General features: G+C 40.2%; 3 protein-coding genes across 5 annotated transcripts in view; 1 reads left to right on the top strand and 2 right to left on the bottom strand.

Moving 5' to 3' along the window:
- Positions 1-5,633: 5,633 nt before the first annotated feature.
- Kek5 (leucine-rich repeat, immunoglobulin-like domain-containing kekkon 5 protein) lies at positions 5,634-106,455 on the top strand. 2 transcript variants are annotated; one of them, XM_077409845.1, is made up of 6 exons: positions 5,634-5,672; positions 57,592-57,671; positions 91,265-91,337; positions 100,625-101,524; positions 101,994-102,516; positions 103,749-106,455. In XM_077409845.1, the coding sequence occupies exons 4-6, from the start codon at positions 100,637-100,639 to the stop codon at positions 104,714-104,716; spliced, it is 2,379 nt and encodes a 792-aa protein (XP_077265971.1). In that variant the 5' UTR covers positions 5,634-5,672; positions 57,592-57,671; positions 91,265-91,337; positions 100,625-100,636; the 3' UTR covers positions 104,717-106,455. The 2 variants fall into 2 exon arrangements, with proteins under 2 accessions (XP_077265971.1, XP_077265972.1); XM_077409846.1 differs by lacking the exon at positions 57,592-57,671.
- A 6,261-nt stretch (positions 106,456-112,716) lies between these two features.
- LOC143899511 (xylosyl- and glucuronyltransferase LARGE2s) lies at positions 112,717-118,787 on the bottom strand. The gene is made up of 12 exons (XM_077409847.1): positions 118,343-118,787; positions 116,311-116,463; positions 116,110-116,228; positions 115,841-116,024; positions 114,881-115,425; positions 114,631-114,780; positions 114,226-114,528; positions 113,768-113,964; positions 113,562-113,703; positions 113,291-113,421; positions 113,092-113,184; positions 112,717-112,956 (listed from the first exon to the last, which is right to left on the bottom strand). The coding sequence occupies exons 2-12, from the start codon at positions 116,387-116,389 to the stop codon at positions 112,851-112,853; spliced, it is 2,049 nt and encodes a 682-aa protein (XP_077265973.1). The 5' UTR covers positions 116,390-116,463; positions 118,343-118,787; the 3' UTR covers positions 112,717-112,850.
- Positions 118,788-120,381: 1,594 nt separating this feature from the next.
- Mesh (sushi domain containing 2 mesh) overlaps positions 120,382-127,036 on the bottom strand; it is a 9,943-nt gene continuing 3,288 nt past the window's right edge. Inside the window, exons 4-15 of one of the 2 annotated variants that reach the window (XM_077409844.1) lie at positions 126,944-127,036; positions 126,650-126,818; positions 126,321-126,578; positions 125,944-126,140; positions 125,727-125,872; positions 125,369-125,650; positions 124,705-125,174; positions 124,301-124,575; positions 123,723-124,149; positions 123,354-123,536; positions 120,726-120,876; positions 120,382-120,636 (exon numbers count right to left, since the gene is read on the bottom strand). The exon at positions 126,944-127,036 is cut by the window's right edge and continues 223 nt beyond it. In XM_077409844.1, the coding sequence (XP_077265970.1) occupies positions 120,543-120,636; positions 120,726-120,876; positions 123,354-123,536; positions 123,723-124,149; positions 124,301-124,575; positions 124,705-125,174; positions 125,369-125,650; positions 125,727-125,872; positions 125,944-126,140; positions 126,321-126,578; positions 126,650-126,818; positions 126,944-127,036 (2,745 nt within the window). In that variant the 3' untranslated portion in view covers positions 120,382-120,542. Of the gene's footprint in view, positions 120,637-120,725; positions 120,877-121,615; positions 122,909-123,353; positions 123,537-123,722; positions 124,150-124,300; positions 124,576-124,704; positions 125,175-125,368; positions 125,651-125,726; positions 125,873-125,943; positions 126,141-126,320; positions 126,579-126,649; positions 126,819-126,943 lie in introns of those variants that run through there. The other variant, XM_077409843.1, reaches the window with a different exon arrangement.

Below are 127,036 nucleotides of genomic sequence, written 5' to 3'. Positions count from 1 at the left end.
AACTCCATTAGTTAACTCATGGAGCGCGCGCGGAGCGCCCTATAACTCGTTACGAATCGTCAAGGAATAGGTGCTCGCGTGTTTTTTGGTCCCAAAATAATCCTGAGATATTGTACTTTAGAAAATATTACAATTCGAATTTAGTGCTAGCTGTATAGCGTTGAAATTAATTAATTTATCCATGGAACGCGCGCGCAGCGCTCTAAAGTTCCTTACAGAATCGTCAAAGAATTAGGTGCTCGCGTGATTATGGTCTTAAAATAATCCTGAGACATTGTACTTTAAGAAAATATTACAATTCGATTTTAGTGCTAGCTGCAAAGGGTTGAAAATGGAGCGCGCGCGCAGCACTCTTCAATTCGTTACTGCATCGTCAAGGAATTAGGTGCTCGCGTGTTTTTGGTCCCAAAATAATCCTAAGACATTGTACTTTAAGAAAATATTACAATTCGAATTTAGTGCTAGCTGCAAAAGGTTGAAATCAATTAGTTAACTCATGGAGCGCGCGCGGAGCGCCCTATAACTCGTTACAGAATCGTCAAGGAATTAGGTGCTCGCGTGTTTTTGGTCCCAAAATAATCCTGAGATATTGTACTTTAAGAAAATATTACAATTCGAATTTAGTGCTAGCTGTATAGCGTTGAAATTAATTAATTTATCCATGGAACGCGCGCGCAGCGCTCTAAAGTTCCTTACAGAATCGTCAAAGAATTAGGTGCTCGCGTGATTATGGTCTTAAAATAATCCTGAGACATTGTACTTTAAGAAAATATCACGATTCGAATTTAGTGCTAGCTGCAAAAGGTTGAAATCAATTAATTAACTCATGGATTCAATTCGTTACTGCATCGTCAAGGAATTAGGTGCTCGCGTGTTTTTGGTCCCAAAATAATCCTAAGACATTGTACTTTAAGAAAATATTACAATTCGAATTTAGTGCTAGCTGCAAAAGGTTGAAATCAATTAGTTAACTCATGGAGCGCGCGCGGAGCGCCCTATAAATCGTTACAGAATCGTCAAGGAATTAGGTGCTCGCGTGTTTTTGGTCCCAAAATAATCCTAAGACATTGTACTTTAAGAAAATATTACAATTCGAATTTAGTGCTAGCTGCAAAGGGTTGAAATCAATTAATTAACTCATGGAGCGCGCACGCAGCGCTCTAAAGTTCCTTACAGAATCGTCAAAGAATTAGGTGCTCGCGTGATTATGGTCTTAAAATAATCCTGAGACATTGTACTTTAAGAAAATATTACAATTCGATTTTAGTGCTAGCTGCAAAGGGTTGAAATCAATTAATTAACTCATGGAGCGCGCACGCAGCGCTCTAAAGAAAGAATTAGGTGCTCGCGTGATTATGGTCTTAAAATAATCCTGAGACATTGTACTTTAAGAAAATATCACGATTCGAATTTAGTGCTAGCTGCAAAAGGTTGAAATCAATTAATTAACTCATGGAGCGCGCGCGCAGCACTCTTCAATTCGTTACTGCATCGTCAAGGAATTAGGTGCTCGCGTGTTTTTGGTCCCAAAATAATCCTAAGACATTGTACTTTAAGAAAATATTACAATTCGAATTTAGTGCTAGCTGCAAAAGGTTGAAATCAATTAGTTAACTCATGGAGCGCGCGCGGAGCGCCCTATAAATCGTTACAGAATCGTCAAGGAATTAGGTGCTCGCGTGTTTTTGGTCCCAAAATAATCCTAAGACATTGTACTTTAAGAAAATATTACAATTCAAATTTAGTGCTAGCTGCAAAGGGTTGAAATCAATTAATTAACTCATGGAGCGCGCACGCAGCGCTCTAAAGTTCCTTACAGAATCGTCAAAGAATTAGGTGCTCGCGTGATTATGGTCTTAAAATAATCCTGAGACATTGTACTTTAAGAAAATATTACAATTCGATTTTAGTGCTAGCTGCAAAGGGTTGAAATCAATTAATTAACTCATGGAGCGCGCACGCAGCGCTCTAAAGTTCCTTACAGAATCGTCAAAGAATTAGGTGCTCGCGTGATTATGGTCTTAAAATAATTCTGAGACATTGTACTTTAAGAAAATATTACAATTCGATTTTAGTGCTAGCTGCAAAGGGTTGAAATCAATTAATTAACTCATGGAGCGCGCACGCAGCGCTCTAAAGTTCCTTACAGAATCGTCAAAGAATTAGGTGCTCGCGTGATTATGGTCTTAAAATAATCCTGAGACATTGTACTTTAAGAAAATATCACGATTTGAATTTAGTGCTGGCTGTATAGCGTTGAAATTAATTAGTTTATCCGCGAAACGCGCGCTGTATTGATTAATTAATTAATTTCAACACTAAGCTGCTAACACTAAATTCGAATCGTGATATTCTTTTAAAGTACAATGTCTGAGAATTATTTTAATACTATAATCATGCGAGCAACTAATTCGTAGACGATCAGATGACGGAACTTAGTGCTCAGCGCCAACGGCTGGTCTAAGTTAATTATTGTAATTGTTTTACTGTTAGCAATGAACTCAGATTTGGGAAATATATGTTTTCGATCATTTTAGTAACGAATATATTCATGCAGCAATCTTTTTAAGTGTTAGTGTCGACCGCGACGGGTCTGTGTTCAATATATAATGGTATATTTAAATAAATGTTATAATCTGTCAACATTTTATCGTTTTTTTAGAGCACTTAATTAGCACTTAATTAGCACTAAATTATAGTGTACTTATCTTCTCTGTAGGACCATTTTCTGATATGGGGGGGTCCAGCTTTATGGCAAGCTGGACCCCCCCATTTTTTACGCGATTTCCTGCTAAACGGTTCGAGCACCAAAATTCGGACTAGGGCACTTAATTAGCACCTAAATAGCACTAAATTTTTGACCTAGTGCGAACTTGATTTGCGCTGGTGGGGGGTCCAGCTTAATAGAGGTGAGAATTGCAGTAATGCACGGGAATAGAGAATGAACATTGTAAATCTTGCCGAGTGCAACTTTTCGGGCTTTTATTTCTTAATCTAAAAAGAGAACCTATGTGTATCTCTTATATTTATATGTATATGCATATAATATTCTTTTGTTTGATTTCGTGATTCGAAGAAAGCAATGATTATTCGGTTCATTCTTTTTAAAGTTATACGTCTCTCAAACTGTGTTCTGCTTCTCCGCGTCCTCAGCTTTACTCTGATGTGATTTATCTTTACTGTGATTATATCTAGAGTATTGTTAGAGAGATCTGAACTACGTTGATTTATTTCAAACGACTCTGTCATACAATTACGTAACGTAAATTAGTTTAAATTCTATAGATATCTGTTGTCAGTCTCAATTTATATACATGCTTTTATGAACGCTTTCTTGTATTTGAAAAGATATCTAAAAAGAGATCATTTATACACCATAATTTTATGTAAAGAAGGTCGCGGTCGAGCTTCTCTGTATATGCATGTTCGTCCTTGTCGTAGAGATAATTAACTATTCTACTTGCGACGTCGGAGTATTTCGATCTGTTCTTGACTGCAAACTTCATTCCTTGTAATATAGAATAGATATATATATATATAATGACATTTGAGTTCTGAATATAATTATGTAACTTCCACCATCTACCTGTAAGCCACCACAATTGACTATCATCAGGATATGCTTTCGCAAACTCAGTCTGATTATACGTAGGACAATATAGTTACTCGGTTCTGTCCAATGTGCTTATCGAATCGTAAACTTTTCTACGACACATCTTCGAGTTTATGACGGCATAGCCCTTATTGCGGTCAAACGAAGGAAACGTACGTGCTGGAATATGTGCCATGGGGCTTATGTTCTTCCTAGCTAGGCGGAGACGGAGTGCCGCACGCGAGAACCACTAATCCTAAAATACACGTGTCACCGTTGTCTGTCATTTGTCGGAAAACGCACACGCAAGCGGGCGGATTTGAAAATGCGAGGGAAGCAGCGATAGAGCACGTTTTCCGGCGTATCGCGTCGTTGCTCTAAGCAACATTTCTCTCCCGAAACTGCCTAGAATCTCCACGAAATTCGCCAACGCGGTGGCGAACTTCTGCCATAATGGTTGGCGTCGCAATTTCTCACGAGTATTGCCACATGAAGTCGGATTAATTTACGTTTCTCGCGTCCATTCGTTCCATTTGAGCGAATTATCAAGCGGAGGTACGAAAATTCCCATTACAAGCGTAATTATCCTCTTTTGCCCTCCCTTTTTTTTACACTTTCCTCCCCTTTCCCTCCTCATTTTTGCGAAGTTCGTAAAACTGATGGTGCGTATACGGTACTCGGTCACTCGTTCACCGAATTAACGCTCCATTATGTAAAGCGGTGAATTTCCCACACGCCGCTGGTGTACACGGCTTTTGCAATTACGCAAAGTACACCGCGTATCAACTGGATATTCCTCGCTGTTATAAAACGCCATTTCGGGTGTTGGCACGTTTCATTCTGAAATACAGATTTTAAAATTTGCATGGCCGTGCATGCAAAGTCTCGCTGGGGTAGAAAGCGAGGAAACTTGCTATTTAAGTAACCTATTTTCCCCGCACGCATACGATGAGCGAATAATGTACGAACGGTTAGCAAGTATACTTCCAGGTTCTCCTAGAACTCGATTATAACGGTGAAGAACTGCGCTTTTCTCACTTGCCAACAGTATATCACGCGCCGTCACTGTAACGAAATTATACATATGTGAGAATACATAAGTGAAAAAAAAAATTAGAATTGAATTTTCTAATTAAAAGAAAATATAATTACGCGAGTATATATTTTGAACTAATCACGCAAACTGCAGAATAGAATTTGGCGCGAGTTCAAAAGATTTAGCTGTTTCGTTCGTAATTATTTGAGTAAAATAAAATAAGAGATTTCGACAATTACTACTGCTTCATTAACACAGATTAGATGTATTTTGCCACAAGAAACTTCGATGTTCTTTATTACGGAAACGTTAGACTATTGAGGTGACGGATGAGGTAATTAAGGAAACCATTAACTGCAAAATCCGATTTATCTACGACGATTGACTTCTTCGAAGTTCGGCAACGAGGCAAATGTTCCCGGAGAGTTTCAATCAGCCCTCCTTAGAACTGATATTTTGCAGCTCTAAGACGTTCGGAATGCGATTATAATAAATTCTTGATTGAAAGTCGCCGAAGTACGACAAATCCTCTTTCGATGATAATAGTTGGAAGAAAGTGGGAAGAAGAAAAAAGGTAGTTTTTTTTTACACTATATAGACAGTACAATATAGATTACTATGTCACAGTAGCTTGCATTTCAGAGGCATTGAAATTGCGATTTGCATGTAAAACGAAATGCGCGTTTTTTCTCATATTTATGGTACCTCAATATTTCTTGCTGAAATATCCGATATTCGGCTAATATATTCGCCTTTTTTTTATCCGGCGATTATGAAAGCTTTATACGAAAGCTTGATGAGGACGAGCCAGCAAAGGTGTATTATAATTAAAATGCTTCGTATTTATAGGTATATATATGCAAATGCAAAAAGATGTAACGCAAAACTGTCGTACCGTACTGTACTGTATCATAAAAAATTTCGCGGAAGATGTTTAAATAATATATTTAAAATATTTTTTTTAATTTTCTTTTATTATAACGTTTCTTTTTTTCTACATTGCAGGTGATTATCTGGGCCATGTTCGAACGGAGCTGCAAACAGGTACGCTTAACATTTTATTCGAACTTGGAACATTTTAAAACGTATCCCCGTTATATGAAATCTATGACGATAAACGTAAACTGCATTGGTTATGCAGTAGTTACGCACTACTTGTATTACTATACGATATCGGAAGCATTGCCGACAATATGCCGCAATATGCACACGTCGCTTACTTTTCGATTTCCGTTGAAAAAAAAATTGAAATGCAATTCTCCCCTTTATGACGTTATATGCTCGTATTGTCGTCAATGTAAACCGCTCAACGTGACGGGCCCTATTTGTCCCGGGAACATTTTCGTTGTTTGGCAAAATGTAATTTCCTTGCGGCTAGGGGCCACGGTGCTTTGGGAAAGAAAAAAAAACAAAAATGTATCGAATGCGAATAATTCAAATGTCATTTCTCAGTCGGATTTGTCGGTTCGGTGCCCGCATGCTGTCAGACAATATATCCGATAAAGTGCCGAAAGCAATCGCCGTCACCCACTCGGCGTAAAAAAAAGCTTATTTATGGAGCAGCCGTCGATATCCGGCCTAACTTTGATTGTCACCCCGGCACCCTTATACTGTCACAGTTTCCTATCGTGATGGACGTAGCGTAGACGATGATCCATGCCGTTCGGATTGTTAACTAGCGTTCCTCTTCGAATTCGGCGCGCTCTCTCTTTCGTGAAAATATTCCCGCGTTTCGTGCAGAAGAATGCACGCGTCCATCCTACGATACGAAATTATACCTCGCGATATTATACATCGCGCAATGGTATCGCGGCATCAGCAAAACAACCACGGTGTGCTGGTGATTTAATTAAATTGTCTGTTTCCCGGTAACATGTAATTGAAATGCAACTTTTAGAACGTCAATATGCAACAAATGTACATGCACATTTGTGCGCACGTAGAAATATGTTCTCCACAGTCGCGGGAGAGAAAATATCGTTGAAACACGCGGCCTTCGTTTGAACAGAATAACTATTAGCTTCCTCGCTTCGGTTTTCAGCGTTTTATTTTATGATTTTGTTTGTATTTAAAATTTGCAATTCTAAAACTTGTGCACATATCTGCACGGTTTAACACTAAATAGTGAATAGGACTTGCCGTGCGATAGCATTCATTCAAATTTTTTTTACCGTGGATTTGGTTATGTAAGAATAAGAGTAAAATTTGTGTGTGTGTGTGTGTGAGCTTCGCGTTATGTAATTTTTATCGAAATTTATCGACATAACGATATTTGCCGTCAATAAAGCGCGCGGGCTTGTAAATTGAGTCGAAAATTTCGGTTTTGGATTCGTTAATCAATAAATGGTCAGATACCTCGTTATTGCTGCGAATAGGGAATTAAATTACCTATATGATCGTTTATTGATTAACGAATCACAAGCGGGTTACAAGCCCGCATTTACGAATGCATGCTCCAGAAAAGCTCGTTCATTTCGATGTAATTGCAATATAGTTACGATAATTACTTAGAAATCTTAATTCTCCCGTGATAATGTCTCCTGAAAAATACAAATAATTTTAACTCATATTACTTTATAAAATGTTAAGCGTAAAAAAGTATTATATACAGTTTAACGTTACTTTACATGTATTTTTTATGACAACGTAAATTTACATGAAATTATATCGGATTTTCCAAAGTTCTCGTTACTACTAACGCTTTTTTTTTTATCAATACTTGTCGTTTTGTGCATACAAGTAACGCTTCGGCAAAAACTGTTCGCGCGAGAGCAATTTATAATACGGAAATATTTTCGATTATTTTCCAAACACGAAAAACCGCAGTGTCCTTGCCGGTCTCCGAAAGAGCGAGCCCGCACGCTAATAGCGGCGATTATTGTGAAGCTTGGCTGTTAGGTTTCTTGCTCGAAAGAGTTGTTAATACTTCACCCGATCCCGCCGTGATAACCCAATTTACCGCCCTCTATACGCGACAGGTCGGGGCCTCATTGCAGTATTTTACGGTAAACAATGCCAAAAGCTGTTTTCGCGGGTCAAGAAGGTGCGCGAGTCAGCTCGCTAGGCACGCGCTTGAGAAAGTCACGTTTTTACACACGGGAGAGACGGGCTGACACACACGTACACACGCACAGTTGCTATAAAAAAGCTCGTTACGACACCACTTGTTGTCACAGTCCCCCCCAAACCCTTTCAACAGCTCTATTATAACGAAAAGTTCATCTCGTGGGTACTTCCTTTCGCTTGCGAGGCTGGGAAAAATATCGTCGAGGGGGTCAATGGTCGATGGCGGCTTTTATTCTCGGTGAGGAACGTAAAGATGCATATACCGATATACATCGGAACACGTCATCGACTAAATTAGCTCTTACGTATCGAGCAACAAAGATAAGACCGGAACATTGCAAACGCCAATAAAATAAGACGTAAAATGCGTTTTCTTCTTCTTTATATTTAATCTTGTGATTATATATAAGTTCTCTTTTTGAAAATATGTGCAATTTATACGTTCGCTACATTGTTTGCTGGGAACAATAGCTATTTTGTAGTTTACAATTTGGCAAACGCAATTAATAATTAAAATTATAATAACTCATCATTATTACCATATGAAATTGGAGATATGTATATCGCGCTTTATACCCTTTCGTGGAAATAAATTTGATAATTGACCCAAAAACAGAATTACATTATGCTTATCTATTTACTTCTATTGTAAAACGGTGTAGGTGTTTGGATGAATATTCTGGACTTCGAACAAAACAAGTTTAATTATAGATTTTAATAATTTAAGCTTATCCGTGATCTTTTAAAAGCGGATCGTTAGTTATTATATTCGTGCCTATATATTATTAAACCAGATAGAGTAACAAAATTTTCTTTTACAAACTATATCATAGCGATAAAATAAGCACATATCCAATTTTGGACTCCAAATACACTGTTAATATTTGCGCACTTTTATAAGATGAGATCGTCAATTATACCAACGATATTCCTCATTTAAACTATTCTTATATTTACTTAGTAATGTAATCAGAATCTATATATTTTGTTTAATATACATTTTATAAATGAAAGGTAGAAATTGCAAATTGAAAAAAAGAGCAAAAGAAGAAAAATAAAGAGAGAGAAGGAAATTCCAATAATAATTATCTATATATCATTTATTTCAAATGAAATTAAAAAATTTCCTCGAATAAATCCACGTTTATCAGTTAATGTGGTGTACATCGATATTTATCGCATTGTTATTCACTGTTTCTATATTTGTTCGTAAAATACAGTATGTAACAGCGTGTAACAAGTGATTGTAATAAAATTTTGCAACGCAAATCTGTATAGCATCGATATTGGTCGAGAATATTTAAAGAGAACGATATTCTGAATTTTCTTCTCATCTATAGCATTTTGATGCATATGTAAATATTAAATGCGCCTAATGTTTGCTATCATTTCTGCAATTTTCTGGGATGCTTATGTAACTTTTACCTGCAAATAATAGAGATAATTGATTAACGTGAAACGCAGCGAAGAAAGATTAATGGGGTCGGATAGTCAGGAGCAATTTGCGAATATATGAATTTTGAGGTGTGTATCATCTTGATGATACAAGATTAGGCTATTCAAATTACTAGCCTCTGCGGTTTGCGTGACCATTGCACCGGTTTCCCCACAAAGCGTTAAGATTAGCCATTACGATCGATTCGTAATAGCTGTGTGCATAAGTGATATTATCTACAGATGTAAACAGCCGATTGTTGCCGAAAAATAAAAGATAGCTTTTAGGAAGCACAGCGCAAAGCCCGACGTATGACGTCGGTCCAATTACGGCCATTGCAAATTGCTATCACGTTTTTTGAAATCGACACTTTGCACAATGCCCATCGCGATGAAATCTTGAACGCGTTTTTTTTTTATCACTATTTTGTCGGCCCGCCGGCGTAGATAGTCAGCCTCCGATATTGAATTCTGGAGATGCGAAATTTTTTTTTTTTTTATTTGGATAAAGGACAGACCGTGGGGGTAACCCATGTGCATAATAGAGAAACCGAAACTAGTTGTATCACATCCAAAGTAAGACTTATGACTGGATTAACATGAACGCCTCAATAAAAACGTCCCAAACAAAAGTTAAACTGCGCAGTATAGACTCGTTCACTCGTAGGAGACTGATGTGTACGTGTATGGATGTATGTATAATTGTTCGTGTATGTCCGCGGTGTTTTGAACTCGGTAATGCCGTGGGTGCGTTAGGCCCAAGGAACTGCGCGGATCACTTCCCCCTGCGGCCTGGAGATGCGAAATGCCCCGCTGAAACGATTGGCACCCGCCGCGCCGCGATGCACGTTCTATTTCGCGTGAATATCGAGTAGCAGTCGGCGAGAGCAGTCGATTTCCCGAGTTATTGTCCGCTACCGACGCCTTCAAGTCTCATCGAAATTTCTTCGCGGCCCTCTATATCTACGCACTCGTAATATGAGTCGTGCGCCTGAGACTCATCGACGATTGTACGGTGTTCCACCAACACGCATGTCATTCGACATTTCGGGAAGAAAAGCAAGAAGCACCCTTCTTCGCGACTTCTCCTCGTCGTCTCTCTTGTGTAAACGCGTTACAGCGCGTTGACGCAGATGAAATTCATCAGTTCTCTTGCAAGAGACTATCAACAAAGTTCTCTAACAATTACCGATATTAACGAGCATTTCAGCAAAATAACAGGCGTTGCCTAACAACGTTATAAAGTTGCAAATCCACGGAATTCTTTGTTGGCCAACTTTGTTTTGGGAATCCATGCAACGCGCACGCTGCCCTCAACCACGCTGAAAATCTTTTATTTAACGATAGTTCTAGCCGTGTTTTGTCAATAAAATTAATGATAAGAAGAGTTAATGTATTTTTAATTATCTACGTGTACAACAAGTTTTTACGAGATTTTTTGCGTTACATTGTTCTAACCGTATTTGAAAAGAAAGGAGAATATATATTGCGACAGTAGAACATTGACATTTCAGTGTTTCACTTGTTTCGATATTTCACTCGTGGACAAATTTTATTATTGTCAATTCCGCGACACACTCGTACGTATGCGGTGGCATGCAAAACGCAAAACAACACATTTCGCGTTCCCCGTGTAATAATTCTCTCATAAAAAGCGATTTCGGTGTCGTAGGCGTATAAACTTGGCTCGCGTGCCCTGCATTATTAATACGCTGGATGTAACATCAACTGACAAAATCACGCGCAAAATGCAAAGTAGATATTACTCATTCCTGCGTGGCATGTAAATCCGTAAGCAGTGCTACGGGGATGGCGTGCCACGGGAATCGGGGCAAACGAGCGACAAAACGAGGGAAAGAAAGAGAGAGACGGATGGAGGATGCGATCCGCAAAAAGCACGTGAAATTCATTAACATTCACGCTAACAGATACTCAAGTGTTATTGAATTTGTTACAAATGTGTGACTTGTTATTCGTGGCTGGTAACCTCATCAAGAGACCCCAAAAAAGAAAAAAAATGCGAGAGAGAGAGAGAGAGAGAGAGAGAGAGAGAGAGAGAGAGAGAGAGAGAGAGAAAGAGATTAAATATCCAGATTGGATTATTCATTTCCTTTTCGGTGCGCAAACGCGATGGAATATATTCTCGACATATATCTTTTGACTAGAGATTATGTAACTGTGATCGATCGACTGCATTCTCATCGCTTTTCGCAAAGTGGAAAAGAAGGCATCGCGTGCCTTTAGGAGCCGATATTTCAAAAACAGGCTGCAATTCAGAAACTGATAACGGCGATATGCCACGTTAAACAGCATTTAAGAGTCTCCGGATATTTCTCAATCTATTCGCGCGAATTTTTCTGAAGCGTTTTCCTCCAACATCGAAAAAGCTATTCTGCGTCTTTTAGAGTACGCGTCTTTTAATACCGTGACAAAATATTCCGAGAATTATTCCGAAAAGAAGAACAGAGATGCCATCACCCATTATTCCGTCGAATGGGAGGTACTCTTGTTATGAAACATTAACGAAACCCTCTAACATTCACAAACGTTCCACTTTGTCTTTTTATATTTTACGTTCATTTTTGCGTATCTTTGCATGCCTTTTTTTCATAGCGTCGTACCTAATTCGGAACGTGGTGGATATACGCGTCGTTAAATCTTTCTAGTTTACTGCGACACGAGGTCCACAAAATGTGGTAAACAAAAATTGTACCACCTCGGGGAAGCGGAGATACAGAAAGTACTTCCACGACGCCCGCGCCGCGGGAACGGGCGAGATGAGACGCCGGTTACGTCTATAAGAGTTGTGGCGTTCCACTCCAACAGAGTCCGGGCCGCGGAAGATATTTGCGCTCTCGTGCTGCAGAGGAGTTGCCCTAAAAACGTATGCGAAGCGAGAGCGCGAAAATACGTTGTGTTGTGTGTAAAGTAAAGGTAGAAATTTATATCGCGCCCACGTTTTATACAATGCGCCGGCGATAAAGCACAGCGTTATAGTCGTCAACCGAATAACCGTAGGTAATCTACCAACGATAAGTTACGCTACAACAGCTTAAAACATTCGCATCTTAGACCGCCCTCGGTACAACGGTATACAACCTCGTAGACGGTCTCATAAAACCACGATGTTTCGTTACGATAGCGTCTGTATATTTGCGCGTAACGGATATTCCATTGAAGCCAGCACGCGCACGTAACGCAACATTTTTGGTCTGGCTGTCGGTTGGTATGAACGGCGATAATCGTATCCAGAATTACGATAAGAGTTGCGCGCATTCGTAATATATCCGCCGTGGCCCTTCGCGCTTTTTACTACCCTGTATTCGTTCCATATTTCGTCGATATTTGCGGCGCCCGGTTTTTTTCGCGAATGTCGCGCTCGTCAAAGGAGCATATGGATGTATATAACATGCCGCGTAACGGACGATACAACTGAATATTGTTGGTACCGCAGACTCGAAATAGCTTTAGTCTTTTTTTGTTAATCTACAATGCATCGTAATATTTTTTTTACATATTAAATTTCGCGATCCAGCATATAGTGATCTGGCGCGCGGCAGATTTTTAAAAATATTAAAAATGAAATATATCCTTTATATGCGATTCCGATGGAAAAATGTTTTTTTTTTTTCCTCCCTAGGAGAGAGAAGGCATTTCTCAAATATCCCAATATTTCTTCGGATAGCGATGCAGACGCATAACACTCTTTTATGATATATATTACATAGGTTCGACTTCGACGTATCTCAACTTCCATCTTGTACCCCCATACATATACCACGCGCGCGCAATGCGTTTTCGATCTTTGATATCGCGCACCAACCAAATATATATTCGCCGGTTCGCCACACCTTCCGCCCGTCCGATCGCTGTAAAAGAATATTGCCACGGGCTCGCGCTCGTTTTGTAAATCCCGTTTCGAAGCGCGGCGCGCACGGGCAAAAGGATATTTACAATCACGATAGCTCCTTCGTGAAACGGCAACACGTCGCGATTGATTCTGCACTAAATATGCGGCGCGGTCTGCGGCGCGGGGTTGAAAACTTTTCGCTCGCACGTCCATCTCGTTTCGTTATCCCGGCTGACGGAACGTGCGCAAGACCAACGCAATGCCGACATTAATCCACGTCCGACCTATCGGGAAAGCGAAATCCAACAAGGATACAGCAACCGAGGGTCTTACCGGGTCTTCACCGTGTGCAAACATCGGTATATCATACGCGGCGTGGCAGTTCACTACGTCATGCAGAACTGAGATGTCTCGTAACCGGAAACTTGAGATACCAACTCCTATACGCGTCGTATTAACCGATACTGCAGCAGCCGTCAGTTTTATATGGCCGATTATTCAGGCATTTATAAAATTTACGCGACACATTTCTGCGCGCATATTGTACGTTAGCGTATATGTATTAACAGATATAAACTTTGATGTAGCAATGATTAAATGTGTCGCGCGAAATAACTTTATGTACGTTGGGTCGTTTATGTTATATACAAGAATAATATTGCAGTTGTTATGTTAATCCCAAATGTTGACTTTGCTATCAGTATAATGTACGCGAAGATCGGCTAATTACACAAAAAACATCGGGCGCACATTGAATATTTTACAATAGTTAGTTTACTGAAAGGCTATCGATATTGGTATTTGCAGTTTTACATGGTATAAAAATAGATAGTCCACACTGCCGATACCTTATAAATACAAAAATAATTAAAAGTTATAGCATCATATTGTTAGCTAAAAAAAAATGTAATTACGATACTTAATATATGTACGATTATACAATTAATTATAGATTTAGTGGTTATTCGCTGATTATTATACTTATCTTACTGATAGACATACATATACGACTATATACCGAGATATGACTGATAAATATATATACGACTGTACAATTAATTATAGATTTAGTTGCTTACTGATAGACATATCATTGAGAATATATATTGCATTTATCGAACATTGCAAATATCGAAAGGATGAAAGGAGTAACGACAAGCGTAAGGATCGCTAACACACTCAAGCGATTTACGATGAGCACTAAAAGGGGATTAAAAAGGATTAAGTGAGACGGTTAGATCCAGCGAAATCGCCTTAAAACTCACAAGTGACAGCTGTATTGCTTAACGGTGTAAAGGGGTAATGCACGCCGCGAAAGTAGCCGGGGTATAGTAATCAATAGATTCTAGATCACAAGACGAACCATTCTGGGATATATGTATATAATATATAGGTATATATATATATATATATGTATATACATATAAAAAAGCGGGAACATTTGCCGCGGGCATTACAGGAACGAGCTGGACTCGTCAACGCGATTCTCATCGTCGTTTTGTCGCGTGCACCAGAGAATAATCGTGTTCGATACCGCGCGTGCGAAACGTCCTCCATTGGATATATTTTATTTTTATTCAACGAACATATATGTGTGTTACGTGTATGTATGTGGAACTGTCAGACTCCACCCTGTTTCGTCGCCGCTTTCACCAAACGAGAGAGGCGAATATTTATTTTTATAATGTAATAAAAGAGCGTGCTCAGAGTTATACACCGAACTACCTCGTAAATCGATGATCGCGCATGAGGGAGGGAATAAGATCGAGAGGAAAGAGGACGGGGAATATTCTAGAAGGAGAGGAAGAACGTTGTATCGGCGTATTCTCCGTGTCACGGTGTATTATGCAGGGTGTCGTAAAAATACTATGCCGGCGAAATAAGCGACTAGGCACATACATCCTTAAGAATCGAGACGCGGACCTAACGTGAATCGCGAGCGCGCGTAAAGGGCACGGAAGAAGTAGGGGCTCTCCTTCTGCGATCGGAAGTGCAATAATGCCTTTAAGGCTGGACGACCGAAGTCGACCGGATTATCGATTAAACGACAGGATGTCGTCCCCTGCCCCCCCCCCGTATGTCTCGTCGTATGTGTACGACGACGTACCAATGGCGTTCAGCCGGAGAATAAATATTGAGCAACCACATCGGGAGTCGGTAGAACACGACTCGCCTTTCGTTTCTTCGGCCCCTTTCTTTCGCTCGACTCTTTCGTTCCTTTATAGTGCGTTAACCCGTTCGCATCATCGCGACGGGTACGGTTCCTCCTCACTTGTGATATACGGAACGTACAGAGCAAACATTTTAAAGTCACTCAGGGCACGATAAATTATTTTGCGTGATCCCCCCCCCCCGTAAAGTGAAGATACAGACAAGTAAACAAATTTACCATGGTCGATGTGGAATTTCAATGTATGGAAATTTCTGACCTTTCTCTTGAGATAAGAAGTCGGCCATTAAATGAGGAAATACGATCCAAAGGACCGTAAAATCAAGTTCCACCGGAAGTATATTTTATGTCGACGACCACCGAGACAATTTAATTATATTTTTGTTAATATCAATGAAAGGCGCAAGTATATACACTGCGCGTAAGACAATAGATTTCCTCTCTATTTCTTTCGTATCTCGTTTGTCACATTGCAAGCTATTGCGAGACTTTATATGTCACATCTTTGTTGCGCGCTCGTGTACGATGCATCTTCCTCAATGGGAAAAAAACTGGTTGTTATTGAAGAAAGCGCAGTGCCCGCCCGATTCATTGACCTCAGGATCTTCAGGAGGGAAGTAAGTATAGAAGAACATTTACCGCGGTTCTCAACTACGTGAGGATTCTCCTTCGTCTCTAACTTCTGCATTGTCCTAATAGCCATAAATTGGATTATGAGAAATGAGTTTTTAATCTTGTTTTGCCGTCTCTCGTATATGCCGCAAATTTTTGCGTTTCCAATGTTCGAGTTATTTGTGTTTTAAATGCTTTTAAGAAAATTATATTTCATTTGGTGTAAAAGGGGTTTATGTTGCCATTTTTATGCCTCTACCGCGACCGCTTATCATAAAAATATTATCCTGCAGTGAAGCCCGTATTTTACGCAATCGTTTGATTTCACCATTTATTATTGCTGCAACGTTTAAATATTATTATAAATTCCATTACATCAGCGTTATATAAAAGCCGAATTTTATCAAATACCTTTTTTTTTAATAAAATATTCACGATGAATTCCCCTGCGCTAAAAACGCGCGCTCGACAAATTAAAAAAAAAAAAGAGGAAAAAACTGCGATTAACCGATTCTCTAACGACAATTACACACATCTGATCCCTTCAAAAAAAACCTGCAAAAACGAAAGATGCATTAGCTTCTTTACTTTGCTCCTCTTTACGGCGTTAATCCTGATTTTTCCAATTATATGTGACGCATTGTTTTTTCGATGGTATGATTCAAGCCGCGGTGAGAACCCGGGCAAACGGAGAAGATAAACGACTCGATGTACCATAAAAGAATCGACAGCGGCGCGGTCGATGCCGAAAGCCCGAGAGAGAATCGTGAGAAGGGAATGGGTAAAGAAGTGGAAAGGAAGAAAGCGAAGGGAGAAGTGAGGGAGCGCGATTCCGGGCCGTGCATCGTGAGATGCATCGAAGCGCATCCAAAGTCGATACTTATACTCGCATCGATTTCGCGCGGGGCTTATCTCGTCGATAACGGAATTCAGCCCTACCGGCACTGAACTTTCCATACTTGTTCGCGCTGCACACGAAGGGAGAGAGATAAAAAAAAAATTGCCATGACCCAATGTACCATATACGCGCGCGCAGTTGGTGAAACGTTTCGCCGTTCCATGCGCGAGATTGAACGACAGGCGGATTTTACATCGTTGACGAGTGACACTGGTTTTGATCGATCACTATGCCGTACAATCGGCGCAACAGGCAATTAATAATTCATCGCTTTTCGCAGATACGGATATCGCTCGTTACCCTGTCCGGCGTTCTTTGTCAAAGTTACCGCGATTGTGCAGTTAAATGCATATCACATTTCTTGATCATTTGAGCGCTAAAATTTGTTTCCTTTTTTTTTAACGCATAATGTTAGTACTGCTGAATTTTTCTTGTAGTGGTAAACAAATACTCTTATCTATATGCGTTACAATGTACAGAGAAATGTTAGATACTCACGCTTTCCATTTTTGAACAAATTGGAAAAAAGATTGTGAAAATGTATTATGGAATCATAAAAAATATATCAATTATAGTGATAATTTTTTATTTTCTATTGTGATTTCAAACAAATATGAATATTTAACAGCACTGTTTACTAACTAAATTTATTATGCGAAATATAACTGTTGAATATGTATATCTTGAATAAAGTTTTCGAGGAAGTTTGATTTAGTAGCGCAATAATAACGAAATAGATGGGACGCGGCGGAAATAGTTGCGGGGCATATAAGATGATTTTATTTGAGAGAGAGTCTCTGATCCGTACAAAAGAGCTCGACTCTTCTAGCGGGCACTGACCTGAATATAGACGAAACGTGGTCCGGTCTTTCTTATCAATTGTGTCATTATAAAGTTAACGATCTCGCTCGTAACAACCGGTCGATCCGTTTTGAGAGACTCTATAATCTTACAAGGTCTTTGTCCGAGCGTACTCGCTTGTGACGTTCGATTTCCCGCCGAGGGCCGGAAGTCACTGTTGCCATTCAAAGGCCCTCCCCCTCGGGGTGTGCGGTGCTCCAAGGTGTAATCAATTTTAAATCGTCCGTAATCAGTGGCGCCTTTCACGAAGTTAAAGTTTGCCTCTAGTCGCGAAAGCAGTTTCTGAGTTTCTCGGAGAAAGACCGTTCGCGACTTTTCAAATAACGGTGTTGCGAGGCAAAATGCGCCTTTATTCGTTACTGTTATTGCATGCTCGCTAGTATTACACGAAAATCCACGAAATACTTAAAAGCCTTTTAGCATTTCCTTCATGCGATAGAACTGTGGTGCCTTCCGGCGATGTCAGTCGCGCAAAATATGACGCCATTCGTTTAACGAAATCAAATTGACTTTTTCATAATAACACTTACCGAAGCGCGACTGTATAGTGTAGATCGAGAGTATAGTGAAATCGTGAACAGCGGAGGAAGTCGATTCTCGCGCAGTCGACTGAACGCGTCTTTTTCCGGGATTTGCAAAATCTTTCCTAAAGACTGCAAACGTAGTCACGTTCGCTTTACAATAACTGGCGTCGCCAAAAACGAAAACTCGCTTCTGCGGTTACGAGCGTGAGACGCGATATTTGCCTGTACACGCATATACAAAGCAAACTGTTTTCAAAACTAACAACGATTCGAATGGATCGGAATGGATCCGTCTCGCGTTTCGTAAATTCTCACAATTAATTCGAAAACTTCGTTCCCCTTTAATCAATATAAATGCGGCGATAATTGTTCGACAATTTTGTTAACATTGATCACAGAATTTTTTACATAAAATGTCGATGTTTTATCGCTTCACCCACCGATAAGAATCGATTTTAAACGTTTCTAGAAAATAAGAGAATCGAGATAAGTTATATTGAATCTTCGGTGGAAATATCTGCTTGCAATCACTTGATCATCACTTATGACGAGCCATCTTAAATGAAGAATCCAGGAAGAGTTTTCATCGGATTTAAATCTTGCTAGCTGATCTTGATATAATAATTACTATCGACGATTCTTGTGATTAAATCAAAATTAAGTTATTATTCAATGTGGATTTTACGAAGTAAAATGCATAATGGAAATGGCCGCATCTTTTCAAGAAGATTTTCATCCATTTTGTAAAAATGATAAAAAGATCAACACGTCCGTCAGCAGATACATAAGAGCATGCATAAAAAGCACAAGTTAAAAGCTAGAGGATAAAATATCAAAAGAAGAGGACACTATTAATATTGTATTAAGAAAGATTAATCTAGCCTCTTAATATTAATAAACATCTCTTCTGTCTTCGTTCTTTATATTCCTTTGTCCTTTAGGTTATTCTGTTTTTTTTTTTTTTTTTTTTTTTTTTTTTAATTCTCTTAAACTTGATCCTTCATTCCTTAACGAACATTCCTTTCGACACGCGTTGCACCGCGTTGATCTGCCTGGAAAATCCTGGAGAATAAAGAGCAAGCAGGCGAATTTCATTTTCCCGAGTTTCTCGTTTCTCTGCCTCCAGCATGCGAGAGTCTTGCACTTGGGAATTTCAACAATCTGCCTGCGCATCTTCCCGAGCGCCGTGATGGTGTCTATTTGACGGTCGCGTTTTCGCCGTGTATCCGTAAATTACATTTTGCGATGTTACTGCACGGCGCGCGATTATGCGCACGTGGTCCGACGGGTTACAAAGGCATATTCGGCCACTGCTATGTCGCTCTTGCAGGAATCGAGTGCACGCGATGACAAAGCGTCGCGTCGCATCGCGTCCCTTGCTTACGTTTGCCCGCGTGCCTCGTGCTCGCTCAGGACACATGTCAGTACGGTAACATTCCGTAGATTCACGCGACGGATGAATATACGTGTCATCCCCTTCGCGAAAAGCGTTGGAAACTGTTCTAATACAGTCGTGAGATTTCCACCTACATTCGAATCTGCGAACTCGTCGGGATTCGCTTTTCACGCCTTCGCGACGCGCTGGGAAAAGAGACGCATCGATCCACAAGGATATAATACGAAAAACAAATTTACGCTCCGAGAGGAGTCGCTTTGATCGACTTGACGAGCAAAGATACGAATCTTTAATCCGAATTTACGATTGGCGCAGCGACTGATGAAAGTCTTACGGTAGTGTCCATGTTGAGTTAAGGTAGTCGTCTCGTCAGGGCATGTATTAGATAAAGTTTTCGATTTCGGATTTTATATCAAATTATATGATCAGCTTTGCAGTCGATTTTTCCTGTGGCTTCTTACCGACTATTTACTCTAGAAAATCGATCTTGAAAATCACAAATTTTGCATTACTTCATACAGACGGCCAGAAAAAGAAGGCTCTATCACGGTTTCAATCACATATTTTCGCATTTTTCGATTAGATGAAGTGAGAAAAAAACATTGCTTTTTGTACATTAGATTTCGAAGAATCCGATGCAACCATAAAATATGTAGTTTACTGGAGATTTCGCTGCTAATTTTTTAGTTTATTTTAGTGAAAATGCGGTAATCGAGCAGACATTTTTTGGTCGAGGTGAGGTTGGGAAGACTTGGCAACGCCGCTGGCTAATCACTGTAGTTGCAGGTTATGGGGCTCGTCTTTCTTAGCCGCGAATTGGATAGTGATTGACACCCATGTCATGCGTTTTGAAATCCTTTCTCAGTAATTGTCAAAATTCAATCGAAAAGTATTTTTCTCATTTGTAACCTTTCTCGACGACTCGCATGATCAGCTGATCAAAACGGAGTCAAATAAAAAAAATCACATAATTTGGAAAAAGTAGGTAACATACTTTGTCACGTATATGAAATTTTACACCATACGTCATAAAATTATTTTTCCTTTAGCAAAAATTGCCTGAAATATATTTCTGAACGTAAAAACCTACAAACAGTCACATGACTAGCACGTAGCGAGACGCCTACCTTAAGAGTTTCTCGAGGAGAAGACGCGGTTCGTGACGCCAGGGGCACGGTAAAAAGAAGTGCTCCGGTGCTAAGAGGACTAAAGTACCGAGATACTTATTTTGCATGCTAAAACTTGCGATGTAAAAAAAAAAGAAGTTGTTTCGACTTGTTGATAGCGCATCAGCATACTTGCTAAAACACGTTACGTTAGACCTGGGAAGCGCAAAGCGTCAATCAGTTAGACATTTTTTTTTGTTTCAAATCTTTATAAAAAAAATTCAGATTAGCTGTCAATTTATTGATTTAAGATTTGCAGCAATTTTAAATAGTTTCAATTTCCAAACAACCCTTATGAGATAGGATAATAAGGCGGAATAAAATCGTGCATTATCCTTTCCTTTGGTTAGACATTATATTTCCGTCGTTATTCGAAATCCTCCTATCGTCGCTCTATAAGACGCATGCAGTAATGTTACTAAGTTGTATTTTGCAAGAGCACGTATCCACCGATATATCTTGCCGAATTAAATATTTAAGCTATATCGGAGTGCTGAATGTCTGAGCGCTGCATCTTTTTGCGGAATAAAAATATATAGACTGTAAACGTGTAGAGTAGGTCTTTCACTATTTTAGGATTTTAACTTGATTCTGTCGTAAGTATATGTCACGATCAATGCGAAATAAGGAATTATAGAGCGAGCTTTCCATTTCCGAGGTGATGTGTGTGCCTTAAACCTTAAACAGATCTGATGAATCTTTTCAGTGTCGTTCTTATGATGTTAAATAAGTAACAATAAGAAACTTATTTTTCGCTCGTTTGAAGTAAGGCTATAATGAGAAGTAAGACCATTATACGAGCATTAATAGATGTTACAGAAAATTCATATCTAATTCTTATATGTATTATTGTAACACATATATATTCCAACTATTCACTGTGTTCCGATCACAGCCGGACTTAATACACAGTTATCATTAGAACGTTAAAAAACCCTTCCATCCCCGCACAATTAAATCGACACGATTTAATTATTAAAAAAAAAAAAAAAAACTGTAAAGAATTTTAAATAAGTAAATTTTGTAGTTGAGGAAGGTACAATGGAAACGAAAGGTCGAAACGCAAAAGTTGTTCAAACGTACAAATAACTTATAATTTCATCTTATTTGTTAAATTGTCGCGAATTTATATTAATTAACACAAACAAGAATAAGTTGTCGTGCTCAAATCATTGATTGCATGCAGACGAGTTTCGAGAAGCGATCGCACGTAAATAATCTCAGAATTTAACAGAATAAAACATTAGCATAGACTATAAATATTACCTTAGCATCTTAAACGTCAGCGTGCTCGTTATGCAAATTGACGGGGTTAACGTTCGCTCATCTTCTTTGTCTATAACGTTTTCTACTTTGATCTCAAATTATTTGCGTCTCCAGTGTGCACGTGTGAACGTTACGTAGCTAATTGCACATGTGTGTGTGTATATATGTATGCGTGCATGTACGTACATATATGTATATACATCACATATATGAAAGTCCAGAAGATTACACAGGATTCCCGGAATTAGACGTCTCCGGCACAGGATACTCGCGATGTACCGCCAGTCTCTCTCTCCGACTTTGCGCACCGCATACTCAATCGCGCGACCGGGGAGAGTTACGGGGCCCTCAGGAAAGAGTCTTCCTCCCGAATGGAGAAAAGAAATGACGAGGGAAAGACCCCGCGGGTATACGCGAGATTCTCCGCATGCGCACCGAGAATATTATCCTCGAATCTTATCCGCTCGGGTGATCGTGCGGCGGTGTGACCACGATAAAGTGCCGCCCCGTGCGCCACGCATCGCTCTCTCAACATTATGAATTTATTCATAGCTGCGTGCGCGCGAATGCGAACCTATATATACGCACACCGTATACGCTCGATGGACGCCAGGAAATGCGACCGACTGATCCACATGCGGTATCAATCACGAGACGCATTTGCAATTGAAATTATTCCCTCGGCACGATCGATTTCCCGCACCCTCGCCTCGGTAAAAACTCAAATTTCGATCGGTCATCGCGCGCCGGTAAAAATTAAATAATTCGATGTCGACGTGGCGCGAAGCGCATTTCTCGCCAGAATGCGAAGCGCGTGTGCAAAATGTGAATTTCATCTGTTTTTCAACGGAGCCGATGATATATATAATCGAATGATCCATCGAATCTGGTTCGCGAGGCATCAGTATCGTCGAGTCGAGTACGGGGCAACTAGCTGACTGAAACTCGCGGAGGCTGCAAATTCGGCGAACGCTTCGTCTCCCTGCGTACATCCACGGGGAAATTCTTCCCCGCCGTGCTTTATCCGGTGGATTTATAAAGCAAACGGTGCACTCCTTACGCGCATCTGGCAGACCCGAGATTCCGCGAGATTTCGCTTCGCGAGCGTGCAATGCGCGCCGCGGCGACACATGGTTTCTGTAATTTTCGCACACAACTTATCTTATTTCAGATTACTGCCTCGTTCCTGTCTGACCGACGACATACTCCTTCAAGGCTGAATTTTTGCGCGTACGAATTTTTCTTTCTCGATCGCGGGGCATTCGCTTTCGGCACGATAAGTTATAAATGCAATATCATGAATAATATATCCATCGCGGATCCGGAATGAGAGAACAGTCTCACCAAATATATCGTGGTACACAAATAGCATTTTGGGATGACTTTTATACGTGTTCCATTGATTTCCTGAAAATACGTAGCGTGGTAGGTTCTAATTAAATCAGTAAAACACGCTATCGGCAATTCGATATAGATAATGGACATGCGAACAACGAAAATGCTTTGGGAAAACGTGAATAATTTATTTCGCGCACTTGTAAAGATGCTGTCCGGGTAAAATTTTAAATATCGACGATGAAATTGCGTTCGATTATTCAGCGGTGATTACAGCGCGCGTCGAATATATAATACTCTTCCGGATCCGACACAGTTTCCACTTCGGTGAAAACACCGCCGAGGGTCCTGTTGAAACGAAAAACGCGTTGGAAAGGAATATCTACTTATCGCTCAACTGTGGAACGGGAAGAGATCTGCGGCCGACAGTGACGAATTTCATCGTCGAATATTAATCCCCTTCGACTTATCGGCGCGCGGCTATTTTCCACACCGAGGTCAGGCAGTCTCGTTACCTCTGAAATATCGATACCAGACTCACGCGGTCGCCCATTGTAATTGAGGCTTTTCCGCAAGGAAGCCGATAAAAAAAAGAATATACCGGAAGAGGCGTATATAGGAGCGAGCGTATTAATGGATGCCTCGAAGCGTCGCGACGCTCTCACGCCTGCGGCGAACGCGTCGCGGATGAATAATAGCTCGGCTACCTAATCGACACTCGCCAGTCATTTTTTCGTTTATTCATACACACACATTGCTCTGCGAAAACGGCGTCTGGTTACATATCCTTCGGGGGAGCCCAAATAGGTCCGTATAGCTCTTTAAACATCTATCGGCCGTGCTTTACAATGCATGCTTGACAAATAACGTTTACCATATTTCGTAGCGCGATGCATTCTCCTCGTCTCCCACGATGTTTTTCACGAATAATAACTTTTGTGCGATAAATTGATGGAAGTTGCTTAAAGGCGTGATAAATTTAATCCCCCCAACTATACGTTAGATGTTTTTTTTTTTATTCTCCCGCAAAGTATAAGAAAATGAATTTCTTAAAGTATTCAGGGAGAATTTAAATCAGCCACGATACACAGAGTATATCTCGTTTGCCCGTCAAAAGCTTAATTGATCATTCGCGAAGCGCAAGAACGTCGATTCTCTGTGTTAGGAGATTGCCTGTCTTGCCTGCCTTATTGCCTGCATGCTTGCTTCTCGGCTCGTCTACCGATTGGCTGGTGGCGGCTTCGTCACGCTTTAACACGGCCGGAATTATTCATGTCACGTAGCTCGCGCTTTATATGGTATTGACTGCACGGTCCCCCGTCACATTGAATAAAAAAAAAAAAAACCGAAACGACACGATCGGGGGAAAAAAACAATACGAGCGCAAAGTTGCGTCTTTAAACTCGCTAAAGGTCTATAAACCCACCGAGCCCGAATCGTTTGTACGTCTGTATTATACTACCACATACCGAAACGAGAGCTGAGAGGAAAAAGGACATTCAAAATATCATGATTAGATACACGTATTTAATATCGAATTATCGGGAAGATTGAGAGCTGGATGAGATTATAAGAGAATACTGCTACAGAGATCCGATTCATTTGACAAAGACACACGGTCATCAAATGACTAACAATTCGCGAAGCGCAAATATCGATACGAGCTCGTTACGCGATATGTATTCGCCGAAATCCGTTGTTTAATCGTCACGTTATTTATTGCGAACGGCAGATCCGATGATCATGTTGTCATAGCGACAAATCGCTCGCCCCCCGATAGCCTTGAAATCGCCAGTTTATATGCCTGGATATTTCACGCCGAATCGCTTTGAGCACAATCACGTCGTTTTTGGAACGATTGTTTCAACCGTCGATTTTTATCCGTCCATTTCGCCGGCGAGCTTAACTCGTCGCTTGTATTACAATCTGGGTGGCGCCGCGCGCGCATTAGCCGACGTCCGCAATGAGTTATATATGTTAGGCATTGTAACGTTAATGCTGAACGCTACAACACACGTAGCAAGAAGCACAATAGCTTCCCTCGGGAACGAGATTGTTCGCGCTGACTATGAAAAGGGATTACACGTTATATTTCGAAACTCTGGAATTCGCGTGGCACATCTTCCGCATGCATCAGCTAATTGCGACATATTTAGATGTGCAAGATGTGTCGGAATCATCGCACATTCTCTCTTTCGCGATTCTCTAATGTCTAATTTAAATATAATGGCGGCTGTGTTTTCAGAATCGAAACGGTAACAGTTTCTTATTTGTGAGCGAATGAAAATTAAAGAGTTTTGTAGAATTGATCGTTTGAATGTTGTTGGATAACAAACTTTCGCGCGCGCGATTAATGTCGAGCGAACTTCGGCGCTTAATAAAAATTTATTACTTTCACTTAACAGAGAAATTTAATTATCATTTAATGGCCGAGAGAGTCTTCGACGAGAGCAGATGACGTACGTAGAAATTTTTATTTGGAAACGCTCGACAAATTCTATATGTATTTGTCAAAGAATTCGTAACTAGAACGAAGTCTGGCGCTCTTGGGGCAGTTCTATAGGTGCAGAGTGAACAAGCGCGCGGTTCTAACAAAGTTTACAAGGATAAACTCAGGAGTGTGAGAGATTCCAGAACGAAATACTGCCGTACGCGCTCTGGTCGCGTTGACCCCTTTAACCTCTTCTATCTGCTTGACACACGGTATTCACGAGGACGACATACCAATTGAGAGAAAAACTTTATTAGTAAAAGAACAAATTATGCGTGAAACAAGCTATTTGGTATTCTCGACGCAAAATTACAATAACGCAAAATATATAATTTATATCTGAAATAAATAAATTTAATATTTTTTGTGGATTAACTGTTCCAACAAAAAAATACTGTGTTTCAAGACAAATAATCAGCGCGCAATTTGCTAATGGAAAAGGTATAATACAAAATTCATATACAGAAATATTATTGTTAGGATACCAAGATCCAATCTAACCGAAAATGGCATTTTCTCTTACTAATTGTAATATTTTTAGTAAATTTTCAGAACAATTTATACATTATACAATTTTTGATAATAGCATATCGCTGTTAATCATCGATTGTATTATATTATAATATAATCATGTTATATAAACTCCACTTTTGAGAATATGTAATGTTCTACTGGCGAATACAATAGACATGATCCAAAATGAATAACTCGATGGAACAGACTCAGTCATTTCAATAAATATATAATGAATGATTTCCGCGACGCCACTGGCTGTCAGTATTGCCGTAAAAATGCATAAATCATTCGCTGAAAATTATCATATTGAATTGAAATATCGGTAAGCGCCAAGTACAGAGCGATGCAAATGCGTGAAAAAGCGGTTTTCAAGCGTTTTTGTTCATTTATAATACAGTATAATTACTCTTGCCCGTACGGTTATCGATACGCGTTTATTTGACCGTTTTTTTTTCGACTCTTTTTTTACGCAGTGATGAATTGGTTTGGATTGACGAAGTCGTCAATGGAAAACATCACAAGCGTCAAATTTCGCGCATGGGAATATCTGGGGAAAACAGAGAAGAATATATCCTTTTCAACTCATATATATTAACTCAACAATATTGTTCCACAAATTGAAGTTTGTCTTTTCTCGTGGATCTCTTCCTATTACTTAAATTACTGTCGACCTCGTGTTCTCTCACGCTTTTCAACGCTCAAGCATTTTTCTGCCATAATAATGTCCTCCCGTATATCCGCAGCTCTCTAACACGCCGCGCCGTGAGAAACGTTACGCAATTCTCGCCAACATTTAATTCCACCGCGACCTTCCGCCTTACCGTGTCTCTTAAAACTTTGGTTTTAATTAAAGTTTGTTCTATCTGTTACTCGCTTGTTTGAATCATTGCGGACTTACTCTCATTTCCGCTCCGTCGTCGGCTGGTAAACTTTTTTTCCCAACACGCACATCTTTTTTCCGTCGTCTATACGTCGTGAACTAACTCTTTCCATGTTCCATACAATATTTAGCAAGAAAGCGCTTTATAAAATATATTATATATATTTTTTATGTGCTTGCATTGCCATTTCAATCATAATTTCTATCTGGCGTATTTTAGTGTAGCCGTCACTTGATCGATATTAATCTCATTTGATGCGATTGTTAATCGATAACCTGTCAATGCGTATTTCTCAATGTTTACTGAAAATATTTTCGTCATATTGTGGAACAGGCTTGTTCACGATCGTATTTGCGATTCTATAATGTTAAACATTTATTCTGGATATTGATCTCAATGGTGATTCTTTTTAGAGAATCATATGTTACGATATTACAGAAACGGAAGATCAGTACGCAAAATCGTAGAACTCGTAATCCGGCGCACACAGATATAAATCCGAAAATCAAATAGACTTTGGTTCGCCAGTAAATAACTAACAACAATGATTTTTTAATCGACCACAATTGTATAATAGCTTAAGCTGGCTATCTTTATTTAATACAATTATCGCAGCTGTGACTGTGACAACCGTATTAAATAAAGATAGCCAGTCCGGTCAAATAAAAATATCATTATTATAAATTTGAAAGCCTATTTTTAAAGCAAAAGCAAAACATGGGCGATTGCAGTGACACCGCAAATTATCCGATAAAATTTGCATGCAAGAAATGTGTCTTCGTCAAGTTAATTGACGAAATAATTTCATTAGTTGTCTCTTTTACAAAATCTCGTACAATTTCGCATTTGGAAATGCTATTTAGAGCATGAATTAACATCAGTTCCAAGCAAATATTGTAAATAAATGAAAACACTTCTGCTTACACAGTAAAAAATCGCGCGTCCAAATGTTAAAATTTTCTTGAGTTACCAAGATTTGACTATTATTTTAATGTAAAATTAACATACAACAGTTATGTTATTATTTTCGTAACATTTTCATGTGTTATATTAATGTCAACGTGCATGATAACTTAACACTTTATGTATGTCATTTAGAAATTGAATATTATTTTGAGTTCTTTTAACATAATTATTTCAAAAAAACAACACGCCTTAAAGTTATTTCAACATAAACAAAAGTTAAAGTAAATCTTCTCAAATAATCGTAAACTTTGACATACAAAATAATCAAATTTACTACAATCAAATGTTCAAAACAACATTTCTCTTAAGTTGAAATAACTATCGTTTATTCAAATATGTTATATCGACATTTTTTACAAATTATTTTTACATTATACTTCCAATATAAAAATGTAAAATATAGTGTCAATAAATTAACATTTCTAATTTGTCAACAAGTAACGCACGATGAATGAGTTATTTTAACTTAAAATTTAGAGTGGACTTTCTGGGACATTTGAAAAATGTTACGATTAACATTTTATTTTTTACTGTGTAACGTAACATTTTATGCCGTGTATAAAGATCTTCTCCGTTTTTATAAGTGTACTCTTTACTGGTAGCAAAATAGTAGCATTTGTCAGAGCGATCCGACAGGGAGACAAAAAAAGTAGGAAAATGTATGAGCGCGATAATCGTCGACAATTACCGCCAATGTGGCAGCTAGTGCATGCGGCAAGAATTACGCACGCGGCCGATAGGCCGTCGCATTTATAAACGCCGAGTGGTGCGTAATGAAAAAGGAGGATGGGGGGGGGCGTGTTCGTTCACGGACAGGAGAGGGCGGCGAACGCGGCAAGCGGAAAAGAGCGCACAAAATGAACCATGAAATTAACGAATGGGGGCACCCGAACTCATATCCGCGCGTCCCATTTTGCCGGCCAATTAATTATTTAAAACGCCCGTGCCTGGTAACGCAACGCGATCCTCTGTTAATACTCATATTAACGCTTGCAAGATAGATGATAGGAATCCGTGCGTCCCTCACATTCAACCTCCTCTTCGCGAATGTGAGCCTCGCGCTCATCCGGTACATGGTGTATGCACAGCCGAGCGGGATGCCTCAGGCCCTCGCACGTTTTCCTTCTTTTATATGGATTCTTCTGGTTCCGTGACCAGATTCTATGACTTGGAATCGCTTTTAGATTCGCAAAGAAAAGAAGATACTCGTAGAGGGAGCGTATTTCCACGCTTCGAAATATATGATTAAACGATAGATATTCTCAGTATTATAGCGAAACATACTTCTTATTTTTATAAGAAGCCAGAAACTCTAGTCAAGTAGCTCGAAGCTCTTTTTAACGATCTAAATTTACTGTTTATTAGGAACATCTATTTTAGTTAGAAATAAAAAAAATACTATATTTTTCATTTTTTAGCAACAACATTTTGCACAAGGGCCTCTGACGGTAAATGAGGATATTTGCTCGGGTACTCATAAGTGAAGGGAAATCCGTGGGAATGTGACACTGAATAGGCAGAATTAATGGAAATGACGGATTCGAGCGTAATAACCGAGAGCTTTTGACACCATCGGGTTTGCTACTCTCCCAGCTACATTGAACGCGTTCAAGCATTGAACACTGCTTGATCATCGCGTGCTGCTTTCGTACTTGCTATATATATTAGTAAAATTTCTACCTAGAGATATTACATTCGTTTTTGAATTACAAATAGTTATCATTTATAATACATAAATATCTAAAACCGACACGTTTATTCTAGAAATATTTTAGAAAAGATGAAAATATTTATCATAGCAAATGTGTATATACATATATTATACACACATTACACCCGAGCGCGCGAATTTTGGATAACTTGACCCATTAATTTTATATGTTTATAACTTAAAAATTGTTACAATCTCGATATTTTGGTATCAGACTTTTCGTTTAAAAACAATCTCAGGAATCTATTCTTAAATATTATTATAGTCTTTACGGGACACTCTGTATGTATATAAATTATATTTTATATACTCACACACATACACACACATATATATTTATATAATAATGTTTAACAGTTAACCTTAAACATGTATCTATATAGTTTCAAAGAAAGGACAGATTTAACATATCGTTTGCTGTAGCAAATAATAAAACGACCAATTAATTAGGAAAATTGAAAATTATCGTTTACATATGAGATTGCGAGTAGTATTCCATCGCGGGTTACGTTAAATCCAATATTATCATGTGACTGCATCTAACATATATATAACGTCTATGTTAGTTGCCAATAATGTATATGTATACTGTAAACTCAATGAACCATATCTACTAGGCATATCTCTGATTGAATGGGATATCAATTTGCTTTATTATGCGCGCGTGGTTACAATTAGATTTCCAAACACATCATTATTAACGTTGGACCAACGTCTCGCAAAATAGGTAAATTAGACAGCATTTGATACCTCTAACTGTGTCTATATTGCTTTTGGATTACAGCGTTGCATATGTATAGGACGTATATATATCCTGAAAGGAGCAAATCAAACGGCACAGCCGCATCCTTATTGAAGACAGAGCGCTCTACTTTTGGGTCATTGTGGATCCGCTATGGTACCGTCCTGTGTCGTTAGACACGCATTAAACGTGTAGAGCCGATTACTCATCAGAATGAACCAACATTAGCTACAAACGATAAATTTCAAAATTTCTGTGAATTCCGCGTGCATGAATGCTCCATTCGTGTCAAGAGCCGTTAGCGCGTGACAATACTAACTCAGGAAATAACAATGGATGTGAACTGGAGCGCAAAGGTTTTCTTTTTGCGGGCCCGCGGAAATGTATGAAACGCGCGTGAAAACATGCGCGCGCGAGAGAAAAACACGAATGGCGCAAAAACCACCGGGAGTATAGACGCGAAAGCTGGGGCTCGCGCTGCAACGACATGCAGATATCGTCGGTAATCCAGTGGGAAATGAAATAGAGAGCCAGTAATTAGAATATTCAATATTTACGAACGCGCGGGAGTAACATAGAGCGTGTGCGTGCGTGTGTGCGTAATACGTATATGCCTTGCTGCTTATATACTTACGCGCATCGCGTACAATATGTCTGAATAAAGATTTATCCGCGGAAAGAAATATGCTCTGAATGTCGGAGGAAATTGCATTTGATTCACGTTAGATCGATAGCGGGACATCAAATGAAATAAAATTGATAAATTGCGAAGAAAAGTCGATCGAACCCAGAAACATATTTATAAGGTAAATGTATACCAATGCTTGGACATTTTTATTATTTTAGTCCGTAAATAAGTTATAACGCGAATTAAAATCAAAGAATCAAAGATAGAAATATTTTTCTTGCATTATTATATTTTTATCTTTGATTTTAATTTGCGTTAGACTTATTTAAAAACTAAAATGATGAAAATGTCCAGACATAGGTCTTAAGTGTTCCGATATTGATGCATTTACTTTATGTGCGATGGATGAGAGTTGCTTTAACATCAGCATTGTTTAATTCGAACATACGCGGGCTGCAATTGCATCACGTAGTCGCAGTATAACGTAAAGTATCCAATAAACGAGGGTTTATGTTTTACCTACGTGTTATCTATATGTGAAGTATGTACATGTGACAAGAATAAAAAAATATGTGTGTAAGAACGAGGGAGTCGATCTATAAAACTTCAAAAAGACTGGGATAAAAGTCATTGACGATCGGTTCAGATCTTCTGTGTGTTTCATTAAAAATGATTACGTCAATAAATAATATTTTGAAACGTTCAAGTGCTTAAATCTGTAATTCGTGGAGCAGTATTGGCATTACTAATTGACAATGCTACGATGGCGCACTTTGTTACTATCCATTTGCGGATAGAAAGGTACCTCGGATTTTGAGTTAGTAGCTTGAACGGCATGACCTAAGCGTTATTCCCGTTTACGGAGCAGTCGTTAATTACATTTAACGTCCCCATCACCGAACCGTCGCGTCGCCTCACGTAAACATCGTGATACCGTTGGAACATAAATTAACTAATCGAGCACGCGGATGTTCTCCAAGTTTCTAATCTAGCGTCATCAGGCTTAAACGACGGACCTGGAGATTTGTTGCTGTACTCGTGATCGGAGTACGAATTATTGCAAAATAAAGACAAAATTTTCTGTAAGAAACAAATTTTTTATATTTCTTAAAACAACATTGTGTGGGAACATATACGGGAACAATCTATAGTCATTTAAATTTTAATCGAAAATGCAAACGATTGGATTGTTGGAACCGCACGTAAAGTTTTGTGATGAACAAATTATCGGAACTCTCGCTTCGTATATTGAGTTCCTTACCTTCATTTCTACATCCTTGACATCATTGTGCTCCACCGCGAGGAATCGCTTTATTCAAATTAATGGATTGTTACTGTTGATGGATTGTGAGATTGGATAATGATGCTGTTTAATTTAGGATTGAAATGGAATCTCGGGACACAAATTCTAACGAATGCGCGAAAAAAAAGGTACGCGATAGTTACAGGACGCAGGCGAAAATGTAAGGTGATGAAAGAGGAACTGTAATTGGGGATCGTTTGGTTGGCCGACGAAGCCGTTCCCACTGAAAACGCGAATCTTTTCGATTACCGGATTTTCAGCATTGTTCCACTCGCCTTTGTTCGTACGGGCGTTTTTCCGGAGTTTCGCTAATTTAAAGTTTCTGCCGTCTCATCCGCGGTGCCTGCCATTTCTTGCCCTTCAGTTTTTCACACTTTTCTTTTTTTCTTTCTTTCATCATTCACAACTATTTTTCGCATCCTCTCACTCGGCACTTTATTATCTTGCGCTATTCATCTCGCTATTTCTTTTCCATTTTTTTCTTATACTTACTACGCTACTAGCTACATATTTTTTGATATTTTTTTGATCAGATAGTTCAGCACGTGACACACCAACGCTTTTCTCAGTTAACTCAGTTAACATCTCTTTAATCTGATGGGAATGGGCGCTTGATTTTTTTGCACAAATAATGGTCACCTGGAGTGATTTTTACACGCCAATTAAAAATTATGGTTATTAATTGCAGGTTGCATATTGCATTATTTTGATTGTTTTATAATTTAGTCTTTAAGGACGATATATGTTTATATGTATATATAGCTTAATTAAACATTTTCTGAAAAAAGTAAAAATTGAAAAAAAAATATTTAAGAAACAAAAAAGCTTCATTTTTTCGATACCGGAGTGTAAAAATTATCCCAGACACCCGTTCCCGGGTTAATGCAAATCTGACAATTGATTTCGTTATTTTATTAAAAAATTTATTAGTTTCATACATAGTTTAAAAAATTTTTTTCATTGAATTAAATTATTGATATTCTGCTAACAAGGCCAAAATGCATAAATGTTTCGATAAGTGTAAAGAACATACAAAATGCAGCGCTTATTTTAAGAACGTTCAATGTTCGATAACAACACGGTCCTGCAATTATTTCGATTTGTTGCGTGACTAAAGTTCGGCGATGTTGTCGCGATTTCTCGTTGGCCAGTGCTAAATCCCGGCGCTGAAACAGGTCGTTTCGCGGTTGTTACACGTTAGTTTAGGAAGTAAGGGTCGATTAGCTCAGAAGTCAGAGCTAAGAGCATAAAGCACACTCTTGAGCCCTGGTTTGGCCGATTGCCCGCGTCTTCATCCCTTCGGACACCCACCGTCTGCCACCTTCCTCCCCCCCCTCTCTCTCTCTCTCTCTCTCTCTCTCTCTCCCTCTGACTTCCTATTTCTCGTCGTGGTGCAATTCTCCGGGGGGCCGAAAGCTACAGCGCCGCGTTTAAACGAAAGGGACGTGACGTTAAATGGGTACACCTAATACCCACGAGTCTGAATTATACGACAGTCCTTACCGCTCATTTGGTATTCCGCGAGGATAATTTTACCTGAATCCATTAGGCGCTCGCGGACGGACGGACGGACGGACGGGCGGTGTTAGATATCCTTCTCGTATTTCGGAAACGTGCAAACGCACGTTGTCGTCGAGCAGAGGAAACGGGAGGAGAGGCAGACTCATTACGCGCCCGGGTCACATTTTTTTAAGATAATCCGTCCGATACGCATAACTACATTTCGTTAATTCATTACGTTGGCTCTCAGGAGTTTTTATTGCATGCGATGAAAATTCTGCCTCACAGCGATATTTTTACATTTGACAGAAAAAGTTTTACTGTGAATGTTATGCTATCTTTTTCACGGGCTTACGTTGGATTTATCGGTTATTTTTAACATATGCGATGTATATGCAAATTGGTCTGGTATATACATATATCCAATAAGAACAACATGCTGATGTCCAATATGAATTGAAAACACTTTCAAATGAGATAGCAATAACACGAAAAGCTGGATCGAAAAGCGCCTTGATAGAAAAGCCAAGACTGCGAGCATTTAAAATGTTTCGGCCCAGCGCAGATGCTTCTGACAAGTGTGCGCGCAAAAACACGAAATACTGCAAAAAATTTTAGATATACCTAAACATATATACACACACGCACACATCTCGTTGAATGAAGTTGACGGATTAGATTATAGCAAAAGTAAAGCGCAACATATAATTTAATCAATCAATTTAGTAACAAAGTCATGCGATCCAAGCCTAGGTCTTTTTGGCAGCACCATATTGGTTTCTGTATGCATATATACTATATATATATATATATATATAAACAAAATAAGAAGTTTCCTTCGCCAGTAAATAAATACAAAACAAAAAGTCGTGTTTGTTCGACCCGACTGGCCAAATAATAAATATATTGAAAATTCACAACGTTTCGACCGCATTTTCGGTCCTTCTCAAGTGATTCAGCTATGCATCTTCAAAAACCGCGTACAAAATATCGATTACGTCGCTGACATCGTGCCCTAACCACATCATGCACACGTAAAGCTAAAAAAGTGAAATAAACTCACGATAGTCAAAAAGATAAAAACGTTCAGAAGTCATAAAATAAAAAGTAAGAATACAATTGAATTGTTGAGTTAAAAATAGTTAAGTTATAAATAGTTAAGTTATAAATAATGTACAAAGTAAAATGTAAGGCTTACATATTCTGTGCGTCAAAACGGTAAGTGAGAACGGTAGCGCAGAACGAATTGGTATCGAAAACCGACCTTTTCGGGGAGATACATAAACTATTTTTCGAATCACCCTCTTAAATACAAAATTAATATCATACGTAATCTTGTTGACCGAGCTATTCTTTTATCTGACGTACGGTTTCATAAGTTTAATTTAATAGAAATAAAAAAGATCCTTTCAAATAATTGTTATCCAATAAAATTAATTAACAAGTACATTAACATCAGACTTAACGAGCTACAGACACGTCATAATAATAATAATAGTTCTAGCAGTAACAGTGTAGCCCAGGATCCTCGAAAGTTTATCACTATACCGTATATTAAGGGTCTCAGTGACGGTGTTGGCCGTACAATGCGCGATGCAGAATTCAGGGTTCTCCTCACCATTCCGAAAAAGTTGGATTGTATTATCAAAAGGGGGAAGGNTGCGCTACCAAATCTTAAGCAAACGGAGTTGATATATGAGATTGATTGTGCTAATTGCAACGCTGCATATATTAGTCAAACAAAAAGGCACCTAGAGACACGTGTTAAGGAACATTTTTGTGATATTAGGAAGAACAGCGATAATCATTCTGTTGTTAGTAAGCACCGTCTCACGCATAACCACGATTTTAATTGGCAACAACCAAAAATTTTATATAAGGAGCGACACTTTAAGAAACGTGAAATCTCTGAGATGTTTTTTATTAAAAAATGCGATTGCGCAATCAATCTTCAAAAAGACACAGAAAGTCTGCCCGCGAATTACAACCGTGTGATTGGCGTCACTTAATTTACACTTTTGTTCTGCTCGTTTTCCTACCTGTGAACACATCTATTTATTGTATCGGTCATTTAGTATGACTTCGTCTGTCACGCTGTACGGATGTGTTCGCAGTTATGGCTTACGACGTTTCTTCGTTCTGCGCTACCGTTCTCACTTTCCGTTTTGACGCACAGAATATGTAAGCCTTACATTTTACTTTGTACATTATTTATAACTTAACTATTTATAACTTAACTATTTTTAACTCAACAATTCAATTGTATTCTTACTTTTTATTTTATGACTTCTGAACGTTTTTATCTTTTTGACTATCGTGAGTTTATTTCACTTTTTTAGCTTTACGTGTGCATGATGTGGTTAGGGCACGATGTCAGCGACGTAATCGATATTTTGTACGCGGTTTTTGAAGATGCATAGCTGAATCACTTGAGAAGGACCGTAAATGCGGTCGAAACGTTGTGAATTTTCAATATATTTATTATTTGGCCAGTCGGGTCGAACAAACACGACTTTTTGTTTATATATATATATATATATATATATATATACATATAAATTTTCCAAACCACTGCGCGCCGATTAAATATTCGGACTTAAAACACAGTAATTGTTAGAATTAAAAAACAAAGCAACTCAATATTATTCTTTTGATATCCAGGAACGGGGATAGAAGTTCCACCGCGACACATATATCGCATATATCTTGATGATCCAAGTGCCGAACGATAAACGCTAATTTCTCTACGGAGAGAAAGTACTAGAGCTAGAGCTTGTTTCATATCTCTTATGAGTGAACTATCCCAGTGCACTTCGACATCTTTTGCTCGAGGGGACAGTAATTCGTTCCCGGTGACGGCCCCCCTTATCTCCACGCGATCGTCTCACCGCGGGCGTCAACAGGTATCCGAAGAAGCTGCGCACGCTTTTCGCCGTGCAGCTTACGTGCGTGCGGTTCACCAAGCTTCATCGGGGGGGGGGGGCAGGTTCGTCCGCGCATCGTGCAATTCGCCCCGGCGATGTGGTGAGTGGCATTTTATTTGAGAACGAAGTGAATTCCCGGGCGCCGACAATGCCAAATAAGCTGTTTCTCGCGCTCGATACAGCTTAGCCCCCCTCCCCCTCCCCTTCTTCTTCGTTTTGTCCGCCAAATACGGCTGGTGTGCACAGCACCGACAGATAAACAGCAGAAAAGCCCGGCTTTCTATTGAAGAGCCGCTCAATTGAAACGGCGGCGGCGTCGGTGCCTGCAGGCTCTCATCGGTCGAGAGACGCAAGTGGGAAGATAACTTTTCGCGATCTACTTCTGGTCTTCCGCTCCCGCGAGGCCAAATGCGTATTAAACGAAAATCCGTAAGCGAATTCTCTCTGGACGGTCTGTGCAAAGAACGAACGAACGCGAACGTCAACTCTTATCTCTGCAGGACGAAGTGGCGCAATTAAGACGAGACTGTACTGAAAAATCTGTCGAGCGTGATTCACAATTTTTCTCTGTTTTTGCTGTTAAACTGAAAGAATAGGTTGGATAATTTTAGAATAAAGTATCTCAAGTCACTTTTAAATTCGGGCAGACTTTCGAGACTGAGGAAAATTAATATGTAATAGGGGAGATGAATGCGTACCGGTCGCCTAAATCGTACTTCATCAATATTTCATGTTATTTATTTCTTAATATAAGCAACATTTAGTAATAAAAATATGAAATAAATGAAAAATGAGTAATATGGACAAAATTTTAACAGATTACATTTTGTTTTGTGCGAGCTAACATTTAAATAATCATTTAGTAACAAAAATATGAAATAAATGAAAAATAAGTAATATGGACAAAAATTTGATAGATTACATTTTGTTTTGTGTGCGTGCTAACAACATTAAAAAAATTCAGGTACCACTGATGTAAATTTTTGATCAATTTATATAACTGATAATAATCAATATAATCATACAATTTTATTATAAATTTTTATATTTTTATAAAAGAAGGTTTATTGTAGAATATTTTACATTCTTTACGTATACATATTTGCAATTATTAGATATAAAGATTAAATCGATATTTTTATAAAATCTACCAAGTTTCCTAAATCGTACCATCATAAGATTTCCTATATATCATGCTGGTACTGTCTAGGAACTCGTGCGTACGCATCTCTACGCTACATAATAATTTAGATTATGTTAACATGACAATTCTTATTTTATCTTTTTATTATTGTGATTGATTAATTATTATTATTAAATAGGTACTTAGTTCTTTTTTTGATAAATTATAAGTAAAATAGGTATAAGTTAGTGATTCCTTTCATTAATCTTATATTTTTAATTATTTTCATTCATTTTGATACTTTCAAGGAGATATGATTTAAAAGATCCACAGGTACGATTTAGGCGACCGGTTGCCTAAATCATATCTTTTGCAGCACGTTAAAAAAAGACTTATAACAAATTAATTTGTTATTGGTAAAAGGTTAAACAGCTAATAATATAATAATAGATGCCTGAAACATCAAATTACAATTTCCAACGTTTATCTGCATATAAATCACTACTAAATAGGAAAAATAATAAATAATAACTTTTAAGTGGTACATTCGATAATTTCCCTCTATATATAATGACAATGATCTTCAAATTGAGATATACGAAATTGATTTGATTTTGATAAATTCGATCAATTGGATGAATTTATCAAAATTTAACGACTTTGTTATTTTGTTGCGAATTTCTCTTAATTTTCAGCAGTTACAGTATTATCGAATCAACTCAAATTTGAGATTCGTCTATTAAACTGTTTCAATCCAATTATACGAAAATTATCTTTTGTGCGGTCTTATTTCCATCTTCATGATACGATCCATTAGCAGCGAAAATAAACAGCATTATCCGATGAATGAGGGATTAATTCAACTGGTCAAGCATTTATACAGGATACTGAATATCTACATTACATTGCGCAATCTATTTAATAGCAGGCAAGGTATAACTTTGTTGAACATCAATGGTATTTGAAATATGCGAGATGGTGTAAAATACTTTTTTATGTGAAATACTTGTTTTATGCGAAGTGTATTTATATATTATATATGACTCCGTACATTTTTTTAAATATGCTAATATATCCACGTTGAAAGGATATCGGTACAAGTATCGATATCAGATTATACTTTAAAATTAGCATCTCTAAATAGTCTAAATCATAAAATTGAATAAAGACATTGCACATGTTACAATAAAGTATAAACATTGTATATACAATGCAAGTCTTCTAGCTACAGAAATAGCAACTGCTTTTCATATTCCTTACAGTAACAAGGATTTCGTTTATATTGTAACGTACTAGCTGCGGTTATTACACTTTCGCGTTCTTCTAAGCTCGCATTGTATACGTATCGTAACAATAATTTTATGTTGGAGCTTTAAAGCAGAGGCTTCCAAGAGTATCACAAGTGGATACCTCTTACAACGATAAAGAGAATTATGTCAAGAGGTGGAACGACGTATTTCTCTAACTTTATATCGAGAATCGCGTGGCATTCTCGCATTCGTTTGAATGTACAAAAATAAAAGTGTCCTTGCTTCGCGCGAAATTTTTCTCGTTTTCAAATCGCACATTGGTCACTTAGCAATACATTCTAAAATTTAGAAAAGAAACGAAGTTCTAAATCTTTGTCATGGTTGCAGATCGTACAATATTTTCTCTTTGATATAAAATGAAATTACACAGCAAAAAATTTAATGTCAATATGAAAATCTACTCTAAATTTTGTGTTAAAATAACTCATTCATCGTGTTACTTGTTGACATTTAGAAATGTTATATCGACATTTTTACAATATATTTTACAATAATGTAAAAATAACTTGTAAAAAATGTTGATATAACATTACTAAATGTCAACAAGTAACACGATGAATGATTTATTTTAACACAAAATTTAGAGTGGACTTTTATTGACATTTGGTACACAAAATTTTTTACTGTGTATTTATCACATTATTATAATAACTAAATTTGCTTGCTTAGTTTTGTCAAGTATAGAATTATACGTAAATGAGAAATACTATCATTCATTATATTAAATAGATGTTATATTGCACTTCGCGAGTATTGATTAACCTTTTGCATCATAACGTAATTGAAACTGATTGAAATAGGGACGCAATCGTCTCCACCTTTAAAGTGTTGTGCGCGTTATTGGCAATAGATTAATGAGACGTCCTCGGCAGTCGATCAATTTCTCCAATATGATGGGTAACTACGCCTCCGTCGAACTGTCACTTCCCTTTCGATCATTTCAGATGTACGTATTTCTGTCTGTGCTGGAGACGCGGACAGATATCAAGAGCACTTCAGGAATCAAAGAAGGTTGATCTATCTCGGAGAATATATAAAATAATAAGAGCTTATGGATAGTGAGATGGCAACAAGGAAGAGAGAACGTGCGTGCGTGTGTATGTGTATGTGTGAGAGAAAGAGATAATTGCGATATCGAAATCACTACGAGAGATTGTGGCGAACCGCGGGAAATAGAGTATACTCCAATGAAGAAGAATGGCCACCAAATTCTCGACAGGTTCTTTATTACTTCTTCACGGTGGATTTCTGCTTCGAGGTTAGTGGGAAGGAAAAAACGAAAGGCAAGCCGCAAACGAATTTCTTCCGTCAAACAGCGCGAAATCCCCTCCAGGAACCGTCTGTCGTTTGGAATGCCGCGAAATGAATGAGAGAGACTCAGACGGGACATTGCTAAATGTTTTTTAAAAGCTTTCATCAGTCAGTTAGGTCGCACGAGGTACGCATTTTCAGACGAGCTGAAAACGTCCACGCGACAAGAAATTAATTAACTCGCTCTCCTCTCGGTTCTCTATCACAGATAGATTTAATTATGGAAAAGTGAAACTGAGAAAGTATCTTATATCAAATATATTTTTCGTAAAAGCGTATATCCTTTTTTTATTTGTGTCGGATTTATTTTTATTATAAAATCGATTGTTTTTGGAAGCATTTTGAATATATTTTGGAAACGTTTGTATGTATATTAATTAAAAATGCACACAAACACTTGCTATTTTAAATATTTTTCATATAGCTACTTGAAATGGATCAATAAATATTTGTCGAGCATTTCAATCAGGATATCGAAAAATTTTAAATTACTTCTATGCGATTTCTATACATATTGTATACGCTCGTGTTTACACGAACAATTTTCCACATAAAATATAAACTGAGTCAACCATGTACGAAACAAACAAATCGTTTTCTATTTCGATGCTTCGTGTAAAAAAAATTTATGCTTATTTAAGTTTGAAAATTGGTACAAAATAAAAAAATAGCAATTTTTTATCGCACTTTTTAACTGACTAAATTGACAACTTTATTGAGCGCGTCAACGTTTAAAAATTAAGTCTAATTTCTTGGAGAAAGAACAATTTCTTTTATAAGCAACGATTATTATGACTTACGACGACAACGATTATATTTACGTAAATATTCATATATATTTATATAAATACAAATTATGCTTTACTTATGTAAATTATACATGTAAAAGAGTAATGCAATTCCCGTGTGGATACTGTTACGCCCAAGACCATTTTCGTGCCTCTGTGGCTTCTCCGTTAATGTGCATGCGACGACAGTACGTATTCTATTTCCTTTTCTTGATCGCATTACCTTACGTCTTCGCCCTGCGGTGGGACCAAGTCAGCGTGAATCAATAGAAGCCAACGCGGAGAAGTCGTATCCTGAAGGGAGAAGGTGGCAACCAACCACCACCGGCGTGCCAACTTTAACGGAGCGAAATCGCGTTCAATTATACAGAGGTAATATCATCTCTGCTAGTAACCCTTTTAATTCTTTTTTTTTTATTGTCGGTTTAAATAGTTCACCATTCACGAATCGTCCACCACGTTCGTCATATATCTGAATAGCGTGCTGCTCCATCATTTTTCCACGCTAATTATTCATATGTCATCTCATACTTTTTGCATTTGCTGCAGCCACGTTGACGTATATTTACTCCGATGCATTTTGTAGCGCGAACATCACACGAACTATAAAGCTTTATGTGTTGAGACAACGTAAATGACATATATTGATCCAGTGCCTTATTTAAATGAAGTAAAACATGCACGGAATCGAGGATTTATGAATCCGAAGGATGAAGTATTTATCACATGATTTACTCTGCAAATCGATCGAACGTTCTCAGCAGCTTTAATTCATCTCCGCAGATACTTCTGAATAAAATACAATTGTACTGTGCCTTTTGTAATTTTAAAATTAAGTTGGATCCAGACCGAGTAAACGAGCGCGAACAAACAAGAAGAAACAGTTTGTATCAGTGAACAACTTATTCATTCATGTTTGTGCGTGGCTCGTTTGTTCGGCCTGAATCCGGCTTCAGACGCAACAGATATTTTGGTGAGAAATGGTTGAAAAGAAATCAATATTGAGAGAGTTGAGAGGCCAAATTCGAGCAATTAAAGCATGTTATGATTTATAAAAATATTCGATTGTGTTTATACTTAACGAGCGTCTGCTTCTTTAAAAATCAATATCATACTGGATGTACCTGCTCAATTTTACAATTATGCCTTTATGATTTACATTCAAACATTATATGTCGACATTCAGTATAGATTCAGTATGGAGTAATTCTACAAATGATATATTTATGTCGGTGTAATTTTGCAAATGCATTCACAGTAAAAAATTTAATGTCAATGAAAGTCCACTCTATATAAATTTTGTGTTAAAATAACTCATTCATCGTGTTACTTGTTGACATTTAGAAATGTTATATCGGCATTTTTTACAATGTATGTTTACAATAATGTAAAAATAACTTGTAAAAAATGTTGATATAATGACATTTCTAAATGTCAACAAGTAACACGATGAATGAGTTATTTTAACATAAAATTTAGAGTGGACTTTCATTGACATTTGGTACACAAAATTTTTTACTGTGTTTATAGTCCAGTCAAATTAGACATTTGAGCTCGGAAGTGAAGCGGTATCAATGAAACCTTTTTAGGGTTGTTGGGGGGGGGATGTAGAAGAGCTTATTTCTGAGTTGTCGGGCTAATCGGACCGATGAGTTTTTAAGGGGGGAAGGGGGAATGAAAAATTTTGTTTTTTCGCAATTTTTTGCTGCATGAATATATTTGTTACTATAATAATCGAAAACATATATTTCCCAAATCTGAGTTCATTGCTAACAGTAAAACAATTACAATAATCAACTTAGACCAGCCGTTGGCGCTGAGCACTAAGTTCCGTCATCTGATCGTCTACGAATTAGTTGCTCGCATGATTATAGTATTAAAATAATTCTCAGACATTGTACTTTAAAAGAATATCACGATTCAAATTTAGTGTTAGCAGCTTAGTGTTGAAATTAATTAATTAATCAATACAGCGCGCGCTCCATGGATAAATTAATTAATTTCAACGCTATACAGCTAACACTAAATTCTAATTGTAATATTTTCTTAAAGTACAATGTCTCAGGATTATTTTGGAACTAAAAACACGCGAGCACCTAATTCTTTGACGATGCAGTAACGAATTGAAGAGTGCTGCGCGCGGTCCATGGATAAATTAATTAATTTCAACGCTATACAGCTAGCACTAAATTCAAATCGTGATATTTTCTTAAAGTACAATGTCTCGGGATTATTTTAAGACCATAATCACGCGAGCACCTAATATTTTGACGATTCTGTAAGGAACTTTAGAGCGCTGCGCGCGCGCTCCATGAGTTAATTAATTGATTTCAACTCTTTGCAGCTAGCACTAAATTCGAATTGTAATATTTTTTAAAGTACAATGTCTCAGGATTATTTTGGAACCAAAAACACGCGAGCACCTAATTCTTTGACGATGCAGTAACGAATTATAGAGTGCGGCGCGCGGTCCATGGATACATTAATTAATTTCAACGCTATACAGCTAGCACTAAATTCAAATCGTGATATTTTCTTAAAGTACAATGTCTCGGGATTATTTTAAGACCATAATCACGCGAGCACCTAATTTTTTGACGATTCTGTAAGGAACTTTAGAGTGCTGCNCGCGCGCTNAATGNGTGAATNAATTGATTTCAACNCNTTGCNNNTNGCACTAANNTNNAATTNNNATGTTTTCNTAAAGNACAATGTCTTAGGATTATTTTGGAACCAAAAACACGCGAGCACCTAATTCTTTGACGATGCAGTAACGAATTATAGAGTGGATATATGGATAAATTAATTAATTTCAACGCTATACAGCTAGCACTAAATTCAAATCGTGATATTTTCTTAAAGTACAATGTCTCGGGATTATTTTAAGACCATAATCACGCGAGCACCTAATTCTTTGACGATTCTGTAACGAATTATAGAGCGCGGCACGCGCGCTCCATGGATAAATTAATTAATTTCAACGCTATACAGCTAGCACTAAATTCAAATCGTGATATTTTCTTAAAGTACAATGTTTCGGGATTATTTTAAGACCATAATCACGCGAGCACCTAATTCTTTGACGATTCTGTAACGAATTATAGAGCGCGGCGCGCGCGCACCATGGATAAATTTATTAATTTCAACCTTTTGCAGCTAGCACGAAATTCGAATTGTAATATTTTCTTAAAGTACAATGTCTCAGGATTATTTGGAACCAAAAACACGCAAGCACCTAATTCTTTGACGATTCTGTAACGAATTATAGAGCGCGGCGCGCGGGTTCCATAGATAAATTAATTAATTTCAACGCTATACAGCAAGTACTAAATTCAAATCGTGATATTTTCTTAAAGTGCAATGTCTCAGGATTATTTTAAGACCATAATCACGCGAGCACCTAATTTTTTGACGATTTTGTAACGAACTTTAGAGCGCGGCGCGCGCGCTCCATGAACAATTAATTGATTTCAACCCTTTGAAGCTAGCACTAAATTCGAATCGTGATAATTTCTTAAAGTACAATGTATCAGGATTATTTTGGAACTAAAAACACGCGAGCACCTAATTCTTTGATGATTCTGTAACGAATTATAGAGCGCGGCGCGCGCGCTCCATGGATAAATTAATTAATTTCAACGCTATACAGCTAGCACTAAATTCGAATCGTGATATTTTCTTAAAGTACAATGTCTCAGGATTATTTTAAGAAAATAATCACGCGAGCACCTAATTCTTTGACGATTCTGTAACGAATTATAGAGCGCGGCGCGCACGCTTCGCGGATAAACTAATTAATTTCAACGCTATGCATTGTCAAAGAATTAGGTGCTCGCGTGATTATGGTCTTAAAATAAACTTGAGACATTGTACTTTAAGAAAATATCACGATTCGAATTTAGTGCTAGCTGCAAAAGGTTGAAATCAATTAATTAATTCATGGAGCGCGCGCGCAGCACTCTAAAGTTCCTTACAGAATCGTCAAAAAATTAGGTGCTCGCGTGATTATGGTCTTAAAATAATCCTGAGATATTGTACTTTAAGAAAATATCACGATTTGAATTTAGTGCTAGCTACATAGCGTTGAAATTAATTAATTTATCCATGGAGCGCGCGCGCGCCGCGCTCTATAATTCGTTACAGAATCGTCAAAGAATTAGGTGCTCGCGTGATTATTTTCTTAAAATAATCCTGAAACATTGTACTTTAAGAAAATATCACGATTCGAATGTAGTGTTAGCTGTATAGCGTTGAAATTAATTAATTTATCCATGGAGCGCGCGCTGTATTGATTAATTAATTAATTTCAACACTAAGCTGCTAACACTAAATTTGAATCGTGATATTCTTTTAAAGTACAATGTCTGAGAATTATTTTAATACTATAATCATGCGAGCAACTAATTCGTAGACGATCAGATGACGGAACTTAGTGCTCAGCGCCAAACGGCTGGTTTAAGTTAATTATTGTAATTGTTTTACTGTTAGCAATGAACTCAGATTTGGGAAATATATGTTTTCGATCATTATAGTAACGAATATATTCATGCAGCAATCTTTTTAAGTGTTAGTGTCGACCGCGACGGTTCTGTGTTCAATATATAATGGTATATTTAAATAAATGTTATAATCTGTCAACATTTTATCGTTTTTTTTAGAGCACTTAATTAGCACTTAATTAGCACTAAATTATAGTGTACTTGTTTTTTATGTAAGACCATTTTCTAATATGGGGAGGTCTAGCTTAATGGCAAGCTAGACCCCCCATTTTTTACGTGATTTTCTGCTAAACAGTTCGAGCACCAAAATTCGGACTAGGGCACTTAATTAGTACCTAAATAGCACTAAATTTTTTACCTAGTGCGAACTTGATTTGCGCTGGTGGGGGGTTCAGGTTAATAGAGGTCCGATCGTCATCGCGGCGGCGCGGCGCGCCGCCGCGATGACGATCGGCCACGCGTTAAAGGCGCGACTTCCAGAGGCTTCCCTGGGCTCAATTTTTAACGAATCTGAACGACTGACCCCTCGTTTTGTAGTCTCTTTAAGCCCTACAACTTTGTCAGTGGCGGCACATTTCTATCTATTAATGGAAACGAGATAAACGCAAAAAACCGCGACAAAATACATTTTTTCCCACTTTCACCGGCTAGAACTCGACAAATATTGATTTTAAGTTAGGGTCTTTAGGAAATGAATTGTAGGGCTTTAAAAGAGCTACAAAATGAAAGGTTAGTAAATCATGTATGGTCAAAATTCGCCGAGTTATTGCGAAAAAACGAAATTTTTTATTCCCCCTCTCCTCCTTAAAAACCCATCGGTCCGATTAACCCGACAACTCAGAAATAAGCTCTTCTACATCTCCCCAACAACCCTAAAAAGGTTTTATTGATACCGCTTCACTTCCGAGCAAAAGCCTTTTTTTTTGTCTAATTTGACTGGACTATTACGTTTACACGGGTTACGGACGCACGCTGATTCAGAATTGAAAAATCTATTAACTCCCTATACGTCTCTTTATATTAATTCCTGCGCAGTATAGTTTTCTTATTTTGATTCTATTAGGTATCTATGCGATAGTTAGGTATTTGAACAAAATAATCATAAAATTATTATGAACATTTTTATAAAAAAGGAGAAAATTTTATTCCTTTATAATTGAACGACTGATAACACGATTATTCACGTGAGATAAAACCGCATGAGATTCTTTAAATCAGTATTTTAGAGGTAAAAAATCTTATCCATTATTATGAATTTGGAGAAAAAACAAGGTTAAAGTTTTAAATAGGGAAATAGTGCATTTTTTTAGATGTAAAATGAAAGTAGCAATTTTTTATTTATATTTAGTTTATAATAAAGTAATTTAACTGACATTTGTGTGTAATAGTTCAACTGCCAATAACACGTTGAACCTGAAAATTAGGGCACTACGAAAATGTTCTATACGACTTTTTCAAACATTGTATTTTAGGAACTAATAATAATAGACATAAGACTTTTTACCATTATACAATTTAAGCTCCTGCTCCTGGTATATTGTAATAGTTATTTGTGCAACAAGTGCTGTAAGATGAAAATTCCCGGACTCGCCTTCGGCTCGTGCGTCAACTCTGCACCCGGGAATTTTCATCTTTATACGCACGACTTGCACACCCTATTTTATGTTGCAAGTGCGTGCAAAGTGGTCTATCACGCACGCGTAGCGTGCGCAATGGGCCACTTTCCATGCACGTGTTACATAAAATCTAATTAACTCTATTTTAACAAAAATTGGAGATGATTCTTTACCTCTAACAATAAGATACAGAAATAGTTTCTATCAGAAAGTTTTGCTTACTTTTTCAGATATTGTATTTTCAATAATTTGTCTTAAAACGAGATAGAATGCTAAATATATACTATTGATGATCTCTCATATGGATTAATGATATTTCAAATCTTCCAATTAATAGTCGGTGATTAATAGTATTTATGAGCAACGTGCCAAACAGATTAGCGGGAAGTATTTAAAGCGATATATTATTTTGTTTTGATGCAGGATTATTCAGTTAGTCAAATTATTCTATCAGATTTGTATATTATCGGTTTATATGCCAATTCGTTGCGCATTACCTCTAACAAATGAAAAAATATTAAAATCTACAGAAATGCATTATTAATCGTAGCGCGATGTAAAAAAGATTAGATCTTTTATGACGTGATTTCGAATATAAAGCTTGGTACCTATGTTATTAATTACAATAATAAATAAATAAACATTCCAGCTTTAACAATGCATGCGAACGTACCGTTTTAACAGTCATGTGTTTCTCTATTATGTAGCCGCAGTCGATGCGTAAAATAATCTTCAACGTTCCAATTCCATCAAATTAATGACAGTGCAGTGAGTTACAGGAAATTAAGCCACAAAATTATTTATGTTCGAAAACATCGTATTTTTTTTTTTTTTTTCGAAATTAATATGAAACCAATGTTGAATTTTGAATACTGAAAAGCAATATTTTAACATCACACAACAATAATCCTTTGTCACATGTTCTTACGATGTATTAAATTAAGCAATGATATCAACGATCTCTGACTATTTTGTCTCTATATCTATTTAATAATTACATTAGTCATGTGTAAACGCAGAAATACATCCAAATTTGCAAGTAACATTTTCTCGTTGCTATTCTAATGTCTCTAATGTAACTGTATGCGCCAAGCCAGTTTACCAGCAATCTGATAATTACGTTTTCATTGAGGTGCATCGATCCCTTGCCCCCGGCATAGCACAGCAAACTCAACTGGTTCTTGCAAATTGCTAAATAACGATGCTATCTCGTATTAATAAAGTCAATTAGAAAGAGAAAACGATACGTTTAATTAACGTTGGACTAACTAAATTTATTATTTTAAAAGATACGCGATTTTTATCGTTAATAGTATAATAGCTTTTATGTAAATTATCTAAATTAGATTTTTGTGTCTTAATTTATTTAAACTATACATTTAAGAGAGAGAGAGAGAGAAAATTTTAAACGAGTCCTGATTATATACGTAAAGAAAAAATACATTGCGATTTGTTGTACTCGTTGTTGAATCTAAGCGAATGACGTTGGTTTACGAAACGTAGATATCGACGATGCTTCCTTAAAATCAGCAGCGCAAACACTGCGATATTTTCTTTAAATTCCACTCTAATGCAGCAACTCACGGCATCGCGATTGCACGCGATATGTACCGTCATCGATTCCTCACAGCCATCCTTATCCCGTTCCTATATAGATCTGTTTAAGAACGTTCTTCATAAATGTTAACTTTTAATCTTCAGAATAAACTCCTTGCTCACACCCATTTTCCGCTATTTATTTTCTTGTCCATTTTCTTTCGCCAGATACTTGGGAAATGGCGTTTTAATACGGTGTAAAATTACTATGGCCCTTTAGTGGTCATCAGTAGCTGTCAGCATCCATCTGTCGCCGGCACTGACAACTACGACGGGAAATGCGAAACCTCCGGGTTGTTACAATCATGATCTAACGCAACGGCTTTCATAGATCATCGCAATCAAAGCGAACGTTTCGCGCAATCGGAGTTCTCAATCTGATATCCAGGAGTGGTCCGCTCACCCAGGGTGATTCCAGATGGCCAGGTCCACCGCTATTTATCCGGACGGGAAGCGTAATGGCGGATGTACAATCTTGTTACTGCGCCACGATGATATGGGCCGGGTTATAGTGATTCAATAATTCAGTACCACGCTTCGCCGCCGGCGCTATTTTGTATCTCGAGAGTACTGACCTATATGTGTACGTACGAGGGCGGCTACAAATGAGGTACGCAACGGGACACGAAGGTTTGAGGTAGACACCTCGTCCATTCGACCATCAGAGACACCCACATTCAAGTTCCCCGGGTTACGCGGGACACGAAGGTTCCTGATGGAAGCGTTTACCTTCGCCCCCCGAAAGCGCATAACCCCGGTCGGGAGTTCGCGCGAGAACAATGAGGGTCCATCCTCACCGTGAAACAATGACGAAACGCGCTCCGGTTAACCCTCCCCCCCCCGCCGAACTGGAGATCGCGTCGAACCGCACATCTCTCTCTCGAGCCCTTTGTCCTATAATTGTTAGCCCGGCGGCGATAAGGCGTATCAAATGACGAGACGAGAACTCGGCTGTGGTATCGAGGCCCTCGATCGCGCCCGCGTCGCAATGAACGTTACACGCACACGTTACGATCGTAACACATTTTAATGGTCGTATCTGTAGGCCGCGTGATTAGGAGATAATGGTGGCCAATAGCGGAGAGACACGGCTGGCTCGGTGTGTATATATATATATATATATATATATATATATATATATATCACGACGATGGGATAAATGTGGCGGAAGAATCGTCGCGCAGCGGAAGTCGCGTCGCTTCACAAGGCTCATTCATAGCGAAGATTCTATCTCCGCACACCATTAAGTGTTCCGGTATTTAATGTAACTCAGGTTCTTATCCGGCGTCCCCACTGGGGTTGATTCGTTCTTCGACGAGAGATTTCCTCCGAATCTCAATACCCCGAACGAAACTTAATTCCGACCAGCGGACGTTGCAATCAATCTTGAACGGCGCGTCATACCTGTCCCATGTCTTTCATATCGATTCTATCTTGACCGTCGAATTGGTCCACAAATTTTCGGACACTCGGTACGTGAAGGACGTTATTTCAGTGTTATTGGAGGGGTCGAAAGAGGCTAAGGTGCTCCGAGAGAGATTGCAGAGACCCCGTTGCAACCTTTGAAGGGTGCCTAGGTCGACGGCCCGGTCCTCGAGAAATCCTTTTGCTTCCAGGGCAACAAAGGATTTGGGATAATCCTGAAATCCTCAAAGTGTATACCAGAGCGTGTACAGTACTGTACAGCGTTAAAACGAGATCGCGCGGCGCGGCGCGGCGGGACTAAAAAAGAATCGATGCTCGAGCAGTTCTCGCAACTGGTGCTTATATATAATCCAGAATAACGAATCGATCAAACGCGCGTGTATTGTTTTTCCGCCGTATCGTAAAACCGTATCGGTCTGTCATGTTAACACCTTAATGTCTTATACGGGATACGCTAGGAAGAATTTATCGGACGTTACATTATTCATGCAACTGAGTTATTTCGAATAGCCGTGCGAGCATTATGAATTTACGAGCGCCAGGTTTTATATCGCAGTTTTATATCGCAGGACTATAAAAGGTATGATCTTCAAATCAATGTCACGTGTCGATACGTTTTGACCAAATGATTATCCATTGTTATATTAACAATTACATCACATCAATATGCTTATCGCTATTTGAAGATTTCTTATACGTATAAAATACAATAATTAAATCCTATCTTGATAAAAAATGCATATTACGGTTTAAATAGACATTCATTCCGATCAATTCGACATGTTTTTTTCAATTGACCTGTATCGTATATTTCATTTAAAAAAATAGACCGAATTTACTATTTTATCCCTTGTAGTTTCGTGGTTGTTCGCGCGCGCACTATTTTGAATCAAAATTGTAAATTACAATTGAAGTACTCATTCAATCCGATCAGTTTGACATTTTTCCAACAACTGACTCTCTACACTGAGAAAAAGGTTTTTTTGGACCAAATAAAACTCGTTAACAGATAATCTTTAATAGTTAATGAATCTGATTTTGGCACGAACGAATATCTTTTTGCATTAATTGAATATTTCTTAATAGTTAAGGAATATAATTTTGGCACAAAAGTATATTTTGTTACATTAACGGAAGATTTATTATTAGGTAAGGAATTCGAATTTAGCACAACATAATATCAATTAAATATTTTTTTATAGTAAATAATTTTATTTTGCTGAAAATCCGCGTCGACGTTTGTAATTATATATAAATAAAGTTCGTTCTTTTGAGTGAAACGAATGCGATTTGTTGAGCCAACTCTATATTTCTTATATATATATATATATATATATATATATATATATATATATATAAGATTCTTATATATATATATATATATATATATATATATATATATATATATATATATATATATATATATATGTAGGTCCAGAGGTATGTTCCGGGGGAGTTTACGTTTTTTGAAATGTACAGTCCTGGAATATAACGCATATATATGTAATCAGATTCAAAAAACTGTCCCGAAAATTGCCGTAGGACATCAATTTTTTCCAGGACAGTCCTGGAAACTGCCAAATGTCCCGGAATATACCGATATCAAAAATAAAAGTCCCGGAACATACTTCCGGACCTACATATATATATATATATATATATGTAGGTCCAGAGGTATGTTCCGGGACTGTTTACGTTTTTTGAAATGTACAGTCCTGGAATATAACGCATATATATGTAATCAGATTCAAAAAACTGTCCCGAAAATTGCCGTAGGACATCAATTTTTTCCAGGACAGTCCTGGAAACTGCCAAATGTCCCGGAATATACCGATATCAAAAATAAAAGTCCCGGAACATACTTCCGGACCTACATATATACACACATTTGGTTATGTCAGAGGCCCTGAGTGAGCACGCTCTGACTGGCGAACTAGAGAACGCTGGAGAAACGAGAAACCCTGCCGAGCTGTCCTAGATATAGGAGTCGGTGTTGAATCTTAATTACGCGAAAGGATACTGGCGATGCGCCGCGTAGCGGGCGCGAGCCGAACGCAGCATTACGCGCCACGGAATTGAGCACGAAACAAAGCAAGATTTCTTATCTATTAAGAAATATAGAGTTGGCTCAACAAATCGCATTCGTTTCACTCAAAAGAACGAACTTTATTTGATCCAACATCTACACACATTTGTATGAAATAAATCATGTCAACTACATCGCCGAGTTGACACAAATATGAATGATAAAGTAAATTAGCAATACCAACAAAACATTCATTTATATTAAATATAATTCGTTTGCTTTTTTGAAATAAATATTTTAGAAAAGTGTCAACTAAATATATTTAATTGGCATAAAAAAACCTTTTTCTCAGTGCATCTCCTCGATCGTCTCGTCGATAAGTAACCGAAAGTAATACACCTCCATACACGCAAGTTTCCACGACATGTTTTCCACATTAGCGAGCCACCGTGTAGCATGAAAAAAGAATGCCGGAAGTAAGTATGTGACGTCGACGCGCAAATTCATTTCCGGCAGTAGCTCTCGCGAGTACTCTCGCAGAAGCGCGTGCGCGCGCCTCATTCGCGCTCAATTCCCGCGGGGGAAACGTCCCTAAAATAATCCCGGGCGCAAAACGTGTCGTTATAAAAATTCCATCATCTCTCCTTGTGCCAACGACGGCACGAGGAGAATTTTGTGTACCTCGTACGCCGACGTTTTTCTCTTCTCAGCCTGCACTCTCGCGCGCCACCGTCATCGTTCCCATCGTCACGCGTCAAGCGCGCGCGGGCTCGCCCGGCGCCGCCTTTCTCGTAAATCCGACTCTTCATAAATTTTTCATCGAACTTGGAGGAGGCACGTATAACCCACCCAGGGTGCATGGCCCCGACTCGGAAAACCACGCTCGTTCCTATCGATTTCGCGCGACTCACCTATATTCCGCGCGCGCAAACCGCGACCAGTCTGACGCGTCGCGTCCGTCATATTCGCAAGTTAATTGATGAATATATTGACGGTAACGGTGGTTGTCGACGTTAATTGTGGCCCAACGTAAAAAGGCGCCGACAGGTCTCGAATAAATACCATCACCGCGACGTCGAAGCCCGCGCCAACCAGCGCGAGGGGGATTGACGACGGAAGAGGAGTAAGGCTTCCACACGGCGGAACCTTTTGTATCTCCCAAAGGACTGACTGAAGCCGGACAACCACGAATAATTAGTTACTGACAATTACCCGCGATTCCTTACAAGAGGCAACTTTGTGAGCGAGCGAGCAGAAATAGGTTTATCTACCTCTTGTCTTTTCCTTGCCCCGATATCTTTCCTCATGGAGAAAAACTTACGGTTGCTATACAACAGAATAATGCTGTTAATTTTTGCCCATCCATACAAAAGGGTTATGGAGGGGGATTTGGAGGAGTTAAAGGAGGGTAGTGGGGAAGATGGAAGGGGAGATGGGGGAGAAGGATAAGTGGGAGGGGAAGAAGAGGAAAGTAGAGAAAAGGAGAAGTGAGTAATTGGTCTGTTTTAGAGCTGGCAGGATGGAGCGTGAAGGGAGAATGATAGTGGAGGCAGTGGAAGGGATTGTAGAGGAGAAGTTAAGGAAGATGCTGAGGGAAAAGAAGGAGGAAGACAGAAAAAAGGACGAGAGGATGGAGGAGCTGGAGGGGAAGGTAAGGAGGCTGGAGAGAAAGATAGAAAGGCTGGAGCAAAGTGGAGGCAAAAGGAAGAGGGAGGATAGCGAGGAGAGTATGGCGGGAAAAAAGAAATGGTGGGCAGGTGAGGGTAAAAGGAACGAGGAAGATTTAAGAAAGAGGAATATTATTATAAGAGTGGAGAAAGAGAAATGGGAAGGTAAGGAGACCAACTGGGAGAAAGTGAAGGAGCTTTTTGCAGAAGGGCTGAAGGTGAAGGTGAAGGTAAGAGAGGTGATAGTGGTGGGGCAGAGAGGGATATGGCTAACAATTCTGGTAAAGTTAGGAGACGAGGAGGAGAAGAGGCGGGTTTTGGAGGCGAGGAGAAGGGCAGGGAACTCCATAGGAGTCAAGATACATGAGGATAAGTCGGTGGAAAGGAGGGTTAGGGAGAGAGAAGAAGGGAGAAGGGAGGTGCACAAGTGCACAGGGAGATCGGCGGAGGAAGAAATCGCGAGAGGGATGGAGGAGAAACTTCTCTTGAGCCCAGAGGAGGAGAAGGAGGAGGGACGAGAGAGGAAGCAGGCAAAATAGGGAGGAGTAGACAGGAAGGATGGAGGTGGAAGGAAGGAAGGAAGAATTGACGGCAGAAGCGGAGGAAGAAGAAGAGGGATGAAGAGGGGAGGGGAGGGAGGGTAAATATTTTTGTAAGGTCGCATATGGCCAGGCACAGGGGAAAGAGAATGTACGAGGTTTGGGTACGTTCCTCATAATTAAAAACGCCTTGTAAACCCTACGGGGAAAGGCAATAAACAGCATACATACATACATACAAAAGGGTTATGGAAACCATAGTACTCTGGAAATGACCTATGGTTTCCATATGGTTTCCATATGGTTACCCTAACCTTAGTGACGGTAGCTACTATATGGATGTTGCAACCATAATATATGGATATTACAACCATAATGAACAAATATTCACCCGACAAAAAAAAATTATTTATTTCGGAATTTTATTATTATTTTTTAACTAAATTTGTTTCTTAAGATGTAGTCTATGATTATAAATATTTTCTCGTATTTGAAAAAAACACTTACCCTTGGTGGGATTTGAACTCGGGACCTCTGGATCGTGAGCTAACTGCCTTACGTGGTAGACTACTTCTTAATTTAATGTGAGTGTTATATATAGTCTACATATGTCAACCAGCGCAAATATATAATTTTTCAAAAATCATCTTAAGAAACAAATTCAGTTTAAAAAAAGTAATAAAATTTTGAATTGGATATATGCTATAATATTTCTTATAATGTCGGGTGAATGTCAGAAACCAGTGTCGGCTCATTACGAAATTTTGTGTTTGTAAATATATTTATGAAAAAAGTATATTTATAAAGGCCTATCTACATAAGACGCAGAACGCGAGTCGCAAGACACACGCACAGTCTACATGTCAATCTAACCTCTATACACAAAGAAGTTAGATTGACATGTTGACTGTGTGTGTGCTTGCGACTCGCGTTCTGCGTCTTATGTAGATAGGCCTTAAAGTTAAAACATCCTTATCAAATCCACTTTATTCTATGCAGAAATTCTTTTGCGCGCGCAATGGAACTAAACTCTCAATCATTCAGTGATTCAGTGCTGTACCGTGCAGCTATATCTTATGGATCTCTCAACCATAATAGTTGTGCTGCAGACTACATAAGAGGGATAGCAATAATCCTTTGGTTGAGGCAACCATATACGAGGGTATTATAACCGAATGTTACGTATATCGTATAAGAACTACGGTTATGACAACTGTATAAATGGGCATATCTTAACAGCTACATTGAATGTAATATCAATTTAACTTGAATTTACATACATTTCTCTTTTTAATCATAGAGAACATTGTTGTAACAACCGTAACAATTTTCTCCGTGTGGGATGCAGCTTCGATTTGAGTCGCGCAAACTTTGTTGCGTTGTATATATAACGCAGAGCATGAATTATGAAGGAATCTCACGACATTTCGAATGGACGCTAAGTGAATGTTTTGTGATTATTTAAGCGGGCTGGCGTGTTACCGCGCTAGGAAATATCATTGGATCTTTGTGTCAAGTTAACAAGTTTTAGATGTCAGATTTAACTCCTCTATCCTCATAATGTGCACGTATTATGATGTCAGTAGGTACAATAAAAAACGGATTTAATTAATGTATAAGAAATTTATCGCGAAGTAATGCGCGGAGAAATGGTGCTGCAAGAAATTGCATCTCTTTTTTTTCAACAACTTGTAAAACATCTGCACATTTTAAATATGAATTTGTATATTATACAGGTTCACGGAAAAAGCTGCGTGAAGTGTAGTATAACGATATCTCGTATAATTTCTGCGTAAAAGGGAACAAAGTAGCTTTCTTTATCTTGGGGCGGTCCGCGGTAGCGCAAACATTTACGAGTTAAAAGTGAGCCGGTGAGGGCGCGTCTTGGCCGGTGGATAACATCCGTTTTGGCTTTAATGTATAAACGCGGAACTTCGGGCGACTCCCGTTTTCGCTTCAGGGGGTTACGGCCGGCACGGCGCACGGCGCGGCGGCCCGATTAAAATTGACCGGCACGCCCGGTATCGGGCAGCCGGTATGCGGCGCAACGTGCAACACGAGCGGTCGCAGCGCATTCGCGCATATTAAATCCGCGGCGGGTACACGATTTAACTCCTCTCCGCACAATAGATTCGTTCCGCGCGAGTTGCCGCGTCCCGTAAAATCGAACGCAATCGCTCTGCGCCGCGGAAACAATATCTCCCGCGGCTTCTCTCATTCGCGCATTTTCCCCGTTCCATTCCTCTCTCTCTCTCTTTCTTTCTCTCTCTCTCTCTCTCTCTCTCTCTCTCTCTCTCTTTCTCTCTTTCTCTCACTTTTTCTCTATTCTCGACCTCGGCGCGCCGCAGTTTCCCTTTTGCCCGCCCCCCAGCCTCTCTTTCGTTCTCTTTAACATCGCGCCAGTGGCGGCGACGAGTGCTTTGAACTTTTCCAATTTTCACGCGATGAGATTCAACTACAGAAGCGAATGAGACGTCGGTTGTAATGTATGGGAAACGATCCTTTTAGTATGGCGTTTGCGGTGACGATGTTACATCGCTCTTATGTATTAACGAGGTGATCTCAAAGGAAACGAACGGGTATCCCGGGAATTTTAGATATAACGCCAAAAAGAGCGAGTTTTTAATCTCGTTTAAAACACACGGGGACTATATACATAGATACGCATATATGCGGAAATTAAAATGACACGCCGTAAAATGCGTATCGCCTGTCTGTCCGACCGTGACACGCGCGGTTCCTTGCGAGAACTATAGCTATTACTATAACCGACGCTAGAGAACGTATGCCAGTAATAAATGATCCATTCACGTCCGATTTCAGGATGCCGACCGCTGAGAGACACGATCGCACCACCGTCCATGTAGTTTAGGAGAAATTATCCCATTTCGACACGTATATAGGTAAGCAGACGCGATAAACTGATCCCGGTTCGGCGACTTGAAATTCAATTGCCGGCCTGCCACTTACAACGAGCCGCAAATTCTTGCGCCGCGCGGGCACAAATGCGGTAATTCCATTAAGAACGTTCATTAAGCATGCGGCACGAAAGAAAGATTTCCCGAGGGTACTTAATACCGTAACGAGTTTGTCGTGGCGCGCGGCTCATGCTGTTGACGACGACGTGAGCGTTCCCTCGAAATACCGCGCGCGTGGAAGAGAGTTCAGGATGCACGGTGCACGGTGTGACGAAGTTTAAAAATTTCCAGTTTCGAAATTCGTATTCTCCTCCTGCCGTGAAATACGCAACGGGAAGAATATCTATTTATACGTGGACGTTGCACGCTGACAATTGTTAAAAAGCAATTTAATATGCGTCATAAATAAAAGCTCGCCGCGACCGCGCTTTGATCTCCGCTCTGATGAACTCTATACGCGTAATCTAGGAGGCGACGAGATACACATGAAAGCGCGCACCACCGAACGCTCGTACCGCTTATCCGTCCCGCGGTAAGCTTCTCACGGTCCCCAGATTTACATTTCGGGGGACACGCATATACGCTTTTCGCAATTGAAATTCAATTTATCAGAGGTTTTGCGAACGCGCGCCCGCGGTTAACTTTACGCGGGCGCGCGGCCAGAAGCGAAGGGGACGAATAAATCCCGCGCGTGGTTTTACTCTCGGTGATTGACTTGATTGCCGGGTGCTTCCGGTTTATCTGTTGACGCATATACAGGTAAACGCGCCGGACGGAGATGCTGCCATTTAGCCGAGGCAATTAATTAACGCGCGCACCGCTGCCCCTTTTTCATTTCGATACGTGCATGCGTATGTACTCCTATTATCTATATGCTTCGCATATCGGATATCGAGGTCGCTACGAAATGTAGAGCGTTATCTCTGACAGTCAAGGTTTATGCTTCGTACAAATTTTCGGATCAAGCCACGTATGCTTTCTATATCTTAACGAGGTATCGGAAAATGTCGCGGTCTTATTTATTTGTCTCTTTATTTGTTAGGGATGGCCTTACATAACATAAGGCCCCGATCATTAGTTATTAGGGATGCCATAAAAAAGATTTCCTTATTTTAACCTGATGAGGTCCCGATCATTATTTATTAGGGATTCCATAAGAAAGGTTTCTTTATTTTTGTATAATGAGGCCCTTGTAAGGATTTGATAAGGATGCTTTAACTTCATAAATACTTATTTATTAGGGCTAACCTGAGGAGGTCCCGATCATTATTTATTAGGGATTCCATAAGAAAGGTTTCCTTATTTTTGTATAATGAGGCCCTTGTAAGGATTTGATAAGGATGCTTTAACTTCATAAATACTTATTTATTAGGGCTAACCTGATGAGGTCCCGATCATTATTTATTAGGGATGCAATAAGAAATAAGGTTTTCTTATTTTTGTCTAATGAGGGCCTTGTGTGTAAGGATGTTTTAACTTTATAAATATACTTTTTTAATAAATATATTTACAAACACAAAATTTCGTAATGAACCGGCACTGGTTTCTGACATTCACCCGACATTAAGAAATATTATAACATATATCCAATTCAAAATTTTATCACTCTTTTTAAACTGAATTTGTTTCTTAAGATGATTTTTGAAAAATTATATATTTGCGCCGGTTATGACATATGTAGATTATATATAACACTTACATCAAATTAAGAAGTAGTCTACCACGTAAGGCAGTTGGCTCACAGTCCCGAGGTCCCGAGTTCGAATCCCACTAAGATAAGTGTTTTTTAAATAGAGAAAATATTTATAATATCATAGACTGCATCTCTTAAGAAACAAATTTGTTAAAAAATAATAATAAAATTTCGAAATAAATAAATTTTTTTATGTCGAGTGAATATCGGAAATAAGGGCTAAAAAAAAACTTGCCTTATAAGGGCCCGAAAAATTTTCCTTATAAGGGCCCGAAAAACTTTCTTTATAAGGACCTTGTAAACAATTTGTTACATGCCACATAAGGCCCTCATTTATATTAAGGCCAACTAGTTGGGCCCTTATTAGAGCCTTATAAACATTTTTACACGGGCTCGTATAGGATTTAAATTTTGATGAGGCAATTTGCGTTCGGGCATACCGCATATAAAATATAGCTGAATTTCGATCATGCGTATTACGTCGTTATTCGGACGCGAATGCACGTACAAATCTTTGACATGGAAAAAAGGGTTGCGGATTAGTCGACACACGATTAAATATATGTCGGTGGCAATAACGACGATTATACCGATCCGTCCGATCGTGATTTAATAATATATATATAGCAATTATATAACACGCGCGGCAAATGCAATTAATTTGAAATAGCGCTATCGACTCCACGGTCCAGTAATCACGGGAATTGAGATTAGTTGAAATGACATACGGATTATCTCGCAAAGTAACTCTCAATTCATTATTGTGTATTTAATATCTCACGTTTAGCAACGCGCTGACGCACCCGTTGCGCGACGCATCTCTTCGACTGCAGTAATGATTACTACGTGTTTTATTACTGAATACTTCGCTGATACCTAACACAGATAATGTGCCTATATAACCGAGGCAGGGGGGTGGTAGACAATTTTTAAATATATAACTTAAGATTGTTTAATGATCCAAATTCACAGAGAGAGGGAGAGAGAGAGAGAGAGAGAGAGAGAGAGAGAGAGAGAGAGGGAGAGAGAGAGAGAGAGAAAGGGGGGTGAGGGAAGGAAGGAAAGAGGGACAGAATAGAAAATACTGAATCGCGAACGAGCGCACGCACCGTTCGCAGCAATTCGCCGCGGGCGTAAGGTCACATGCATATCAATGCCAATACTAATTGACTTTCCATTAAAATTAGGGAAATCCGCCATATGCTTCGCCTGCGTCAAAACGGCACCCGATGTCGCGTATAAACATGGTTAAACAGCGAGAATGGCCGGCTCCCGTGTGATTTCAATTATTCCTGGCGCGCGCGCCCGATTTCGGCGTCGCGCAATTAAGGGCGAAGGGCGCGGTATTGGGATCTTGAATCGACCACTCCCGGCCTGCACGATGCCAATTACGTTCCTCGATCGTCCCGCTCGGCATAGCGGGTGGCGGCTCGGCCGCAGCTCGCACACGGAGCGATCGCTTTCTCCATTTACTTCGGCATATAGGTATGCCTACCTATTGCCCCCCATCGTCTACATCCCGGTCGATTTACGGTCGGGACGAGAAAACGGGGAGTGCGAGCGAGGAGAGAGTCGGGACGGAGAAGAGAGCGCGCCGACCAGAATTTCATTTCGTTCGGAGGTACATTCGGTATCCTCGGGGAGTCGTCCGTGCCCGGCCCCGCAGCTTCCTCGGCGAATTTAAAGAATGTCCGTCATCTTGACGGATCTCACGCGCCGTCCCTCGGCGCCGTAAAAAGTGGATTTAAAGGGATGCACGGCCGTCGCGTCGCGGGGACACGACGGAGATGTAACCATATATTGTATCGACACCAGCGCGAGACGGAGTTTCGTGTGTCGCGCCACTTGCCACGGTCGCTACTTCGGGGAAGATCTTTTCTCGCCGCGGTCGTGAGAGCTGCCATAACTCTACGCGGCTCATTCGCTTCTCGAAATATCGCATACTCTGTGGCTTCTCTTTCATCCTGCGCGGATATAACATATAACCGAAAAATTAGATCGCACGACGACGACATGATGTGTTTTTAATGCCGATACATGATATTCTTCTCGTGTGTTATACCATTCATTCTCATCAATTATTTCACGCTTGCGGACTGTGTTTTCAGATAATCCGGCGGTGTGGTATTAGTAATAACTGCATGGGTTTGTGTTCAAATACATAATTAAATTTCAAATTAATGGTTGGATATATTTTTGTATGTCGTTTGATTAATTTGAAATTTAACCTGTTCAGAGGTGAAAAACATTTCGTTAAAATGTTGTGCTGCAGTTAACTGAAATTATTCGAAAACATAAAAATATATAGGTTTTTTTTCCTCTTTTTATTTAAGGCTGTTTTACGTATAGCTATATGTAGTATAATTTTGTTTTCTTGATTAAACAGTGTAAAGCTAGTTTCAGAAATTATTCATAAACAACGTTATTATTGGGACAGAAAAAGCGTAAAAATCGCAATTTTGTCCCATATTTTTGTGTACTTGATATTATTTAAATAAATTATTAAAAAATTGAAAAAAATATATTAAAACAGAAAAACTTAAAAAACCGTAATTGCAATTCTCGATGTCAGAAGTGTACCATAAAAATTTCATTCATTTTTACTGTACAGGAGCAAAGATACATATTATGATATTTACACATGAGAATAAGTATATATATATATATATATATATATATATATATATATATATATATATATAGAAAAACCTGTGTTAAATTTACAATCGATTGTCTGACCCGTTTCTGAGATATTTGCTTTAAAAGTTACAGAAATTGTATTGTGTGTGTGTATATATATATACACACACACACAATACAATTTCTGTAACTTTTAAAGCAAATATCTCAGAAACGGGTCAGACAATCGATTGTAAATTTAACACAGGTTTTTGGGAAGTGCACAATCTCTGTAAATTTCAGCTTCATCCCTCTATTTTGACATAAACGATATACATCCTTAAACAGACAAAGAGTCCCTCGAACATCATAGCGAAGCCTTAATGATTTTGCCGCGAGTCTGCCGTCGCGGAGAATTTTTCTCGAACGGTGCATCTGAAAGGTATATATTTTTTTTTTCATCGCAATCGGGGGTCGTTCGATATTATATTCGTTGAACAGCAACCTGGCTTTGTAATGATCAAGAAACTCGTTAACGGACCTATTGGAAGAACAGGAAAAGATGGAGATACGCTCGAAAATTCGCAAGCACGCCAGACAATCGTAGCCGCATGCCGCGCGGTATTATCATGCGTGAAATTATGCGGAAAATCGGTCCATTGCCTTCATCGCCCGATCGCTCGCGTTGACCTTAATATCCCGCGACGCCACCAAAAGGTGGAAAAGAGGCTGTTCTATCGCGGTTCGATGCTCGCACGGGCCGCCACCCAACAATGGCAAGTGCATAGCCAACGGCGCGGCATGCGATTGAGGATATCGCATGGACGTGATATGTGCATGCCTGTGTGTGCCATCCCCGCCCGGTGAGAATGTATGCGTCTTCGTGACCGGGCGGAATCGCACGGCGGATACAGCTTATATTGCATTCGCAACCGCGAAAGTTTTGCAGGGGCGCGGGGGCGGGGTGGGGGAGGGGAAGGGAAGATGGAAAACCGGTGGCCCGCGACGCGATACATACGCGAAGCGTTATTGTCCAGATAAGGCCATGCGGTTTTGCTCGCGTACACCAGCGCGCAGCTATAGGTTCGCCAGCACGGCACGGCAGTATGAATACCTGCCTATCTGCTCACTTTACCCGGGCACGATTGCAGAACGAAAAAAGCGGAACGTGTCCGAGGAAGGATCGAACGTGCGCGGTGCGATTACTCACCTTGAAGAATACGTAGAAGGGGGAATAAGGAGCTTTGAAAGGCTCGCAAGATGATTGACACGTGGGCACAAGGCGCGTTCATGTGCTTCAGGTCCATTTTCAGGAAGTAATTTACAATGGCTGTCACGGATGATTGGATTTCTCGGTCATTCATGCTGCGCGATAGTCCGTGAGAGAAAACAAGAATAAATAATATAACGTGATAAGAAAGTATATACGGTGTGTGTGAGTGTGTGTGTGTATGCAGAAAAACGCACATGAATATTGAAATGCATATCAGTTTTTGTTCTAATTATTGTAATGGACATTTTCCATGTAAAAAGATGAATATTCGAATCGAGGTAAACGTACCAGTGGCCGCACACGCGTCCCAGTCGCCGCACACGACTTTAATGTTTTCAATTTATTAAGCATTTCGTGAAGAATATTGCAAATCTAAAAATTGTGTAGGGAGCTACAATACGTTATTGTAATAACAAACAAATTTGAAGTATGATTCTGCACGGATTACCATTTATTTTAAATTGTTTATTCGGTCTCGCACGTCACGGCTGTTCGGATACTGGTACAACCCTGCGAAGTTCGCTAGTCCCAGTAACCGCACATCGCGTAGCACGCTGTCTCTCGATCGATGCAAAGTTGTTACTACGGAATTAATTCTGGTGTTTCGATTAAAAGAAAACAAAATATCGTGTGGAAAACCGATTGATAAGTAAGTACTCATTGTTGATAATATATCTGCAATAAATCTAATGTGCATATGCTGAACCTGTGCAACCAGTATCGGAAAAATTGTTTGCCGTTTACATGGAGAGGTTATATTACGGCTGAATATATTTTGGTTTAAGGCGGCGGTCCACTTGACGCCACAAATGCTTTGAAGCGTTTTTCTTCTCCTTCTTTCTTCATTGAAAGAAAGGAGAAGAGGAATGCTTCGAAGCATTTGTAGCATCAGTGGACCGCAGCCTAAATATCGTATTGTGCGGACACTGGGTGGGACATATACCGAGTAAAGGCTGTGCGGACACTGGTACATTTGAGCTTTTTATCATTTTCGCGGCATAAATAATAAATGACTGAATATTAAAATAAACATTGCATGTGTTTTAGAAACTAGAAACCCTAAGCTTCAAGATGGTTCAAGTCATTTGTACCAAGCATGCGTCTAAATGGACTAAATTTGTATCACAATCTGAATTGTGGCTTAAGCGTGCGGCCACTGGTACGTTTACTACAAGTTATTCATTCGTCATTCGCGCCAATTGTTCTCGCTCATATTGCGCTACGCGCACGAGATAGACGCGCGAGGTAAACACAATCGAGGGGGAAATCCTGAAACATGCTAGGCTGCAGCTGTTGGGTAGCCGCAGTTGGTACATCGGTACGTATAAGTATTTGCATGCGGTTTATATCAGAACGACGATAAAACACATTGTTCTATGCGCGCACGATATATAAACCCGCCAAATGAGCCATTAATAGAAAATACCGCTGAAATTTATGCACCATGGACGCAGAGATAGAAATTAATCTATTTAAATTAAAGCGATGCCCCCTGCAAATGTAGAGCGTTCCAGGACGGTCTCCAGGCGCCCATAAATTACTTAATTAGCTATGATCACGCGGTTCGCGCGAAAAAGTTAGATAAATAACGCATAGAGGCATAAAATTGTACTTTATCAACTTTAGCGAAATCATGATATTTGTTATGTTACAGACTTTTTAATGTGCAAGATCTCGTTTTTTACTGCACTACGTTTCGTTCGTTATTCGGACGACTGATTAAAGATCTTTGAACATTCGCGTACGTCCCGCGTCATTGACAAATTGATAAATGTAACTACGATTTCTACAGGACGATAATTTATCGGCCGTGTAGGTGAGAAACGATCGGGCTGCCCTTATAAAATATGATAGGGCCAGCAAAGCGCATTGAAAGTATTATTATGGAGCTATATAATGGCGCGTTCCACGCTGTATCCCCGCCAATAATAAGTGACGTAAAGTGCCCAATTGATCGCGATCTTCGCCAGTTTCGCGCGAACGAGACCACTTTTCTGAGCCAACGAAGCTGAATTAATCGTCGTGCTCGGCGCCTCACTCGGCGTTTCCGTCAGCGCGAGCACGACGAGCACCTCTTACGCTTTCCTTTCACGTCCGAAAGAGAGCAGCGATTTATTGTCCCTTATTTTCACATCAACCAGACAAAGCGAGCAACGCACACATACAACGCTGAACCTCATGTTTTCGATTCGCCTCTTAAAGAAGAGATTTCAAAAGCTACTTTATACAATCAGACTTCTCAATGGATAGTTCTTAATGCGTATTTAATTATTAAACTCCCCAACGGCTTCTATTGTTCGACTGTTAATTGCAACAGTGCTTTTATACCTTTTGCACAATGTGTAAAATATTAATGATAACCGATATTAATGTATAAAGAGTGCAAAGAGTCTGAATTATGTATTTTGATTACTCTTTATTAGTTAATATAATTTTTACAGTTATGCGTTATTAATTTTATGTTACAAATCTTCTAGAAACATCTCGATTAAGAGCTGTGAGATTGAAGCATGTCTGAGGCCGCATGTTTGCAATTCCTCACCTCGTATGCCACCGCAAATCACTGTGCATCTAAAAAGACAAGCGTCTACAAAACCATTGTCGATTCAATCTATGTCAAGCACGTCGTGTATCTTTGCCTCCTTTGAGACGTGTTTGCGGTGGATTGCACTGCAGGGGAAGATGCTCCAAAATGTGTCTGACATCGCCGATCTGAATTTTCACGAATTTAAATCGACTGGCAATTTGAGATGCCAGTTTCCTCCGTACTCTCTCTCTCTCTCTCTCTCTCTCTCTCTCTCTCTCTCTCTCTCTCTTTCCCTCTCTCTCTCTTTCTCGTATCTTTTCTTACCACCAAACCTATTCAAAATCGATTTAATATCTGACAATAACCAGAGTGTTAAAAAACATTAAATAATCAAACACGTTTTGCACTTCATAAAGTTATTTTCGTACTTATCTTCTACGGCAACTGTCAAAAGAAACATATATTTTGCAACGCTACCAATTTTACATGAAAATAATATTTTCGTCGGCGTAAAATGTAGAATGTTCACAGCTACGGTGCACAGTAAGTCCTAAGATAAAACAAAAAAATTTGAAAGAAGCTTACTTCTTCTCTTTGGTCTACCCTTGTAAAGCCTTGCAGATATCGAGCGACCGAGACCCGTCGAACATTGTTGAACCAGGATTGCCGCATCGTCCGCCTGTTAATCGGCGGATGTATACCGACAAGACGTGTCGTCAGCGTGTCGGCACGTATGCCTGTATACGGTTCGTCGACGGCATCGTGGGTTCTTCAAGGGTGAGCCACGAAGGGTCGGTCGACGGGAGGGCCTATTGTGCTCACCCGACGCGATCTCCATGGGTCGGAAAGTACACGACCGTAGGAACACATTCAGGAGGTGGAGAATGGTCGGACGACGATGGGGAAGGCGATTCCGAGGGACACGAAAAGAGTATTAAAGAACGTGGGGTCGGCGTCGCTGCAGGAATGCGGCGTAGTATGTACGTACATAGAGATGTGATGCGAATTCTCCCGCGAATGCACCGCAGCCGGTCGTAGACGTCGTAGGTGCCATGTGCCATTATGGTCCGACACAACGTCGGATGCACAACTATCGCATAAAAAGAAAGAGAGGGTACGTCGATGCGCAATACACTTCATATCCTCGGTTTTTATTATTTTGCACGTATACGATTGTGGCGGAGAAAACGTAAGCGCAAAACGAGCGATATAGCGTGAAAGATCGACGGAGCTGTCCGAGTTAACTCGTCGTTTCAATTACTGAAAGTTCGCCGTCGCCGGGATTAATAGATGTGCCGAAAGGAAACCGAACAATACGGTTTTCTTCGATCTTCACTATACTCGGGTAATGAATTTACTGGCGCGCGCGCGTGCGCGCTCTCATTAAACGTGCCCTTTATCATTGATATCCGTGGCGGATTTAACGATAGCCGTTGCATTCATCACGTGGCTGCTTGCACGGGGGCGCCTTCCACTATGAAACCGAATCCTCGAACAACGAACAAGCGCGCCCATGGTTCTTCGGTCATTGATTTACGTCAACGAACGCTTCGTCGAAACCCGAATGAACGTGAATAAAAAAAAAAGAAGCTTATGCTTGCCGCGTAGATCTCGAAAATACATGGATCCTTTCGCGATTCACGAATACGTTGTATTATAACGCCATTGTTTATTTATCGTGCTGAATTTTAGCTCACCATGGTAACCACATTACACCCCGGGCCCCCGGGTTTCATCTAGACTAATAGTGGTTATACGGATTAATGTAACTTCATCGCTCCTCGATCTGTTCACCGCCAGAATTACCGTGCTCGCGTTTGAAATACGGGAAATCGTATTTTACATATGTATTTCACGTACTTGCAGCTCCATCCGAGAATACGTCGTCGGTATTACAACTGATAATATCCGTCGCGTAGTGCGTATTTCCACGATCCATGCTCTGCCGTGCGTTTAATAATCCCGTGGAAGACACGGTTCATATGAAGGACTTTATAACATTCGACGGATAGGGAAAAGAGATGGAAACGAACTACGAGACGACGATGGTGCCTACGTTGTACGTACACCCAGTGCGACACTCCGGAATTACTGGGCTAACGCGGTGCACCGCATTGCATTCCCATTTACACTCTCATTGTCCTATTCATAACTGCCGTATGATAATAGCGGGACGCCCAACGGTACACCGTGTATATCGAGGATAAATGCGTGTTCTTTGGTATCGTGCGCAGATAGTGCTTTTCTACGTGGCTTGTGCGACAGATGCATCTCGCTTTTAGCGGTTTAAACTTGCGCCGCACTAATAGAAGTTGAACGTTTCGTGTACGACTTGATATGACAACAATGACATAAATACAAAATACCATGTTCCTGTTATCGCATAATATCACGTTACACACATATCGACTCTCTCTGTAAGCTGATCGATACATAATATTTTAATATCACTTTGTGTGTTATGTTAATACACTCATTGTGTATTGTGTTACTCCGCTATTTGATCGCAGCATGAACTGTTTATTAATTTTGTTATCCTCCCCGAGGGGAAATACCGCGAATTTTCTCGTTCTGAAGACCCATGAACTGTAAACCGCGAAAAATCCTCGTCGAACTAGCGTCACGTGTGCGTGGTCACGTGTAGATTAACGCATATAGACGTTTCGCTCCGCATCGGCAACATCGAGCCCATGCGTCACCGCAAAGCAGGTGCAACGCATGCACGTCAATCAGATTTCCCAACGATCCGTGGGCACACGTGGTGAACCGCGTTTAGTTTGCCATTACCACGTTTAAGATCCGCTAACGCGTTTCGTCGCTATCGATTTACTTGTAACGATATCTTGCAGACGTGATCTCGCTTTCGCCGATGCATTTGCGCCCGATGTCATTCCCGTCTGCACTTCTACTCCGTCAGATGGGGAAATACGATATCGGGGCGTAGAGAGCAGAGGCATCTGTAGCGTGCTTTTCGCGAGGCGTACTTTACGGCTCGAAAATTAGCGGCGCCGAGGTGGCGTCATTATAATATCCGTGTCTGCAAACAAGACACGGAACGAAATAACCCCCCGAGTTTTCTATATCCGTCATAGACGAATATGCGCGGCAATTTTCTCAAGTGGACGTTATTACGGCGGAAAGAACAAGGGACGTACGAAATGGCTTGAGGGTGATTACCAAAGATTGCGGCGTGTACGCCGGGTATATCGTGAATATATACTGGGTCACGAGTCCCGATCTGTCGTGAGATTATGTCGCTGCACTGTAAGATCCGCCCGTTGTTGTACGGTTCCTTACTGCAAGCGTCCGTACTGCACGCTTGCCGTATTCCGACGTGAGCGAAAGGCCGCTAACGATGTTTGGTCCGCGACGGATTTAACCGAAGGTAACATAATTGACCGTATCTATCGAATCACATTACATGCGTTTCATTATGTCCGATCATGCTTGTAACCGGTGATTTCACCTGGACGCGAGTTTTACTATATTCCTGCTTACTATAGTTGCTTTCCTTAAATTGTAAAAAAAACTGTAATTATAAATAGAGAATTAATTAAAAATACTTAAAAAATTGAAGGATCTTATATTTTGTTAAAATACAGTAAGATATAATCTTTCAATACCTATGATATAAAATCCCTTTATGTATCATATTCTTTATATTGTATTCTTTATAATTCCTTTTTTATATCTACTTTTATATGTAACTGGCGCAATTTAATATGCTATACAAATATGTCAGATATCTTTATCGATAAAACGTGATTATTGAATAGGACGAATAATTCCGCAACGAAATATTACCTAGCTATTTTATTTCCGTTTCTGTTCTGAGATATAAAATTGTAGCGTTTTTAATGGGGAGAGAATAAAAGCTGTGGCAGATTTAACGAAATTGTTATGATAAATGGCGACGCGGCCAGCGGCCAGAGAGTGCGCCAGCGCTGTCGATCAAAATTAATAAAAAATTACTGTTGTGCTCTCGTTACACATTTCCCGAAAGATATTCGGTATTGATCAATCGCTTTTGTATCCGATGTGATACTATGATTCACATCAACATATAAATGATTTATAGCGTGAAATAATGTTTATATTTGCATAAAACTACTAATCGATGTACATACAGAAAACAATTATTTCGGTTATTATCAATCTTGGACAATGTTAAATAAGTTTCAACGCTATAGATATTGGCTATTTCCGGCTTATGAAAAGCAATATTAAATATTTATTAAAAATACGATAATCGATATATATATAGAACTCATTTTAAATAATCTATAATTTGCGACTGAATTTGAAATAGGATTCTAATGGATGTCAAAATGTAAAAAAAAAAATGGATATCAGAATTCTCTATATCATGGATACCAAAATATACACATGAAATTAATTAAATTTTGTCCCAATTTATGTCACACGAATCATGTGTCTAACAATAAAAGTTATTAATGTGCTTAACGACAGCGTAACAATAAGCGTTCCTTTTTTGCCTCTAACATGCATATTTAAATGCGCAGCTAAAATATGTGATCCATTTTATACCATTTGGAAAGATTTTGAAATAGATATCGCGTTCGGAACTGATAACTGCGGTTCTAAGTAATGATGGTTCGGTGAGGGAAAATGTGGGTGCGTGTTCAGAAAGCAAACAGCGTCGAAAAAGGGAGCAGCGCGAGAAAAATGAGAGCGAACGAGTTTACAGAAAAGAAGATAAAATTGGAGAGCGAGCCGTGATAGGGATTAATAAGGAGATCGATGGAAGTACGTCGAATATCTCGCGCGTACTTTTTTTCAGGAAAGCTTTCGCGAGACATCGGTATAAACGTAGCAATGCCGAGACACTTAAAACCTATGCCTGGACACCTTTATCACTTTTTAACTAACAAGTATAACGCGAATTAAAATCAAAGATAAAAATATAATACAAAAAAAATATTTTTAACTTTGATTTTTTGATTTCAATTCGCATTATAACTTCTTTAAAGACTAAAATAATGAAAATGTCCAAACATAGGTACGTGTCCAGGCATTGGTACATTTACCTTATGCTTTAAAATTCTTGATTGCATTATTGAGCTCATAAAGGCTCTCATTAACTATCTCCTCCAATTTTTAAGTTTACTATTATGTCATTGGTTTGTCGAATATTTCACGCATGAGAGACGCAACATACTCTTATCATATTATTCACATGCTATCGAGCATACTGCTTCGTATCCGTTCATAAATTGCGAACACTAATTATCGGAGATGTAATGGATATCAGAAAGCGTCTAGACCAGAATCGACGGACTGCAAAATATGGAACGCTGACTGAGGTTTGTAAAACGATATTTTATTACGATATATATATTTTATTACGGTGGAGATACGTGTAGAAATAATAAGAATTTTTCACGATTTTATTCGCAATTTGTAGCACGCGATATCGACTGTCGGATTCGTGTGATGCATTATCAATTGTAATCCTTTGCTTAATACATTATGACGCGCTCGGGCACATACGCGCGCGCGTGCACACTGAAATAAACGCACGAACCTGTGGCAATGTTTTTCGTCGGCTAACCAGCTCGAGAATCCACAGATCTATCTCAATTAGTTGGCGTTATTACAGTTCAACAAGCTTCGCCTCGCATTACCAGCTATGCCCAGCGACCGGAAATGACGGTAAGGCCAAGTTAGTTTCCGCGGACGTTGGATGGAGGAATTAACGGGAGTGTGCGTTTGACTACACACGACCGGCAAGATAGCGCCGAAATTTCGGGTGCCGTTAAATAGATTGAGCTGCCGCGCGGCTCACGTTACCGGGGCCCGACAATAATAACTTGGACGCGGTTGTGTGGGTGGCTAAATATCCGCCGGCCGGAAGGTGCGGCGCGGCTTAATATAAGCCGACTAGCGATTACCCAGTCCATTAATTATAATCAGAAAAAGATACACAGTGTAATTTCCGGACCTCTAACGCGCCTCGTCGCTGTATCGCTGATGGCTTTCGGTCGATGCGCTATAGATTTGGCTATAGATGTTGCCGCGGTTACACCTACTTCATCTCGTATCAACGATAGACACCTGTATAATGCATTATCGTAATTCGACAGGTCTCGCTGTACGGAATTGCCGACATGTTAAATCTCGCGAAATCGTGTACTTTCCTGTTTGTCGTTCGATTTTATGACATAAAATATAAAACTTCCCCGATAAAATGTCACCCCGGGAAAAGAAAAAAGATTTTCAGCGATATATATTACCTCACGCGAGTTATCTCGCTTTGGGCGTCGATTCTGTCGCACAACACTGTTGAAAAGTTCGTTTAAAAAAACTTTACGTGTCGGAACTGTAGGCGTCACGATAGCCGCAGCCATCTAGATCAATTTCCGAATTATTTGACGCGAGAGAAAATCGGAGGATATCGGATGACGTGTAGGCGTTAATGTGCACGTGCGCAACATACCGGCCGCACTCGGTGACCGGCTTTTTCGCACAGTCGTTGCTTTTATATCCGTTCGCAGTTGAAGCGTGTCGGCCAACACCGAAAATTTGAACTACGCCGCCGAAACAACGCGTTGCTGTTACATCGCGCATGTGAAATGTGTCGGCAGTAATTGCCGTGGCAATTACGCCGCGTCACTCCGCCGCCGACCACTGTCTATGTAATGCGGCTTTAAATGCGCCTTCCCGCATGGAGCACGTATCCTATATGCGCACGATATTGTGCAGCGAAAGCCGTATACGGAAAGCCGCCTCGCGCCAAGACCACGGAACGAATTCAAATTGTCATGATAATCGAGCAATTAAACTTGTTCTTCTTTTTTGCCCGGCTCTTTAACACTTAAATATTTCATGTGTATCATGTTTTTTTCCGTACGGTGAACACAAAAGTCGGCTGTCACAACGGAAGGACGTTATTTTAGGTAAAATCTCTCACAGAAGATATACACAGAAATAGCTTTGTCATATAATATTTTATTCAATTATAAATCTTAATACAAAATTAAAAAGTTCTATTTATACGTTATATTTGTCGAGGAATCAATGTTCGGATAATCGAGCGCCAGATAATCCGGATATTCCACTGTACACCTATCGACACACGAGGCTGCCTCTCCTTCCGTTTCTTCTCAAACAAACGAGACAAATAAACTTGAAGCGGACAAACATCCGGAAATGGCTGTATTTGAAGTTCCACTAATTGCGAATGGTCTCGCTGCCGAAACTGGCGCGCGGGAAAGGCAATCCGCCGCCCCTACAACGACAAACGTAACCCTTGTGTATCGCGTCGGTAAATACATAGACGCAACGCAGAGAAAGTCCCGCAGAGTTCAGAAGCCCGAAGTAGCCTAACGCGCGCGTGTTGTAGGTACAAAGCTAATGAATTTTTGCGATGAGGTCCATGATGAAGCCAATACTCTGCGCCAGTGCTCTCACGCGCGTGCATCGTGTCGGGGAAATTTGCTAAAACTAATCACGAAACTAACGTGAAAGTGCTATAGTGGTATGAATAATGTCTCCTGTTTTCCGTTCTCTAATCGCATGTCTCGCGATCGGTAGCGGAACGTGTCCAAAGCAGACAGAAAATTAAGCCCTCTCCCGGAGAAAAGGTATTCCTCCGTCGCGAAAAATATGTCGAGATTGAAATTCGATTTGATTTCGCTGACGTTACAACGCTCCTTTCTGAGCTTAAAATAATTTATATGGGTTACGCTAAAAATGTAACCAAGTACAATAACGGTGAAGGGGGGGGGAGTTGGCGCGCGTGCGTAGAAATATCGAAACTGGCTTGTCTATAATACAATATATTTGATGTAATCCTGCGGCGAGCTATTGATTTATATCACTTGCCACCGGCGCAACCTGTATTTCAAAATAGGACGGCAACGTTATATGTACTGCGTGAAACAGTGTACTTTAGAACCGCGAAAGAACGATGCGGGAATTACGACCGCGTCCGCTAATTAATCACGCTTGGCAGTAATTCCGTGCAGCTCGTGCATCGCGCGTTCATTTCAGGGTATGGTGGGTTTGTTTATAGCGCCGGCTAACCGTAACATTAAAATGTCCGATGCCCGAACGTATCCGAATGGCGGTATATCATCGACACGCTGCTAATACTCGCGGCTACGATTCCATCCCTATATATATATAATTACGAATTTTATTATCCGATAGAAGTTTCACTCGATACACATTGCAACGAAACACGGTCGCTTTAACTCGGCGCGGCCAAAACCGCCACTCGAAACGTGACCGTTTTGTTTTAACAGTCAAATTAAATCTTTCGGATAAACAGATTTGCTTTCTGTAAACAGGGTGTTACCTCCATCCGATATCGAATCTTCTACCTATACGCTATTTTTTGCTTTTTTTATTGTTTTCCATGCATATATAGCTGTATATTTATTACGTAACATTTGCATCGCAACATTCCTCGCTTGCACACGATATTTTTTGAACTAACGTTTTATTGTGCACACGCCCGCAACACTCGAATGTGAGCACTTTCCATAAAACGGACCGGCAATTGCTAATCTTGGAAATTGCGCAGAAGGATGCACCTAGTTTAGATAAGTACATACGCACGATCGGCACATTCGTAACAAACGGTCTAATAAAGCCGGCAGTAAAATGTCTGCTTCCCCGGGAATATTACCCTTTCATATGCATAAAAGAGATACTGCACTGGATAATTATCGTTTGCACTCTAATTTTACAGCTCGTGAATTTAGCACAATGCAAAAAATGTAAAATTTAATCGCAAAACTGTCAACACGAGCTCACATCATTTCCAACTCTTAACTTAGTTTTAATATTATTTTTGTACTAAGCTTTGCACAGCTCTTAGTATTCAAATAATGTAAACTCCACGAGACGAGGAAAAGAGAAGATCAACTAAACTACACAGCGACCATCAAATTAAATGTTATTGCTACGAGAAAGGCATTAATAAATCGAATTGTGCTGTGCTCGATGTACATATCCATACGCGAATAGAATTCATGAGTTATTATTACGAGCTTTGAACGAGGAGGGCATTTGTAATAATTTGTTCGCTTCGCGAGCGATATTCTGTCGCTCTGATTGTGAAATATTAGTTGTACGTTCCACTGCAATAATATTAGATATTGCGTATTGTAATATCATACTATTATGATTTGCTTCGTTAATACATATCCACGCTTGATACCATTCTGCTATTATCAACTTGTGTATGAATCAACATGCCTCAGTGATCGAATTGGTTCAGGTTTAGGTGCCCGTACGTAATGTAGAGAGGTCCGGGTTCGAAGCATGGCTAGGGTATTTTTCGCAACATATCTTATACTAGCTGGTTACCCGGGCTTCGCCCCGGAGAACATATGTAATAAGACACGCAAATAGTCTCTCTCTCTCTCTCTCTCTCTCTCTCTCTCTCTCTCTCTCTCTCTCTCTCTCTCTCTCCTCTCTTTCTCTCTCTCTCCTCTCTCTCCCTCTCCCTCTCCCTTTCTAAAAAAATTGGCAACAAAAAATTATATACTTTATAGCATTCCTCGGAAAATTTAACCCCTACTTTATGTACAATTCTTTGAAATTCGGTCATTCGGAACCGGTTTTCAAAAAGATCGGTAACAAAAAATAGTACACTTTATAGCAGTCCCCGGAAAATTCTACCCCTACTTCATGTATAATTCTTTGAGATTCAATCAATTATTTCCCGAAAAATTGGAAAAATTTAAAAAACTGGTTTTCAAAAAGATTGGTAACAAAAATTGTACACAACATGGCGCTCCCCATAAAATTCTACCCCTACTTCTTTAAGATTCGGCAATAAATTCCCGAAAAATTGAAAAAATTTCCGTACCGGTTTCCAAAAAGATCGATAACGAAAAATTATACACTTTATAGCACTCCCCGGAAAATTCTGTCCCTGTTTGATCTATAATTCTTTGAGATTCAGTGAATTATTTCCCGAAAAATTAGAAAAATTAGAAAAACCGGTTTTCAGAAAATCGGTAACAAAAAACTATACACATAGTGGCACTCCCTGGAAAATTCAACCCCTATTTCATATACTTTTGGTAAAAATTCGGTTTAGGGGTTTGGGCTAGGTGAGTCAGTACATCTTCCTTTATATATATATTGATTGTAAGTCAACTTGCAATCCTACGTGAATGGACTTGCCGAGGAAACTTCACCAAGCCCGAAACGAAGACGAAATATCATAAAGATAGTATCATCACACAATATCACAAAAAGCATTTTTTAATCTCATCATTAATCTCGTCCATCAAAAGCCGTCTAACTATTACCGTATAATCGTTCATTAAGCGAAAACAGATTCGTTCTTGTGTAAACCGCCGTTTTAAGGATTAACGGACGCCGCAACCGTTCATCAACCTCGCGCGCATAAACGGGCGCTTCATCAACGTTTTTACGAGCCAATATATTTGATTCGCCCGATTCCGTCTGTGTCGTTTCGGTCTGTCCGCATATATATCTAGCATCATACGGGGTCATGATTCTCCGCCGTACCGGAAACGCGCGACCCTCATTTAGTGCTCGCACGTACAGTCGTCACTCTCCTTTCTCGGCCCGTTTTGCCGCCGCCGTTCGCGTCTAATGGCTCGTGTGCGAATCTTCCGTCGATGAGTGCAACATGTTGAGCACACCCAGCGCACACTGCAATTGCGCCCGACTACGTCGCCCAATGTTCTGCAGTTTGCGCAAAGTTTGGAATTTTGCGAGGAGATGCGAATACCAACGTGCACATGAATTCCTCAAACTCCGTTCCTTTCTTCGGCAAGAGCGTGTTAATCGCAGTTTCCTTTGCGAACCAAAACCATGCACCACTTCCTCGGATCAAAAGCAAGTGATAACCGTGAGGCTTATCGGAACGTTCGAACGGTAGATCGCGTATTCCTTGTCTTGAAATTTTAAACAAATCCTATCGGAGCCATTCTCGATATTGGTGGCATAATAATACTTAAAGCGAATTTAAATGATCCCGTTTTTAATTCATATAATCGAACTCGTGATTAAATCGCGCGCTTAATGGACTCTTGTATTATATAGGACCTCCATCCGTATAATCGCCCGAAAAATCCTATAATACAGCACGGGAAAAAGGGAGATACATATTAACATCAGGATTCGCATTAAATAACAATAGTTAGCCTCGTAATAACCATCGTGTTATACATGTTTGCGAGCTTTTTCCCCATTTTGTATTCATTCTTCATGTACGCCGCACATCCGTTTTAATTCGGTTGACGTCAACGGCGCGGCGGAAGCACGGGCGCTTCTCCACTGGAGATGTTCATTTCTCGAGCGGTTAAATTTGCTTTCAGAACGCGACGCGATAATCTCAATTTTGTCCTCCTATTCAGATCGCATTTCTAAAGGGAAACGAGAAAATCTGTGATGCTCAAAACTAAAACCCACCACCAAGTCTTGCAGTCGCGCTGCCTCTATAAAAGGTCTTATTTTCCAGCGGCACAAAGTAATGACATGTTAAACCCTCCCGTGGTTTTTTTTTTAACCATTCTTTTGAGCAGGAAGCTTGACCGCAAGTGAGTTTTCCCGCCGGCATCAAAAGAGACAAATTATATTGCTTGCAAAACAGCCATTTACTTGTTCCTTCTTATCTAAAAATATCTTACGAGCGCAATATCCATTTTTTTTTCATTTACTTCATTATTTTAACCTAGATGACAATATTACGGTTATCGTTCCACGAGCATAAACTGGAAAAAAAGAGAGGTGGTGGAAGATGTTTTACGGATAGTTTTACGGATAGTTTTACGAATATGCGGACAGTTTCGAGTGATTTTTAAAAAGGTCAATGATATACGATTCCTAATTACGGTCGTAACTGCGTGCGCTATATTCGCCTACCGTTTGCTTTGTCATTTCGCTATAGTTCATCATTTAATGCAAATTGAAATGTACTAGCGCGATAGGTGTGCAATAACATTTCGGTTTAGTCCGACAGCAGACAGCTGCTAACATGTGGATCGATTCCCCACGGTAGTAGCCCGTTTCCCGGTGACGCCTCGGAGTCTGGAACGACATGCGTCTTCACGTGTGTTTATTTAGTCAACGAGTATACGCGTGTACTCGCGCGCCCACGCGTGGAAAGTCGCACGTGTTTCGTGCTCGCGCGTTGGCGAGTCTGCCAGCCGCGTTCTGTAAATACAATCCTTCAATGGAATAACATCACGCGCGTTTCTTTCCGCAGCACAGCACGTTTCCCCTTCCTCTACATTTTTCAATTATTTAACCGGGAGCGATACATAAATACGCAATGCGTTATTACGCGTACATCAACATTAAATTAATGATCATTAAATGTTTGCAGACGTTTAACCGAGCTCGCGATAGTCGGTTACCACTGATTTCCTACCCTCATCATTTTAGGCGGAGGAATCTGGTCGGTGAAGTCTCAGAATACCTCGGGGCAGAAGATAATTTTCATTAAATTTACACGGCAGAGAGCTCGCGAGAGAGAGAGAGAGAGAGAGAGAGAGAGAGAGAGTCCACTTTGTATACGAGTTTTAACAAAATAAAAAAAATTACCGCTTCGTTAGGTTTCTACGGTAACAGATTTATTTTAATATCGATTTTTTATTTATTAAGAGAGAAATGTGATTTATAATTAGAAGAGACTCATTAATAATATTGCAAATATTTTCTAATATTATAGCGTTACATCCGTTTTAATCTTTGCGTGAGTGGAAGGAAACGTGTTCGTAATCTGATTGAAGAAAATCTTCGTAAAAGTCGAAGCTGATAATTAACATCAGCGAGGAGTTTTTCTATGTACAAAAAGTCAAATGGAAAACCGTTGGAAATTCGTAGAAAGGAAAATAATTCGCATTTATATCCCTCTTTCATGTCCCCATTGGCCTCAAACTGAATTATTATAATTTATCTACAGACGAACTAATTATTTTTTATTTGACTGATTTTATTTGTTTATTTTATTCGTAATTTTTGTTCCGCGCTTTGTCCTTTGACAATGCGCAATAACCCGAACTTTTCTCGAGTGGTCTCTCGTTTGTAGTCATGATATTGTCCTTAACGTTCGCCCGTCGTTATTGAAGTGAGATCAACGCTAGCCGCAACTCCGCGGGTCCCGCAGCCGCGGTATTCGCTCCAATTTCGTATCTGAAATGGCCAATGGTCGCTCTGTGCGCAGATAACGCGACACGAATCATGCGATTCGTATTCAGCCGCGTTCGCGCGATACCTTTTACACCCATCGGCAGCAGACAGCGGGGCGGCTTTCAAAGAGAGTCGGGGTATGCAACGGGGAGGTCGCGGCCGGTCACCGTAATTTCGCGAGAACCCGTGTGGCATAATAAAGGTAATCCGCAAGCCCCGATACCGATGCGAGGAAGCAGTCGATGCTCCGCGTTACTCCGTTACTCCTCTATGCACATGCATTGGCACGGGGGGGAAAGGAGGGCAGCGAGATGGTTAGATCAACGACCCGCTCTTCGTAACCCGGGTCACTACGATACAAAGCGCGGTCTACCCTCTCTCCCTCGTACACGCAAGGCATTTCTTCGTCTCGCGAACTATACTTGATGCTTTTTCCTTTACCTTTTACCGTACTTACCTATAAGAGCTTTAAATAGCTTATAATTGGCTTTACAAAAAGCTTTCATTACGGATCACTGTGGTCAGTAGAGATTTTGTTTTTGCTCTCTATTAGCGACATATTTTAATGTATCATATAAATGTAATTTGCAATGATTATAATAGCGTACTAACGTAATTTTGTGTGTTAAAAATAAAAGAGAAGTTTCCCTATATATTATTTTATTCGATTATTCACGCGATATTCGAATCGTTAAGAAATCGTTAAGAAAACATTGCGCTGCTGAAAATAAGTATGATGACACGCTCTGATTTAGCCGCATGTATACATTGAACATTTTGGAAGGAAACCTAATTTCGGATGCTGCAATAAATAGCAAATTATTCACACAGTATTCGGATCGTTCAGAAATCGTTAACAAAATATTGCACTACTGAAAATAAGTATAATGACATGCGCTGATTTAGTCAGAAATATTGAATATTTTGGAAGAAAACTCTTTTGGATGTTGTGCTGCAACCTTTAAATAACAAACTGATAATATTGTAAATTTCTAAAACATGTCACATGTCGCATAAAACAAATAGCTAACTGAAAATGTACAGCGATCTTGATGTCTATGATTTATGTATATAGACACTATAATAATCATCGCGTGAATCTATTTAGCCGCTGTTGACATATCAGATATCTAAGGGATCATAATGTTGCAACCACGGTCTCACACACTGCAACAATGGATATCGGTAAATATATCCTTGAGATAGATGAGGAATCCGTCAACAATAGATATCCACGCTAAATAAACCATATGATTGAAGACAAGATAGTAATATATGTAATAGTTTGCTATTTATTGCAGCATCCAAAATAGGTTTCCTTCCAAAATATTCAATGTATGTACATGGCTAAATCAGAGCGTATCATCATACTTATTCTCAGCAGCGCAATGTTTTCTTAACGATTTTTTAACGATTCGAATATCGCGTGATAGTAATATAATATTGTGTCTTCTTAACATCACATCTTATTTCTTTAATTGCATAGATGTGGCATAAAAGTTGACTCTGAAACTTTTTGCCCTTAATCTGAAAAAAACTATTTGGCATTATCACACTAATACCACAAATATACAAGCGCGGCGTAAGGCTAACCTGAGGGCACTGACGTTTGTTTGGTGAACGAGGGCAATGGAGGGTTAATTAACTTACTCTTCTACTTAGTCAACAACTTATTTTCTTAAGTCTCGGGATCAGAAATGCAGGGCGCGAAGTATAGAAGTTAAAAATATCTAACGCGTAAGACAGTATATCGGGTAAGATAAAATTATATCTTTGCCTTTCACGTTGATCGCGCCTCTTCCACTCTTCGCGGTCGCCTTGAGAAAGGCCGCTCGCGCGTTATTGAGCTTACTTACGCTAGCGCATGGTAACGAGACAGCACTGGAACCTCGTAAACGCTCGCCGTGAAGGCTCGATGCAGCGGACAGTCAATTTAAGCGTACTATACACCGAAGGTGAGCAGGTACACGTAAAACGATGGGAAGGAGGCAAAACGGTCAACGTGACATCCGCACGTCCGCGCTACAACGAAGACAGCTCGTCCCTGGCCTCTTTACAAGGAAAAGTATATTTCTTCCCAATTCATCCGATTGTTTTTATGCCAAGGCGTGCCACCGCCGCGCCACGACCATCAATTCAAGGTAAATCGGTCATACTAGCGAATGGTGTCCCCACCGAAATATTCGGATTTTTTCTCGCGTTATTGACGTTACATGTGTTTGAAATTTATATCTTCAAATATTTGAATTGTTAGCACCATCATCGTCGACATGCCTTCCCAATTGCGGTACCGCGCTGGTGCCATTTTGAATCGAACACCCAGTGTATGCACGATTTTACAACGTTCAAGACATGATGTATATGTGCACTGATTTACGAGACACAGTATCGTAAACAATAGCTGTCCATGCCCAGCGTGATTTCTTCCGAGGCGATGGTGTTCGATTCCCAAGTATTAGATATCCATGGCACACGACGTTTCGCGATCGATAATGTCGTACGTGCACCGTGCACCGTGCACCGTGCACCGCATGTTTTCGCGATGTCTACGCCAAGGTAAACCGCGCGAGTGTCTCTCTCTCTCTCTCTTTTTAACGTCGACGCTCGAGAAATGGTCGTACGCGAGGAGCGATCGTAAACGTCGTGTTTTCGGGAAAGGAGTTTCCCACGTGTGTGAGGAGGCGGAGTAGTTTACTCTCTCACTTTACTTCCCGGGTGAGGACGGTGCTGAGAAAATCTTGTACCGAATATCGCCACGTGACGCACGCCTGTTCTCATTTCTCATATCTTCGCTTATCTAGCTCTTTCAAGAAACCGATAGAAGTCGCCTTTATATTTTCTAACAGTGCTCGACATTTTATACACGATAAAATACGATGGTATTTTCGTATAAATTCCAATTGTATGTCCTTTTTTTCTAGCAAGAGATTTAACAAAATTACTCGAGAAAAAGTTCCGTGACGATCCTTCGATTTATGACCGCATACATATCCATAGAATGGAAAGGTCCTATCGTAGTTGAATCCTGTCAAGGAGTCATTTCCGATTCCGTTAGAGGTAAGCGAAGAAAGGGAAGGGGTTTATTCTCTCAGCGCACCTTTCATCCCCGCGTGCATATTAATCGATCTTCTACCCCGCTCGAGAGATCCTTCGGTGAGAAAGTTCGGTCGACGATGGCAACCCAATCTACGGAAAGGCTGCAAAAGCAAGACGCGCGCTCCCGATCGACCGACTGTTCTCACCGACCGCAAACTGTGATGGACATCGTCATTAAACTCGACTTCAAGCGCACATCGTAGGTGCTCACCTAGGCATTCTCCCCTCACCTCCCCTCCCCAACCCCTCCTTCTCTCGACGGCAGGCCTCTCGCTGCCGTGTATGCGTCATGTGCATGATCTGTGAACGTTGGCAGAGCTGACCGAGCTTGCACCAGGAGGCGCAGAGGTAACCGAAGAGTATGACTGAGAGAGATAGAGAGAGAGAGCGAGGGTAGGGGTGGATAGGGAAATCTGAGGGGACAAACCGAGGGGGTGGGTGTTCTCGATATGATTAATGCCTCGCATGCGTGTTCATATGTGGAGGACAGCTGTGAGTGACTCGTGCCCCGCCCAACCACTATACCGTCGACATTCGACCGAATGCACACCTATGGCAGAAGAGAGAGAGAGAGAGAGAGAGAGAGAGAGAGAGAGAGAGAGAGAGAGAGAGAGAGAGAGAGAGAGAGAGAGAGAGAGAGAGAGAGAGAAAGCGCGAGTTATCCTCTCCTCTCACGCTGGGATATACGCCCGCGCTACGGCTACGTTACCCTCAGGTTGCAACACCGACCCGCGCGATACTCTGCCTCGAATACATGACGCGTTCGACGCGTATTAACTGGCATTATGGCTATGATGTGGTATCACTCGCAACCGTGACCTGACCGCTGGCCCTCCCGACGACCCCGCAACGCGGCGCCTCGTGGCGCCGTGCCCGTTTCTAGTTTTTAACACGGCCATACATAATGCGTTAGCAATTTTGCCCGCGGCGGGAAGAGAAAAAATAGAGATTTATGATTAAAGCGGCGACTTTTTTCGATGAGTAAAAAATATATACGCGAGATACGGAAGGAATCGAACGATAGAGACTATTCATAGTGAAATGTAATTGTTAAACATATTTTTAGATACCTTACATAAAACGAATCAAACTTTCCATTTTTCATTATTATTTTAATATTATTAATTGTGCATTTTTTGTATAAAAAATAATTATTTATACCCAAATAATGTCAAATTTTTTTTCAACGACGTATAAGGTTTATCTTTTCTAGTATCATCGAAATAAAGGAAATATATATCGCCCGTGATTTTGACCGAATACCCGCGAGACCAAGTCGCGAACAGGGTGATTTATTTCACGGCGACTGGTGGCGACGTTTAATTAACCGCGGCGTACGCGGCTCAAGTTCTCCCATTCTCGCGAAAGTAAGCGTTACTTCAGGTAATGCGCGCGAAAAATTATGAGTGTACGAAACGAGATTAACTATGTTTCCGTGCTTTTCGTGCACCGCCCGCGTCGTCACGTTCGCTTCTTTTCTTATGCTTCCGCCGCGCATTTCTCGCGAAACTTTTCTCAGGGAATTGCACTGGACCTTACTACACTAGATTATACAACGGTAAAAAATTTTATCGCGGCACGCACATACAAGTATATATCTCACTTTCAAAGATTAATTTATACGGCGAGATATTATTAAGACGTACGTTGTAGTCAGCGAGATTCGATACCAATTTTATTGATATAAAAATTATATTATATTTTTAAAACGGAAACTTTCCTGGTATAATTTTTCTTTCATTTACTTGATTTAATGTTCATCGTAAACGTGAAAAATGTGAAATTGACGTCGCGCTGTCCTGTAGAAAGTAAAAAAAGTATTATCTAATATTTGATGCAGAATTTTTAGCATCGTTCTAAAAAGAAAATGTACAGTGCGCAAATATGAACTTTCAACCTAGTCTTCAAAAGTCGTAAATTTCCTTATTTTGCCTCTCTTGTTATACTCTTGTTAATTTATTAAGTTTTCTTCGCGGTACCTCGAAGAATTAATATATGATATAAATTATAATTAATATAAATTAGAAATTATCACAATGTTTAATATCACAATGTTTTCAATTGATTATATATTTTGGCAGGGTTGTATATTAACTAATAGAAGATTATATCTTCAAGAATTTTCTGCTCACGTTCATATATTGTTCACTTTTTTTTTATAAAGAAAGGTGTGCATATATTTGTCACTTTGCGAAATATTATTACATATTTAATATGTTAGCACAAACTCTCTCTCTCTTCTAAAGCATCAAAGTATTTTGCATCTGTGGTTAAGCTAGTTCTCACCACAAATTATTTTCCATTATCAAATAATTTTCTAAGGAATGATGCGCGCGGTATCACAACGATACAGCGATGCCCCTGTCGTATTTGCCGGGTTAATTAGGGGCTAATTACGTTCTTATGTATATCTACGGGTATGTCTTGTTATTCGCGTTAATACATCGGCCTTCATCGCTTTTGCTCGGCATGTAGCTAGTTAAAACTTACGACGCCGACGCTAAGCTTGGCGTTCCCCCTTAACTCTTCTGTTTCCATTAAACTGGTTGTTCCCGGATTTCATTTCGTCGTCAACGCGGGACACCAATTCGCTTTACGATGAAGCTTTTATCTGTTGACATTTATCCTCTTTACATAGATAAAAAATCATTTTTTTTCCTAATTAACATCTTTTGGATATCAAAGAAAATGAAAAAAAAAAAGGAACGCATCTAAATTATTTTCAACGAATTTATCAAATTTCCTGAAAGTCGGATGGGAGAATATGCAAATATTATACTTTTTTCATGAGGATACGAAGTGCAAATTTCTTTATCCCTTTGAGATCATATTCATTTTCCGAATATCGAAGCCAAAGAGCGAATTATTTTCATTATTCATAAAACTTAGAACTCGATGAAAGTCGACTATAAATTATTTTCGTCATTCATAAAACTAGAAAATGATAAAAGTCGAGTATAAATTATTTTCGTCATTCATAAAACTGAAAAATGATAAAAGTTGAGTATAAATTTTAAAATGTTCATTATTAAGAATAAATATATAAAAATAAATGTTTCTTAAAGAATAAAGAGTTTTTATTATTAATGATTGACAAGAGTGTGGGATTGCTTGAAACTGCTCCCGGGACATGTATAAGGTTATTAGACAACACTCGTATGTCGTTTTTATTTGTCGTGTTTGGAGCAGACTTTATATAATTTAGTTGAGTGCTGTTTCTTGGTGGTAGGTAGAATATGTCGTGAAAGATATGTCCAATTATACTCTTGTAATAAATACTGCTCTCTGGCTTCGTCATTCAGAAAATAAATATCAAATATGACATGAATGAGTTAAATAAAAATATACATCGCTTTTTATACGATATAGTGTATTACACTACAAGGGCCGAAAATTCAACTTTTGGCCCGCGTAGTGTATACGATTTTTCTTCATAGCCGGTCGAAAGTACGTTATTAATTTTACTTTTTTTAACTTTAAATGTTAATAAGCATGTTTTTGATGCCTGCCCCCGACATTTGCGGCACGAGCGAAGTAAGTGCTGCTGGTCGTGGGGGCAGGCATCAAATACATTCGAAGAGTCAAGTCTTGTCATATTTTGTAAAAATAAATTAATTCTATTCTATCAAAAATAGATTGTATCGATCCAACAGACTTCTTTGGCAACGTATCTGTATTTATTATCAATCGCGCTTCTGCATCGAAATTTAATTCGTATAACTTCTTCCTCGTCTACGGATTCATCAGATGACATATTGTTCATTTTTGTGCTAGATTATTGAATTGACTTTAATAATATTTTAATATTAAATTAACTGACAAGAGAGAGAGACAGAACAATATTGATGACTATTTTTAAGGTTAAAGGGCGTTAAGGTTTAAGGTTATAGAGGGCGCGCGTGTACTTCTCACAGGGAGTAAATGTTAAACTTTCGTCCCTGCTATTAGGGACGAAGGTACGTACTTTCGACCGAGATATGAAGAAAAAGTATTTCTTTAAGAAACATAAATGTCGGAGTTTAATACAACTTTTAATAAATAACAATTTTCAAACTAAATTATTTTTAAAAATTATATCTATTGCATCGCACAGTTATAACGAGTCCGACTCGTTTTAATATATAAGTACACATTTCGAGACACGTTATCAAGTGATTAACACATGTGTAACGTGACAAATAATTACGTATTTTCGAAAGAAAGAAGCATATATATTTTGGCAAACGATTTTTACCGTGACGATCGATCTGCTCGTGAGATCGAGGAATTTCTCGCGATTTGTTGCACAAAATAAATCGCGGCGGCGCGGCGCGGCGTATTCGACGTGGCTCACGATAAGACGCTATATAGCTAGGTACCAAGCAGGCGGGATTACGAGGGATATCGAGCGGAGATCGAATTCGATTTGCAATATGCAGAAGGAGATGGAGGGGGGTCTCGTTCGGGCAGCGGGGCAAGGTGGGCAGAGGAACGGGCACTTCGATTGAAAATAGTTCGGTTTCAATCTCGCCCCATCTCGGTGGTTCTCCGGTGGAGCTCCTGAATAAACACTGACTTTCTCGCTTCACCTCAGCCGGAATCAATTCTAGCGAATAACCGAGATGTTAAGCTCACTCAAGGCGACGTCGGCACCCGTCGTCGCGGAGGATACAAGAGGGTATGGGGGCGAAATTTAAGGGGGCTTCCCCGAAAAGAGACATTTCTTAGCTTCCGGAAACCAAGCCGCGCACGAAAAGAAAAAGCCGCGCCGCGCCACCGGAATATAAAAGAAAGAGCGGCCGGGGAAAATCTGCAACCTGCGCGCGATGCGGCGTCCGCGTAAACACATCCATCATGCTATACGTTGCGGATTAGGTCCTATCTGCGGGAGGATAGAATCTCGTTACCGACGATGAACGTGCTCGTCACGACGTTATTTTTTTTCTTCCTTTTTTTTCTTATTGGCGCGAGATTCAGTATGATATGCGCAATGACGAAATATTTTCGAGCTACCGCCACCGCGCCCCGACCTACATAACTCTCTCCTCATACACGGGGGGGTTGAAATAGTGTTTACCTTCGCGGAAACTCACATCAGTTCGCGGAACATGTTTTCCTTGCATCACGTCGAGTTGCGAGTACGCCGATTACATCGTCATAAGTGCTCTGACGCACAACAATTTAGTACTGCTCAGAGAGAGAGGAAATGTTATATATATATATATATATATATATATATATATATATATATAATAATTTTAACGTATTCTCTCCTAAGAAAAAAATCTTATATAATCCGCTCAATTTTTTTTAAATTTTATCCTATAAAGTAAATGTTATCTTATATATAAAAGAATAAAAATGATTTTGCTTCGTCATGTTTTACACAAGTCTTCGTAATTTACGGGAGTTTCTTTTAAATAATAAATTTCAAATCATTCAAAAGTACTATTTTCAGAAGCACTATTCTGTTTGACGTCAACGACATAGAAAGGTTTTTTTTTCTAGGAATTTGTAACTTAATTTATACCTTTCTATGTCACGTCAAACAGAATAGTACTTTTGGCAACAGTACTTTCGAATGATTTATAACAACTCTTTCCATGCATAAGTTAAATATACATAAAATCCTGCCTGTTATCTATTTCAAATTTTAATTTTTACAAATTGCGCGCTTTGTTAACGTGATTCATTGCATGGGAGATATCGCAGTTACTATTATATTACAAGCAGTGTGTCATCTTTGTGATAAAAAATATCAAGCAATCGCAAACTAAATATGTAATCTTTCATGACAAGATATTGCGCTAACGTGGACAAATTGTATATGATGGAAGAGTCGTGTGTCAAGCTTGTATAATGAACAGTTATAATTCACTTAAATGACTTTTTATTCTTGCTTATATACTTTTAGAACATTAAAACATAATACAACATGAAAAAAGATATAGGTCATAATCCTTAAATAAGAACATTATAAATTTTATATGTGCAAATTACGAATAAGAAATGCAATAATAGCAAAAAATGTTAGAAAATATTTTTAGCAGCACATATAGATATCCGATTTATCTTTTTAAATAAATGGCTATACGAACCACCAGCTTCTGATATAGCATACACTTTCTATGCTGTCAGAAAGTAATCAAAACTTTGTCACAAATTAATCCGACCAATAGTTTTTGGAAATAGATCGGCGCCCGCATATTGGAGTTTCGTTTCGGGGAGTTACTGAGGTTGTCTAACGTTATAATAATTAATTTCTGTCGTTTACAGTGTTTCAACGAAGTTTCGAAAAATAACATCTCGAAAGATTAATGGCTCGGCAAGTTCGATTTAGCAATTTAATGATATAGCGGACTTAATCAACTCCAACGGACCAGAGTGCGGTTGATCAAATCGGACTTGCCCCAATGAGCATGACTCTCTATTTATTTCTAATTTAATCATTGCATGACCGTCGACGGTCATATAGCCCCACATCTGCATACGACAGTGATACAGGCACGTAGTAAATGTATAGCGACACTATAGCGACGTACACAAATGGTTGCGCAGCGTATAAATTCCGTCGCTGTCTGGGTCTCATATGGAGCGTGCCATTGAAACGTGTTTTTGCTATGAATTCGACAAATATTTGCCCGCGTGACATGGGAAGGTTGACACATGCCGTTATGGAAAAAACCGCGAGCGATAAGAGATCAATCGCGTGTACGTTGTTTCACGGCGTGCGAAATTGCATAACCGGGCGGAGAAGAAAATGGGGCGGGGGGGGGGGTTACAATCAATTTTCGTTTAGCGATACACGGGTGAAATCAATTTTAATCGCGCCGTTATATTGAGAGCGAAATATCAATTTTTTTGAAGGATATATTAAACGGAGATCGCGTTTATTAACGATAATTGCTGAAAATATCGTTACTATTCACGAGAGATCAAATTCCCATTTGTTTTTTCATCAATCTTCATCTCATAGAGGATAGTTTCGCTAAAAAATCGTTTTAGAGAAGGTAACTCTAAAATTATCTTTATAACACGATTTGCGAATAAACGTATTTCGCATTAATAAAATCAACTTTCATTGTCGCTTCTGCATTTTGCCGGTTTATAAGTCTTACGCGCGTTAGCCTTTCTATCTAGGTATTTAAGATTAAGATATTTATAACGCAAGATGATATTTTCAGCCATTTTCCGGGTGTATACACAAAATGTACGACGCGGCGCAGCGTTTCGTTTCGCTGATCCTCTCCGCTTGTTCTCCATCCCCCTTGTTTTAGCCTACATCTCCAGCTTGTGTTTCCTATGGCGCGTCCCCCCCTCCCCCCCTCGACTGCTCCTACACGCGTTTGCTTCGTTTTCTCTCTCCGCAGTATTTCTTTGCTCTCCCGAGATCGCGCTTTTCCCGACAATTCTCCCTCCCGTCTCAGTAATAATTGAATTCGCGTTACGTCTCGGCTACCGCGCGAGAAGCCGAGGAAGAAGACGAGGGGCGCGCTCGCGCGCGCGATCGTGGACGTTTCGCATTTGAAATTGAGAAAAGAAGAATAATAAAATGACAACGGCTCTGGCAAGTGCAGACCGCAAGTATTGTACCTCTCGCTGTTGCGGCAATCCGATTAGACGGATCTGCGTACCGCAGCGCGGACTGCGAAAAGCTACCCTTTGATTTTGAAACCTAATTTGTTCATCGAGCGAGATGAACAAAGAAAGTGCACGCCCGTTTCGCGGTAACGAGTCATCGCTCTCGTCTTTTAGCGCGGAATTTTCTTTCGCTTATGACTCAAAGGTATCGTCTTAGAAAATGCGATCCATAACATCAGTTCAGACAGTTCAGACACCGTGATGAGAGCTTGTAAACTTAACGCGATAATGTAATACAACATATATGTACGCTCGTTTAAAATTGTATATTATAATTTTAATAAAAGTGCACCAGTAGCTGTGTGTAAAAACGATGGAGACAAATTTCAATTACTTTATTAATGGATTTACAAAACGCGTATATATTCAATTACTGTAATTGATTTAATTCAATATACGCTATCTCTATGAGTACATTCAAATTTTATAATTTTGGTCAACGGATATAAAATTATGTAAACGCGAAGTAGGAATAACGTACGGATATAATTAATAATTGATAAATCAAACAAAATGGATTAGCCTGTTATTTTTCCATATGGACAAAACCGAATAATAACGCGTTAATTAATTTTTCTTTCTGAATTTTATTAAGCATATTCTGCCGCAAGAAAACTTAGTATATCTGAAATTAATATTTGACAACTAATTTGACACCGAAACCATCTTCAGCGGCTCGGAAACACGAGTAAAAGTTATTTAATTAAGTACTGGGATAAAGATAGCATATGGGCAATTCTTATTTGTACGGAAGCATCCTGTTAATTTCCAAACATTATATATATATATTATAACAGAATATAACAGACTTCTTTCGAGTTTAGAATATTGCTGAATTTTTAACACGATTGAATCTTTTCGCAATTATTTGAAAACTGTCCTACATTCAACGCGCACCGGAATTCTAGTTATCCCCCAATCTCGCTGGTGTATCAAGTGTTAGTAGCTGTGCCATGTGCCGCTCTCGCTGATCTTTTTTTTATCAGACAAGCGCGGATAACGATTATTGCACTTTTTTCTCTCTCGACTATTTGGTATGCATTGTTAAACGAGAACTTCCGACGGTGAAAAAAAGCGGCTTACGCGACAGCGATCGATTTAGCGTCGTTTACTTTCCCTTAACAGAAAGATTTTTCGCTTTTCATTGTTTGCGTGTACGGGATGCCGTGTACGGGACCGGAGATTGTTTTCGCTGTTATTCTGCGGAATCCGAAATAGGAAAAACACACACTGTTTGTTCTTCCAGGATTTTGGACAACGTGTATACTTAAAACGACAGTAAATTTTTGCCAGCTACGTCCGCTGCGCTAAATGATTTACGCTTGACGTTTGATATTCCAAATATGCGATGTGTACGCGAATTTCGTTATTTGCATAAAAGTTGCACATGGTACGCAAATTCATTTCTACGATGATTCGCGGTGGCGTATATCCTGCGCATTAGCGCATTGCATAATAGCGAAAGCTGCGTTTTGTTGAAATAATTTTAATTCTTCGAAATATTAATTGTGTATGCGTTCGCGCTAAATAACGAATACCGATCGTTACAATATACAATCGGCTTAACTATCATCTTGATGTATGATGGAGTATATTTATTGTTCCAGCACCATCCTTGGTCGAAATCCTTGGGAGTCGGTAGAATCGTGAATATTACGCTACCGTGAGTCGAGAGTAAACGTAAGTTGAAAATAAGTTGAATTTTTTAATTAATAAACAGCTTCATAAGCCTGGCATTAACCATGTTTGTAACAGAAATTATAATAGAAATAACTCGCAGAAGACAGATTCTAGTTTAAATTTATGATTTAATTTTTATAATTATCGTAATTTATCTTATATAATCATTGACTAATATACATATATTATAACAAGATTATAAGCGGATATATAATATCATTTCTTAAAATAATATTATTCTGATAAACTCGTTACTGATTCTCAAAACCATATTTACTTTCGCGGTGAATTAACTTTTAAAATCATCATTAAATTTTTATACGTATTAATTATTTATTCTTTCTATATAATTAGCGATTGGAAATGAACTTCTAACGACGCTTAATCATGTGTTTTGTAATATTGATTTCTATATACGGTATTAATGTATATGATAAAAGAGGTCACGGTGACAAAAACCGACTTGAAAGATTTAAATATATTATTCAAGATAATCATGCATGAATATATTATCAATAAGTATTTCGTTAGTTTTCTATTACTTAAATATTGAGTTATTGCTCTTTTCTGTATCAGCGCCGGTTATGTGGAATAATTATTTCCATGATTTTTTCTTTTTGTAGAAACACGTTTATATTATCAACATGAAACTGTGATTATATTCATCGAATAATTATCGATCACGGATGGTACACGGATACACAAATCACATACTATTATTTGTCTTTAAAGAAATAATATACATTATAACTTAGAACAAGCTCATCTTTCACAGACAGTTGATACCTTCATTTATCGATAACGAACGCCCCGAGCTCTGTTTCGTGTTCGTAACATTAGCAAAGAGCGCATTTGCTCTCAAAAGTCATATCCGCCGTATCAATCCCGAGTCGGATGACAAAGCACTGCCAAGCTCCTTATAGCTGACACAGGCCATCATAATGATAACGGGGCGAACAATGAAAGTAAATGTCGGTATTCGTCTACCCTTCTGCAGTTCAATAAAATATCAATAGAAACGAAGAGAAAGAAAGAAGAGCGTAAAAGCGCCGACACAACGCGTTCTCATTTTCTTAAAATTGTTATACTGTCGTATATTACTAGAGGAAATATCCTTTATCTATCCAGCTCTTATGGAGCACGGAAGATGAAAAAGAAATCATCACGAGATGAAACTCTGCCTGACTATGAGTAGATAGAAAGATATAAAGACTATATAAAAAGCTCTTTTTTTTTACTGGCCAGACAGTTCGATGCAACAAGACACTAATCTCGAAACGCCGCGGAAGATTGAAAGTCCATATGCGGGGATACGAAGAACTTGCTTTTGAAAACTCGCATCTTTGCTCCAAAATATTTATGTAATCAATTCGCGTATCGTCGCGTTAATTTGTTACAAAGTTCCAAACTATACATATATAATATTACGAAGAAGAATATCATTTCTTGAGTAAAATAAACAAGAGTAAGATCGCGCGAGTATTTTTACAAATAACGATATGTTCACAACTTCGATGTATCCTGCCAATAATTGCATTTGCAGTTTGCACACTCGCGTGTAACGAGTTTAGCATTGAGAAGTTTATTTTATATTTTGTGTCTAGAGAGTGCCAGATGCTTCCTGCTATATGGTTATGCATATAGTTTCTACCATGTAGATCTAGTCATTACTAAATACACGTCCGTAATGGAATAAAAGGCTCTTAAGGCTCTTTGGTGACGTTCAAGCACGACAAGTAAGCACTATACTGTAATCAGATTGCATGATGTAATCGGGGCGAAAACGGGACGTGAGTTTCACGGACTAGTCTTCCACATCGGCTTGCGGAAGTGTAGAAACGACTTTGACGATGCTCTGATAGTTTCGTGTGACCCAAAGTTAATAACCCCACGGCGCGGCGCGGCACGGAACTTTCGCGGACAATGTTCCCGGCCGCAAATTTATAAGATTCGGTCTTATTTGAAAAGTTTATGCAATTTCGCGGTCCCCGGCACACGGCCTGTAAATATTCGGTCGAACTTCGAACTTCCCGAATAATGCAGCCGCGAAGAGAGAGAGTTTATCGAAGAGAGCGGATACTAACGTAGAGATCAGATATTGGAAGAAACGAAACGAGACACATAAATCGCGCCAAATTGACGTGATTGACGATTTCGACGCGGAAATATCTCGTTGAAAAATATAAATTATATAAATAAGCTATAAATTGAATGCAAACGCGCGTTGCATCGATTATTTACAATATTTAATTATTCATATAAACATTGCATACTTCCGCACACTGGATATCGAAATACGATTGCGTAGCATAATTTCTGCAATATCAAACAAACGTTGTTTGTGTAAAAAAAAATACTCCGAACTTTTTATCAATGTTGATTGAAACAATTTTGTTAAGTGAAATCTGATTAGACTCTTTCATTGAAAACGGGTTTGGAAACAAGATTGATTCTTTAGTACGTATATGTACGCTATCAAGCGCAATAACTTCAAGTTGAACACGCTTTATTTATCATGTTTATAGTTAGATATAAGAAGAATTTATTGCCGCGTATCGTGTGAAATGGATATACGAGCGATGAACTCAAATATGATTCTCAACTCTGTATGTAAAATAATCTTGTAAAAGCGAAATATTTCTCACTCACATTTCTTTCTCGTATTGATTTTGTATTACTTTTTTTTATGTTGTTTCTGTGCTATTATGTCTTTATCAGAGTTTTTATCTTTGATCAGTTAAACGTTTTTATTGTCAAAATTTAATTTTTGGACGAAAATACTATGCACTTTTTATTGTTACATTCAAAGTTGCATGCGTACTTTGAAGGGAAAAAAAATTTAACAGGACATTGAGAGAAATATTGAACAAAGGAAGATAAAGTCGTTTCCAAGAAAAGAATTTTTTCAACGATTTTCTTAATAAATGCATCTCCGAGAAAGATCAACAAAAATTGCTGAGAGAGAGAGGGAAAGAGAGAGAGAGAGAGAGAGAGAGAGAGAGAGAGAGAGAGAGAGAGAGAGAGAGAGAGAGAGAGAGAGAGAGACGAGCATCGCGTTGTCTTTAGTACAATAATTTTTAATTTATCCAATCTTGGATGCGTCTCGCGTATCTCGCGGAAAAAGGATAAAAATTTTCCGGCGAAAATGAGTTAGAGAGAAGCTTTTAGCATCTCCGTCTTTTTCCCTTCGGCTGGCACCGTTAAGTAACACGTTCCGTAGATAATTTCAATCATATTCCACGTAGACGTGACGGCAGTTGTACCGTACGCGTCCTGGTGTGCATTATAGGTACAGGTAAGCAGATATTCGCAAGGATGCGGAATCCGGTTACACAAAGGCGCGTCATCGAGACCGTGAATGCGGCAGGTGCATATCGACTTAGTGTCTGTGTAAATATGCTCTGCTCTACGTCTCCGACTGCGTTTACATTTCGCCGCTTATAGAGAAAGTTGTGCTCCGTTGCAAAGAACATGAGATATTACACCTGTAAGCACGCGATCGTTTCACATCGAATAACGTTGCCTCTCTCTACACCGTGTTTATAGATATATAAATTCACTGCATCTCTTCCGAGGAGAAGCGCGAATAACTGTCGTTATATCTCTACGAATTACGGAGCTTGCAAGATTCAGGAATTCCTTAATTTCGATGCTTACGAGACTTCGTAGCTACATCAAGAGATAAGTACGAAATGTGGATGCATTGATTACGTTATATATAATCACTTTCATACTGTCCCATGTTAGTATATTTTCACAGAAATATTCTAATTGGTTCCGTAATTGATAAATACGATCGAAAGCTCTTGTCGAGAAGTATAACGCCACTTATACCGTTTTCCAGATAAGAGTCTTTATTTTAGAAATGAGGAACGAATACGATGTATCTTTCATTTTTTCGCGCGTGCTCTATAATATCTTACTAATGGTTAAAATGATCCACATTAAATTATGCACGTGACCTATTGAATTTGCAACAACATATACTCTTAACGCAAAGATAAAATTGTCAAATACTACTACTAATTCGCGATTCCAGTGGCGTCCCCGGCAGTCAATGATAGAACGGGCTAACGACTCCGCGTCCTTATTCTCCCCGCTAATTAACTATTAACGACTTATCGGGGAAAAAGTGACCTCGGTCGGGAGTTCACGCGCCATCATCCGAGAGCGCCAGCGAGCGCCGCGTTATAATTAGAAAGTCGATTACGATGGTGCCCCCGTCGTTGCGCGGTGACCCGGCGTAATGAAAACAGTACCCCTCCCGATAATTCACAGAAAACACCGCGTTTTTCTCCGGAACCGATCCAGCGCAGCGGTACGATTGACTAAACTCGTTCGTTTCTCCTCGCGCAAATTGATTACAGCCGCTGTCAAAGCTGACTGTCTCTAATAAAGCGTTATTATATCGTGTATTATTATATCATCCGCATGCAATTACCGCGTCGTCGCATTCACGTAATTCGTATTTGATGCAATGCCTGATCTCGACGTCTAGTCAATATTTATCGAACGCGCAGATCTGCAGCCTACTTAATACGCGTAATTTCGCGCGATGAAACTAGGATCAGCTGAATAAATAAACCTGATTCCAGACATAAGCACATTGAAGCCACGTTATTTGCTCTCGCTGAACCGTAAAGTCTTGAATGACTCCGAACGATATATAACAATCTGTCACGCATCACGCATGTGCTCTAATTAAATTTCCTGGTCTGAGGATGGAAATATATATAGCCACGTCTTCCTCTTCAAAAATATTATAGAGAATAGAGAAGAAATAACATAATTAATTTTTTATCTCGGTCATTTATATTTATAATTTTTATTATTTATATACATATATTTTATATGTGTAATATTAATAAATGTGTATATATATATAATTTTTTTATTTTGTTTCTTTGCAAAAATGAGATTAATGGTAAAATTATTGTATTCTCTTAGATTTACGAAATTAAACCTCGTCATAAGGAATAAAAACATTCAGAATGTCGACATTGTAGACCAGCGCAAAAGCGCGTTTCAGCAACAATGTGTAAACCGCGGGATAAGGATTCTTAGTTAGTTAGACAATGTTTCCGTAACTAAGTCAAGCCGGAGGTCACAATAATAACTTTAAACTCACTTTGTACGGCGCGATTGCATCGAAAACGAGATTCTCCTTTTCGCCTCACGGCCATTTGTATCACGATCAGGTAATTTAACAAAAAGTTGCTCGCGATATTTCGTTATTACGTTTAAGCGCCTCCAACGACGAGAGAAAGAGAGAGGGAGAGACTTCTCTCTGACAAGTTTCAATGGAGCACGCTATACATAGCGTTTTTCTCGTCGAAGTCTCGGTCCACGTCCCCAGTCCCTCGCTTCAAGCGTTATCTCAAAGTACATATAACACGTATAAATCCGTCCGCCATAACTTCTTTGGATATTCTCGGAAGACGGCTGTGCGGCCGTCGTCGTCGTTCAATAATCCTTATTTCCGCCGGGAAAAAGTTTGCCCCCGCAGGAAACGGGCAACGGTATTGCGCGTGTTCCTCCTTCCTCGCAAATTACAAATTAAATTACTGCACTTTCGCGAGGAAGCGCAAAGTTCCCGAAAACTCACGCGGCTGCGAATCACTTACGGTAATCTGCGCCTTACTTGCGCGATCGCTTCGTGATAAAAAAAAAAAAAAGAAAATCTTGACACCGTTCGCGCTTGGGCGCTCTTTTTTCCTTTCTTCTTCTTAAACACCCCATATTTACGCGTAGCTTCCGCAAGCGAAAGCTGCATCGTAACCATCGTAACTGCCGCTTTCGAAAGTCATTTATAAACATCGCGCGATCTCCGCCCTGCACCCACTCGTCGTACCGATCGTTTAACATCCGCCAATCATCGGTCCGCTCGGCGGTGTGTTTCGCGAGACCTTATTTCACGCGCGAAAATATAGGACAGGGCAGGAGAGATCCGGCAGGATAACCACCGCCTCCGGTGTGTGCGGTGCTGGCTCGCATGATTGATGAAATTTGTATAGGAGCAACAGGGCATACTTGCCGTTACCCTCCGGGAACGGAACGCTCTTGATTGATAGAGGGTGTTCGAATTTGAAATTCCGCCCCGCGGAAAGTTGACCGCGCCTACTCCGCCGTCGCTCTATCCCTCCCTCTTTCTCTCCCGCTGCTCTCCGCTCGATACCTTTTTTTTTCTGCGTGGCACGCGAACGGTGCCGGACACGCACACACGTCCCCGTCGAGCAACTTCCGGCACGTCCCCCCGCGACGAGACACGGGTGGGAGGTTCCTTCTGGGCACGATACACTCGCCGCCAAAGGACACTCCGCTCGTTTCATCCATCGTTCATTCGGGCTAAAAGCCGCTCCGGTCCGTATACAAGCCTCCTCCACTCTTTCTTTGTATCCTCGTTGGCTCACCTATAGTTATTTACAAGTCAAATGCGCTCGATCGATAACGCGACTAGGATCGAGGGAACAGGATCGCCGTTGCGCCGCGCCGCGAACGTGAGGCCGCACCGGAGCGCAACAGCGAGACGGATGTGTACGAATCGAAGCTCGACGCATACGTCATACGAAATATCGTCTCTCAGCGTCTCTCGTCTGGTTTTGCCAACGTAATATTAACTCACATGTCTTTCCTCCTGGAATATATTTCACGGAAGAGAAAACGCTCCGCGCGCGTGTCGTAAAGCCGTACACATGCCGTGCAAGCATGTCGTGGTTCAAAGAGCGCTGTTTTAGCTTGAGATCTAAAACCACGCGGGCAAAGAAAGGGCTCTGAAACATGCGTGCCGGTTTTAAAAGAACGACACGCTCGGTATACATATATGTATTCTGACCTCGGTGGCGCAGGATCGGCGATCGAGCTCAAAAAGAACTGCTCTCTCGCGGCCGGGACAATAAAATCCTCGGGGCTACCGGGCGAGTGCAGTGACCGCGGACGCTCTTGTGGACGGAGACTTCAAAAAGTTCGCCGCGCGAAGAGCATGTATACGCGGAAAGTTGGCGGAAAATCTACAACGGCGCGCATGGTTCCCACCGGAACGAGTTTCCCGATGAATCCCCGCCCGCGATCTTCGTCGAATTTCTCTTTGTCTCCCGACGACGTTAGCCCACCGTGACACGTAATTTGCTTTCGTACAATTCGAAACGGGCGAAATACGCAATTTTAATTATTGATAGTAATATCGAAATTCGCGATGATCGTCGCGATGGTTCTGGAGCAAGATTAAATCATATTTCATTTTTAGCCGTTTCGGTCTTTCACGAACGTTTCAATTTCGACTCGACTGAATATAATATATACCTATATAAGTTTGAAACCTGCATGTAAAGTTTATCGTGAAACGAAATTTGAGGAACGAGATGCATAAAATAGCTTATGCTAAGATTAAATGTACGAATTTAGAATCGCGTTCTATTTCTAAATCGTTTCGGAATGTCGTTTCGAGATATATTCAATTCTTTTATCAGGACGTTGTAGCTCGGACACTTTCTCTCACTCGCCGATTCGAGCCCGCAGGGAGATCCGGAATGAATCGTGCTGCGCCGCTCGTCGGCGGAAAGGCTAATTTGATGCACAATTTCGGACTCCACGACGATAATAAAAGGGGTGAAACTTGTTTTAATCGTCGTGCTGTATTAATTTAACTTCGGCGACGCGTCGGAGAGAGCGCGACGCGCTGTAACGGTATTAAGCTAAATTGCCAACAGTTCTCGGCAGGGTGTCTTGTCGCGGCGTCGTGCTCTGAGATTAGCGGCGTTGACTAACAAAAATAAAGGAAAGGCAGGCTCGTGGGAATGCGAGAGCGAGGAAGACGGAACCGGCCGTGGAGACGAAGAAAATCCCGGAGGTCTCCGATGGCACCAAACTGTCTTCAGACATAGCCAGACTTGTTCGATAACATGGAAAGTCGAGTTCAGCGTGGAAAGCCTTGTTCTACGGCGAGCCACGAAACAACTTTGCGCTGTTCGCACAAGCAACTTATACCGTTGTAAGAAAGAGCGGTATATATTTAAAGCTAGACGCATACGTCAAGCGAATTCGATTTCAGGGGTTAGACCACTGTGTTTCAGGATAATTTTCAGGAATTAATCTCTAACAAAATATTTATGAAACACCAGTAATTTTTTTTTATTATCTATTATACACATTGAAGAACGTGTCAAAATTTTGTTGCCCAAAAAAATATAAAACTCGTCGAGTTAAGCCGCTTCGCGCTTCCCTATGATTTTCGGATGGTGTACATGATTTCGCGAAAACCAGTCGTCTGAAACAAAAATAAAAAATATGCTCATTATCTACATTGTATTGGCTTTCGTCTGACGGAGCATTTTTTTTTCTTTTTTTTGGCGACGAGAAAAAAATTCCTGAATTTTTTACTGCAATTGGGCAAAATTCAGGAATATTTTTCTCGTCGCCAAAAATAAAAAAAAGTAAAATGCTCCGTCAGACGAAAGCCAATACAATGTAGATAATGAGCATTATTTTTATTTTTGTTTCAGACGACTGGTTTTCGCGAAATCATGTACACCATCCGAAAATCATAAGGATGCGCGAAGCGGCTTAACTCGACGAGTTTTATATTTTTTTGGGCAACAAAATTTTGATACGTTCTTCAATGTGTATAGAAGATAATAAAAAAAAATTACTGGTGTTTCATAAATATTTTGTTAGAAATTAATTCCTGAAAATTATCCTGAAACACAGTGGTCTAACCCCTTCAAAGTACGAAAGGCGCGTGAGAGTCGAAATACCTTACGTACCTCTATCTCATTTTATCCATTTTATATAAAATAATTACATGACGGCATTTATTATCGGAAAATCGTTGTACGTCGGGGTAATTTGCTCAGTGACAGTCATGGGCAATTATCCCAACGTACAATAACTAAAAGTGCGTCAAATAGCGTACGGGATATTTGTATGGCGTACAAATTATTCAAAATTATTAAGCGCCGCGTATTATTTAGTAATAATTAATTCCAGCCGCGCGAGTACACGTAATATGATTATTCGATCGTGTAATTAAACAATGATCCACATCCCGCGTTCAACTATCAATAACGAGGTGAATACACGTATAAAACCCGGCAGCTAGTTGCGTGCGTTGGTAAATATTAAGCCGTAACTGGAATATATTAGTTACATGTTGCATATTTCTCTCCGGCGGAATATCCCAAAAGACGAAACTCCGCTATCATGCATGCAAATACGCTCGGCTAAGTAAGTTCCGCGGTCGCAGTACCGCAGTCACGTTCTAACGTCATCGCGCACGTTTCTGCTATTAACAGGATTCCTCCGAGATGATACCGAGAACGGCGGGCCGGTGGCTGCTCTGCGCGGCGCTTACGGTCGCCCTGTGTCAAGGCCAAGAGGACTGGATGCATTGCTCGTCGGCGTGCAAGTGCAAATGGGTGTCCGGCAAGAAGACCGCCGAGTGCATTAAGCAGAACCTCACGGAGGTGCCGGGGGACCTCTCGCCCGAGATCCAGAATCTCGATTTGACCGGCAATCGCATAACTCGCCTCATACATAACGCGTTCAGCCGCGTCAATCTGGTGAATCTGCATAAGCTGGCGTTGCGCGAATGCGGCATCGAGTCGATTCACGTGGACGCGTTCAACAGCCTCAAGATCATCATCGAGATCGATCTGTCGGGCAACAATATCCGCACCCTGCATCCGGGCACTTTCTACGAGACTCAACGGCTGCGAGTGCTGCTGCTCGATCAAAACAAGCTGAGGACGCTGGAGAACGGCCTGTTCTTCAATCTCACTTTCCTGCAGAGAGTGATGCTGTCCGAGAACAGACTGAATCAGATCCAGGAGAAGACGTTTCGTAACGTGCCCGGTTTGCATACCCTCGCGTTGGACGGGAATAACTTCAGCACTCTGCACCTACAGAGCTTCGAGAGCCTCAAGCTCACCAGTCTCGAGCTCCGGAATAATCCGTGGAACTGCAACTGCAATCTCAAAAGGTTCCGCGACTGGACGATCGAGCGCACGTTGTACACCAAGCCAACCACTTGCCAACAACCGCCCCACATGGCCGGCAAGATGTGGGACGAAGTCAGCAGTGACGAGTTCGCATGCAGACCGAAAATCACCGCCATCGGCCCGGCAACGAAAATCGAGATGGGCAAAGGAGACGTGACGCTCTCGTGCAGGGCATCGGGAATCCCACCCCCTCAGGTAATTGCATTTTCGTACAGGCATACACGCGATATAATAATGTTGCAATTAAATTGGAATTAATCTATTGAATAAAAATCTAATCTGTTAAAAATACACAGAAAAGAAATACGGTGTAATACCAATCTTGCCATTTTATTTAACAGTTCTTGTATATAGGATGTTTACGAAATACTTGGATAAACTTCTAGGGCGTATTCCTCGCGTCAAAATAAAGTAAACTAATGTTTACCTAAGATTATTTAATAATAACATTAACGTAAGCTTTGTTTCGCAATCACTTATTTTTTATTGTAGGTTTATATAAACTTATTTTTAATTTTGACGTAAGGAATACGCTCTAGAAGTTTGTCCAAATATTTCGTAAATACCCTAATGTATAATATACATCTCAAATTTTTGTTTTTATTATTACACCAGGACTTCTATGTGCTACCGCACTATGAAATATCGCACATGTCTGTTTCAGATATCATGGACGCATCGTAATCGCGTTTTAAACAAACTCACCAAACGCACGAACAACGATAGAGGATACGTACTCTCAGTGAGCCAAGAATGGTTGAATCTCACCATTATCGACGCGATGCCCTCCGACAAGGGTGATTACGTCTGCCACGCAAAGAGCCCGGGCGGCGAAGCCGAGAGAAACGTGACACTGGCCATCGTGGGCGACGCTTTGGGCAGCAGGGAGAGCTTCATCAGCCTGCCGCTCGCCATCGGGCTGGGCGTCACCGCGTTGTGTCTGCTGATCGTCACGGTAGTGCTTTGCGTGTGCTATTGCCGTCGTCGCCGCACCAGGCATGACGAGAAGGGCCTCGAGGCGGCGTCCCTGGAGCATCACGGCCTCGGCGAACAGGAGAAGTCCCTGATCACAACCATCAATCCGGTCGTGAAGCCGCCGAGGCGCTACGATGCGCCCTCAGTGACGTCGCACGGTACAGAGATGACGGAGTTGAATCGCACGTTGCTCGACAACGACTCGGTTTTCGGTCAGTACACAGCCTATATTACTAAACAGTGCGTGGCTAGGTGCTAGCGAGATACTACCTTACACTAGCTTCAACGAGCGATTTACCTCGAGACCGACCGCGTATTCGCGGACGTTGATCCAAGATCGAGCGGAATTTTCACCGACGAGGGTGGCCGATATGATTCTTAACGAGTCGCGCGGAACATCCGTCATTTCGTCGGGGTAATATTCTCCCCCCCCCCTCCCACCGAGCGGGAAACGACCGCTATATGTCGCTTATGTAATGTACAAATAGCGTGTGTGCATGTGTGTGCGTGTAATCGTAAATCGATTCGTTCCGTGCCGAGCGCGGACTATCATGCGAGAGAATTGTCCGACCAGGTGCCATCGATCTTAAGGTAAGGAGAGTCCGTCAAGTGGCGGCTAGGAGACTAATGAAGATCCGTTAGGGACGCTTATAATACATCAGGCACCCCTTAATATAACATTCGCGCTGCGACACGGCGCGAACACATTCGTCATATCCGTGTTCGACCACTTATATCAATCCTTTTAGGAATACTATTTTCTGTAGATAAGAACGAAGCAGATTTTAATTTCTAGCTTCCGACGCGAGAATCAATTACGAGAGTTGCAATAGTAAATCGCTGTAATATATAATTGCAAAAGTAATGACGACAATAAGGTCCGCCAAGAAGCATGTTGCGTGTGTAGACTTGCGTGTCATCATTAATGAGATATTTTTCAAGATTACGAGATTACGCAGGGACTTGTATGTGAGGGCACTCGATCAAATTTCTATGAATCTGGAACACTGTAGAGAAAAAAAATTTACGACCAGCACTTTAACGCGATCCGAATCTTAGAGGAATATTCAGTCAACTTTACGAGGATTAAGAGAACCTCGAAGCGGCACGACGCGACGTAGCGCCAGGCGTACGCTTGACCGACGACGCTCAGGAAATGCAGTTATACTTTTCATTTAAATCGACAAAGCGCTCTTTCTCGATTACGATCGTATCACGACCCAATCGGATTAAAAGCACTCGTCCACGCTGGTCGGCGGGGATAATACCCTAATATCGTGGATCGTACGAAGGCAACGTCCTGGCGATGCTGTCTTTACTCACCACTCGCGGCGTCCAGCCTCTCGCGCGCGATCTTTTTTTTTTCTTCCCGGTTTTTTTTCTCGACCTCACTTAGATTTTCTTTTTTAACGTTCGTCCTTCTCTTTTGTTCATGTTCTCGCAGCTGACGGTGTCGGGAGCGGTGTCGTCGGCGGGGTAGGCGGCGGCATAGGCGACGACGAGAGGGATCACGAACGGGCCACGCCGGAACTCGACGAGGGTGGCAGCGGAAGCGGCGGCGGCGGCGGCGGTGGCGGCGGGGGTACGTTGCCGCGCGGTGGTGCCGGTTACCACTACCGACAATATCCGCCGGATCTGCTGGCCTTCTCCGGCGGTCGCGGAGCATCGCCGACTAGCCAGGCGTCAACGGCGCCCGACAGCACGCGTCTGCCTAGTCAACACGTGATAACACCGGCGACGGCGACGACGACGACGACCCCGTCGTACGGCTCGCCGACGTCAGGCCAGTATCATCCGGCCGCCTTCAAGACGCTGCCGCACAGCCGCAGCGTCACGCCGTACGGTCTCGGGCCGTCGTCGTCTTCGTCATCGATGGCGCCGGTGTTACCGCGTCACGGCTACGTGACGATCCCGCGACGACCGCGAGCGCCTAGCTGGAGCAGCGGACCCCCGACGTCGCCGAACGATGTCCTCGAGCCGGTGTACGACAATCTGGGTCTACGTACCACGGCGGACGGCAGCTCGATGCTGTCGCTCAACAAAAGCCCGGAACCGGCGCCCTCGTCCATGAGGGGCCGGCCACTACCAAGCACGCCGGGGGGTTCGCACTACGGCACGATCCAGCGTAGCACCCCGAACATTTTGGCCGGGGCGTTGGATCGGGCGGCGCCGGAAGGCGCGGCCGAGTGGCCGCTCAAGTTGGCGGACGAGAGCGTGAACGGCGGTCATCCGCTACTGACGCAACCGCAGCAGCAGCAGCATCAGCAACAGCAGCAGCAGCAGCAACAGGCCGCCAACAGCAACACCCTCGGAAGAAAGGTACCGCCGAGACCGCCGCCGAAACCCAAGAAGAAATCCGCCAACGGACCGACGCTGTACGAGGACGAGGGCGAGGACGGCACGGAAGTATGATACCATGGGCATCGTCCGCAATGAGGACGATTGGTCGTAGTGCGCCAGGACGGGGCGTGCGTGACCACACTTACAATAAACCGGTAGTGCCTTTCGAGACGCGCGTCTCTCGCGCGCGCGGGACTTCCACTTCGTTCGACGAATCGCGGTCTGGAGCATGAACGAAATGTACGAGGGGACTCTGGAAGGACCTGAACTTTTAGGACTTGAACGGATGGACACAGGTGATTTCGACGGCCGAAATCGCTGACGATGACGATTTATAGAGGATGGACACGCCGACCGGACATTCGTGTCACCTATTCCCCGTTCCTCAACTTTCCTCCTTCCTGTAAGTTATCTTGTAAGTTATTTATTGAACGTTACGGAGCATCCGAGGTATTCGAAAACCAGTAAATCGTGATCCGCATGAGTTGTTTTCTGAACGATCCGATCGTCAAAAAACGGGTCCTCCTTTTTCATCCCTCGTCTCCTTCCACGTATCTTTTTTATTTTTCCTTTTTTTTTCTCATCAAGTTCCTTTAGCGTTTTATTTGACGCTCGCCACGCGCCGTGAGGTGATAACGTGATAAATGTGAATAAGGTGGACATTGCCGCCGGTATTAGTCGATAAGGCGAAAACCTATTCGCGTTTTGTGTGAAATTTACGCGAAGCACGAAGCAACTGGAAAGTACTGAACGCGAGTCGTTCCGCGAAGAGCGATACCAGTGAAATTCGTCTTCTATTCGTGTTAACCCCCATAATGGGAAATCGCGATCGTTACTGCACGATTCGCGTGTATAAAAGGGAAGTGTTAAGGTTTCAGGCAAAGGCAACGTTTTGCACATGTTACATTTACGCGGTAAACATGATGAGAATTTAACATTGTTAAGAATCTATCTAGCTGTTATACGCCTGTCGTGCGTTTCTTTTTTAAAACATTGAAATTCCGACGCCTGCATCGAATTGTAGCAGGACTTGTTGCATTCGCAAGCGACACCGAACTCTCATGCTAAGCTTACGTCGAACGACGTAATGATCTGTGTCCCTTCTCCTTCTGTAAGCGCATCGTTAGACCGTGCTCGTACCCGCGTAGAGGTATCCCATATTCCATCAGCGACGTTTGTATCTTAAAATTAGCAACAGGTATCGTTTGCGATATTTATAGCGGCGAACCGATCGGCAGTATCTCTACAAATATCGTTAACGCAGTACGGAATACCCTACGCTACCCTATATAACGGTGCCACTTTGTATTACGTTAAATGGATAATATCTATTACGGCAATTGTATAAATCTATAGTAGATGTAAGTGCTGCGATGACACTCGACGCGTGTTGGAAGTTGTAAAAAACGTATTCCGAAGTACGTTAAAGTGGTGTACAGTAAAAAAAAATCTAAGTGACATGTCCGCGCGTTTATTTCTGTCAATGCTAATTGCACGAGTATCACGACCTTTGAAATTCGTGCGTAATTCATTATCGCCAGGATGACCAGGGGTGAATAACAGCGCATTTTGTAAACGAGGCCAATTTCGCTGGCCGATTGGTCTCCGTTATCACCATCGTGCTGACCATGAATAACACTTTTAAAAAAGACCAGTTTAATGTGTATATACATATATATGTACTCCTCTACGGACTCCAAATTCACTTCGGAACTTCAAATTAATTGTACGTTACGCGTGGTGCGTTCCAATTAGCAACAATTACAACTCGATTGTTAACTACTCCGGCATATTCGCGCATAATATCCGGATCCGCGCGTAAAAATTATTGACCAATACGCTTGTGCGAGTGGACGCCGATTGCGAGTCGTCTAAAGGATGGCGCGATGTAACGCGGACGAATTGTCGGGACGGATATAATTTAAAAAGATGACGACATTACGACGTGTCGTAAACGCGGAGTGAGGAACAGAATTCAGCGCGTCCCCATTTTAGAGATACATTCGATCGCTGCGATTCCACCGTCGACGACAATATATCGTGAAGTAGAATGTCCATGCGAGCTATATATCATCGACGAGCGAGCGCGTTCGGACTTATATGGACCCGAATACCTGATGGCCGATAAATCGTACCTCTCCTTGAAACTGGAAAACATGTGACTCTCGTCGGAGCGGCGACTTGTCGAGCGCACAGCCCAGGCGACGCATTTCTCTTTCGCATAGAAGTTAATGTCTCTTCGAAACGGGAAACTCATTCGAGCTCGCTTCTCTCTTCCCCCCCCCCTCTTCTCTTCCACCGCGACGCGATTTCCGCAATATGAGTACAAGTGGTCCCTCTTTGCGGCGCGTCCATTATCCGCCGCGCTGGTTAACGCTGTCGATTCGCCGGTTCCGTTCCCGCGCGAAACATCTGGCCGCGATACATCGTGATAAGAGGACTGGCTCTACGTGCGGTTACCACTGCAACCACACACACACATGGGGAGCCGCTTTTCGCCCGTTGGCGATATTTCACTGAGGTAAGGGTAGGTAGGGAACGTTCTTTAACTGCGAATTTATCGCCGGCAAACCATCCACTCTTTATGCTTTTGTTACCTTTTTATCCGGGAGATTAACGTTTCCCTTTCTCTGGCTTTAGCAGGGATTTCGGGGACGCGATTATATACAACTTGTTGCGATTGCGCGACGGCGCGGCGGCGGCGAATTTCTCGTAGCGAGAAAACGCATTTTGAATGAATCCCGACGCGAACTTGACTCACCGTCGAACGACACTTGAATTGAATTCAGAGGATGCTCTCCATCAATCCGTAGCCTTATTTCTCGGCAGCGACTGGGATCAGCCGCTGTTCAGGCAAAACACGGCCGGCTCCTACTCCATATAAATGCATCATGCGGAATCGTGTCGCGATATATACGAAGCACCTCTGGGAAGAGAGGCACTTTATCTCGACGGTAAACTCTGCAGCGAGACGCTTCTATCCCCGTACAATTGCACACGAGGAGGTTTCGATTTATTAAATACCTCGGTACCTCGAACGTGATCTAAAGTAAAGATTCCTTTAATGCCGCTTAGATTCAAATGAAAAAGAAACGTTTAGTCATCTTGCGCCTTGTGGTCTCATCGATCAAAGTCCTTCGTTTTGGGATGTTACATGAATTTTATTCGAATCGTTGATACAAATTTTTAGCCAATTTCGCGGAATAGATTGTTTTCAATTCTTTTCTTGTGTTCTGTTCTTTTTTTCTTTTTTTTTAGAGCTTTTGAACCCTAATGGTTCTTCGACTTCGATTCACGGACGCATAAAGTGCGACGGTCGCCGAGAACCCCAAAAAACCGGGCCTCTCCATGCCCGGATTACGCCAAACAGTATTAAGCGCCTGACGGCTACGGCTCGGGCGCAAAGAGGACGGCCGGGTGAGACGCAGCGGAGAAAATAGCAGCGCGGTCGTGTCACCTCGATTTTTCGCTGCGCCGCGCCGCCGCGATCGACAAGCTCGGCGACTTATTGCGGCGTGTTACCATCTAGCTCTCGTGCGAGAAAAATGTTCAGTCGCGATGCGCCGCGACAGCCTGAGAAACGTTCCCGGTTTCTCGTAGGCCAGTGCCAACCGATTTTTCCATCCCACGACATCCATTCTTCTCACCCTGCGTTTCTTCGTGATCGTCGAATCAAATGTTACGCGTTTGGAACACCGTTTTTTTCCCCGTATTTTTTCTTACTCGTATATAGACCCGTAGCGCTGTTCCATTCAACGGCCCGAATGTGTCGTGTACAAATGAGGAGAAAAAAAGAAAGCCGCGCTTTCGACGAGCGCGCGCGAAAAATCGAGCTTGCACAATCGGAGAACATCGGAGAACAGTATTTTCAGCGGCCTAGCAGAGTCGCGGCTCGCCCAACTCGACCGCCGTGCCGTGCCATGTACATACACTCCTTTTCTCTCTTTCTCTCTCTTTCTCTTTTTCCCCTCCTTTCAATCGCACCCTATATCCGTACCATATTGTAGATGAATAAATGATACACGATGGAAAGCCGCACGGCACGGGGTCCGGTCGTTACCGGCGCCACGAGTATATTTTTGTAATTTTGTATTTTGCATTGTGCGCCTTTCTCCACGTCTCGGCGTCTCACCCGGCCAATTACCAGAGAGAATCGATCTCGTTTGTCGATATACCCACCATTCAAATCCTTCGGACACATTCGCGCGATGGAGGGTAACGTGAGATCCATCGGCGCACGTTCCGTTTAACACTGTGGGAAAGTGCTACGCGCGTCCGAAGCGAATGTACGTACGTCATACCCGGCATCGGGGATAATTTATTGATTGTCGCCGAGCGTATTCCCGAATTGCGATTGCGAAACACCGTCTCACCTATATGCGTCCCGCGCCGCGGATGTTCGACGCCGTTCGATCGATCACGGAAACCGGGTAACACCTATAATCTCTCGTCTATTTCGAATGCGATCGACCGCGCACGTATCTTCCGTACGAAGCCTGCTCTCACTCTCGCTCTCGTAACAAGGAACTTATTAATTCTTGACAACGAGCTTTTATTTTATTCGAGGATAACCGAGATTCTCAAATAAAAACCCTTTAAATGTCAACGAAGCAATCGAACGTTCAATCCACGATTCTTTTTTACTTTTATACGTAATGTAAAAACGCATGTGGATATATTTTAAACCGTTCTCGATTTATTCGAGATATTCCAATTTTCGTTTGTCGAAGATTTTTGGTCTGGCTATAATTACGTTTTCCAAGATACGTAATTCACCGTTTATTGTCGGAGCAAAAAGGGCAGCATTGCCCTGGACTGACCCACGTTTTCCGGGGCGAAATTAAAAACGCGATTTTACAGCGAACGAAAAAAACCGACGTCATTAAACACTTTCAGGATATCGCGATGTTGCATCGCAAATTCTCAGCGCTCAATTATCTATCCAACTGCCAACTACAACGCAATGTCGTTCGCGTGATATTTCAAATATAGTGCACGCACACTCCTCGCTTCCAATGCTCCCTTCGATTTGTACATACGTGCTCGCGAAGTGTAACGGTAATTTACATTAAAATGGGGTAATTTACGACTGGCACAAGCAAGCTCATTTAGACCGGGTCCCATTTGTACGCGCCACACACAGAGCTTGACTCGGTCAAAATTTTTGTCGAAATTAATAGTGGTGGCGTCATTTCAGTAATTTTAATATATTCGCATATCTCGCGCATTTCATTAACATCGTTTATATAATTTTAATACCATTGGTCACTAAAATTATTAAATGTTTTTAATCAGATGTGCAATTCAGATTAGCTGTTATGATTTTAATGAAACTGTTGATTGATAAAATTTTGAACACAATATTTTAAACATAATTTTAAAATCAATAACAGTTTTTTTCCCTTCGATTTCTTTATACGTACAAACGTTTACTTGTACACGAAACGATAAACGTGAACACATTAAAACGATATATGACGCTTCATTCTCTGCCAATGAGCGGTCAATCGAAGGTACCGTCCAATAGATCAGTCAAACTTACAATATTCCGAGCAATTATTTGTGGATCTAATTAGAACACTTTTTATACGATGCGTGCGTTTTGTAGAGTATAGTTCGGTGAAAGCGTTCATACAGACCTAATGCGTATCAGATACTTAGCATTTTGCATTTATTGCAACATTCCGTGGGGGATAATTTTGTACTCTACAATCGCGACATATGAGATGTTTACACATATTCCAGCAAGCTGTGCACAGTTCTGTTTCCTCAAATCTCAAGTAAGGTTTAAAGAAGACATTTATAGAAAAGACATGAATTCTTTAGATTATATGCATTCCTGACACAAGTACGTAGAAATATTCTGAGCAGACTTTCCGCTTGCGAATTCTTTCTATATATTGGATTTTTATAACACGCACACATACACAAATTTATATTTTTTTTTTTTTATAGTGTGCAAAAATATTCGGTAAATGACTTAAGGTGGTCCTTTCGTGAGAACAAGTATTAGATAATAGGTACCTAAATTTGATATATGTTAAATATACAGTAATAAGGGGCATGTGTACGAAAAATCAAGTGAGGTTACCGACACTTTACAAGAAGTAAGTCATTCTAAATGTGCGTTCGCGGGGCGTGCCATTGTCATTCTATCCTTGTTTACATATAATGAACGAGAAAGATAGAACGATGCAAATCGCCACGTCCGAGGTTTTCAACGAATAATACATGTACTTAGCGATCAGACGAATACATTATTCATGTCTTAAAATATTCCCTGAAGTTTCCGGATTTCGTACATACCTTGAAAATAAGGGCTTACCGAATGTTTTGCTCTGATATATGAGGTTAAATAAGTATTATAGTATGGATCCAATCGCATATTGCTTTACTCGTACTGTCATGCCTGACCTAACCTAAATCGAGTCCAACCGCACTATACTATTTTGATATTTTTTTAATTAGTAAATAATTAAATACGATAAAATCGTGCGTGTAAAATCATGTTATATTATTATAATTATTGGGATGTTGTGTAATGTTTGTCAATATGTTTGTTTTCAATTACCTCATGACGGACTGTTACTTGACTAGCTGGGTCCGCGAAAGGACCACCTTAATTATTCGTCTCTCTCAAGACTGACAACCTTATAGAATTAAGGGTAACGTCTTCTGATTTTACGTACTTTATGGACGCAGTCTTCTCGTTGCTGCTCGATAGAAGAGAAATTGCATTTGTTATGCGAAATGACGCGCAACGCCATCGTGAATTTTGTCTAAGTTAACTTTGATACAAAATACGCTATGTGTGGAAAACTGTTCCTTTTCTAAGAAATAATTCGTTGATCCATATATATTTGTATAGTAAAACTTACGTGTGAACGTGAATAATTATCATTGACATTGATTGAAGCCAATTGAATTAGATTCGTTTGCTCCCATTATTACTTGTTACAGAACGATCGTTGTTTAGTTGATAAGTTCTTCGCCTAGCGCATAAATAACTGTTAAAACTGCCTAATTGCCGTGTCGAATGGCGCTAAATCTCGATGAAGAAAGAATGTGACGTGTACAAGTAAAATAAGAGCATACAAAGCTGTTGCACGAAAATGCGAATACGTTGCTTATATGGATAATAATTCTGTTGAGCTCTATAATGTCGCCTAAAGACCGCATCTGGCTAACTCGTGCGCAACGAGCATTTCTCTACTGCATCATCATGAATCGCGAATCAAAAGGGGAAATAATATTTTATTGACGCAATTTCGTATCCCGGACGAGAGCACTTGCGAGATTGTGGGAGTTAAGAAGTAAGAGGATCGAAAAATGTTTTTATCCAGATATGTAAGTCGGAATGATAATGTGAATGTAAATGATTTATATCTGCGTGTCGTATGTTGTAGATAATAATCTTAATCCGAAATGTAATATCCGCGTTTTCTGCCAGATTCCATTATGCGTTAGAAGTATCGACGATCGAGGGAAAAAATTCATCATTGTTAACGGAATATTTTTACCGTTATTCTTATTCCTACTAATGTATTCTTACCTATTTGTACTATTATTTTTACTATTGATTTTACTATTGGTTTCCATTACTACTTTTAATATTATTTTATTTTTATCTTATTAATATTATTTTATTTTTTTTAAGGTATTGCTATATGATGATTATATTTACGCTATATACAGTTACTAATACCGCCATTATTGTCGTCATTACTCTAATTATTTATGAAAAAGATACCTTGCCTTGTAATGAATGTCTCAATTTTCAGTGGTTTAAATATAAATTTTCGGCCGCGATTATGATTCATATGTACAATGTATTAACATACTGGCGCTGTAAATATTATACATATTTTATAAATGAAATATTTAGTGTGATTGTGTAATATTACAATAATGTACTGAAAGCACCACTCTGTACACTCCACTAAAAAAATATATGGGTTAAATTTTAATAAATATTTCCCGACCCCAAATCTGATCCATTTTTACCACCTGTTTTTCAGATATCTTTATCGTTGTTATTTGGAATTGATAAATAAATAACGCACGTTTTATTTAAAAGGATGTATATATTTTTGTTAAGAAAATAGCTGCAATACAGATTTTTCATAATTATTCTCATAAATACACAGGTATTCAGTACAAATATATAATGAGTTCTTATCTTAAAATGTTAAAATTAGATAATTTCTTAAGTTTTCTCTTCTTTGGTCTCTTTCTTTAGTTTCGACAGTGCAGTCTCACCGTATTTCGCCACCAGCTCTTCGACAAATACATCCTTCAATTTTTTAAGACATCTGTAAAAATAATTAGAATAGAAATCCATACAAGATGCGATTGTATTTTGTATGACAGACGTCTAGCTGCTTCGTTGTGACTCCTGACAAATTTTTAAAATAAAAGACATCTTATACTCTTATACGCTATATTACCTTCTGTAAACAGAATCTGTTCTAAACTTGCCGATGTCTAAACTAGGAGCATGAGGTCGATGAATAATAAAGGTATCCGGTAAAACGATGTATCTGCACACAATTTTAGTTTCCGATTTAAATCGTGCGCTACGCTTAATCAGACTCATTGTCAGATAGATATTTCATTATTCAAATGAATAAAATTACTGCGACTTACTTATAATCTAGTGCCGTTAAATGGGTCACGTAGGAAACTTTATTCCAACCAAATCCGACAAATCTGGTGTCGTATTGCGGAGCGGATTTCGAAACTACTATGTAAGGTTCGAAATCCGGCTCCCATGAAACCTACAACGATCCATTCGTTATGCATTTATTGTTTTTCTTACATATATGTATATCAATTATTTATCTTTAACAATGTATTAATATAGTGTTCCCAAACCGGTACCACCGATAGTTTTTTTAATTACGGATCTCGCACGCACTTGGTAAGGCTCCGTGCTATTTCGCCAAAAGCTGTAATTCGTGGCAGCGTGTCCTTGTGTCCAAACGTGATAGCGAAACGTGTACAAAATACCGCGTTTAAGAAACTTCAGTAGTTCCTCCTTGTTGGCGGGGAACGTGAACCTGTAAGAGGCGACTTTTTCTTGATAAAACAATCTATTTCGATATTGTGACGGCGAAGAATTACCTATAGCGTTCGGTTTCGAATGCTGGCACGATCAGAGCTACTTTGTCCCTTTCGTTGATATTTAATCGATTGATGTAGTTCATGATATTTTCATACAGACGAAATTGCGGTAAAAAGTCGACGTCAAGTTGGAAGACGAATGGAGTTGGTACGTATGATATCGCAGTGTTTCTTAAATAATTGATAGGGTAAAGATCCTGAATAAAAAGTAACAATTCGGGTAAAAAGAGAAGTCAGTTATCGAATTTTTAGAAATAGTGCAATGCAATGTAATATGAATTTTAGTTTTATAGTATAGTTTAATGGCATGTCATTAAAAAAAATACAGCTTTAAGAAGTGTGATATCTTTAATTCTTCAAATTCTGAAAATTTTTATCTAGAAATTACGTTCTATTTCTTTTATTCCGCATCAAATTACAAATTCACTGTTACTTTTTAGAAACACAAAGAGACGCACCCCGTCTTTGTACACGACGTGATAAGCGATGTTCCTTCTCGTACGCAAATCCGCGGAGCCTCGTACGAAATCCAGGAAATTCTGGACCTCCGCATCGGTTAAGTAAAGCGCGACGCTTATAGTCCCCGGCCAGTGTTTCGATAGCGCTTCCAATAGCGGTATCCTTTCGACGCTGCATTGAGTGACTAAAGCAACATCCGTCGGCGAGTACACGTTGTATTCGTACTCGAGAAGGAAAAGATGCGTACGGTACAAAATGGCAGCGCCTTTCTCGAATTCTCGACACGGGCTCGATTCGTTGTACTAAAAAAAAAAAAACAAGAAAAAAAATACGCGTGTGACGAGAGAGTCGTTTGCATTGAACGAAAAATACCAGGAGATTTTATAGAATCTCTTTTAACTCACTGGAAGCGCGCTGTCGTGTTTGTCGCAGCCGAATAAGCGCTTTCGCAACAGATTGCCGTCCATCTCGAGGAAGACCCGGTGCAGTTTTCGAAACTCGTTAACGTGCTTATTGTGAACGTCTTGCTTTCGCGGAGAATTCCAATGGAGAATCTAAAAAGTGAAACGAACGCGCTCGGTTGATCGATTCCCATTTGCGCCCTCGCGAGACGAGAACGAGTCTCGGTACAATCGAAGTTACAATGGGACGTACGTTTATGCGATTCGTGTCGCGATAGCACGTGTCACTTATTGTGTGATCGCTCAGCTGTATATTCCAGGTACACTCTATCTTGTACACGATACTCGGCCGCTCGTTGATCACCGCGTTTATCACGTCCTGATCGGCCAAGCTGGTCTCCGGTATGTATCCCAACACCCGTCTCGTCACGCTCTCCCAGGACCTCGCGAACCCTTCGTCCCGTAAACGTCGCAGGTGCATCAGCATCACGCCGGTGTTGAATCCGCGGCCCAGAGCCGGCCACGGCCGCTGGCCGTACGACAACGCCTTCACGTACCAGTTGCTCTGGTTCTCGACCAGGCCCAGGGTCTGCCAGGCCGAGAATCCCTCGAACATCCGCCACAACGGGTACATATCGGTCAGGACGGTCACGTCCGTGTCCAGCACGAGCACTTTATCCTCGCGCATCGCGTCCGGCAGAATTAACTTCAGGAGACCGTACACCCCCGAATAGTGCTTGTTCGGTATCCACGAGACCCTCGGCACCCATATCTCAGCCTCGTAGAACGTTACGTTTACTAAAAAATAATCCCTCGGAGCGATCAGAGGCGAAAAAGAGGTAATATCTGTCGCGCGATTTCGCTCGTGACACGCATTACCCGGGGTATATAAAAGCTATCGGTCTGTACTTATATATTATATAAAAAGGGAATATTTTTACTCTTTTTTTTTTTTTTGAAAATCTCGATTTTAATCAAACTTAGCGAAAGCGCACTTATATTAGAAAATTTAACAAATTCAATTAAATGCATGTTATATTTACGTCAGAAAAGTAATTTTTTTTTCTCTCTCTCTCTCTCTCTCTTTCTCTCTCGCTTTTTCTATACATCGTATTCAACGTTAACACAGACGTGGGATAAAAATTAGGTTTTTTTCTGCTCCCGCGTGCGTCACAAAGGGGTAGTGCGTGCCCTATCGTAAAAGCGTACAAACCATGTGGCAAATCCCACGTTCGGAACAGGGTCGAAAGGGTTTTCCTTGCAATTCCGTCGACGAGCAAATGAAAATGCAACGGATTCGCGCGATAAAACAGAATGGACTTCACTACGGTTACGAGGGCGAAGGTTGAATTGTATCCGGCGCACACCATGGCTACGTGTACCGTGTCGCATTTCACCTTGAAAATGTAGAACGTCATTTCGCCGCGTTGTTGTACGTGGCCGGGCGCCGATGAAAGAATAAGGTTTACGAGCGCTTTTTACCTCGAAATTGTTTTTTAACTGCGACCGATCTTCCGCCCGCAAATCCGACCTCTCCGTCCCCATCGATAACGATCGCCACTTCCCTCCGACGCTCGATTTGCCTATCTCCGCGGAGGGGACTGGAAACAATGTGATCTCTGAATGCTTTTCTGAGTACTAAAGAAAAATCGAGCGCACACATATGACGAATGTTGCAATTACCGTTCAACAGCAGGTACAAATAAAAGACCACGGACGGTACTAAGACGCCGAACAGACATCCTAGCCATGATCGAGCCATTGTAATATGCCGCGCATGTTTCCAAATTCGCGATATGATGTCGCGAAGAAATTAGACTAGACGGACGTTGGAATCTATGGAAGAGAGGAGGAATTAATTCGAGACACTATATATACACGTGCGGGGCCATTTTCATGCTTTAAAAGTGAAAAGGGAAAACTCTCGGTGCGCCAAACTCCGCATGCCTTGCAATTTACCGAGAAACATTATCTTTGATGCCTTGATATAAGAAAGGCTCGGGAGTCTTCAGTTTCATCTATTGTAGACTTCAAACATGCTCGGAGCGAGGCAGCCAAATTTTCAAAAGTAACACGCGCTGTCATTACGGTAAATTTAATTAGCGCTTAATAATATCTCGGTGGGGCGCGGGGCATTATTAATAGACGTACACTCTACTCTTCTCTCTCTTCCTCGTTCATTCGGCTCGCTCGATACCTACCGATGCGTGATAAAAGTCAATAGATCGTGTTTAACATGCGGGTTTATGAATGCGTTATATATCCAATTTCATCACGTTATTGCAGATAACAACTGCGAGCGCGACACAATCATAATGCATGCAAATTAGCGCCATAAATGAAAATGTTGTATTCCTTGCGCAGAAATTCGGGATAATTATGCCGCGAATTCATGCATCAACATTCGGCGCACGTTAACGGGTGGACATTAATATATCAAGCCGCGCCGATAAATAAACGGAGCCTGATATATTAACTTTCTATTTGAATATAAAAACTTTCGAGAGTCGCCGGTTTTAATAACGTTTCCTTTTTTAATGCCTATTTGTTCTCCTGTGAACCGATGTGCTACTTTAAAAATATATGGAAACCTATTTCCGCGCGCGCTTTGCGGAAATTATAAATACAAATAAATTTATCATTTACAAATTACATATGTCCTCTCTCGTTTAACTCATAAATTTTAAATTTCCGCTTTAAAATTTCAATTTGTAAATACGTATAATTAATGTTTTCATATTTAATCTTTAAATTATAAACTTTTAACGTTTAACTAAATTTAAATCTTTTGATACTGAACACACATTTATCATATATGGAGCGTCCAACAAATAATTTGGACAACAAAGGACTAAAACACGCTATTCACATTGAGAAAGAAGCGTAACGGAAGATAAAATATTAATTTATTAACGTTTATGTAATTGCGATAAGACGGACATGCCACGTAATAACGCTATATTGAATACAATTAAAAATCAATGAGAAGAAGCTTAAAATTAATTTCGTGCCGGATTAAAGCGAGGCCGAATCTAGGTAAATACAGGACGTTTGCCCAACCCTTTTTGGACCATCCTGTAACCACCTTCCGGCTGCTGATCGCACACATGCGACTGTTGCGACCCAATTTACATTCTTGAACAGTGACGTGCTTGTAACTTATACTCGCACATTCGGTGACGAAAAAAAAAAACGACCCAAATTTCAGCTCATTTTTTATTTCACGCATGCCACAGCCTCGAGTATCATTCACATTTACATTATCGATGACGTACAGCTAATGAGCTAATACGCTCTATACAATTCAATGAACGAATCGATTATTTACAAACGTCGACAGTGCGTCGCGTTTTCGCGCGTCTAATATTTTTTCTATTTTTTAAATTTATTTTCTCCGTACAGAGCAGGAAGTGACAGAGAATACCGGCAATTTATTCAAAAATTTAAAATAAAACAAAAAGAAGTGACAATCTCATTTAATTTTTCCCACGGTTATACATCGACATATATAACGCGCTCATCTAATTTTCAAAAAAAAGCTTCAATTCGAACACGACAGAGGCGAGAAATCTCGATAAATAAAATAAACATCCAGTTCCATACAATAATCCCGCCGTTGCAATCTGCTAAGCCGCTCCGGAGCCGGAGCCGGAGTCGCTGTGTCGCTCCCGCAACAATGCGCCGACGATAATGACGTTATTACCAGTATACGTACCCAGCGCCGGCTCGACTGTCGTCTCTCCCGTTCCGTGCATCCGGCGGTGCGGTCCCCGGGACAAGCGGAAGTGCCGTCGCGATTTCTCCGCGGAGCGAGAGACACGTTGGCGCGCGACGCTCTCTCTCTCTCTTTCTTTTTCTCCCTATCTCTCTCTCGAGAGAGGCGACGTGTCCCGCTATTATTGTCGCCGGCGACGACGCAAATTGCCGCAATTAGCCCCGTCGCGACGATAACGCGATAGCACTCCCACCGGCCGAGTGTCGCAAAACGCCCAGAAGGAGCCGCTCCTCCACGATCAAGTCAACCGAACGACGTAACGTCGCCACGGAGTGACGTGCCGCAACTACCGCCGCGCGACCGAAGCTTTCGCGCTGTCGTAAAACGCCCGTGCCCGTCGGCAACGAACGTGCCCGGCGGAACGACCCGTTGTCGTCGCAAGATGGCGGCCGCGTCTCCGTCACGTGCGGCAGAACTCTGCTCACTCTGCTGTACTGCGGGGCTCCGTTCCAACCGCAGCACCGCACCAGCCGTACATACATGTATTGTGCGCATCGTATTAATATTGTTGTTATACGTATTATACATTTATATGTATTTCTATGTAAAATATGTATATACGTATAAATAACGTGTACCTAAAAACGCGTTATTTCCGAAGGAAGAATGTTTAGGTGAATAATATTGTTTAACATTTCATAATTTTAAAGATGTTTTTCAAAAAGTGTTGAAAATGGTGCCAGATAAAATATGTACACGTATAAATAAGTGTAAATGAGTTAAACAAGCTGTAACAAAAATATGTTGAAAACTTTAAGATTATATGTTCCTCATACTCAAAAAAAACGAAAATTCATTATGTTAACATGATTATAAAATTTCTGAGATATTAGCGTTTGTTATTTTTTTTGTATACTAGACATCACAGACGCGCGCTTTGCGCGCGCTATTTAGCTTTAATATTACACACAACTATCAAAATATGCTATGACAGCCGCTCACGAAGTTAGCGCAGCAACAGAATCAATCAGCATCGCGGAAAAAAGCCAACAAAGCAATTCGAGATTTTTGAGAAGACTTCGAGAGATGCGAGTATCGATTTAACATGCCTTTTTTTAGAAAGGAAATGTACAGATTACGCTGTTCTATTCGTGGTATCTTAAAATAATTGTAAGAAAAAGGTAAAAAAAAAGTCGCCAAGTATGAAAGACTGTCGAATAAAACTGTTTTAATACAGCCAATCAAAAATATAAAATAATTGTGCATTGCAACACAAATGACATTGATTTCTGTAAGAAGAATGTTTAGGTGAATAATAATTATTTAACATTTCATAAAAATGAAAATGTTTTTCAAAAAAGTGTGTCGAAATCAGAAATTTGCGCGAAATAGAAGGAGGAAATATGATTAAAAAATTAAATATCTTTTCTGAATATAAATGTCGACCTTCCCGAACACAATGAATATCCCTAATGTGTTGCAAATCATCTCATAAGCTGCCACAAACCGGACTGTTAGTAGTTATTCAAGTAATCAATTAATAATAAATTTTTCAGTAAGTTCTATATATGTCTGCCCTGCTCTGATGAGAGCCTGAAAAAGGTCCTAATAAAAAATCATCAATAATACCAAATGTTATGGGCAACTGTCGATAAATTGACAATAAACACTCTGTTATCTCAGAAACTAAGCTTTTTTGGACTCGTGTTAATGTAATAAATTTTATTTAAGTATGAAAAGTGCATTTCTAAAGTTTTACTCAACGTTTTTATTATACCTTGTGATTCTATTTTCCTTTACGAATAAAATCTGTAAATCTTGCCTACATACATGTGAAAACAGCTACATATACATAAACAGCATATATATTTTATTCTAATTTATTTTCGTATTTTTGAAGGTTGATTAGCGCATAAAAATGTGATTAACTTAGAAAAAAGAGAGTTGTCTTTTCTCTCGTCGTCGCGCAGACTCATTATAGTAGATTTATTAAAAAAAAGAAACGAAAAAAAAGAATAAAGCCACGAAATCTTACATCGTCGCCTTCTAATCTAGTGTACTTAAATAAATTTAGGTATGACACAATGTCCCCGGTGGGTGGGGGCAATTGGTGGATTACAAGTAAATAATGCGAAATGATACATGAATAGCGTACAAAAATTCTACGTTCCTAAAAGAAATTTGGTGCATAAAATTTCCTCTAATTAATCTCCGTGGCCTTGCTCGGACTGTAGGGAATGGACTCCTCGTCCTCGTTGATTTTCCGCAATCGTTGCAGATCCGCTTGCCGCGTTCTGAAATACAGCGATCGTATAGTCGGTTTTAGTCGCGATCGCGCGCGAGATACCACCTCGGAATTAGCGGTGAAGTGCGTTCGATATACCTCTCTAAGATCTCCTCGTGTTCCCGGTGTTCCTTGCGGCTCTTGAGGGCTCGATATCCGACGCAAATGACTATCAACAGAATGGGGATCAGGCAAGCGAGCACTATGCCGGTGGTAATTCCCGCTTGACGGGAGCTATATTCCTGCTGACCTGCGTTGTGCATAACGAAATACGTCGTACATTATATACTACAAAAACGTAAAAACAATAAGTAATCGACTAATAATCAGAAAATCGAATCCGAATGGAAACAACTATTCACGTGCCATCAATTGAGCACGGATTCGCTAATCGGAATTTCACAGTGACCCATATAAAGCGGTCTCTTCAGAATAACATATTGTTTTTCTGACATAGTCGATAAACAGGATATTCCGCATAAATTTTTATTATTTTCTGTAGATATAATTAGCCGATAGTATAATAAAGAGAGATTTTATTTTTCGGCGGGACACAAAAATAATTAAATCAATGCGACCATTTTCTTCTCATGTATGCCTAATTTAAAAAATCTGGCTTTTCTATTGTCAAAAAATAGTATATTTAAAATTATCCAAATCAGTGTTTACCGTGAAATCTCTCACAAAATTTATCTCATCAAACTAGCTCATAATTTTTTCTATAATTATAACCAATTTTAATCCCGCTAATAATAAATAGCATTATTTTTTATTATGAAATGGATTTCTTATAATAATATATAAATAAAATATTTAAATGAGAGAAGGAGATAGGGAGATAATGATAGGAAAAATTTACAACTCTGGTGGAAATTTCCATTCCATTCTAATGCTGTTCTAATGCTACATCGTAATGATGTCAATCGTTCTATTTTGTTATCTCAAACATTCTGTACATGCATGTGGAATAGAAATTTCCTGTCATCTCGTTTAATGATGTATAAAATTTTATTAAGACTCTTACAATACGTGAACACAAGTATATGTGATTAAGCACTAGCGTTGCAATTATATAAACCGATTATACAGTTAAATAGAGTTGCTATTGCGTTTAACCGTTGCTTAGAGCCACATAATGTTTGATTCATTATGTTAATTGAGAGGTTGTCATTATGTACATACATATAAGTGAAATAATATGTGTACTCTGAATATAATTAATACTGTAACTAGTGTAACTATTTCTATTCCACAGCAAGAACAGTGTATATAGGTACATATATATATATAATATCTCTATTATTATCTACAAAACACCAAAACGGCACTGAACGATACGGGCTACAGTCCACTTGACGCTACAAATGCTTCGAAGCATTCCTCTTCTCTTTTCTTTCAATGAAGAAAGAAGGAGAAGAAGAACGCTGCAAAGCATTTGTAGCGTCAAGTGGACCGCAACTACGGAAATGATAATGGAGTTATGTTTGGAATATCATCTAAATCTTCTATAAAAAGAAATGATCAGCAGCAGCTGTTTTTATGCTAAACTTTGACCAAACTTGATTTTGATCAATTAATCGCGCGTTAAATTAATTTTATGCTCGATATATAGATATATATATTGCGACAGATAAATTTTATATGTGTGTAAAATGTATATTATTTGAAATTGGAATCAAGGTACATTGTCATGGTCACATATACACATACATACTGACTCAAATGACGCGTGCAAATAAAGCAGTTTCATCTGAGCAGAATATATCAAAATATGTTGTTTCTACTATAACTGTTATGTACTATATATTAAGAGATGAATATCATAATCTAAACGTCGCTCTCTTTCGTAGGGCTGCCTGTTTTTCTAATCGAATCCGTGCCCGAGTCCGACCCCGCGGGCGAAATGGGATCCTTCAGATCCCATTCTTTATCCTCGAAATCAATATTCGGTCTGTTGGGTAAGGGTTCGTGGGTGCGGTACACTTTGTCATAACTACGGCGTTTCCTAGTGCCGCTATTAGTTTCAATTGTGCTAGTGTCGCTAATTGGAGTAATGGCCCTATCGTCATACGACTTTAACGGCGCGTTCTGCCTCAACGTGGATTCATTGTCGATACCAGAATCGCGCTCGGAATAACGCCAAGATTTCATCGAACTCTCCCGCGAGTGGTTCCTTCTTACATAAATAAAGCCGCCGACGATGCAGGCCACCACGGGTATTAACACGGCGCAAATAATGCCCATTACGGTCCACGCTGTACGCTGAACGTACTCGATGTGACCTATATTTATATTATAACAAACGTATCAATCGTAGCACGAGAAACATATTGATTTGAAAATCCCGGAGGAAAGAGGAAAAGATATCGCATTGAGAAATATCAGAGAGAGATGAAGGGAGAAAATGAGATTCGAGATACGAAAATCGTGTCAAATTTAATACGTTAAATTTGTTAGCAGTTCTATGAACTCGCTTTGACGAAAATGTATTCTTGTTGATTAATTACTCGACTGTATAAAATCAGACTCGATTTAACTTTTAAAACAAATTGATTCTCGGAATTTGAGTCTCGCCTCGAGTTAATTGATCTGGCAAATGCGCAACCGTTAAATTATCTCTCTACGCATTATACCTTATTGCATTCCTTATTCTCCTACCTCGTTTAAGTTCGTTAAGTGGATACAGTGAGATTGCAATGAGAAACTGATAAATAATGGCGTACTTACGAAGACATTCCGTGTATCCGTATTCCGGGGTGTTCCATTGTCCCTCTGGCGTGCATACTCGACGTTGATCGCCGATCAATATGAAATCCTGATTGCATTCGAAGCTGACTTTTGTGCCCGGGATAAATAGAAAATTGCTTTTGCGACCGAACCGTGGTGTTTCCAGTATACCGCAGGATACAACTTGAAAATTAAATTACACACACACACACACGCATATATTGTGAACATATATAGGTATATATATATATATATATAATACATATACATATATATATACATTAACATACGGCTAGAAAACTAAGTTTTTCAATGAGTTTAGATTTTTAGATTATTAAGTTTGTAAATTATAATAATTGTCAGACTTACTTTCTTTACTATTCAACGCTCGGATTTGCGTGTAGGTATCGTAATAATTTCGGGTAAAGTGCGCTAAATCTCGATTCAACGTCATAGCGTAATCATACTGACACTGATACGATTCGCCGCACAGATCAATCGCGCGGTTTATGTCATGCGTCCTATTCACTGGGAGTATCTCCATCGGATATTTTCGAAATTCTGGATCGAACGTGCGATTAGCATAATAACTCGCCGTTCTACCGAACTCCCTGTGGAATAAACCCGCTCCTAACAGTTGGGTCTCCTTGTCTTCCAACATCCAATGTATCGCGAAATCTCTGTGAATGGTCTCTGAATGATTCACGCTAGTAATTGGGACTTGATATCCCTGTGGATTTGTCAGATCATCTATGCGGTCAAAATTCCAAATGCCAAACAATCCTCTAGTTTTATTCTAGAATAAAAAAGTAATATCTTCTAACATTTCTCGCATTTAATAAATATAAATTTAGAGAATATTTACTGTATTTCTATATTTTATTTAAATTTTGCGTATTCGTATATTGGTTTCCTTGTAGTAATAAAAAGAAACATTCTTTTCTTACCACATATGACCATGGTAGATACGTTCGAGCGGATAGGAACCCCTCGTTCTCTACGACTTCTACTCCAGCACCAGTGTCGAGCATAATAATGACCTCGCTCTGATTCAAAATATATGTAGGAGTGTAAACGACGACCCCGGCGAAATGTTGAAATTTTAAGGATTGCCTATCAAAGTATACTCTTTGACCATCCGCGAAGACATCGAGTCGATATCGCCATTGTGCGTCTTTAGGTCTCAAACGAACCTCGATGGTAGCCGAATTATTACCTCTCACTGTAAAATAATAATTGTAAATATACAATATTGATATTAAATGAAAACCTTAAGAGCGCAAATAAAGAGCGAAATTAGTTAAGTTGTTCCGTTAGAAAATATTCATATAACAGAACAATAGAAGCTCACCTGCTACCGAGGTGAGATGCGTCGCCATCACTTGACCATAAATGTTGTTCGGCAATTGCTCGAATCTACCTTGTATATCGAGTTTATCTCTGATATCATTTACTCGTAATAGAACGAATTCGCCTTTGCCGTTGAAGGTGTACTCCACACCGTCAAACGTCACAAAGTGAGGATCGCCGAATACTGTCGCCACCCCCGGCGATTGATAGGCTATGCAATCCTGTGATGGTCTTCTTTCGAATCGGAACGTCTCGCAACCGACAGCCTGTTCTTCCTGCCAGAGACAACATGCATACATAGGCACCACGTCGTGCCACCAATGCGAGAGAGTCGGGACTTTGTTAGCCTCATTCCACGGGAAGAAGCCCAAATTGTGAGATCGGTGCGGTCGCGATCCCCATTGCTGGTCGTAAGTCAGCATCAGATAACCGTTTTTATCGTAACAACATTGTTGCTCCGAACCGTCCATGCTGAAATAGCGTACAATGTTAAAGGATTACTTTACTTTAGCCATTAAGCTGCCGTTAGGCATTAAGGCAACGATCCATATTCTACAATAAATTACAAGTAAATGGCCCGTCCGAGAAATTAATAACTTTATCAGTTATCACATAAGTGTGTTAGAAACAGATAAACTGTCCTTCCAAAGCGGAAGATTACTTACTTGGGCGCACCTGTCCTCACGCAGTGAGACGCATACTGATTATAATAACAGTCGATATTCGAATCTTTGTCACAATTGTGATCCGGAAGGAAGCGACCTTTGTCGTACAAAGCGTGATCCAGGATGCAAGGACAAAGCGCTACTTCAGCCGCAAAGTTTTTGAGATACCGATCATGCATAATCCATTTGTCGCAGACTTTCTGAGGCCATTTCGACCCGTATTGCCGTTCCCATTGAGGGCCAAAGTACCAACCCAGTGGAATCGGCCTGCTCCACAGACTCCTGCAAAAGATTAAAATCGTTGAATCTCAAACGAATTATCGTAAATTAAAATTATTTTATCCTGCGCGGAACCTACGGCGTTATTGACAGTCCGGAATACAAGTGCGGTTCGGTCAAGTTGATCTGAATAAAACCAAACACCATGTCCAAGTGATACGGATTATACGCGTCTCGGTATTTGGCTGGTTTGATGACGTAATTACCAACATTGGTATGCGAGCTCTGAAATGTATATAATAAATTAATTGACCGCTATTCCATCTTTTTACCATTTCGGATTGTCTCGTACGAACATCCAAAACTGTTATGTGTTCAAACTCGGGTCTTGTCTTGGTCTCCCTGTATCCCCATAACGATATGTGTATCCCCGCTCCCAAATTGGTAGTTAAATTGTACGCGTTCCATGTGATTTTTATTTCCGCGGGGTCCTTCAAGTGAACGGCCTCTTTATCGGTGAAGAAAATCCTCTCTGTCGCCGTTGCGGGAGTTTCTACGAGAGCGGAAGTGTCATGCAATTTTATTGCGAATAACAGAAACAAATTTCGATTCTGTTATCTCATATTAATATATAATGTTAATATATATAATAATATGTATATAATTAATTGTTAATATAATCGAAGAAATACGTTCCATATTGAATAAAAGCGATCGCGAAGAGAGATCTTACCGACGAAATATTTTCCTTTCCAATCGTAAGTGCCACTGTCGATGGCGACGTAGAACCGTATGTAGCCTTCGTACTTCAAAAACGGCTGTATGCAAATCGCGCGATTTCTGTCTATCACCGTGCCCATCACTACCTCGTTTTCAAATCGGCACTTGATCTTCTGACTCTCGTTGAAACACGGCCCGGTGATGTTGACAACGGTGCCACCCAACATGTTCCCAGACTCCGGTGCGAAAACCAGCGGCAGATGAGCTCCAGCTGTGCATCATATCTCGCGGTAAAAATCGTCATTCTTTGGCCAATAATTGTTAAAAACGACGATCTCTTACCTATGTCCTTATTGCAAGTGCCCAGCATTATTTTCTCGTCTATCCTGAAAATGTGCCGTCCCGGGAAACCGTTCGCCCATCCCCTACTCGTTAAGTCGCGGATCGTGGTCGCTTGAGAATAAGGCTTATACTCGTAACTCTGAGTACCGTTTCCAGCGTTAAATCCCACCTAAGATGAATGAGTTCGCGAGTAAATTTACGTCTTACCAGATGGACTTTTTACCAGGGTGCAATTTTTAAAATTAAACTAAATAACTCAATGTAATATGAAACTTATTCCGTGAGATTGCTTACATATGCAGGGACTCCATTCTCGCCTTGTGTCGTATCACCGCCCGCTTCGGTATGACTCGTCCATTGAATATTGAGATAATTGAAAATAGCGTA

The sequence above is a fragment of the Temnothorax americanus genome, unplaced genomic scaffold (assembly GCF_048541705.1).
Source record: "Temnothorax americanus isolate GAGA-0224 unplaced genomic scaffold, ASM4854170v1 Scaffold27, whole genome shotgun sequence".
Taxonomy (NCBI): domain Eukaryota; kingdom Metazoa; phylum Arthropoda; class Insecta; order Hymenoptera; family Formicidae; genus Temnothorax; species Temnothorax americanus.
The sequence above is the reverse complement of the archived record's forward strand: the minus strand, read 5'-3'. Positions and strand labels throughout refer to the sequence as shown.

Excerpts from the sequence above, each read along its gene's own strand:
- Kek5 (XM_077409846.1), top strand. The coding sequence starts at position 100,637 with ATGATACCGAGAACGGCGGGCCGGTGGCTGCTCTGCGCGGCGCTTACG. Across the intron at positions 101,525-101,993 it reads CGGGAATCCCACCCCCTCAG|ATATCATGGACGCATCGTAA; the intron begins GTAATTGCATTT and ends TGTCTGTTTCAG. Across the intron at positions 102,517-103,748 it reads CGACAACGACTCGGTTTTCG|CTGACGGTGTCGGGAGCGGT; the intron begins GTCAGTACACAG and ends ATGTTCTCGCAG.
- LOC143899511 (XM_077409847.1), bottom strand. The coding sequence starts at position 116,389 with ATGGCTCGATCATGGCTAGGATGTCTGTTCGGCGTCTTAGTACCGTCC. Across the intron at positions 114,781-114,880 it reads GCGACACGAATCGCATAAAC|ATTCTCCATTGGAATTCTCC; the intron begins GTACGTCCCATT and ends TTCACTTTTTAG. Across the intron at positions 113,965-114,225 it reads ACGTCGTGTACAAAGACGGG|GATCTTTACCCTATCAATTA; the intron begins GTGCGTCTCTTT and ends CTTTTTATTCAG.